The following is a 129,382-nucleotide window of genomic DNA, read 5'->3' on the forward strand; positions in this document are numbered from 1 at the left end:
GGCCTCCTACTCTGCCACAGCAGGACTATGACAGTCCTCCAGAACCTCTTCGGACAGCTCCCAACAACCAGGTCTCTGCTGGAGTGCCCCTCCTGGGCAGGACCTCCCCTCTCTGCACACTCACACTCTTGCCCTGACTGGCAAACCCCTTTTATTTCCTTTACCATGATTATTGGCTTCACTTACTGGTTTCATTGTTTACTAGACTGTCATCTCCCCCAACAAGTTGTTCCCAGATGAATCTCATCTGGCACATAACTGGCAGATGAAGAACTGGATGACCTTGTGCAAATCTCTCCTCTCACTGAGTCTGTTTCCCACTCCTAGTGCTATTCCATCATCCCAAGGACCTTGCAAGTTAGGCAAGATTACAATGGTTGTCCCCATTAAGTATATGAGAACACTGAGGCCCAGAGATAAGAGAAGATTTTGGAGGAGTCTATGTAGCTGAGAATGCAAGCTGATGATGAGATCTAACTGCTCCCCAGCCCATGGCTTTCTGCCATTCATAAGCCACCCTGTAAACTGAGGGATGGATGGGGACAGGAATGCTGATTGTGAATCCCTTAAGGACCTTGCTAAATATGCAGTTGCCAGATTCCTCCCCTGGAGATCCTGATTCTGTAGGTTTTGGGTAGGGCTGGGGCAAATTTGGAAAACAGTGAATTGGTGGATCTTAAGGACCTTCTGAGTTCAAGATTATCAACTATGGGAACAAAGTTCAAAAACTATAAGAGCAATCACAGAGAAACAGAAGAGTATAGAGAAGGCAAGCTAGTCTCGTGAAGATGGGATAGACCCATCCCATTTTCCCATAAGTGTATGTAGCCTCCTTGTTCTGGGAGGAAGGGGCTTTTGGTCAGCTTATTCTTGTCTCCCAAGGGAAAAGGCCTAAACACTGAGAGATGCTGGAGAATGACACCAGGTTTCTGACTCTCATATGTACCCATGTGACACCTTCAGGTGGGGTATAATCATATAGACCTTAGCCTAAGGATGGTGGCCACAATCCCAAATTGCAGGCCATGTACTGATAGGTCACCTCTCCAGGCACCACTAAATTAGTCAAAGGAAACAACAGAGACCAGCAAATTCTTGACCTGGATCCTAAGACAGGAATCTAAAGTACTTAAAGATGCCCTAAGTCTTGGGAAGGTTGAACAAGCTCCTAGAACCTTATTCATGTTAATCTCTCTTTTAAGGACCTTCATGTGTGCATATGGCCCTGTGAGCATCTCCTGTTTTATGAACTTCTGGCAAAGGAAATGCAGAGTTGTAAGGTTCTACAATCTCAAGAAGTGTCCAGGCTTGCCGGGCACAGTGACACCTGTAATCCCAGTGACTCAGGAGGCCAAGGCAGGAAGATTTCAAGTTTGAGGTCAACCTCAACAACTTAGTGAGACCCTCAGCAACTTAGCAAACCCCTATATCAAAAAATAAAGAGGGCTAGGGATATAGCTCAGTGGTAAAGCACCCCTGGGTTCAATTCTCAGCACCAAAAAAAAAAAGTTCAAGCTTGTTTGGATATGACTTACAAGTCCCTCCTTGTGTCCAGAACCTGGCCAAATTGAATCTGATAGGCAGGTAGGTACAGGACAAGTGCTATGACTCATGGGAAGAGGGGAGAAAATGAGAAGGTTCTGAAGGGGAGGCAGTCTCTGAACAGGACCAGGAAGAATGGGTGGGATTGGGGTAGGGAGATGGACAGTCCCAGGAATGAGAACAACCTGTCCAAAGGCCATGTGGAAGGACTCAGGAAAAGCTGAGTGTTGCTTGCACAGGGAGTGGAAGAAGCAGGAAGGAAAGAATGAGCAAGAAAACTTAACAGGGGTCAGAAGCAGATGATGAGTGACCTTATGTGAGTGACTCCATGGACTGAAACTTATCCTGAGGCCTGGCAGAGTGAGAAGGCTGTAAAGAAGCAGAGCAGGTGACAAGAGTCACATGCACAGGCATGGAAGGAGAGGGAGGGTCGGAGGTAAAGCGGTCAGTGAGGTCAAGGAGCCATGCTCCAGGCACACTGAACAAGAGCCGGTCTTTGACCAGCACCTCTGAAGGAGCTCACTCTCAGCATGTGGGAGTAGCCTGTGAGTAGGGGTTTGGCAATCTTTCTTGCACTTCTGGAGTCTTTGAATTCAATCCTCAATGAACAGGACCAAAGTCTTCAGCTTGCTATCACCTGGAGAGTCTGAGGGACAACAAGACTCCAGACTCCAACCAAGGAGTGGGCCACATAAATCTAGATGAAGTGAAAGACCTGCACTTCTAACCTCACCCCAGGTCTAAGAAATAGTGCCCTTGAGCTGTCCTGCTCCTCCCTTCCTTTGGTACCTTTTTAAGGCTCAGGGTACCCCTATAAGGCCCCCTCCTCAACTGACTGCCCCAAAGTCAGCCCCAACCCAACAAGTCAAAGGTTGAACATATTGTCTTCTGCCCAATTCTCTTTCTTCCCTACCTCCTGTGTGCCCAATCCCCATGTTTGGTACAGAAACCTGACACCCTCCTTTGCCCCAACACCTCATCTAAGAGCCCATTCTGTTGGTCCTGACTCCAGTTTCTTTTTCTCTCACCCAATTCCATTTCTCCTACACCCCTACCCTCCTAGTCCAAGTCCCTAACATCTCTGCAGCCTCTTCACTGCTGCCTCTCCTCCCCCCCCCCCCCCCCCTTGGCATTTAATGCAACCTCAACATGCCCATTTTCTACTGAAAACCACCAATGGCTTCCCATTGCTCCCAAGATAAGTGCTCTGTCTTGGTGTCCAGCCTCATCGATTCCTCGTGCTAAGTGGACATTTACCCCCACCTTCCCCATTATCTGAACTATTCCTCTTTAAGGGTGTGAACTTGGGCCAGACTTCCTGGGTTTAAATCCTGGCTCTACCACATATAAACTGACCTTGTCCAGTTCCTCAGCCTTTCTGTGCTGTTTCCTCATCTCTACAGTGTGCGTAACAATGGTATGTACTTCCTTGAGCTGTCGTGGAAATTAAACAGGTTAAATATGTAAAGCCATTAGTTTATTTGTCACAAGATAAGCACTATATAAAAGTTAGTTAAGTGAGCCAGTATGATCCTGTAGATCTCAGCTTAAACTTGATTTCTCCCAGGCTTTCCTGAAGCCCCTAAAGCAGACCAAGGCTACTGGTATACACTCCACCTCTCCCTCAGCACCGCCTTCGTACTTCCTTGTCAGTTGCCCATCTTTTCTTCTAGAGTGCAAACTCTGCATGGATAGGACCGAGTTTGTCACAGACACCACTAAGCCCCAGTGCCCTGCAATAGCACTGACAACATGACAGGCAGGCAACCAGCACACATTTGGGAATAAACGATATGAAAGTGAATGGGTTCATCACAAAACAGAGGACACGGTCTACATACAAACTGTCCATTAGGGTGGGGGATGTAGCTCACTGGTAGAGCACTTGCCTGGAATGTGCAAGGCCCTGGGTTCTACTCCCAGCATGGTATTAAAAAAAAAAAAAAAAAAAAAAAAAAAAAAATGCCCATCAATGGTACTTCCTTCCATTCATTCATTTGAAATTAGTATCTCTTCTAGAGTCTTCCTCACACCATCCTGGGGGAGGGGAGAACACAAGGATGAACAAGACAGATGCTGTACCTGTGAGAAAATGTACTGCAGAGACACACATGTGAATACACAGGAAGACAGAATACAATGTAACCATATTATTTTAATGGTCTGTAACATTTCCCTGCTCAGGAGGCTAAGGTGGTCTTTGGAATAATAAAAATTAAAAATAAGTGTAGAAAAAAAAACAAGACATTGTTACCTTCTTTAGCCAGCACCACAAGTTACCAGAACGTGTCTCTTCTCTTTCTTTTTTAGTACTGGGCATTGAACCCAGGGGCACTTTACCACTGAGCTACATTCTCAATCCTTTTTATTTTTTTTTAATTTTGAGACATGGTCTCACTGAGGGCTTGCCACATTGCTGAGACTGGCCTCTAACTTACTATCCTCCTGCCCCAGCCCCCAAAGTTGCAGGAATTATAGGCGTGCACCACTGCGCCCAGTCCAGGGCTGTCTTTAGAGCAGGAAGAATAGACCCTGTCCCAAATACATTCAGAGCATCTCATCTGTCTGTTGCAGACCTCCTATTCAGTCTTCAAAGCCTCACTTAAGCAGTGCCTGCTCCAGGAAACCTTGCTTGCAGAGGTCTGCATGGGCCCCAGTTACAGCTCTGGTGATTTTTCTGAGAATATAGTGGAATTTGTTAAGGAGAATTCAAATGTCGTGTCATTTGCTTCTTTAAAAAACAAAAAAAAAAGGTGATTCAATGAATGTATAACTACATGTGATTTCATGTTTGGACTTCAGTAGAGGCAGAAAATAGTCTCTGTCAGACCATGTGACCTGATTTGTGGTTTGGAGAACATGGTCACCATAATTACAGCATTGACCACATGGTGTAGCAGTTTCCTCTCTCTCTCTCTCTCTCTCTCTCTCTCTCTCTCTCTCTCTCTCTCTGTCACCTTCCCCCCAACCCCCCTCCCACACACAGTGAGCTCTTTAGGGACCAGGACTTTTTGCTTACTGGCAGACCCTGATATACATTAAACAAACAAAGCAGATTATCTGTAAAATGGGCAAGTAATCCATGCTTCAGATGGACAACAGATGTAAAAGCTTCCAGTAAGCAAAGTGTGTCTGAGATAGGGGATGGGGCAATTAATGGCAAATTAATTACTCATGCATGCTACCTGCTCTCTTTTATTGTTACCTCTGGCATCCCAGAGGACATGAAGCTCAGAGATGTGAAGTAACTTCCCCAAGATAACACAGGCATGGCAGAAGAGGCTTCAACTCTAGGGCCATTCAACTAAAGACTAAGTCTTTGTCACTACTTTCCCTATGCCCAATTGCCCAGGGACCATAAACCTCCAAAACATCTAAGACCACTGTTGAAATCACTTTCAGCAACAATGCTGCTATTTGAAGAGCGCATCCAGCTGGTTCCCAAAGCAGTCCCATATAGGGGCCAGTTTCCCTGTGGTCAGGCAGGACATAAGGATGCACATCATGTCTTCCCCAGACCAACTCTCACTCCCAGGAGCTGCCACCAGGGAAAAAATGGTCCTCAGATTTACATGTAGCACTTGTTCTAGTTTTTATATAGCATTTTCCTATTCCGTGCACCAAGTCCTGAGGACCCTGTCCTGAGAGGCATACATGGCAGAGATTTTTCACCCCCAATTTACAGAATTAAAAATGAAGGTTTGGCCAACCTGCAGGAAATCCCTTCAGTTTGCAAAAGAGCTATGCTGGGCCTAAACTCAGATCTTTAGAGTTCTTACTAAGTCCCTGGAGGGTTTAACTTGACCGAGATAACTGGAAGATAACTTGGAAAGAGAGTAAGAAAGGTCTTCAAACTCCTCACACAGAGAAGATAATGATTATTGCAAACTAATGGAAATAAGTTAATTTCCCCTTTTTCTGTGTTCATTGTGATGTACCAATTACTAGCAGACAAGAGAAAAACACTCCCAAGCACTGGTGGTTTCTAAGTGACCTTTATCAGCAAGAAGCTTCAAGTTCCCTGAGAGCAAGGCCAGGTGGCTGAGTTAGACCTCCAGACTCAAGGTCAGGAGTGCTGCCACCAGGGCAGTCCCTTCATCAATATGAAAAAACCATCAGTGAGATGTTTTATGTTCTTTCCTCTGTACTAAGTGTTCAAAATCTACTGTTAAAAAAAAGAAAGAAAAGAAATATTTAAATCATCATAAAACTTAAAAAAAAAAAAAATCTGTTTGAAATCTACACGAGCACACCTCAATTCAAACTAGTCCCATTCCAAGCGCTCCAAAACCACATACGGCTAGTGGCCACAGGGTTGGAGAGCATGATTTAACAACCTAAAATCCTATGACTCACTTTTCTAACATTCCAGGATGCCGGGCTTCTGGATTCTAGAATTCTGTAGCACACTAAGGTTTTTTTAATACTTCAACTGGGATTCCACCAGATTAAAAAGTCTTATGAGCCCTAAGTCTGCTTGTGGAGAAGGCTTTTCCCTACATGTCTTTTGTGTGGAGAGAAATCTGTATCCATGCAGAGCCGTGGGGAAGGTGGAGGCAAAGAGCCCTCCCTTGGCTGTCCCCAACCATCTGGCCAGCCTGTGGGAAAGGGGGTGGGCGTGGCTCTCCATGTTGAGCTGCCTCCCCTACCATCCCCCCAGCTCATCTCTCCATCCATGTGCACTAGCCTGGAAGTGAGACTCCTGCCTTTGAGTCCTCCTGGGGAGGAGGTATGGCCCTGCAACCCTCTAGTTTCTAGCCACTCTGGACAGCATGGAGTGGGGGGGTACTACAACAGATGGAGATGGGGAGTTAAAAACCCAGATAGAATCTCCCAAGGGTGGGACTGATCTCCATTTGCTCAAGGCTGGAGTCTGGAGACCTGGGAGGGCTGAAGCGAGAGGCCCTCAGTGGGGGGTTAGAGAGCCAGAAGGACTCTCTGAGGGCATATCACATATTCCTTTCACATTGCAGATGGGGAAACTAAGACCCTGGAGCAGAAGGGATTTCTCAAGTTAGGAGAAAGGTCAGTGTCACACTATGCGAAGAGGAACTTATGGCTAGCCAGAAGTCTCCTTTTCCTGCTCCCCAGCTCCCCAGCTCCCCAGCTCCCTTTCCCATCTCCATCTGTGGGGAAAGCCAAGGAGCAAGATGTCAATGAGGTTGCAGGAAGGGTTGCATCTGGGTGGCTACCTTCTTGGCTTTGGGATGTATCTTAGTCCATTTGGGACAAAATATCACAGAATAGGTGGTTAAAACAACAGAAATTTATTTTTCACAATTCTAGAAGACAGAATTCCAACCAAAGCTCCAGCAGATCCTGTATCTGATGAAAGCCACTAGTTCCTAGAAGGTATCCTCATGGTGGAAGGGGCAGATGAATTCCCTTGGCCTATTTTTTTTTTTTTTCTTGGTACCAGGGACCGAACCCAGGGGTGCTTAATCACTGAGCCACATCCCCAGTCTTTTTTATATTTTTATTTTGAGACAGCATCTCAATAAGTTGCTCAGGGCCTCACTAAATTGCTGAGGCTGGCTTTGAACTTGCGATCCTCCTGCCTTAGCCTCCTGAAGATTACAGGCATGCACCATGGCACCAGGCTCCCTTGGCCTGTTTTATAAGGGCACTAATTCCATCTCTGAGGGTTCTGCCTTCAGGAAAGAGGTGTCCCAAAGACACCTCTACCTCCTAACACCATCAACTTAAGGGTTAGGTTTTCAATATGGATTTAGGTGACACACAAATATTCAGATCACAGCAGAATGCTCATGCCAGGCCCAGAAATGTCTGATTACAGAGCCTTGTCCCTTTAGCACATAACCTCCTGCCTTAATACCACACAAAGGGGCAGCACTGAAGCTTTGGGGAAACTGCAATTCCCCTGTTACACATAGGAAAAGTGAGTCCTAGGGCAGAGCTATGACTTGTCTCATCTATAGAGCCAGGAGGCTAGGCTTCTGGGAGTCATTGGCTCCGCACCATCAAGGAAGCCCCCACCACTCTCTGCCCTGAGACACCCAGATGCCCTGCAGCTGAGATAAACATCAGGAGTCACTCACAGACACATTTTCCATGGGCTGCTTCCAGGCTGGGTTTCCCCTCTGAGGAAAGCCCCAAGGTTGTTCCTCATGGTCAGAACCAAAGAGGAAATGACAAAGATCCTGCTACAGAAGGCAACTGAACACAGCGCAACCTGGGCCTCTAGGGATCTGGTTCTGCCAAAGCAGAGGCGAGGGAGGCAAGTGGGGGTCCAGCAGGAATGTGGACCTGGAATCTAGATTTGGAAAAGTACAAACTCTGGAGCGAGGTGGGCCTGCATTCAAGTACCCACACGTGCTGGTTGGAGAGGTGTGATCTTGGGCCCATGGTTCCACCTGGGGCTCCCCTCCTGTTAACTGCACAATGCCCATTCACAATCAGGGAAGTGAGGATCTGAGTGCGTGTGGCCAAGCCCATAGATACCAGTTCTCACTCACATGCCTCTCTGGGAATCGATCTGGTTTCATCTGCCATTCTTTGCTGCAATATGCCCCATAAATATTTATTGAATAAAAAATGAATGAGGGGCTGGGGTTGTGGCTCAGTGGTAAAGCATTTGCCTAGCATGTGTGAGGCCCTGGGTTTGATCCTCCATACAACATAAGAAAATAAATAAATAATATAAAGGCATTGTGTCCATCTACAACAACAAAAAAATACTTTTTAAAAAACAAATGAATGAATCAATGAATGAATGCTGCCAGCCAAAAATACAACAAAATATAGGGGAAGGCATTGAACTAGTCTATCAAGAGATCTGACAGACTTGTTTTTAAAACAATATAACAATAAGGAACCCTTTTAAAGCACTTACTACATTGTCAGACTTGCTAATAACTTGAAAGCACTCAGTTCTCTCAGTTATCCTCAGTTCTCTCCCACTGAGAGAACTGGGGATAATGATTATTATCTCCATATTCCAGATGAAGAAATTGAGACACAGTGAGGCTAAGTAGTTCCAGGGTCTCATTACAGCTGAGACTACACTTGGATCCAAACAGCTGACCCCAGAGTTCATGTTCTCCACTCTGAATGGCACTGAGGTCCTTTTAGCCTCCTTTTTCAGGTTTCTCAGGAAAGGATTACTATAGTGGATGAGGGCCCTCTCCTTGTGATGGTGATCCTCAGGGCTTCCAAGAGTTTTAGAGGCTCCTGCAAGTCAGTCACTGGAGTGTATGTGGAAGATGAAGTGGGCCCTTTTTCAGAGACTAATTCTCTGCAACTTTCCAGCTGCTTCCTGCTCCAAAGTAAGGCAGGAAGCAAGGCCACCAGGAATTTTGGCTCCAGCATCTTTGTCCTCCCTCAGCCCATCCTCCCACTCTCTGCCCTGATTTCTGGATCTTCCTCTTTCTTGCCCAACCATGGACCTGAACTTGAGGTTCACTCACAAGCACACTTTTCAATGTGAGGGCAGCAACTCAGGGCTGGGAATTCAGAGACTCTAAGTTGCCAAGAAATGGAGGATGCTTTTCTTTCTGAGTGGGCAGATTTGGAGAAAACCTACCCTAGATGGGAAAGATAAGGACTGGGAGTGTGCAAGCAACTCACATGTGTACAACTAACGAAGACTCTCCATATCGACCATGTTGCATCCTCCTGACCATCTAGGTTATAGATAGGTTAGATTAATAACATTCTAACAGAAGTGGAAACCAAGACCCATAAGCTTCATAATGCTCATGATTATGCAAACATTTAAAAGCAAAAGCCAATGTCTACCCAGGCTTCCAGAGACTATAGGATAATTATAACTATTACTACTACTATTGCAAATATTTACCTAGCTCTGACTCAGCCAAGAGTTTTCCTTTCATTATCTCACTTAATCCTCTTGACAACTGTTAAGTAGTGATCCCCATTTCACAGATGAGGAAACTGAGGTTCAAAGAAGCAAGTCACATGCACAAAGTCCACTTAGTCACATCTACTAGTCAGAATGTCAAAGTCAAATCTGACTGTCCCACATATGCAATGATCTTCAGTTTTCACTTTCATAGTCTAATTCTTTGTATCACAACATGAAATGTAGTTACATATGCAATGCAGACTGCAACTGGCCTGTCTGTCCTTTCCTCATTGTAACATGTTTTACTCATGTAAAACTCTTTAAGCAGTTAAAAAAAAAAAAAAAAAAAAGGTCGAATCTGAACTCACATCTGTCTGGCTCCAAAGTCTCAGGCCTCATAGGCAAGACAGCTGGGGCAGAAGAGTTACTGTCTTCCAAAGAGGACCTAGGGCACATGTGGCCCCACCCAACTGCTCAAAGCTCCTGGGAGCCCTGCCAGCAGCAGGCTGTGGACAACGGACCAGGCACTGCAGGGTGTGCAGCTGCATCTGTGGGTGAACACTCTCCACATAGCAGCAGCCCCTGATCTAGCTAATGCAGCCCTCTGATGACCTCACAGACGAGCTCCCCACGTGGACACATAGAGTTACTCACCCACTCATTCATTCATTCACTCACCAACCCCAGCCAAATGGCCTCATATTTCTACACACAGACACCCACTTGTTTTGCCAACCTCCCCAACCAGGGCCAGCCAGCTATATAATTGCAAGGTGCAGAGCAAAATGAAAATGCAGAAGCCCTTGTTCAAAAATTAAGAATTTCAGGACAGTGACAACAGAGCATCCAACCAAGCATGGGGACTTGTGCAACTGCAGAGCTTGCAAGCCATGACACCAGTTCTGTTCCCAGCCCATCTCTTCCTCCTCCCTCCGGTGCCCCCACCTGCTTACTTCATCCTCTTTCACACCCCAGGCATGCTAAGCTCTTTCCCACCTAGGGGTTTTTGCCAAGAACTCTTTTCCCAATCTCCCTCAAAACTGGGTCCTTCTCATCATTCAGGGATCTGCCCAAATATCATCTGCCTGGTCCCCCAGTCAAAAGTAGCCACCCACATCGCTTTCACCAGAACTGTATTTATGCCCTTCATGGTGTGAACCACATCCTGTGACCTTTGAGTGTCTGTCAGTTTACTATTTATTGTCCATCTTCCCTGCTAGAATATCAACTTGTGGAGACAGGACCCATGTCACTGAGTGTCTGGTGTCCCACCTGGAGCTTGGTGCACAGAATGGGTTCAATAACTTTGTAAAACAGTGAATAAGTGAATGAATAAATGAGTGGACACTCACACCTTCTTGCAGCTCCATCTTGCCCACTCTCATCCTGCAAACTAGACTAGCACAGGGTGTTCTCCGAACAGCCTGGCACCCCAGGCATGCCAATACAGACAGCTGGTGGATGATACCAAGAGAGAAAAGCAGATCCCAAGGCCTTGAAGGACAGGCCACAGTGGCACAGCCTAAGGCAAAGAAGGAGAGAGGAAGGAGGAAAGTGGGAGAAGGAGAGAAGGAGTAGACAAAGAGGGGAGAACAAGTCCAGCTTGGTGATGATCCCATTTCTTCACTTTATTAGTGAAACTAATAATTACTATTAATACCTGGCCCTTTCATCCAGGCTGGTGGGAGGCTGAGAACATGAAAGGCTGGGGGCCTCTCACACAGCTTCCAGGGCTTCCTAACCACCAATTAAGCTTGGCAGCCCCTCCAATTACCCCCTCACCCCCCAAGCATGCTGTGCCACCTGATTCAATGCCTTTCCAGGTAGGACCAGCAGGCCACTACTCCCTGGGCCTGACCCTCCTCAAAGGGAGAGACTAAGGAGCTGCAGTTGGCAGGTGAGGCTGGCAAGGCAGAAAGTCATGAGGGAGGTGACAAAAAGAGGAACCCCACTCCAGGTGGTTGAAACTCAGGAGCCCTGCCCCCAGCTGAAATTACAGCTCCATTCCTGAGGCTGCCCCCCACCCCCTCTCCACCCCAGGGACCATGAGCCTCTGGGCCCTGCCAGATGGCAGTGGGGGGAGGGTGCCCCTGGGAAAGGAGGATCTAACCAAGGAGACAAGAGTCAGCAAGGCCAATTCCTCCTCACTGTCCCAGGGTCACCCTGGCCCTGGTCTCTGGTGTCCTCAGGTTCTATTTCATTCTAACCTCTCTCAAAGAGGCCTCCTCTAGCAGCTGTGGCTGACACCAACCAGCCTCTCCTGCACCCCACAGCAGTGGGGCCATCACTACCTCCACCTGCCAAGCTGCCTACACTGGGGGTGCTGGCAGTGATCTCAGTCAGTTTCCTTGGCTCCTGGAGTCACATCAGAAGCTCTGGTCTTCCCAATGAGCTCCAACTGCTTGTGCCACCTTTACTAGGATATCACGCAAATATAACGGCCTGGTCACCTGTTAATTGCCATCTATCACCCAAGTCATGACATGCTCCAGCTTCCCCTCCTTGGTAGGGGTCTCAAGCCTGAACCTGGAATCATCCTCACCCTGTGTCCAATTCATCTGTCCTTCCACTGATCCTCCAAACAATTTTTTTTTTTTTTTTTTTTTTTTGCAGTACCAGGGATTGAACCCAGGGCACTTCACCATTGAGCTACATCCCCAGCCATTTTTATTTTGAGACAGGGTTTTGTTACGTTGCCCAGGCTGGTCTCAAATTTGCCTCGGTCACCCAAGTCATTGGGATTACAGGGATGTGCCACACCTGGACAGAGTGGACTTTAAAAGACACCAATTAGAACATGCTGCTCCCCCATTTACAGCTCTCCACTGGCTTCCCACAGCATATAGAATATACTCCATGGGCCCTCACCTCTTGGGTGACCTCGCAGCTATCCCTCCCCTGCATCACCCCTGCCTCCTTGCAGTTCCTTGGGATTTTCCTGGCCTTGGCAGCTTTTGCCCTCTTAGTGTGAACCCACTCCTGTAATCTTCCCAGGTCAATCCTTTTCCTTCACACACCAACCACAATCTGTAATGATAAAGTTATTGGCTGGTTTACTTCTGCAACATCTACCCCATTAGAAGACCCAAGTCTATCTTATCCATTGTTTTCTTTCTGCTTTTTTTTTTTTTCCTTCTTTTTAAGTGTTGAGGATTGAATCCAGGAGTATTCTATCACATAACTATGTCTCTAGCCCTTTTTATTTTTTATTTTGAGAAAAGGTCTTGCTAAGTTGTCCTGGCTCAATTTGAACTTGTGATCTTCCTGCCTCAGCTCCTGAGTGGCTGGGGTTACCAGCCCTATGCCAGGCCTTTACACATGGCTTTGTCACTCACCATCACCTGTGCACACCAGGCAATCAATAAGTCTGCTGAATGAATTAGTGGCCCAGGATCTATCCCCGTTGCCCAGGCCAGTGGGTCCCCTTTTTCCACGTGAGGGAACTCAGAGGGGGCCCTTGGCAAGTCGGCCTCTGGCACACCAGAGTGCAGAGGCCTGGACACATTCTTCACCTGACCCCCTGAATGACTGGGCATCGCCTTCTCCTTCTCTTCCTGCTTCGACTTCCCACTCTGTAAAACGAGGATAATCATCATCTGAGTCCCTGCCATGTGCTGAGGCACAAAGGAAGTGTGCACACCAGGGCCCTGGCCGCATCACAGCTCTGTCCTAGGGAGGATGTCTTGTCTGAAGTGCAGATAAACACACACACCGCGTGCGCGCACACACACACACACACACACACACACACACACACACACACACACACCAACTTCTGGATTCAGAAACTGCAAGAATGTGGGCACCAGCCCCAGTCAAGGCCTTCCCTGAGCAGCGTGGAGGTCAGGCGCCATCTAGCGGGCCCTTCAGCAAGAGCAGGCGTTCACAGTATGTAGGGCAGCTGCCTGGGATCCGCCCTGATCTTCTTCACCTGGCAGAGTGGGGGTTTAGGGCAGAGGGGCTTCCTGTGAGCCCAGCCTAAAGTCCGACTCCAGTCCCAATCTTTGATCTCAACTCCCACCGCTCCCTCCCCTCAGCTACACAGACCTCCCAATCCCTGAAAGATTCAAGTTCCCTTTGACGCCAGGCCTTCACAGGCTGTTCAGTGTAGGAATTCTCCACCTGTTCTCCCTGTCCTGGCTGACCCCTCCTCCCACCCTGGATCTGTATTTAAGAGGCACCTCTGGGACCCAAGCTAGAGCTGGCCTCTGTCCTCCAATGGGCCCCGTCCCCTCCTTACTGATCACCCCCTGCACACACACAGACATCTTGTTTCTTGTTCATATTCTCATTAGACAAAGTGTCCTCGACAGGGAGCCCTGGCATATTAAGTCTATATGGTAAGTAGGGACAGGGTCCTGGGCCCACAAGGGAGCTCCATGGGACACTGAGACGTGGGGTAGTGCTGTATGCATTGGGGCAAACAAGGCAGCCCATGGAGGATGGACACTGGAGGCTTCCAGAAAGGTGCAGGGCATTGCCTCAGCCTGAGCCACCCACCCCCAGGAGGGTGTACTGGCTTAACTCCGGCTCATGCATCCCCCTCATCACCTTGTTCCCCACACTCAAGACCCAGAGACCAGAGTTCCTGTGGGTTCTGGGGCTCAGATCAAACCCAGATCCACAGCAAAATCACAACAGCTTCACGGGGACCAACGCTTTTTTTCTTTTTTTTTTTTTTGATACCAGGGATTGAATCCAGGGGCACTTAACACTGAGACACATCCCAGTCCTTTTTATGTTTTATTTTGAGACAGGATCTCACTAAGTTGCTCAGAGCCTCACTAAATTGCTGAGGCTGGCTTTGAATTTGTAATCCTCCTGCCTCAGTCTCCTAAAACGCTGGGATTACAGATTACAGGTGTGCACCACCATGCCCAGCAAGCGACCTCTACCTCCAAGTCCCAGAGCCTGCTGGGCTGCAGTTGCTGTCTGACTGCTAGCTGTGTATCAGGACGAACTAACTCACCCTCTGAGGGCTACAGTTGCTTCTCTTCACCCCTCCCTCTCTCCCATTTGAAAAACTATAATCCAAGGGGAGGAGAAGATAGAGCCTATGGGCAAATTAAAGTATGAACTGTTCCTAAGAGCAGGGAGAGCAAGTCTTCCAGGCTAGGCTTGGGGGTTCAGGAAAGGGCTCAGGTTCTGCTTTCTCAAGGCCTAATTACCTGCTCTTCATTCACCCAATCAACAGACATTAGAAGACACCCAGATTGGTTGTTAGAAGTATGGGGGCCCTGAAGTCAGACTGCTTAGGCCCAGATCCTGGTGTCCCACTTACAGATGTTGACCTTTTACTTGTTTCCTTGGTTGTAAAATTAGGGGAATACGGTTTTTCTACTTTCTATGGTTATTGAGAGGAGTCAAGACATGAGACATTTAACTCCCTGAGCAGAATCTGGGCATGCTCTAAGTGTCCAATTAAGGCCATTATCACCCACTGAACAACAAGGTGTCAGTCACTTGTCTCCCAGTCTCATTCTGCTTTTATCTGCCCACACCCAGGGCAGGCCTTGTCCCCGGCCCTCTAGTCTCTGTCCTCAGTCCCTCCCTTACACCCCTCCTCAAGGCCTTCTGCTGCCCTCAGGCATTCCAGAAGGTCTGCAGCAGAACCTCCTCTATCCCCAGTCTTTTCTCTGTGTAGTTCCATTTCTGCCCTGGAAATGCGGCTCTCCCCTGAGGTTTCTGCCTCCCTCGCGGGCCTCTGGATGGCTTCTCCTTTGTCCTTCCACAGTCTATGGAAGTGAGGGAAGGAGGGAGCAGAAGACAGGGACACTGTCCTCCCCGTTCCTCACGGCCACATTCAGGCCATTCTCACTCCTTCCTCCCCAAAAGATCTAGCTTTAATTTCACATCACATCATGAGAGACACATGACACCAGCCCACTCAGTCCCTGGATCCACCCTAGACTTCTTTGGACGTTCTGCACTGGAGTCATGGTGACCCTCAGTCAATAGGTGTCTCAGTTCTTGGCTATTTCAATGGTCACATGGATGATGCTTCTCATACTGCAGCCTCTAGTCTCTCAACATCTTTTTGTCTACCCATCTCATTTTCCTGCCCATCTCTGCCTTTCCCCCCATGGTCGTCACTAATACCCAGGACTCCCCCTAAACCATCATCTCAGTGATGTGCCCCAGTCCTTGACCATCCTGAAGGCACCAGCTGACATGTTGATTTCAGCCATTCCCGACAACACTGGGACCCCTCCCCCACCAGTCCCTTGCTCTACTCTCTCTACAGGCTGTCCCTGACAGTGTGGACACTTGACTACTCCAGCTATCACCTCAACACCACACCCACACTAAGGCACCATCATCCATCCTTTGTAGTCACCCTCCATTCCCTCGGCCCTCTCTCAAGGTGTCTGCTCTTGGCAAGATCACAACCCTGGTTAAATCCAATGCTCTTCAAGTTAAATCCCACTCTGTGCCTGCATCTTGGAAGCCAAGCTGGCAGGAAAAAGCACCATCCACTAACCTCAAGAGGACTGACCCTAAGGCTGCTCAGGAACCACATTCGATTCCTCCAGCCTTGGTGACTGTGTCAAGCCCTCTCTCACCTTGCATCTTCAGCCTTAGAGCTGGCCCCTGCTGCTTCCCTGTTGAGAGCTCTCCCAAACCCTTCCTGCCACACGCCCGCCCTCTCATCTTCCTGCCCATTAGCACTGAGGACACATCCACTCTCCTATCAAAGCCCATTCTCCCACCTGTGCCCTAGAGCCCTTCACCTCTCACCTAAGCAAGGTCATGTCCCCACCCTCAGGTTTCCACTCTCTACTGGACCATTCCTATCCAAATACAGACATCTGCTAAGATGCAATCTTTAAAACAGAAATTTCTGCTAAGCAAGATGGCGCACACCTGTAGTCCCAGCAGCTGAGTCAGGAGGATCACAAGTTCAAAGTCAGTCTCAGCAACTTAGCAAGGCCCTAAGCAACTCAGGGAGACCCTGTTTCTAAATAAAATATATAAAAGGGCCGGGAATGTGACTCAGCGGTGAAGCACCACTGGGTTTAATTCATGGTACCAAAAAAAAGAAAGAAATTTCCCCATTCTTCATCTGCCCTTTTGTAACAAACTCAAGAGCTATCTACACCTCCCTCTTTCTCTTAAATATGCTCAAGTTTTCGCCATCCTTCTGGCTCCCCCACCCCTTGACACCTGCTCATGTCATGGTCCCTGGTGGTCACCCTCAGCACCCATCTTACTGGACCTCTCAGTGCACCAACACAGCTGCCCACTCCCCGACTTGACCATGTCCTCACGTGACTTCCTGGAACACTTCTGTGGAGTTCCCCCATCTCACTGCTCACTACTTCCTTCTCACTTGCTGTCTCCTTCCCTTATTCCATTGTGTGTACACACGCGTGTGCAAATGCATTCACCGCTGGGAAAGGACTCCAGCTCTTTGTGCATGCTAGGCAAGCACTCTACCACTGACCCCCGACCCCTGCTCTTGACACTCAATCCTTAGAGCTCTCCTCTACCTACACCGAGGCCCTCAGTGGTCACAGTCTCCTGATTTTAAATACCACCCATAGGCTGAAGAGTCCCAAGCTTACACCCCAGCCCAGGCCCACACCTCAGTTCCAGGTTCATCTATCCTGACAACCTCCTGGACACGTCCACTTGGTGTACAATAAATACCCCAAACTCAGGCCAAAGACTGACTCTGGTCTCCTCTAAAAACCCACTCTGCCCTCAGCTCTAAAAACCCACTCTGCCCTCAGCTCTCCCAGCCCCAGTGGTTGCAACTGCATCTTTCAGGTACTCCAGCAGTAAACGCTGAAGTCGTCTTTGAGAATGCTTTTCCTCCAGCCCCATGTCTCTTCTATGGGAAACCCTGTGGGATCTACTTTCAAAATACAGGCAGATTTGAACCACTTCCCTCTAGCTCCACTGATGCCCCTCTGGTCTCAGCTACCAATACATTTCACTTGATTTACTGCAAAAGCCCTTTTTTTTTTTTAATATTTTTTAGTTGTGATGAACCTTTATTTTTTTTTTATTCATTTCTTTATATGCAGTGCTGAGGATGGAACCCAGTGCCTCATACATGCCAGGCAAGCACTCTACCACTGAGCCACAACCCCAGCCCTGCAAAACACCTCTTAACCCTGATCCTGCTTCTATTTTTGCCCCTCACCCTCTTGACTGAGTCTGTTCCCCACAGAGCATCCACAGTGAACCTATTAAAACAAGTCAGACTCTGTCTCTCTTCTGCTTAAAACCCTCCAACAGCTCCACTCAGAGCAAAAGCCAGTCTTTACAATGCCCTGTGGGGCCACACGACCTTCCCCCAGCATGACTTCTTTTCATTACATCCCCTCTCTGCCCACCCTCTTCCCCCACCACTCCATTCCAGCCACGCTGGTTCCCACCATCCCCAGAATATGCCCACCAGGCTTCACCTTTGGGCACGTGCTAACCCTTCTGCCGGTAATGCTCTTCCCCTAGACACTGGCAACGCTCCCTGCCTCTCCTCCCTCAGGCCTCAGCTCAAATCTCTCCTCCAGACTACCTGACTTCTCTATTTAATTGTGCCACCTGCCCCACCACTTTCCCTTTTTTCTGGCGGGGTTCGGGGGCAGGGCAGGTACCAAGGATTGAACTCAGGAGCACTCGACCACTGAGCCACATCCCCAGCCCTATTTTGTATTTGATTTAGAGACAGGATCTCACTGAGTTACTTAGCACCTTGCTTTTGCTGAGGCTGGCTTTGAACTTGCAATCCTCCTGTCTCAGCCTCCTATATCACTGAAATTACAGGTGTGAGCTACCATACCCAGCTCAATGTTTTGTTTTTTTTTTTCAAAAGCACTATTATTATACCATTTTACATATGAGAAAACTAAACCCTAGAGAGGCGTAATTTTTATTCAAGGATAAACAGCTAAAAACTATTTGTAGAATCAACAAACGTGTTGATTAAATAACCCAAGTGGAGTTTGGAAGCAGTAACTTCGATAGTTTCTGGAATAAAGACAACACTTCTCTGGAAAATCTGTCTTGAGGAAATTATGTGGGCTTCTTTTCTCCTGCTCCCTCCACAAAGCCTTCCCTCTGCAAGGTGGAGAGGTCTCTGCTCAATACAATGCTGTTTCAAAGCAGGAACTCATTCCACAATACTCCAATCTCCACCACTATCCTGCCTCTATTGGGGAACACACAACTTGAAAACAAAATGCCCTGGTCTTCAAAGAATACAGAGAGACAGTTCACAGAAGAGATGCAAATGGTCAAAACATCCATAGAGAGATCTCTGTCCTCACTAATCATGAAGAGAGGCGATGAAACAAGAATGTACTTAACTTCTCAGTTTATGGAAGTGGAGCAATATGAACTTTCCTTTTCTTTTTTGATTTTTTTAAATGTGTATACTTTTTAGATGTTGACAGACCTTTATTCATTTATTTTTATGCGGTGCTGAGAATTGAACCCACATGCTAGGCATGCACTCCACCACTGAGCCATGACCCCAGCCCTGATATGAACTTTCTAGAGGACAATGTAGCAACATATATCAAAATTTATAACTCTACATCATGTACAACCAGACAAATGAGAAGTTATACTCCATTTATGTATGATGTGTCAAAATGAATTCAACTGTCATGTATAACTAATTAGAATAAAAAAAATGTAATGCCAGAAGTAGTGGCATATGCTTGTAATCCCAGTGACTCAGGAAGCTTAGGCAAGAGGATCACGAGTTCGAGGTCAGCCTCAGCAACTTACCAAGGCCCTGAAAGACAGCAAGGCCTGGCTCAAAAATAAAAAATAAAAAGAGATGGAGATGTGGCTCAGTGGTAAAGTATCTTTGGGTTCAATCTCTGATACCAAAAACAAAAAGAATTTTTTTAAAATGCATGTTCCCTTTGATTTCAAGTAATTTACCTTGAGAAAAGGACAGCAGAAGTGGGTTATTTTTTGTTTGTTTGTTTTGTTAAAGAAATCGGGTCTCGTTACATTGCCTAGGCTGGCCCCAAACTCCGGGGCTCAAGTGATCCTCCTGCCTCAGCCTCCTGAGAATCTAGAACCACCATAAGCTGTGCCGCTACGCCCAGTACATGTGTATTTTTTTTTTACCTTTATTTTTACGTGGTGCTGAGGATCAAACCCAGGGCCTCACGCATGCTAGGCAAGCACTCTACCACTGAGCCACAACCCCAGTCAGTTTTATATTTGAACATTCTGGAGATTAATCTAAATATCCATCAATAGAGAACTAGTTAAATAAAAAATGATACAACTATACAAAGTGATATCAATAACAGTTAAAAAGACACAACATGACTTCTAGTAAGGAAGAGGATTTCTGGGGACAGAATTGAGAAGATAAGGTTTGGGGAATATTTTGGTATGCTTTTTGGTAGCTTTAAAAAAATGTTTGTAAATGACTTTATATTCAAAATAACAAAATTAAAATAATTGTTTAAAAAATGCTGTAGGGTCAAAAATAGTGGTGCACAACTGTAATCCCAGTTACCCTGGAGGCTGATGCAGGAGGATTTCAAGTTTGAAGTCACCGTGGGCAATTTAGTTTGAGACCCTGTTTAAAAATTAAAAAAAAAAAAAAAAGGTTAAGGATGTAGTTCAGTAGTAGGGTGATTGCCTAGAACACATAAGGTCCTGGGTTAATACCCAGTACTGCAAAATCAAATAAACAAACAAGAAACAAATGAATAAATAAAATGCTGTCGATCTCTACTGGTTGTTATGAAAGATATCTACAATGATGTTGGGTAAAAATAGCAAATAAAATGTAACTTTCATTTACATAAAATTATAAATTATATAATAAAGCTATAGGTATAGATATGGGTATAAAATGTTTTCGGATTGATGCACTTTAATTTCATAATGGTGTATTTCTAGAAGGAAAACTTGGGGGGCAATTTTTGCTTTTTTCTACATACTTTTCTGTATTGTGTGAACTGTTTATAATGAATATGACTTTTTTTAAACCATAAAGGCAAATTATTGTAAACCTATCTTGTTTTCTTAAAAAAGAGAGTCCTTCAGCCTTAAAGAAGAATGAAATTATAGCATTTGCCAGTAAATGTATGGAGCTGGAGAATATCATGCTAAGTGAAATAAACCAATCCCCAAAGACCAAAAGCCAAATGTTTTCTATGATATGCAGATTCTAATTCACAATAGTGGGGTAGCTAGGGAAGAAAAGAGGTACTTTGGATTAGGTAGAGGGGAGTAAAGGGAGGGGAAGGAGCATGGGGGTAGGAAGGAGAGTAGATTGAATCAGACATTATTACCCTATGTACATATATGACAACAAGACCAGTGTGATTCTACAGCATATACAACCAGAAGAATGAGAAATTATACTCCATTATATATGATGTGTCAAAGTACATTCTGTCGTGTATAATTAATTAGAACGAATTTTTTTAAAAAAGAAAGAGTTCTCTCCTATGTGTACATTCATAAGTGATTCCTGGGAAGGACATATACCTAGTTATGAACAGCAGTGGGTAAGACTGTAACTTCTTATTTTTCTTGTTCTCCTTTCTTCATGTTTATGTCTTATTGGTTTTCAGTAATTAATTCGTTTGTTTTTTGTTTGTTTCTTTGTTCGTTTGTTTTGGTACCAGGGATTGAACTCAGGAGCACTTAACCACTGACCACATTTCCAACCCTTTTAAAAATATTTTATTTAGACACACGGACTCCCTAAACTGTTGAGGCTGGCTTTGAACTTCTGATCCTTCTGCATCAGCCTCCCAAGCTGCTGGGATTATAGGCATGCACCACCTCACTTGGCAATTAATTGTTTTTATTAAGTGGAAAAAGGGTATTACCAATTTTAAAAATTTGCCTACATAAACTGAAATCTTTCAAAGTGATCAACAGCACATAAAGGTATATGTTATTCTTCATACTAGCTCATTTTGTCCAATATATGCTATATATACATTTCATTATATAGGTTTCATATATATTGTGCATGCATGTATGAATGTGAATGTGCCAGTGTATAAAGTATATGGTATTTACTGTTTGCCCAGTTCTGCTAGTTACACTTATTGGCCCTTCACACATCTCCGCCTACACATTCTTCCAATCCTTCAAGGTTCTTCCATATTGTTATTAAAGGGATATACGGAAGTGGCTATTAAACATACCAGTTTTAAATCAGAACCTCAAATCTGCTACAAATATGTGATCTTGGTTAACAACCTTTACTATACAAGGGAAACCAAAAGACTATTTGATAATGTAAGCCTTAAATTAAGCAATTTTATAAACTGTTTGGCACAGGCTGGCATATAAATATTGAATAATTTTTTTCTTTTTTAAAAAATATTTTTAGTTGTAGATGGACACAATTCCTTTATTTATTTTTATGTGGTGCTGAGGATCAAACCCAGTGCCTCACACATGCTAGGCAAGCGCTCTACCACTGAACTACCACACCGGTCCAAATAATTTACTCTTATTTTGCCTGGTGCTTCACAAAATAAGCCAAAAGTACGTCATTAGAGATCTTGTGGGGCTGGGGAGATAGCTCAGCTAGTAGAGTGCTTGCCTCATAAGCACAAGGCCCTGAGTTCGATCCCCAGTACCGCAAAAAAAAAAAAAAAAAAAAAAAAGAAAGAGATCTTGTTATTGTTATTCCCCTCCACGCCACGAGGTGCGCTGCCACTCCCAGGATGCTAGGCCCAGAGTTAGGATGGCGGAAGTCTGTCTAGTCGCGGCCACCACCATCTTGGAACATAAATCCGCTTCACCTCGTGACTCTGTCTGCTTCCTACAGTCCCGTCGGCAAACCCGCTAGCAGCAACACTCACCCACGTGCTTGCTTTTCTCTCCCTTAAGTAAACTATTTTGCCCGAGAGCGAGTCTTATTCTCTTCGTGAGCAATAAAGGCGTATTCCGGGAGCCGATCTCGCCCCCGTGACCTCAGAGGTACACTTCCGGGACACGGAAATGACCCGTCGCCCCGCCTTCTCCCAATCTCTCTTTCCGGTGGCGGAGTCCCGAGACGACGAGCAGGTAGGAGGCCTAGGCACCGGGAATCGTGCGGCATCCTGTGGCTAGAGGGCCCGGTGGGGCTGGGGGCGCTGGACTGGGGTCTTTGCGCTGAAGCCAAGCCAGGTGCTGGGCAAGAGATGTGTTACCGGCAGACTTTGAGCCCGGGCAGTCTAGGATCAACTTCGCGCCTTGTCTCGGAAGCAGGCCGCCTAGTTTTAGGGGTTGGAAGGAGTCTGGTTTCTATGAAATGGACATGACCTCGAGTCCAGGACTTGCACTGAGCTAAACCATGTTTCATTGTGGCTTACGGGAGCCGGGGACCCTGGTCTGTGGGCTCCCACCCTATCCTGCCAGCTTCTTCCTGGGTGATCGCAGACCCGTATCTAATCTCAAACTAGGATTTGGAAATTAGGAATAATATCTCCGGCCCTATGGGGTTGTAGTGACAATGCCGGAACAAAATCAGGCCCTGTTTTTGTTGCTTCTAAATCGGGGTGATTCGCGATGCTAGTCGGGCACATCACAAGTTCTGGGCGCTCGGTACCCGACTCTTAAAGTCAGAAGTGGTGGTAGGGGCTGCACAGGAGTGTTTGAGGTGTGTTTATATACTCCTGAGTGACCGTTTTCTCATTGTCAATTTAGGGCGTTAGGGTTGGGGAAATGCAGGTAGACATTGACTTACTACTTGCTTCCTTAATTAAGATCTCCTGTGGCACCCCCCTTACAATACTTACCCACTGAGGGGATTTCTTTTGTCTGATTTGAGGGTGGGAATAGTTGGTTTTGTACACCCAAGACCTACATTCATAGTAGTCACTGTAATCAGACACTGTAAGTTACATAAGAAAGGCACCAGAGAAGTCCAGGAACAGTAGAGATATAGACTTTTAAAATCTAGGTTAATTGTGAAGTGGAATGATCTTAGGTGGGACCTCCTGTCTTAATCTCCATTTGCAGGGTATAGCCTGATTTCATTTAAGCTCTTAGTTCTAGTGTCTTCTGATAATGTTAGGAAATTGTTCTGATGCTTGAGTCTCAGAAGGATTAAAAGGCCTGAGGATTTAGACAGGAAGCAATCCTAGCCTTGCCTATTCTCATTCTTACCTTCTTGTCAGTGTGCCTTCTCCCTAGGTCCTGTGTCTGTGATTTCACTTAAGGTTATAGGCAATGTCAGGTTACAGTTATTTGGTTTCTCAAACTAGTTGGATTTCTGGAATGGATCTTTTCTTGGAGGACATTTTTTAGTGCCTTCAATATTTGGTGGTAGTAAAGTTTAAGGACTTTGGTTCTAAACAGTAGTGGAAGGAGATAAATAGCTGGAGGGTGCGGGGAGAGGATATCGATTGGCTTTGGAAGGGAACAGGTAGAGCGCAGAACTAGGAGATGAGGTTTGAGGGTCATGTTGGTAAGGGACGCTTGCATTCTAAGCTAAGGAGTTTCAGAGAATTCAGGTGGTAAACGTTATTTTTCACTTGGATAAAAGGTCTTCGGAACACCATTTACTGATACGTTGATAGATATTGGCCTTGGTATTGCCTTTTGAGATGCAGCCTTTCAGGCTCTTTGGGCCTAACCTGTAAATAATGTCTTGGGCCAAGAAATGCAGAAGTACTCCTAGTATTGTGTGTGGACCTGGTTCTGATCTCTGTAACTAATTTACTGTGTCACCCTAGACAAATTAACAAAAATTTTTCATCTTATATATTGGAAACAAGAAGGGTCAGAAAGAAATTGATTTGGCAGCTGGAGTAGTAAAGCACTTGCCTAGCATGTGTAAGATCTTGGCTTCCATCTCTAGTACCAGCAGAAAAATAAAAAATTGATTTGCCTGGTTAGAACTGGAACTCAGGTCTACAGAGACTTAACCCAGTGAGTGTGTTTTCCTTATTTTGGGTAGAAATTACGGATTCTTGTGGTCACTGCTAGAACATAGGCTTGTCCTGAGGATGCTGTGAGCTATGCTTTGGGTGTTTCTGAAGAAGGGTTACCTCTTGGCACATTGCTTTTTAGCCACCAGTTGGCATCAACCAAGTACAGGGGGAAATGGGTTTTATTGAGACACAGGTGAGAAAGCACACCATAGTCCTGGATATAGGGAATTAGGAACAGAAAGAAGCAAAACTTGGGATTTCTTTAAAAGCTGAGAATAGTGGATTCTAGAATTTTACTTTTTTTTTTTTTTTTTTTTTGAGTCAAGGATTAAACTCAAGGCCACTTAACCACTGAGCTATGTCCTCGGTCCTTTTCATTTTCATTTTTTATTTTGAGACAGGGTCTCACTTAAGTTTTTTAGAGTCTACTAAGTTACTGAGACTGGTCTTGAACTTGCAAACCTGCTTCAGCCTCCTGAGCTTCTGAGATTACAGGCATGCACCCACCCAGCTATGAAAATCTTTTGTCATTAACACTGAGGTTCTTTTATTCAGAAATGGCACCTCGCAAGGGAAAGGAAAAGAAGGAAGAACAGGTCATCAGCCTTGGACCTCAGGTGGCTGAAGGAGAGAATGTATTTGGTGTCTGCCACATCTTTGCATCCTTCAATGACACCTTTGTCCACGTTACTGATCTTTCTGGCAAGTGAGTATCTGGGTGGAGAGGCACAAAAACCAGTTGGCAAGAGGCCAAGGGAAGAAATGTTCCCAATTTAGGAAGAGTTCTCTAAAGAATTAATGCTTTGTTCAGGTATGGAAATGTGCTTGCTCATCTTGTCCAAAAATGTATCATTTTCTAAGAATTAAAAGAAGACATTTCTTGTGTGAAGTCACTCAGATTCTGAGTTTTTATTTTCACCTATGTAAAACGAAGATATTAGTAACATACATCATGTAATAATCTTAAAGATTGAATGCAAAAGTAAATATAAAGTTTTGCTGTATTGGGTCTTTCAGTCCACTAAACTGAACCTCATGAAGGCAGAACTCATGGTTCTCTTGTCCAGGATCAGGATATATGCTCAAGTTGACTGTCATCCTCTGCCATACCTGAGTCAGAACATCTTTATTTGTTAGACATGATAATCACTTAGTGAATCCTTTTTGGGAGATAAAAAAGATTGATTCTGCTTTTGTCCCCAGGGAAACCATCTGTCGTGTGACTGGTGGAATGAAGGTGAAAGCTGACAGAGATGAATCCTCTCCATATGCTGCCATGTTGGCTGCTCAGGATGTAGCCCAGAGGTGCAAGGAGCTAGGCATCACTGCCCTACATATCAAACTCCGGGCCACAGGAGGAAACAGGTATATAAGGCTGGAGCTGGGTGGTGGTAAGACAACTGGACTCAGGTGCCAAAGCACTTAGATTTGAGAGATTTTTTTCTTTTTTTTTTTTTTTTTTTTTTTTTTTGATATTTTTTAGTTGTTGATGGACATTTATTTATTTGTATTTGATACCAAGAATCAAACCCAATGCCTCACACATGCCAGGCAAGCGCTCTACAACTGAACCATAATCCCAGCCCTGAGAGCTCATTTTCTGTTTTAAGATATTTTAGGCATATACTATAATTGACCCCTGGAAATACCCCATCCTTACCAAGTGCCCACTGTATACCACTTACTGTGTTTCCAGTACTGGAAGAAAGCAGATAAGGGCCTTGTCCTCCTAATGTGTAAACTAGGCTTGTGGGAGAGTCAGACTTTAAACAATGTAGAGCAGCAGTGGGTTTGTGGCTTCCATTTGTGGCAAATGCTTGGAAGCAAAAGTCTGGAGTTAGTGATAAAATATATTTTAAACTAAGGCCTGAATGATAGCCAGTCTTTCAGAGAAGGAAAGGAGGAGGATATTCCAGCTAGAGACAGCTGCAAGAAAAAGTTCTTGGGGTAAGGACGAACTTGGGCAACTAGGAGGGCAAAAGTTGCATGAGATGTGATTCAAGAGATGCCAAGGTAGAGCCTTGCTGGATCTTATAACACAGGGCAAAGATTTGTGCTTTATTATGCATGAAAACTAGAATTGATGTCTGCCCTATTCCCAGTAGGGAGTAGACCAGATAGAAAGTTGTTCAAGTGGTCCCATGGAGAAGTAGTGATGTCTTGGACAGTGCAGGAAAGAAGGCTTAAGGATCACTGCATGCGGCATGAAGGAAAAGGGCTTTACCTGACTGTAGGCAGAGCAGGGCAAACACCTATGACTAGGTTGACCTGCTGTTCACTTTTATGCTGTCTGTAAAAATTAATTTTTTAAAATTAATTTTTGTTGGGTGTACAACAAAAACCATAGTGACCCACTAAGCCTAAGATATTGTTTGGCCCTTTACACAAAGTTTGCAGATCCTTGAACTAGAGAATTGTGAGATCTTGGGAAAATTACCATTGACTTGTCTGGCTTGAACTTTCACTTCCTAGGACCAAGACCCCTGGACCTGGGGCCCAGTCGGCTCTCAGAGCCCTTGCTCGTTCAGGAATGAAGATTGGGCGGATTGGTAAGTACCTTTCCCCCCACAACACACACACACACATCCCTACCCCACACACAATTAGATTAATTTTGAAGCATTGATCCCCAAAATCATGTATTGCTCCTGTTGGGCACAGGACCTGGTCTGTTGTCTCTGGGCATTTAGCTTTGTTGTATTTCAAGGTGTTCTTCCCATCTGCCTTGGGATGGCCTAATGTCATTCATGAATCTGTCCCTGTGTCTGATTTAGAGATTGAAACATTGATGGGAAATTTTGAGGATGTAGCAGGTGGGGCAGTTCCCCGTACATCTGTTGAATATTAGGAACACATTTGGGGAGCAGGCCTAGGGAGGCCTGGGGTCCTTCCCATCCAGCTCCAGGAACTGATGTTTTCTCTTCTCCCCACAGAGGATGTCACCCCCATCCCCTCCGACAGCACCCGCAGGAAGGGAGGTCGCCGTGGTCGCCGTCTGTGAACAGGACCCCTCAGATTATTTTCTGTTAATAAATGCCTTTGAAACTATTTCAACACTAGTCTTTTATTGTGTAGGAGTCACCCAGGGGTATTTATTTCCTTCCTCCCATCTAGGTGTGATGAGGGCATGGACTGAATTGAGGTTCTAGGGGCAGTGACAAAAGAGTACATTGCTTCAGAAGATGTAGAAGAAGACACGTTATACAGGAACATAAATGGAACTGTTTCAGCCCTTGGTGCAGGACAGGTGAGCCTGGGTTCTGCACACTGGCTTCTTGGGAGAGGTGAGGTGCTAGGGCTGTACTTGGGTCTTTTCCATGCTGCTTGTCATGGCATTCAGCTGCCTCAGTCACCTAAAGCAGATCAAGGCCTTGGAGACCTTGTTTTGAAAATGGATATGTTGATTCTAAAAATGAACCAATTCTTAAAGAGCCAGAGCAAAGTGGGAACTGTTGATCCAAGTGTAGCCTGAGCAGAAAAGGAGCCTTCCAGACCTGAGCCATATATAAACACAAGTGGGCGTGTATCTCCCCCCACACCTTCTGTGCAAAATGGGCAGCTCACTCTGCTGTGCCTTGCTTTTCTTCACTTGGCAGATCTTGGAGGTTGTTCCACATCGGTACATAAAGTACATAAAGATTCATCCACCCCACAAATACACACCGAGTCCTATTTTCTCATCAGCAATAAAAAGAAAAGTTCTTGCTTTTCCAGAAGCTTGCATCCAACTCCAAGGACACAGTGGCACCAGATGGTGCTGAATGTTCTGCAAAGGATTGCCACAGGAACCCTGTGGTGGTTAGGCAGGGCTGTCTGGAGCAGTGGGATTAGCCAGACCAGTGGAGAGGTAAGGACACTGAAACGCAAGGTGGTTAGTTCTGGAGGAAGGAAATCGGCGAGAGGGAAAAGCTTGATGGGATGCTGCTGTTAGGATGAATTTGAGCAGCGCATTCAGGCAGAGGGAATATATCACTAGGCTATTTCCAGCCTTTTTTTTTTTTTTTGTACCAGGAATTGAACCCAGGAGCACTTAACCACTGCACATCCCTGGCCCTTTTATGTATTTTATTTTGAGAGGGTCTTGCTGAGTTGCTGAGGCTTTTAACTTTAATTCTCCTGCCTCAGCCTCCTAAACTATGGAGATAAGAGGTGTATGCCATTATGCCCACCCACATCCACCCCTTTTTATTTTGAGGCAGTTTCACAGAGTTGCTGAGGCTGGCCCGGAACTTAAAATCCTCTTGTCCCAGCCTCCTGAACTGGTGGAATTATAAATGTGAGCCACCACACCAGCTTGAGCAAGTCAGTAATTTTTTTTTTTTTAATCAAACCAGAGATTGAATGCAAAGGTGCTTGATCACTGAGGAGCATACCCAGCCCTTTTTATTTTTTGAGACTGGCTCTTACTAGGTTGCATACAACCTTGCTAAATTGCTAAGGCTGGCTTCAAACCTGAAATCCTGAGCTGGGATTATAGCCATGGACCACTATGCCCAGCTCAATCCAGTGACTTTTAAGTACATCCAGAATTGCGCAACAATCAATTTTAGGACATAGCCACACCAAAGCAAATTCTGTTAGTGGTCACTATCCTATCCTTGGCAACCTTTAATTTGCCTGCTCTGGGCATCAATATAAATGAAATTACATTATGTGGTCTTGTGTATATATTTTTTACCTTGCATGTTTTTAGGTAGGTCCACATTGTGACACATACCACTGTTTCATTGATGTTTGTTGTCAAGTGATAATTGTTTGGATAAATTGTACACTAAAACTTTATCCCTTGCAAGAGACATCGGTCTAAGGTATGGCCATGGCCCCCACCCATTTATCCTATGGTGTTGGACATAACCTTAGGATAAAATATTTCTTGCCAGGTATGACATGCCCATAATCCCAATGTCTTGGAAGGTTGAGACAGTACAGTAGGATCACAAATTCGAGGTCAGCCTCAGCAATTTGGCAAGACCTTGTGTCAAAATAAAAAGGGCTGGGAATGTGGCTCAGTGATTAAGTGCCCCTGGATTCAATCCCCAGTACTAAAAAAAAATAATAAAATCTGTTTCTTCACCTTAAAATGAAGCATGTGGTTAAGCTCAGAGCATTAAATAATGAGTCCATGTTGATCTGTGTGTGCGTTTTACTGGGAATTGAACCCAGGGGTACCATCCCACTAAGCTACATCCCCAGCCTTTTTTTTTTTTTTTTTTTTTTTTTTTTTTTTTGAGAAGGGGTTTCAAGTTGGCAAGGCTGAATCTTGGGATCCTCCTGCCTCAGTTTTGTGAGTTGGTAGGATTATAGGCTTCACTGCACCTGGCATTGATCTAAACAATTTTAATAAATGAGGATCAAGGGATACAAATCTCTTAGAATTCCAAGAAATATAAGTACATACTCTTCTTCAGGGTGGGCCTAACTTGGTGACTCACTTTACAAAGAATAGAATATAAAAGAGGGAAAATAGTAACTTCACTGTGAAGCAAACTGACACTAACTTAACCAGGTAAGGTTGTCATCACTTGTGAAGTCAGTTTGTACCCTCTGGGTTGACATGGTGAGAAGAGCACTTCATCTCTGGTATTTTTTCTAAAGACCCATAACCCGATTAAAAGACATTCTACAAGATATAAAAATCAAGGACAAATAACAGCGGAGTTTGGAATGTATCAATGTTCATTTCTTTTGACAAATACAGATAAGATAGTAGCAGTAAAGGGAATTGGGTGAATGGTACGTGGAAATTTTATTTTAAACTTTTTGATATATCTAAAATTCTTTCAAAGTCAAATTGTTAGGAGAAACAATAGGTGCTTCCATCTTGTCAGTCTGTTTTGCAGGGAGGGTACATACAGAGACCCTCAAGAGGTGGACATGCCAGGATCAAAATCCTAGTATGCAGCTTTGGACTGCAACCTTAGGCAGAGTCAGCCATTCAGTGAAAACACCTGCGATGACGGCTGCCTTGGGATCACAGGAGGGAAGTGTTTAGCATGGTGCCTGGCACTGAAGAGCTGCTGCTATTCTTAATGCCTCTTCAGTTCTTGTGCCAAGCAGCATAAAGGACAGCTGGCTGGAACCCTGGTGGAAAAATGCTGGCAGTTGCTGGAGCATTCTTTATATTTCCTGTGATGGGACATTGCAACTTGTCCTGCTGTATCCTGGTAACCAGGAACACAGTCATCCAGGTCTTTGGAAGCAGGGCCAGGGTTTCGTTTGCAAGGAGAGGTAAGTTGTGATGCAGCTTAACTTGGAACTTGGCAGCCTATGAGCCGCTGAGGTGGGGAAGGGCTTGAACATGGCTGTTGCCTACTGGACCTGCAGACTGAAAGCCCAGCCTGAGTAAGCATGAAGCTGACGACTGTGACTGCAACCCCACCAGGCTCCTAGAAGTGTCCCCCGCTTCACTCCTTACTTCTCAGGGTGACCGTTCTCCTTCCTAACAAGTCTTCCCGTCTTCTCTCTGGCCTCTTCACACAGATCACATCGCAGCTGTGTGAACTCAAACTAATTGCAGGGCTAGAAGGGAAGCGAAGCTCAGCAGTAGAGCACACCTGCCTAACAAGTGTGAGGCCCTCACTTCCATTCTGGGCACTGTGGAAGTAAATGCTAACTGCTGTTCCCTTCTGTTAAGTTAGTGCCCCACCCTGTTTTATTCAGAATAGAATCCAGACTCCTCTGGGATCTCAAGTGTTTTGTCGCCTCAGCTGGCCACGCCCTTCACCCTTCAAACACTGCCCAAGCCAAACATTTCCTTTCCCTCTTCTAATTCCTAGTCCCTCTCTAGCCTCCCCACCCTCAGTGGCTTCTTTGGCATCTACTCATTTCCGTGTGGCCTCACTGTCTTCTCATCTTGGAATCAGCTCTTCATCACTCGCCATGTTTCCTTCCTCACTGCCTCTCAGGATGCCCTTCCACTGAATTCCCACTGTGCCTCTATTCCCACATACCACCATTGGCCACCCTCTAGTATAATAGCCTATTTTTCCTCACTAATGTGGGCTCTGAGAGGGCAAGGAGTAAGCCCTGCTCGTTGTCTGCCACCCTGCATCTGGCCCATTGTATACAAAATAGGGGCTCAATAAAGATTGCTAGATTTTTAACCTCAAAGAGCTTTTTTGTAAGTTCTCTTCTCCAGGAAGGACAGGTCCTGGTTTGGGCAAATGCTCTCTCAGGGTATTGATCTGACTTTGAAGATAGTGAAAATGTATGAACCCTTGTGAATGACCTTAACCTTTGTAGCTAAATGTGATCAGGAAGGAAAAGATTAAAAATAGAAAGCTGTCTTAGTCAATCAATACTGGGGATATATGTGAGCTATTAAGCCCTCAAAACCAGATTTATTTGTAGGTGTTAATAAACTAATAAAACCTGGGGAAAAAAAGATTGTTTGATGAATTGTAGAAAAATGGATGAGTAGACTTCATCTGCTGTGGTTCAGCCAAGTGGTATTTCAAGGATTTTTCTAGATCCTGGATAAAGTAAAACAAAATGCGCATTCCAGGACTCCAAAGGAGAAAAGGAGATTTCGAAGGACTTTAAAGAAATGAGAAAGATAAAGGATGTTAAGATGAAATGGATTAGGGAACAGAAAGATTCGGTCAAAGAATGCTGGGCCAGGCCTGAGAGCAAATACGTGCTCGGTGGCCAGGAGGTGGAGCTGAGGCTCTATCCCTGTACCCTTCCTCCAAACCAAGGTGAAGGAGCTGAACATTATGCCAGAAATACTCTGATTTCTAGGCTAATGTGAGCCCAGGTAGGAGTGTTCCTAAACTTGGCAGAAACAAAAGCAAATCTTCACTAATCTGGGGGAAACCTGGCTGGCTGATTTAGGATTAGGTCAAACAATATGGGCCCACAACAAAGTCAATACACCTGAAAACAAGCCACAAGAACAAGAGATGGCAGAAAGATCAAACAGATTTAGATCTCCTAAAGTCTTAAGATATTAGAATATTAAACAACTGTATACGAAATGTTTAAAGAAATACACAATGGAAAAAAAAAAAAAAGAGCAGGCAAAAGCTATAAATAATAAGTACATGTGAACAAGACCAAAGGAAATTCTCAGAAAAAAATTTACATGCAATCAATTGAAATTAAATGCTCAGTGGATAGGTTAATGGCAGATTAAAACCAGCTGAAAGAAGGATTACTGAACTCCAAAATAAATCTGAAGAAATTACAGAACAGAGAGACAATTGCAAGAGAATTGGAACTAAATACATTTGTGGAAGGCTTCCTCTGAATTATGCCTAGTGCTTAGTCTTAGTGGATGTTTCTGTCTTCCAATCAGCCTTCATTCACCTGGGCGAAGGGGGTGGTGGCTTCCTATTGTCCAAAAAAGGTATTATCAAAGTCATTCAGTCTCTTGATGCAGGATAGGTAAAATCTCTCCCAAAATTTAGCTATAGGGGAGAATTATTGGCCTTAAGTGGCCCAAGAAGATATATGAGGGACTCAAAATTCTGTCTTAGGGAAGAACCAGCAGTTTTATTGGTGTAGCACTAATGTAATAGAAGTTGCTGGGTGCTGTGGCATGCACCTCTAATCCCAGTGACTTGGAGATGAAGGTGGAGGATCACAATTTTAATGCCAGCCTGGGCAACTTAGTGAAACCCTGTCTTAAAAAGGAGTGGGGGTAGAGGGGAGGTCTGAGGTTGTGGCTCAGTGGTAGAACTTTTGCCTTGCATGCACAGGGCTGGGTTCGATCCTCAGCACCACATAAATAAATAAATAAATAAACAAACAAATAAATGGAAGGTGTTGGTCCATATACAAAATTTTTTTTTAAAAAGGACAGGATATAAGTCAGTGGTAGAATGCACCTGGGTTCAATCCCCGGTACTGAAAGGGAGAAAGGAAGCAAAGAAAGAAAGGAGGGAGGAATAGAAGTCAGTCATTGGGTAGGACTTGTGAAAAATAGAATTGAGCATTAAATAAAGAAGTGTTTTCTAACAGCTGCTAATAGAATAAAAGCACATCATGAGATAGGAATCTCTCCATGATTGGAGGCATACACGTGTAAACAAGACCTGCCCAAAGCTGATTACAGCAGAATCATCGTGGCAAAGACAGTCTCTTCATTTTCTATTGTAAATAGGAGTCTTAATTTTTAGCTGGATGTATGATTGATCAGAATAAAAACTTCAATTCACAGCTGGGCTTGGTGGCTCATGCCTGTAATCCCAGTGGTTCAAGAGGCTAAGATGAGGATTGCAAATTCAAAGTCAGCCTCAGCAATTCAGCGAAACCCTATCTCAAAATAAAAAATAAAATAGAGGGGCTGTGGCTCAGTGGCAGAGCACTTGTCTAGCATGCGTGAGGCCCTGAGCTGGATCCTCAGCATAAAAATAAGTAAATAAATAAATGATGTATGTGTCCATCTACAACCAAAAATATTTTTAAAAAATAAATAAAATGGAAAGGGCTGGGATGTGGCTCAGTGGTTAAGTGCCCTGGTTTCAATTCCTGGTACCAAAAAAAAAAGACTTAAATTCTCAACTTCCCTGGACAGCTACGTGTGGCTCATGTGACTAAGTTGTGGAGATATAAGGTGAGGAGAGGTAGGCAGAGTTGTGTGAGTGATTTATAGGAGGTATCTTAAAGTGAATCGTGTCTTTCCTCTTCCCTTTCCTCTAGGTATTTGCTTTCAGATCTTTGTTGGAACTTATCATTTTATTAGCCAGATCTTCCCTGATCAGCCCATCTGGTTGAGGGACGGTGGCATCCCTTACCTCTGGCCATCATTCTCCAGTTATTCATTTATTCTGCTGTATTTATAGCTCTTAATGCCACCTGATACATGTGTCTTTATCACCAAGTCCAGTGTTTCTCAAACATGAGCATGCATCAGATTCAGATTCCACAGTTTCTCGGAGGGCTGAAGATTTGCATTTCTAATAAGTTTCCAAGTAGTGCTGACATTGGTCCACAAACCTCACTTTAGAGCCACTGGCCTGGGTGATTACTGGACTTGTCTGTTGAGGTGACTCTGTAGCCAAGCACCTGAAATGGTGCACACCTATAGCCACAGATTGTGCTTTTAATTACCCTACCGTCTAGAGCAGTCAGGCTGCAAGGGTCACAGAGGAGGAGGACATTTCCTGTCCTCCAAGTCTGCTTAGGTTGAGAAGTAGATAGTAGCAGAGTCCTACATCTGAAGGGAGGGAGTTTATTGTATATGGGTGACCACGAGGTGGCAGCATTGTTATGGCAGGAAGCTGCCTGCTATGTGGGTGCCTGGGTTCTAATTCTAGGGTCCTTAGCAGCATAACTCATCCCATACCTATTTCCTTTTTTTTTTGGTACTGGGGACTACCCCCAGAAACACACATGCTAGGCAAGTGCTCTACCACTGAGTTATATACCCAGCCCTGCATATTTCTTTTTTGTTGTTTTTTGGTTTTGATACTGGAGATTGAACCCAGGGGTGCTTAACCACTGAACCATGTCCCCAGCCCCTTTCATCTTTTATTTTGAGACAGTGTCTCACCAAGCTGCTGAGGACTTCACTAAATTGCTGAGACTGGCTTCAGACTTGCTATCCTCTTGCTTCAGCCTGTCACTGGGATTACAGATGTGTGCCAACACACCTGGCCTGCATATCCCATTTCTTATAGGCCTTTTCTCATCTTTACAGAGATGAAGTTGGATCTCCAAAGAGTCTTTACAACTCAGAAACATATATAAGAGACAGATGCAACAAGTAAAATTTAAATCTCTCTTCTCCCCTAATAAAAGACAGCAGAACCCATTAGAATCATCACCAAAAGAAATATACTTCAAACCACAAAATGAGTCACATAAGTAATTTCAAATTTTGTAGTAGCCATATTAATAAAGTATAAATAGCAACATTAATTTTAGTAACATTTAACACAGTATGTCCAAAATGTTTTTGACAACATGTAATCAATATAAACTATTATAAGTATATTTTACTTTTTTGTACTAAATCTGAAATCCATTGTGTATTTTATACTTTCAGCACATTTAATTTGGACTGGCTGGTTGGGGTTGTAGCTCAATGGTAGGTAGAACACTTGCTCAGAATGTGCAAGGCCCTTGGTCAATCCCCAGAACTGAAAAAAAAATTGTCTAGTTTGGACTAGCCATATAAGGGCTCAACCACCACATGCAGCTATGGCTGCCATATTAAATAGCACAGCCCTAGATATTCATGCTAAATATTTATTAAAGTAGGTTCTATGCTGAGTGTTTTACACACATTTTCTTACTCTGCACAGTAGCCTATGAAATAGGCTAGTCTAGTATTAGTCCCATTTTTCAGATGAGAAAACTGAGGTTTTGGGAGACTGAGTGTGTCGGCCAAGATCATACCACATGTAAGCAGAAGAGTCTGTATTTGAATTTAGCTCTGTTTGGCTCAAAAATCTGGGCTCTTCATCATAACATAATCTTACCCTAACAGTAGATGCTTAGGACATATAAACAGAGGGACCTACTGATGGTTTCCAATTCTGAGGGATGCAAATATCTGGGAACAAATATGCAGGCCTGTGAGGGCACAAGCAGAAGTCTTGAAGCTACCATTCTCTAGCCCCAAGTTTGTTTGGCAAAGTTGAGCCTGCTTGGAAAACAATCAGTGACTCTGTAAGGGAGAAATATGTTTGTGCAATGCATAATTGAACTTGGATTTTCAAATCCTGGTATCAGGAAAAAATAAAAATTGAGAAATGCAGAACAATAGGAATAACCTGCAGGTAAGTGAATGAGAGGGTGGGCTAGACCTCAAGTATGGTTGTTGTGGGAGGCAAGTTGTAGCTCTACTTGGGAATATAGCATTATTGACTGTGATGATGATAGTAGGTAAATTTATTAAACCTTTATTGTATTAGCCTTTTGTCTCTGTGACCAAAGTACCTGATGAGAACAACTTAAAGGAGGCAAGATTTATTTTGTCTCAAAATTTCAGAGTATTCAGTCCATTACCAGCTGGTTCCAAGGCAGAAGCGTGGCAGAGGGGCTTTGCAGAGGAAATTGCTCAGCTTATGGCAGCCAAGAAGCAGAGAATGAGGGGAGGGGGCTAGAGAGAAGATGAAACCTTCCAGAACATGCTCCTGATGACTTACTTCCTCCAACAAGATCCCACCGCCTAGCAGTCCATCAGCTATCAATGTATTAATCCATCGAGTGGATTAATCCACTGATGAGGTCAGAACCCTCATGATTCAATCTTTGCCTCTGAACCTTGCTGCATTAGGGACCATGCTTCCAGAGTATGGGCCTTTGGAGACATTCCAGATTTAAACCTCATAACACCATGCAACTAAAATGTAGCATCTTATTTAATTCTCATAATCACACTAGGAAAATATGCTGCTATTATTACCATTCTGCAGATGAAGAAACTGAGGCACAGGATGCTAGTAGGTAGCAGAGTTAAGATTTAACCAAAGCAACGTGGATCAGATCCATGCACTCTACGGCTCTGCTCTTCTATTGCCTAGATTGGTTTGTTTATGGAAGTAGTAAGCATACTGACTCTAGAGGCATGAAAGCAGAATATCAGAGATGTGAGAAAATGCTCAAAAGCCTTAATTCCTGAGTAGGACTGGTATTAAACTTGTCTGGAGAGTAATGAAGGTAGAAGTTATCCATATGAGTCAAGTGTGGTGACACATGCCCATAATTCCAGCAGCTCAGGAGGCTAAGACAGAAGGATCACAAGTTCAAGACCAGCCTCAGCAATTTAGTGAGGCCCTGAGCAACTTAGCAAAACCCTGTCTCAAAATAAAATATAAAAAAAGGGCGGGGGATGTTGTTCAATGGTTAAGCACCCCTGGATTTAATCCCTGGTAGCAAAAAAGAAAAAAAGAAAAATGTTATCCATATGAAAAATGAGTAGGAAAGAATCCCATATGCCTTTCTGATCCAGCCCCTTCAGAAGGGGCTGCTGAAGCCATGGGCTTCATGAAGGCTGGTCAAAGTAAAGGGCTTGTGGGAGGTAGTCTGCCTGGTAGTTAAGAAAGTGTGCTCTGTAGCCAGCCAAACCTGGGTTCAAATCCCAGCTTTACTGCTTACTAGCACTTAGCTAGTGCTTGTACAATTCATTAAATTCCTCTGACACTCATAGGGCTGTTGCAACAAAAAAGTGAGAAACCACATGGGAATAATTTGCACTCCATCAAAAACTATGTGTACCTCTAATCCCAGTTACTTGGGAGGCTGAGGCAGGAGGATCTCAAGTTTGAGCCCAGGCCAGGCAAATTAGACCCTGCCTCAAAATAAAAAATAGAAAAGCACTGGGGATGTGGCTCATGCTTAAGTACTCCTGGATTCTATCCCTGGTACCAAACAAATAAATAAAAAATGAATGAATGAGAAGTGACCAGAGCTCTGGCAGGAGCCATGAGAATCAGGAGCGAAGGCTTGTGTGATTTGGGAGTTCCACTCTCCCCTCCAGCCCATCGGGTCGGGGCTGTGGTAACAGGGAAGGAAAGAAGCTGAGGAGGATGGCCTGAGTCCTGGAGAGTAGGAAAAAAGGAGGGTGTAGGGAGTTGGTTTGGCCTCTCAAGGAGGCAATCCAGGACCTGGCCAGAGGCCATTCCTGTTCCCTCTGTCCTGTGTTTGTGAGGGGGTTCACAGTGCTGCGGTGGGGACCCCTGGAGGGTCTCCTCTCCCTACTATGCTGCTCCCCTGGCAGAGGAGCCCGCTAGCAACGCACCGCGCCGTGCGTGTCTTCTGCCTCGCCCCTGCTCCCCCTCACAGCACTGGCTCCATTCACCCCTCACCCCAATTTGCAGACCTACTCTGGTCAATGTTGCCAGTGACCTCCACATGGTCAAGGACAGTGGGCATTTCCCTTGTTTGTCTGGCTTGTCCTCCAAGCAGTATTTGACACAGGTGATCACTTCCTCTTCCAAACCTTTATTGAGATAGAAATGGAAGCTGCCTGTCCTTCTCCCCACTGCTCAGGGCTCTTCCATCCAATATGGAAACACAGAGGCTCCTCAGAGCATGTTCCTTATCCTATGGCTTTAAACACTGCCTGCATGCCGAGCCTTTGCAAATGTATATGTTCACGCTTTTTAAATTTCAGAGTGGTATCCTCAGCTGTCTACTTGATGTCTGCGAGTGGGTGTCAGTCGAGCCCAGCCAGAACAGAACGCTGGGTTCTACCTATTTCAGGATATGTTCTCGCAGTCTTCCCATCTCAGTGGCCATCTCATTGGTGCCACCACCAGGGCTACCATCTTTACTTCTCTCTCCCCTCTCCCTTAGCAAGTCCTAACATTTCCACCTTCAAAACAGTTATTGAATCTTTCCCCTCCTTTTCATCTCCATCACCACCTAAAGTCATCACGCTGTTTAAACGCCTTCGACTCCTAACTAGCCTCCAGAGTCCCACTCTGACCCCCTTAAATCTCTACCCTTCCTCACATCAATCATTAATAAGCCAGACCCAGCAGCGGCCTGCCCCCTCCCCTCCACTGGCTGGCCATCCTGTGTACAATCATTCCCGAGAAGCCGAGGCCTACATGATCTGGCCCAGCCTGTGTCATCAGTGACATCCAAAACCCCTCTCCTGGCTTCCCCTCGCTTGTTTGCTCGCTGCGCTCAAACGCACTGTACTCCTTTCTGTTCCTCAAATATGCCAAGAACTTCCTGTTTTTATGAACGGCATCATCTTCTCCATCACCCACACGTGAAGGCTCAGTGGCATCTTGGTCCCACCCTCTCCCCAGAGTTGGGCTGAGCTGAGTCCACTCTTCCTCTGCACTTTTTACTCTTCATTCTCTTTTCCCCACACTCAGGGCTGCAGCCCTATCATGCCTGGCCTTCCAGCTTGCAATCGGGGGACTGCTCCCCCTGCCTGCAGCTTCAGGGTGCAACCTGCTCAGGCCACAGCTTGACTCTTGTCCCCGCCCCCAGCCATTGGTGGCTTGTACTTCAGCTAATATCAGACACCGACTCAACCCTCACTCCACCAGGGAATGTTGCATGCCCTCCCTCACTGGTTGGTTTTAAATGCCTCTGTCCCAGCTCCCAGTTCAGATCCTGCTTGACACAGAACTGCTACCTAATAAATATTGCTGAATGAATGAATCACAGGGACAGGACTTGGTCCCACTCAGCAGCTGTCCAAAGCCATTCCTTTTACCTCCCTGACAGATGGTGCCTTGTCCTGGGGAAGAGTGGGGGAGTCCCAGATGCTAAATTGGTTGTGGAACATGCAACCCAGGCAAGTCACCAGGCCTTGCTGGGACTCAGTTACCTCTTCAGTAGAATGGAAAAGAGCAGAGCCCCTGTCTCGTTTCCCATAACATTGTAACTACACATAGGGCCTTTTCTTACAAAGTGTTTCCCAAAACTGGATAGCTGTATGTAGAAAGATGAAACTAGATCCCTATCTCTCACCCTGTACAAAAGTCAAATTAAAATGGATAAAAACTTAAGAGTTAGACCAGAAACTTTGTAACTGTTAGAAGAAAACAGGGTCAACACTCCATACTTAGGTACAGGCACTGACTTCCTCAATAAGACCCCTAAAGCTCAAGAAATAAAACCATGAATCAATAAATGGATTGCCATCAAATTTAAAAGCTTCTACACAGCCAAGGAAACAATTAAGAATGAAGAGAGAGAGGCTGGGGTTGTGGCTCAGTGATAGAGCGCTTGCCTAGCATGTGTAAGGCACTGGGTTAGATCCTCAGCACCACATATAAATAAATGAAAAAAATAGAGGTCTATCAACATCTTGAAAAATGTAAAAAAAAAAAAAAATGAAGAGAGAACCTACAAAATGGAAGAAAATCTTTGCCACCTACTCCAACAATAGGGGATTAATATCCAGAATATATAAAGAACTAAAAACAACTTAATTCCCCCCCAAACCTCTCCCCACAAATAATCTAATCAATAAACAGGTAGAAGAACTAAACAAATTTCTCAAAAGAAGAAACACAAATGACCAAGAATTATGTGAAAAAATGTTCAACATATAGTAAACATATAGTAACATATAAATCAAAACTATACTGAGATTTCATCTTCTAATCAAAATGGCAATGATCAAGAATACAAATAATGATCATTGGTGAGGTTGTGGGAAAAGGTAACACTTGTGCTTTGTTGATGGGCCTGCAGACTAGTACATACAACCACTCTGGAAAGTAGTATGGAGATCCCTCAGAAAATGAGGGATGAAACCACCATATGACCCAGTTATCCCACTCTTTGGTATTTTTCCAAATAAACTATAATCAGCACACTTTAGCAATATAGCCACTTCAATATGTATTATAGCAGCACAATTCACAATAGCTAAATTATGGATCCAAGATGCTGGTCAGTAGATAAATGGATTAAGAAATTGTGGTATATAGACACAATGGAGTTGTACTCAGCCATAAAGAATGAATTTATGGCATTTGCTGGTAAATGGATGAAAATGGAGAACATCATGATGCTAAATGAAAAAAAAAAAAAAAAAAAAAAAAAAAACAAGACTTAAAAACTCAAATGTGGAAAGTTTTCTCACACATCTGGAATCTAGAGTAAAATAACAAAGGAGGAGGAGCCAGATGTGGTGACACAATTCTATAATCCCAGTGGCTCAGGAGGCTGAGGCAGGAGGATCTCGAGTTCAAAACCAGCCTCAGCAAAAGCAAGGTGCTAAGCAATTGAAACCTTGTCTCAAAATAAAATACAAAATAGGGCTGGGAATGTGGCTCAGTGGTCAAATGCCCCTGAGTTCAATTTCTGGTATCCGCTCCCCCAAAATAAAAGACAGAGAAGGAGAGGCAGAGCAGAGGGATGGGAAAAGGGAAGTAATGCAGAATGAAGTCTTTAAAAACAATGTTATGTGCATATATAAATACACCACAGGGAACTTCACCTCTACATATAACTAAAAAGAACCAATCAAATATAAATAAACAAGCAAAAGGAAGTCCCGCACAGTCGAGGAGAAGAGAAGGGGGCTGGGAGGATGAGCGGGGAGGAGAGGGAGGTTGGGAGGGGAAATGGTGAACTGAAATTGAATTCCATGCATGAGTGAGTGTGTCAGAATGAGCCCAACTACTATGTATAACTATAAAGCTCTAACAAATTTTTAAAAAAGTGTTTCCCCAATCTCTGACCTTCACAGCAGTTCGGTGGGATTATCTTCCCCTGCTGAACAGATTATCAATGCAGCAAGTAGAGCCAGCCTTTTAAAACACAAATCCGAGAACAGCCCTCCTCTGCTCAAGACCTTCCCCTGGCTTCCTCTTCCACTCAGAGTAAAATCAGAGAACTGTCGGTGACCACTCTGGTCACCTGGCCTCCGTATGGTCCCTCAGACATACTGGTCTGGTTCCCACTGTAGGAAGCTCTCTGGTCTTCCTTCCGCCAGGAATTCTTCCTGCAGACGTGGTGTGCACCTCCCTAAGCCTGAGACTCAGGTCTCACCTTGTCAATGAGGTTCACCCCAACCCCCTACAAAACTGGTAGAGGATTTGCCCATACAAAATATGGGAAATGGCTGCCTTCTCCAGCAGTGGCTTTCCTTTTTGCCATAGCACTTACCATCCTCTAACACATTATAATTTATTTGCTTGTCTCCTGACACTAGGAAGTAATCTCCATACCGGTAGGGATGCCCATGTGTTGCTATGTATCCCAAGCACCTAGAACAGTGCCTGGCACCAAATAGATGCTCAATAAATAGTTGTTGAAGGATGAATGAATGAATGAACGACCGAGAGAGATGGTGTATGTTTTCCTGGGTCAAGTATAGCAGATAAAGGACTAAAAGGATTTGCTCATGACCAAAGTGTGCTGGGGTCCAAGGAGGCCCCATACTGACGTCAACACCTGAAGTTACCACCTTGTGGGATGGTAGACAGTCTGGGCATGCATGTCCTGCCTGCCACTTGGTGTTGCTCATCAGGGGTTTAGGGACCACGGAGAAGAACAGGGAGGGAGAGTTCCCAGGGTGAACTGAAAGAAATTCATACTTCTGGGGCCCAGAGCTCAGGTAGTTGCCTAGACAAGTGCCAGGAGGACACCTTGGGACCAGACTCCTAGGAAGGGGTTGCTCCAAACCTCTGCTCGTAGGCAGGATCACAGATTCAGATTTAACAAGTTTGCAGAAAAAGTTGTATCATTGAACTATCTAATATTTATTGCACATTTTTTCTGTGTCAGTCATGTGTGTATTCATTTAATCCTTTGAGTAACCTGATGAGGTATAGGCACTACTAGCATGACCATTTTACAGATGAGGAAAGTGAGGCACAGGTAAAGTAAATAATTTGCCAGTCACATGTATGCTATGTGGTGGAGCTGGGTTTTTTCCCCCCCTATCAAAAGAGAAAATTTTTACTGGTAGAGGATTTGTCCAGTATATGCAAGGTCCAGGGTTCAATTCCTAACGCCATTAAAAAAAAAAATCTAAAAAAACTTTTGGCAGTTTTTTGTTTGGTTTGGTTTAGTTTTTCAGTCCAAGAATTGAACAAGGGGGTACTCTACCACTGAACTACATCTCCTGCCCCTTATTTTATTTTGAGACAGATCTCGCTAAGTTACACAGGTAGACCCTGACATGGCCCTCCTTCTTGCCTCAGTCTCCCGAGTTGCTGGGGTCACAGGTGTGTACCATCATACCTGGCACCTTTCAATAGTTGCTGAGAAATTTCAGTGAGGTTTAAACACACAATGTGCCTATTCTCTGAAAGAACCTACCCCCACCAGTGTCAATGTTATAGTCATTTAATGTTTTAATTTAATGTGTGCTTCTACTCTCTGAATTTACTGTAAATTGGAATTAAGACTTCCAGGTGGATTCAGGTTAATGACTCTTTGGCAAAGATATTACCCAGTCGATGTTAGCATATTCTCATATTCTATCAGGAGGCACATGTCAGATTATCCCACCATGAGGCTGTTTGGCCTCTTGCTTGAAGTGGTGACAGAAAATTGGCACTGTTTTTACTATTGTAAAACACTTTTCCCTGTTTTTAAGCAGCAAAGAGCTTTGGGTTGCAACTTTGGCAAGTGACTATTCTGTTTTCCCTGAGTTTCCATTTCATGGCCTTGGCCTTCATTGATGACCCTTTCCTAATCACTTATTACACTGGGAGTTATAAAAAGGTAATTTTCAAATTCTACCTGTTCCTCTGCAACAATGCAAGAAACCTTTCTTCTTCTGGAGAGTTTTCCCTCAACAACTGGAATGGAGCTACAGTTTCTTCTAAAGAAGCACATAAATTATTCTATTTGAGTCTGGCATTGACCTGTATTTGGCTGGCAGTTGGCCTTGAAGTTGGCTCCTGAGTCGTTCTGACAATCCCCAGGAGTCTTTGAGGCTCAGGGGATTGGGCAGGGGGAGATGACTCAGATTCACCTTCTTTAGGCCTGGAATTGGCTGTTTTGGAGCAGTCTGCATGGAGTTCTTCTGTTTTTAACAAAAACACTGTACTGCAGAGGCCATTTCCGACTCTGCAGACCTGGCTATGTGACCAGGGGTCAGTTCCTTTCCCCTCTGAGTCAGACTTTCTTCTATGAACAATGTAGGAGGTGGATTCCACCTATGTCATTTCCCTATAAGGTGTTGCATCTAAGTCCCTCTGTTTCCTGTCCCTCTGTCTCCTTCCCCATACAGGCAGGGACAAATCTCCACTGGGCAGTGGGCCTGTGTAATAAAATGAGGAAGCTGGAACTTCGTACCCATTGAGGAGAGATGGAGGGAGCCATCCTCCCGCTCGCCCTGGGGCACTCGGTGTTGGGACTTAGCCTCCTAGCTGGAATCAGTCTCCAGCCTCCTGTGAGCAAGGACAAGATGACCTTGGGGTCCGCTTCAGCCTTGTCCTAAAGTTGCTTCACAGGGAAAAGGCTTTGGACTTCCATTTTATCACAATCTGCTTAGAATCTACTGGCTTTGATGTATTTTTTCTTCATTTTAAATTTAGTTTTACTTTGTATCAAAGTTATGAATTCACATAGTTTGAAGAATCAAATACTTCTCCAAGGCTTGCTGTGAAAAATAGCAGACCCTCAATCCCCTTTTGATATCACTTTCAAAATTTTCAGCTGATTTATTTACTTCTCTATCTCTGAATGACTCCAGTATTGTTACTTCCTGATTTTTCCAGCTTTGACATTAACTGTTTGGTTTTCCACTGTGGGAGATGAAGATTTAGCTCTCTCTTCTCCCTTGCCTCCCCTGCCCCAGAAGTCCCTATTCCTGTCTTCTCATCTTCCGATATGTGTCTGGTTAGATCGGCAGTCAGCATTTACCATATTATGACAATGTGAATGCTCTTCCTAAGTCAGCTACATAGTACACTAGCTTTTACTGTTAAATCTCTGTATAACTTCTGTTTCCCCAAGAGTTAGTAGTAGTCTTGGTTTTTCATTTGCTTCATTTTCTACAAAATCATTATAATTCAACCTTGTATTCTCCAAAAATGACCTAAATGGCCTGTCAATACATTTAGACATACCAGATTGCTATCAAGTTAGTGTCTCAGAACTGTTGGGCCTGATCCAACTGAGACCAGTTACTTTACTTCTGGAATTTCTCCATGCTAGCAATCCTTGGAATCCTCATTTCCTCTCTTTCACTGAGTTTTAATTTTAGTTTCCCATTATCCCATTTCCTTTTCTCTTGGTGAACTCCTTCATTTTCATGGAGGCCTTTTAAGGAAGGGTATTATGGAAGGAGATTTTTTTAGATAGTGGATGGCCGAAAATATCTTATGATACGATCTACTCAATAATTTAGTTCAGTGAAAGTTCTATGGTGGAAATCATTTTCCCATAGAATTTTGAAGTCATTGCTTCATTACCTGTGATTTCCAGCATTACAATGATGAAGTCTAGGCTGGGTATGGTGGTGCACGCCTATAATCCCAGCAACTCAGGAGTCTGAGGCAGGAGAATCAAAAGTTCAAAGCCAAGTGGTACATATACACAATGGAATATCACTCAGCCATAAAGAAGAATGAAATTATGGAATTGCTGGTTAATGGATAGAACTAGAGGCTGTCATGCTAAGTGAAATAAGCCAATCCCCAAATGTTCTCTCTGATATGTTAATGCTGACTCACAATAGGCTGGGGGCAGGGAGGAGTGGAGGTTCACCACATTGGACAGGGGGAATGAAGGGAAGGGAGGTGGGATGGGAAAGGGAAAGACAGTAGAATTAATTGGACATAACTTTCTTATGTTCAAATATGAATATGCAACCAGTGTGAAGCCACATCATGTACAACCACAAGAATGGGAAATTATGCTCCATGAATGTATGATATGTCAAAACACATTTCACTGTCATGTATAACTAAAAAGAACAAACAAAACAAAACAATCAGTTCAAAGCCAGCTTTAACTACTTAGTGTGGCCCTAAACAACTTTGTGAGGAGACCCTGGTCTCCAAATAAAATCACCCCTGGGTTCGATACCCAAAAAAAAAAAAAAAAAAAGAAGTCTAAAGTCACTCCATTCCTTATTCTTTGTATCTATCTTGTTTTTTCTGTCTGGAATTTTGTAGAATCTTCTTTTAGTCTTTATTTTTCTTAAACTACACAATGATGTGTTTCTGCTGTGAAATTATTTTCATATCTTGTTCTTGGTACTCATTGGGCCTTTTCAGTTTAAAAATATATATCCTGGAGTTCTGGAAATTTTATAGAATTATTGTTTCACTAGATTTTCTCTGTTCTTTATTTCTGTAACTCTGATATTTGACAAGTGACCCTCCTAAATTTAATTCTCCTTTCTCTCTCTCTCTCTCTCTCTTTTTTTAGTCTTTGTGGTCTACTTTCTGGAATAATTTTTTAAAAAAAACTTCCATTTTCTACTGTTTAATATCTGTCTTTTTTATTTTTTATTTTGGCGTGATATTGGGTATCAAAACCAGGAGTAATTTACTATTGAGCTACATCCCTGGTCCCCTGGTCACTTTCACTATTTTTTTTTTTTTTTTTTTGAGACAGGGTCTCATTAAGTTGCCAAGGTTGGCCTTAAGCCTGCAAACCTCCTGCTTCAGCCTTCCAAGTAGCTGGGATTATAGGTGTGTGCTCTGTAGTGCCTGACCTGTATTTATTTATTTATTTATTTTGGTATTAGGGATTGAACTCAGGGGTACTCAACCACTGAGCCACATCCCCAGCCCTATTTTGTATTTTATTTACAGGGTTTCACCAGTTTGCTTAGTGCCTCGCTTTTGCTGAGGCTGGCTTTGAACTCACGATCCTCCTGCTTCAATCTCCCGAGCTGCTGGGATCATAGGAGTGCGCCACCACGCCCAGCCTGTATTTTTAATCTTGAAGAGTTCTTCTTTTTTTGTTGTTCTTCTGTAGTACCTATACCTTCTAACAATCTATTTTTTATTTTAGATGGATCTCACTATATTGCCCGAGCTGGCCCTGAACTGCTAGGTTTAAGTGATCCTCTTGCTTTTTAAAAAATTTTTTATTTTTTATTTTATTTCCAGTACTTTATTTATTTAGTATTTTATTTCCTGGGATCAAACCCAGGGCCTCGCACATGCTAGGGAAGTGCTCTGCCACTAAGCCACAACCCAGCCCATGACTTTTGATTTTCTAAGCATCAAGTGGAAGCTGTGGCCCATGAGTAGGGCTTATTCAATAAGGGCTTCCCAGAGGGCTACCTGGCTGAGTCGTTTCATCAGGGAACCCGCAACGTCAGAATCTCCAGGTATGTACCCCTGGCATGGGGATCCCCAGAGAAGGTTCCTTGAGTCAGTTTCCCAGAGGAAGAAAGCCTGGTGTCTGTATTCTGGCCAGCTTCCATGCAGGGTCAGGCCCTTTTCCTAAGTCTGGGGAATAAGCTTCCAGTCTGTTCTCTGGGAGGAGGGGACACTTTGTTGACCAGTTTATTATGAAGAATACAGTTTATTTTAAAGGAACAGCCAGACAAAGAAGCACATGGGGTAAGGGATGGGAAGGGTTCCTGGCACAGGAGCTTCTGCTGTGAAGTTGAGGTACATCACCTATTGCACACAGACAAAGAAGCCTTCCAAGCCCCGTTGGTTCAAGTGTTTACGGAAGTTCCATGATATAGACATGACTGATTAAATCGTTGCTCGTTGGTGATTGAACTCAATCTCTATCCTCTCTCCCTTCCATGGAAATCCGGAGGCCCCAACCTTCTCATCACCTGGTTGGTTCCTCTGGCAACCAGTCCCAATCCTGAAGCTACTGGGGAGGGGAGCTTTCTGCTGCAAGTCATCTCATTGGTCAACAAAAAGACTTACCACTCCAGAGATTGCAGGGCTCCTAGTATGTCAGGAAACGGGAGGGAGACCAAATACACTTTTACTGTGTCACATACAACGTACAAGCCACAGATATGAGGCAATAAAACCTTGCCAGCACTGTTAACTCTCCCCAGGCTCCATTTCCCAGCCTCTCCACTCCCTCTTCCATTCCCACCATTCTCCTGTATTTGAACCACACACTTTGAGCATTGGGAGGCAGAAGGGTAGAATGGCCAAGAGTGTGGGTTCCATCACTTTCCAGACTTAAACCATGGGCAAACACCTGGCCTCTGCAAGTCTCAGGGTCCCAACAGGTGAATGATAAGCACAGTGCCTGGCACAAGGTCTTTGTAAGTGGTGGCAAGCATTAGTGCCAGGGCCTTAAGATCATCTACCCTCAGAGGGGACTAGCAGGGACGCCAAGTCCAACTTCCCTCCCCCATTTTGAGAGGACATAACGAGGCCAGAGAGAACTTGTTTAAGCTCATGGAGGGTACACAGCCCCTTTCTGCACCCACTCATGCATGGAGGAGAAGGGGAGTCAGACATAGATATTTTCTGCTTCAAAGTGATTTCCTGTCTAGGCAGTGAACACATTTATCTGTTTCTGGAAACATCCTAAGAGCCTTATGAATTCCAAGGTCTGCCCAGAAACAAGTGATGAGGGCCCTGGGCAGCCAATGGGATTGCACTGGCCTTTCTACCTGCCTGGGAGCTCCCCCTCCTCATCCTGGCCCTCAAAAGGCAGCTTTGCCAGAGTGGGGTATTTCCAGCTTTGTGGTTTTCACTTCCACATCTGCCAGGTGGGCGGAGTGACCTCCTGTGGACGAATCAGATTCCTCCCAGCACTAACTTCAAGAGGTGAGCAGGGACTCAGGGTTCCAGATACACAGGCAGCAGCAGTGGCAGCAGCAGCAGCAGCAGCAGCAGCAACAGGAGCTGAGCAAAAGACCCGAGGCCAGAGCCATGGAAGACCAGCGTGACCTCATCTCCAACCACGAGCAGCTGCCCATACTGGGCCAGCGCCCCAGAGCACAGGAGAGGTATGCGTGAGTACCAGAAGAGACTACACACACCCTGGACTGCACAGATACGTGCGGGTGCCCACAAGGAGCCCTGACCAGGAGTTGTAGGGAGGCGTCATGGAGGCTCTGACTTGGACACTTTCTGGGTGCTTTTGGCTAGCTCTGGGCTTTGATTCCCCCTTATGTAAAATGAGGGGTTCTTTTAGAGCAGGGGTTTGCAACTTTCTTTGCGTGATGCAAAACATCAGAAGAGAGCAGCCCTGATTCTCTCTCTAGCGTTTCATACAGTATTGGGGGCTTCACAGACCCCCGCCAAAAACTGGGTCATGGATCCTGGGTTGAAAGAGTGGACTAGATTTTGAAAATGTTCTGAATCCCAGCAGAGAAAGTTTCTAAAAGAGGATGGTAGAAGCAGCTGGTTGAGGAGTTTTCCTGATTACCATGGGTGGGCATAGGGGACTGTATCCAGGGAATTGGACTTCCAGGCGCCTGTAGGGTACATAGAGACCTCGCCATCACAGCAGTGGCTCAAGTGGCGAGAGGAACTCCAGCTAAGTTTCTGAGGGACCTCGGGGTTGGCGTGGGTTGTACCCCTGTCTGTGCCCTCTCCCTTGGAGCAAGAGGCCAGCACAGCCATCTAGAGGACTCCAGGCCCCTCTCCTGGCCCAGAAATGGTCTCTCCATGTGCCCTCCCCCACAACCCCCCCAAAACCCCAAAGGGGCTAGAATATAGTGCCCTAATGCTGCTGCTTCCCCATCACCAAAAAAGTAATTTGCTCTCTGTGGGGACTTATAGCTAGATGTGATGTCAGCTGTTGCCAGGCAGAGAGGGTCTTGGGAGAGACACTAGAGAGTTGTCAGGAGGAACTGTTCTAGAGGACAAAGTAACCAGATGTAGACCGGTCCAGCAGCAGCCTGTGAAAATCCTAGGGAATCCCGTGGTTCTGCTTTTGTTATGTGTGACCTCAGATAAGTCACTGCTTCTCTCTGGGTCTCAATAATAATAAACAGTAGTCATGATACTAGTTTCCATCCACCAGTCCTTGGGCACTGTCAATTGTTACTATGACTATTTGCCAGATACGGAACTAAAGGCTAACCTCTTATTTCTCACAGTTGGAGTTCCCCACGAGTCAGGTACATTTATTTTCCCCAATTTTACACAAAAGGAAATTGGGGCTCTTATTGGTAAGTAACTTAGCCAAATTCTCACACCTGGTGAGTGTTGAAGACAGAATATAGACTAGGACTAATCTGATTTCAGGTTTTTTTTTTTTGTTTGTTTGTTTTTGTTTTATATTTTAGAATTTTGTTTAGTTGTAGATGGACACAATACTTTTGTTTTATTTATTTATTTTTATGTGGTGCTGAGGATCCAACCCAGTGCCTCACACTTGCTAGGCAAGCGCTGTACCCCTGAGCCACAACCCCAGTCCCTGATTTCAGTTTGAGCCCGTTCTTTCTTTAGGCCCCTTTTAAAGGCAGGATTTGTGAGGAGGGGAAGGTGGGCCCCCTCTGAGTTCAGGATCCCCAGCAAGTGGCAGACCCAGGTGGGCCAGCATTCAGAGTGCCTGTCATCAAATCTTTGTCTGGTTTTCACTTTAGTTCAGTTACTGCTTCTAAAGCTGGCCTGGACCTTTGTGCTCAGGCTATTCTAGACTGGACCTGATTCATACCCTCTTGGGAACACTTCTGCCTGGCAACATCTGCGCCCTGATTCCCAATAGTTCTGGTTGGCTCCTGACATTGGCTAACTACTTTTTTTTTTTTTTTTTTTTTTTTTTTTTTTAATTTCTCAAGGAGGCAGTGCGAAGGAGGAAATAAAGAGGGGGTGACAAGAGTTGGCCCTGTACCAGAACCAGGGGATAGGGTTTCAAGAGGCATAAAGAGGAAGGAAGTCAAATGCTTAAGTTAACTATTAACTCCCTTGAGAATAGTGTATTCTTTATTTATAGAGAGCTAACAATGTGCTAGGCATGGAACAAGAGTTTTACCTTCACTACCATTTTATGTGTTTTACTGGGAATTGAACCCTGGGTCGCACAGATGGTAGGCAAACACTACCCCTGAGCTACATCCCCATCCCTAATCTAATTATCTTATTTAACATAACATTTTTTTGTGGGGCATACTGAGGATTGAGCCCAAGGGCTCTTTATCACAGAGTTACATCCTCCTGTAACCTCAGTCCTTTTTTTTTTTTTTTTTAATGTTGAAATAGGGTCTCACTAAGTGCTGGCCTCCTTGAACTTGTAATCCTCTAGCCTCAGCCTCCTGAGTCACTGAGATTAACACATGCATCTGGTTTAACAACACTTTGAGGCAATGCTCTTATCCAATTTTACTCATGCAGAGTAGTTAAGAGACTAGCCCATGACCAGAGCTAAGCCAGTGACAGAATTGGGATTCCAATCAGATTACATGGTCTCATCCTCAATATGAATTTCTCAATTCTGAGGTCTGAGAAGCTGAGATTCAGAAAGGAGAAGGGATAGAACTTCCTCAAGCTCATGTGGTAGAAGGTAGAGCTGGGACTAGAATAGGGCATGGGGTTGAAAAGGGGTTCGGGATGCCAGGCAAGGTAGCATATACAACTGGGTGAGACCCTGTCTCAAAAAAAAAAAAAAAATGCTGGGGATGTGGCTCAGTGGTTGAGCGCCCCTGGGTTCAATCCCCAGTACCAAAAAAAAAAAAAAAAAGAAAAAAGGCAGGGGTTTTGGGGGTGCTCTGGTGATGATAGGAAGTCAATGAGGCAGGCATGGTGGCTCAGGCCTGTAATTCCAGCTACTTAGACAGTTATGGCAGGTTGCAAATTCGAGGCCAGATTCAGCAATTTAGTGAGACACTATCTCAAAATAAAAATTAAAGACTGGGAATGTGGTTCAGTAGCAGAGAATCCCTGGATTCAGTCCCAAGTACTGCTAAATAAATACGTAAATCAATAAATGAAAAATTAAGTTTAAAAAAAATGAATAATGAAGCTGGGGAGCTTGGACCCAGGCAAGAGTGAAGACAGGTGAACTTTTCACTGTCTTGAGAGTCCAGTCCAACCCTTCCTTGGGAAGGCCAATAAGTGAACTTTATTTTCCCCTCCTGTTTGATATCTTTCTTTTCCCCACAGAATTTTTGCTTTGTCCTTCCAGAATAACTCTCCCTTGGGCTAACTCTTAGCTCAGAATGTGGAGGGCTGGCAGACAACCAATGAGAATGAGCTGTCTGTGATGTCATGAGTTACTAGGCAGAAGGGTGTGGCACAGTTCCCTGAACCATCCTTGCCTGCAGCTGAAGTAAGCTGATAATCTCCAGAGTTCTGTCGGTCTATTTTTCTGCTTTAACAGAATATCATGGATTAAATAATTTGTTAAAAAAAAAAAAAGACTAATTTCCCATAATTCTGGAGGCTGGAAATTGAAGATCAAGGTGCTGCAATCTGGTGACATTCTTGTTGCACTTTCACGTAGCAGCAGGCAGAAGGGCAAGAGAACCCGAGTCTCTGTCAAGTCCTCTTACAAGGGACCCAATCCCATTCACCTGACACACCAGCACAGTCGCAAACCTGAATTCACATGGGACGCTCAAACCTTAGCAGAATCCCTGTATTCCCCCCAACCCCAGGGATGGGTGCAGGTCTGAGAACAGGCCAGGAACTCTCAGAGTCTTGGAACAGGACCCTCATATCCCCCATGCACATGACTCCCAAACTGTATCCAAGGCCCACAGCTGCAAGGGCCCCCTGAGGTATGAGGCCACATCTTATTGTTCTATGGCCAGTCCAGAGGGTGTGAGAAATTTATCCAGGTCACACAGGCTCAGGCATCTACTCTGTCGGCCCCCTGTCCCCACCTGGATATTACCATGAGATACTTAGTGGTCACAGACAGATCTTGTTTCAAAGAAGAAAAGCAAATCCTAGAATTGCTGAGGCGAGGAGAATTCAGGTGACAGAGGAGGGCTTTGAGGCCCAGAGACTGTTGGGTACGTGCCAAAAGGGGCGAAGGATGTGTCCTCGATGGGTGGTGCCTGACTGTGCTCTAGTGTGACAAAGATCAGTGCTCCCCCAACCCACCCCTAAAATGTCAAGGTCACACTTCTGCTTTCCAGGTGGGCCACATTCTCTGCTCCATTTCCTTCCTTTTTCTCCCTAAATATGACTTCACTGGTGAGATATACCCTCCTCCCCTTACGTGGTAAAGGCACACATTTTTTTTGTCAGTTACAAAATAATAAAGCAAATCCCCTTCCTCTAGAGGGGAGGGCAGCCCTGGTCCTCAGCAGAGTCCCACCACAGAGGTAGCATGGGGAGACCCTCTGCTCCTACTGTTACTGCACTTGTGGGACACCATGACTAGGAAAGGACAAGGAATTTGTCTCTTGGCTCTTCCCCACTTAACCTGGACCAGGGTCGGCTCCAGGCATTCTGCTTGGGAGGGCCCTGGGGGAGCCGTGGTTGGAAGGCTAGATATCTTAAAGCTGCATTTCTTTAGTCCGCTTATACTGTGGGTGGGTGGGTGGCTTAGGCGGGTAAAAGGGATGTGTTTCCTACTCCTACCCAGCCATGGGGGCAGCTCTCTGGAGTCTCCTCTGACCCATCCCCTGGCCCCTCCCCACAGCAAATGCGGCCGTGGAACCCTGTACACGGGCTTTTCCGTCCTGGTGGCTTTGCTCCTGGCCGGCCAGGCCACCACTGCCTACTTCCTGTACCAGCAGCAGGGCCGACTGGACAAGCTGACGGTCACCTCACAGAACCTACAACTGGAGAGCCTGCGCATGAAGCTTCCCAAGCGTGTGTACCCCTCCTCGATCCTGACCCACCCCTGCTCTCCCCTCCTTCCCCGGCCCTATTCCTTTACCCAGCTGGGCCCACTGCCCTCTCCCAGGGTGCCCCCCACCCGGGCACCAGGTCACCACTCATGCTCTCTCCCTTCCCCCACAGCTCCCAAGCCTGTAGGCCAGCTGCGGATGGCCACCCCCTTGCTCATGCAGGCGCTGCCCATGGAAGGCCTGCCCCACGGGGTAAGGACAGCCCAGGATGGTGGGAGGGAAATGTGATCTAGCCTGGATGGTGGATGGGGGCCAAGGAGAGGGGCAGGGGGCAAGGGACCCAGGAAAGGCCCAGCGGGGAGTATCCTGACTGCTGGGGAGCACGAGGGCCACCTCAGGTAGGGGCTCCCCATGGTTTGGGGGCAAGAGCATCTTGGGCCATGCCTGGGAGGAGGCCCGCCCTCCATTTTACAAAGTGCCTCCCCTTCTCCTGAATGGATTAAAGGTTTTTGTTCACAAAACTGCTCTTGGTAAGGCCCTGGGCAGGAAGGCTTATGCTGGTTGTGACCAATGAAGACCCTGAGGTTGGAGGCTCAAGTGACCCAACAGCTCTCCTATTTGGAGGTGGCAGGGACAGGCCTGCTGAGTGCCTGGAATTTGGCTCTTCCCCAGACCCCAGCTGCTGGCTCCTGCTGCAGGCCCCCACTTCCAGGGCCTCAGCGGGTGACTCTCTGTTCCCTCCCTCCACAGCCCAAGCAGAACGCCACCAAGTACGGTAACATGACGCAGGACCACGTGATGCACCTGCTCCTGGTGAGTGCTAGGAGCCTCGCTTGGCTCATTGTAAACTCATGTGCTCACCTGAAGGAACTCAAGGGTGGCCCTTAAATGATGTGGAGTTCAACCTGCCTTCATTTTTGAGATGGAGAAAGGGAGCCAAAATCTCAGAAGTGACTTGCTCTAGCTATTTTTCCCTTTCCATTTTTTTAAAAAAACTTCCTACCTTCTGTGCAAGACTCAGAGGCCACAATGGGAGTGATCAATCTCAGCTCCTGTGGCCACAGGGATCCCAGGCGAGTGTGTGATCCCAGACAAGTGACCAGGCTACAAGGCAAATATAGGTGACTTTGAAGTAACAGAGGACCCAACCTAGTTGGGATGGTCAACTAGACCTGAAGATAAGTAGGTGTCTATAGGGAGAAAAGTAGGGTTGGGTATTGGTAGAGCTGTCTGGAAGCTGGAGCCTGACTCCCAGCCCTGGACCCTTGTCACTGAACAGGTGGCTGAACAGGTGGACAGCCTTTACTCCCTCCCCTTCCATTATGGCTGAGGTCCAGGGTCTAGGCTTGGTCCAGTTCAGGTCCAGAATGGGAGATAAGGGGAACATAGGCTGCACATTTCACTTTGCTTGCCAGGGAGCTCTTTTTAACCTTCCTTCCTGCCTTGCCTCTCTGCAGAAGTCCAATCCCCTGAAAGTGTACCCACAGCTGAAGGGGAGCTTCCCAGAGAACCTGAAACACCTTAAGAAAACCATGAACGACCTGGACTGGAAGGTCAGTAGGTTTCCCTGCACCAGAGCCCTCTTTTCTGATGTCTCTGGTAGAGCTGGAAAGAGGTGGGGTGGGGAGGCTGGGCTGGGGGAGCTGCCCAGAGCTTACCGGCCCCTAGGAATCCTGAACACTGGAGAAGGCATAGAGTTGAGGAATCCCCTGGGAAAATTCCTGTGGGTCTTTAAGGGGAACCAGGCTGCCACTGGACTCTGGGTATTGGTGTCCTGTCTGATCCGACATGTTTCTGTCCCCAGGGGAAGAGTCAGGCAGGGTAGCCACTTGGTGATGTCTACTGAATCTGACCTCTGACCTCTTACCTCTACCCACATTAGGTCTTTGAGAACTGGATGTACCAGTGGCTCCTGTTTGAAATGAGCAAGAACACCCTGGAGGAGAAGCCCACTGAGGTTCCAACAAGAGGTACAGGGAGTGGGACCTTTGGGTGCCAGGGCTCTGGGGATCCCACAGGGCTCTCTGGAACTGGCAAAGTGAGGGCCTGTGGCACTTGCCAATTCCAGCACCATGGCTGCATGCCACTCTCCTGCCTCTCACCATCTCTCCTTTCCCTCTGGGCTTGGCTGCCCTGGACCCTCTTGTCTGGTCTGTTCCTTCCCACTGCAAGTGCTCTTGGGGTATGCAGGCTTCTTGTCATGATGTCATCTCCCTCACAGAGGATGACATGGCCCAAGAGGGCCTACAGCAAAACCAACATCAAACATGCCAGGCAGGACCCTCATCAGGCCCTTTCCCAGGACTTTTTTTTTTGCCTAAAGTCTTTGTGAGTGCTACAGTCTCACCTTGGTGCTGTTTCTAATTTGCTGTGTGATTTAGAGGAGGTCGCTTCCTTCTGGGCTTCCATGTCCTTAAGTGGAAGATCAGTGGCTCCCCTGGGCCTATTTCTCCATCCGATTCATAAAAGGAACCATACGTGCTACCTCAACCAACTCCTACCTCGTGTTTGAATCCGCTTTTCAGCACCCCCAACGCATGGTAACCCTCACTTCTACTTGGGTACTCCCAATAATATAAAGATAATTTCTACTTTCCTCTTGAAATAAGAATCATGGGTGCAATTCCAAACTTTAAGTTTTTGACTGTCAGAAGGGATCATCAAGTTCTGGGGTGAATTAGCCACACAGCCATTTGCTTCCTCTTTGATCTTGGACCTTGTAGGTCTAGGCCTCAGGTCTGTGTGCAGTGAGCGGAGTCAGTAGGCAAGGATAGGAGGGCAGAGGGTCTTAGGCCCTCGGCAGGGCAGGGTGTGCAGTCTGGCTCTGCTGAGACCCAGCCCAGAGCCCGCTCACTCACTGTCTTCATCACGCCTGTCGCTTCAGTACTGACCAAGTGCCAGGAAGAGGTCAGCCACATCCCTGCCGTCCACCCCGGCGCATTCCGTCCCAAGTGTGATGAGAACGGTAACTATATGCCGCTCCAGTGCCACGGGAGCATCGGCTACTGCTGGTGCGTCTTCCCCAACGGTACTGAGGTCCCTCACACCAGGAGCCGCGGGCGCCATAACTGCAGTGGTAAGCAGGGGCCACCATGCCAGCAGTTTGAAGATCCAGCAAGGACTAGGAAAGCTGAGGGGCAAGAGGTCCCTCCTGGCACATGGAGCCAGGATATGGGATGGCAGCTCCTGGGGACAGCCACTGTCAGTCACTCATCCAGCCCTTGATCCATCCAACCATCTGGGCATTCCTCTTCTGTCTGTCCCTTAGTTACTTGTCTCCTCTTACATCCACACATCTGTCCATGTGTCATCCTCCTGCATCCGGAGTCCCATGGACTCCCATCGCATCGCGCCATCCCTTCCTTGGCTTTCTCTCAGGCCCCAAACACACCTTCACACTGCGAAGCCTGCTCCACCCCCAGGAAAGAACATCTTTGGGCACTTTGCCCAGAGGTGGGGTGGTTGGTATTACAAGGAACAAATGGATCTGATATTCCCGGCAGAGCCACTGGAACAGGAGGATCTGTCTTCTGGACTGGGTGTGACCAAGCAGGACATGGACCAAGGTGAGAGCCCTGTGCAGGGACCTGGTCCCCCAGAGCTCATTCCCACCTGACTGTGAGCTATTCTCTGACAGTCCTGGGATGACCGTTTCCCAGATGAGGAACAGGGTTGGGGGCTGCTGGGGGCGGCATGAATCTTTGCCGGGTAGTACTTGTAGCTGAGCAGGGGGCAGTGGAGGGTGGAGTCCTTGACTGCTCTGAAGCCCCAGGATGTTGGGAAGGGACAGGGACAACAAACAGGTGGCCAACCTCACCCTGATGTTTCTTTCCACAGTCCTCATGTGAAAACAAGCAGCTGTCTCCAGCACCCAGCCAGCTCTGCGTGGTCACGGCTTTCCTGCACCTTTTGCCCTCAGTCTTCCCAGTCCCCCCAAACCTCATCCTCTGACTCCTACCCTTACCTCATCCCATAAGACTCTGGTGACTGGCTCTCCATCATCCTTGAATATGACAGATCACAACAGCACAGATGACACAGGAGGGCCCTGCTGCCCAACTCCAAGCCATCAGCAGGGAAGCAAAACTTGGAGGTGGACCCAACCACGGGGACCTCCATTTCTGACATCATAGCAGTCACCAACATGGGGCTCAGAGATCTAGGCCCAGGGACAGGGAAAGGGGCACCCCACCCCCAATCCCTAGGCTGGACACATTTATTGTCCTCTCCCCTTCTGCCCCTTTCTCTCATCACTCCCCAGAGAAGAATCCAACCTCCCTGTCCAACCACCTCTCCTTAATTATGCCAACCCCCACTCCCTGCTCAGCCAAGCTTGCCATCAGCCTCAAGGCCACGGCTCACGTAAGAATAAAAGGTAGTAAGTAGAACATGCTGGCTCCTGGCTTTTCTGTTGGGATCCAATTCATTTACCATAAGGAAGTCAACGAAGACCTAAATAGTCATCTAGGTATAAAAATGCAGCCCGAGGAACCCAAGCACTGAGGCTGGGGGGCTAGGGATCACGTCTTTGAACAGAGACACACTTGGATACAGGAAGATGCTTTACTTCCAAAAGAAGTTCGTTCATTTTTGCAGTGCTGGAGACTAAGCCCAGGGCTTTGAGCATGCTAGGCGGGCGCTCTACCGCTAAGCTACATCCCCAAGCCCAAGAAGTAGATTTTTGCAGTTTTTAAAGCACAGACTCCTCTTGGTCTAGCTTACATTTTCCCATGTCCCCAATTTCATTTCTATACTAAGAACAGCACAAGTATGATGACAGATGGCAACCGATACAGGGCCTCAGTGTCAAGAATGGACAGGAAGCGGGGGCTGTGGAGAACGGGGTGCCTAGGCTGAACTAACTGGGCCGAACATTACTCGGCTCCAGCTACTTGTTACCAAGAGGAGTCACAGGACTCCCGTGGCTAGGTTTGTTGACATTTAAGTTGAAGAAGAAGCAGAAATCAAGAACATTAGTGAAATCACTCCATTTCTTTAAGTTTAAAGACCTCCATGGAGCTGGGAGTGGTGACATTTGCTTGTAATCCCAGCTACTCAGGAGGCTGAGGCAGGAGGACCCCAAGTTTGAGGCTAGCCACATCAACTTAGCAAGACCCTATCTCAAAAATAAAAAAAAAGGTTGGGAATGTGGCTTAGTAGTAGAGTGCTTGCCTAGCACATGTGAGGCCCTGGGTTGGTATCCTTTGTCTCACCAAAAAACAAAAGAAAAAGACATGTGGGTCAGCATGCCCAGTGATGACACTTTCCTGCAGTCTCCGATCTAGACCAACACACTGATTGAGAGACAAGCCACTGGGGGCAGGAGGTGGTCTAAAGCCCTGAGTGCAGGTGTATGACAGCCTGAGTCTCTAAGACCTTCAGCCCCAAGTTTTTTCTGTCTCCAGCAGGGGGTTGAGCATCAGAAGTCTCCAAAAACTTTGGGTCTCTGGTGCTCCACCTGCTTGGGGTGGAAGTGGGCCTTCTCAGGTCTAGGATGGAGCAGCAGGAGGTGGCTTTGCTACCTCTCCCTTCCCTTAGTCCACACTCCCACTGCCACCAAGTTCTGTGTAAGTAACGTAGCCTTTGACTTCATTGTCACTTGCCTTCATCTTCACAGAACCACAGGTACCTGGACCTGAGGGCAACTCACTTCTAGTGTGCCTGCCACAGCTGATCTACCTCAAGAGTGTCCCCGCCCATGTCAGTTCCTAAGCTCTGGGTTTTTATAGGACCTACCATGGTGTCAGGAAACTAACCACAATCACCCTTCAGTTACCCGGAGGCTCAGCTGCAGCCTCCTTCCTTAGCAACTCAGCCCTGGGGAGCTCCTCTGAGACTCTTTCTCAGGCAAACTGTTCCACTCACAGAATCCCAGAGCCCCGACTCCAGTCAAGAAGGAATTCCAAGCGCTGGCTTGCTCACCGCCAGGTGTCAGACTGTCTTTTCCAAGTAGCCAACTACATAGCCTTGTCCCAGATACACGGGGAAGGAACTTGCACCTTTCCTTTGAGTCTTTTATTTTGAGTTGTTAAAAAAAAAAGGGAAGAAGAACAACAGAACACAGAAACCACAACCTACAACCAGAAGAACAGAACAGACAAAAAGAAGACAAAGGCTTGGGATCAGCCAGAGACCAAATACATAGGAGAAGCACACGCTTGGCCTCACTGGATTTGCAGAGGAAGTGGTGGGAAGTCCTAGCCCTTAGGCATGTTGGATTTGAAGGGGGAGAGACAGGTCACTTAAAAAAATATATATACTGTACAATCTATTCGAAGCGCCCTGTGCTGGGGTCAGTGGGGTGAGGTCCCAGGAGCTGGGCCCGCCTCCTCCTCAGACCAGGCTTCTGGCAGGCTCACAGGCTTGGCCAGCACTGGGATCCTGCGCTGGCCATCTTCTTCTGCAGAGGGAGAAGTTAAAAATTCAGTCCCAAACCACGGCAGGCAGAGGTCAGAGGCCTGGAGATGGTCACTACTCCATGAAGAACTCCCTAGGGGAAGGAAACACATCCAGACATAAGACTACCTGAACTTTCCCTCCGTCGGGGAGGATAAAACTTGGTCTTCTTGCTGCAGGAGAGGGGCACTGACGATCCCCATGTGCTGCTGTTGGCCATGTTATTCTGGATCCTTCTGACATCGCAGCTCCAGCTCCTGGCATTGCCCCTCTGCCCCACTGCCCCTGAGGAATGGAACCTCCTCCAGCCCTCCTTCCTCCCGGGCCTCCAATGGCTGGGAAGGGTCAGGAAGCATACCTGTCTTGTGCCTGGCCCCTCACACGGTCTGCTCTGCTGTCTTCTTCTGTGAGGAGATAAGTGTCAGGGCTCCTGTCCCTGAGGTTTATCCCTACCGCTGCTCCCACTCCTGCTGAGGACTGGCGGTTCCCCCAGAACAGATGTCAGGGGTACAGGGATCCCTGAGGATGGGGCAGTGTCTCCAGGAAGGAGCCCAAGCTTTCCTGACAAATTGAAGCCCACTGGGCACAGTGGGAACTCCATCCTGCCTGAGGGGCTGAGGCTCTGGCCATAGCATAGTCCCTGCTTAGGGCAGCAGCCCTTGAACACCCTACCCCTGTCCCACCCCAAATAAAGTACATGGGTATGAGTTTCTTCAGTGGGGACAGCCTGCCAGCTGGGTACACATAGCCCAAGTCCCGTTTTCTCTTACCTGGAAGTGTTCGACAGCCTATACGGTCTCCCTGCCCTCTGTGGGTATCCCTTTCCCTAACTCCCCCGATATCCTCCACCTCATAGATGAGACAGGGCCACTTCTGTGGTTTCCAGAGAATGGGAACACACCCGCGTGGCTCTTTCACAAGGTTCCCTTTTGGAGTCAAGAATGGAGAGGACAGGGACAGGCCTGGGGGTGGGAAGGGTTAACATTCACCCTGGGAACTGGGTTTGGGTCCCTTTTCTGGTTTGAGACCGCAGGAACTCATTCTACCTTTTTTTTCTTTTTCTTCTGGAACAGTGCGTCAGGGTCTTTGGTTGAGGCCTTTTTCACTTTCTTCTTTTTTTCCTTTTTGTCCTTGTTTTTTTTTCCTGAGAGAAGAAAGTAAGCTTTCTCAACAACAGATCTGAATCCTGAGGCTGGGTCATGCTGGAGGTGCACAGGGCAGGGCACCAGGGCTCCTAGGGTCTGCCTTTCCCGGTGCTGGTCCTCAGATCTCCCTACAGCCCAGCAAGTCATCAACACAGCCAGGGTGGGGCCAGGACACGTCTTTCGGCACCAGCTTCATGTTTTCTTCACCCATGGAACGCTTGGACTATGACTATATTTCTTGAAATTAACTCACTTTTTATTTTTAGCCGGTGCAGTGCTGGGGATGGAATCCAGGGCCTCACACGTGCTAGGTAAGTGCTGTAACACTGAACTACACCCCTGGCCCTAAATTAACTCATTTTAAAAACTCCCACACAGAGTTCGGGACGTGGTTCAGTAGTAGGGAGCTTGCCTAGCATGTGTGAAGCCCTGGTTTTATCTCCAAAGCCACGAAAAGAAAAACTAAACAAAGAAAAACCAACAAAACCTCCCACAATTATTTTGAAAGGTAAGTGGGAATCTAGTACAGCTTTGAGCACCAAGAAGCCAAGCATCCTGCTCTGAGGGCCACTCTGTCTCGTCCTGGAGGGTAGGGGCATTAGGCATCTACCCTGCCTCCCATACTCCTCTACCACTGCTGGTGCAGCACTTGAGAGGGCTGCCTGTTTGGAGCTGGTGAAAACCCATGACCCTGAGCAGCCTCTCCTCTCAGTTCTCCAGCTGCAAAATGGGAATGAAATACCTCTTGTGCTGGCCTGAGGGCTGACAAGGGCCTACTGAGTGCAGACTCCAGCACAGGGCTCAGGGAATGGGAAACCAAGGTCTAGAGAGATGACGAGGACTCAGCTGTTCTGGTTCACTTTGCACCCCAGAGCTGGCAGGAAAAACAGGCTCCTCCGAGATCTGACATGGGCCAAAGGGGCAGAGGACACAATGACCTGCCCTCATCAGGTTGCAGCCTGAACCTGGACCTTCTAGAAGCCTGAAACTGAAAATGAATGTGACTGCCAGCTGCTAAGGGAACTTTCTGGGATTTGGGGAGCTGGTACACGCACTGCTCTGGGTGCTCTGGAATCTTTTTTTGGCTTTGCCACTAGCTGCCCAAGATACTTGACAAACCACTTCCCAGGTATCTCCCTCTGCATGGCCAAGAGATCAAGAGGTACCTAGGATCCCTGCCACCCTCAGCATGGGCCTAGGGAAGCAAGGTCACTTACTCTTATCAGATTTCTTCTTCTCTTTTTTGCTTTTTGGGTCATTCTGATCTCCACCCTCAACCTTCACTGTCCCCAGCTCCCCTTCTGGCTTGTCCTTGGCCCCTTGGGAGCCGGAAGATCCCTTCCCCTTCTTCTCCTTTGTGTTGCCACTTGCTTTGTCTCTCTTTGATTTCCCTTTGGAAGTCCTGGAGGCCTTTTCTGAAGAAATTGCACCCTCCCCACTTTCTCCGGCTGCTAGCTGCTTCTTCTTCTTGCTCTTGGGAGCTCTGACGGCAGACTGGTCTCCCGAGAGCTTCCGCTTCCGGCCTTTCCTGCTGCTTTCCTTGGTGGCATCTGCGGCCTTCTTCCTTTCCTGCTCCAGCAGCTCTGTCAGGACCTTCACCACAGAGGCCTGCACCTGGGCCTCACTTAGGGGCCAGGGCTCCCCCAGGAGGCGCTGGGCGATGCTGCTCTGCAGTGCCTGTGTTGAGTCTGTGGTGCTTGGGGCTCCCTTTGTGGGCTTCGGAGGTGTGGTGCCTGAGGTGGCTTCCTTTTTACCTGTGGAGAAAGGAGTTGGGAGTCCCAGATCTGGGGGAGCTGGGGGACAACTCTCATCTGGCAAGAGCTCAGGGGATGCAAGGGAAGAACGCTCCTCCTCTTACAATGGTATGGACGGGAAGGTGAGGTTCAGTGGTCACTTGGCCCCATCTAGTCTCCAAAGTTCACACCTTCCTCACACCTGGACCTCACCTTCAACTTAGAGCTCTTTGTCTTCTTACACCAAAACTCCGCTCAAATTAGGGTTGGAGATGGACAATGAACCCAGAACATTGATGTCAGGGCCTGAAATCTACCAACGAGATGAAAGGGCAAACAGGAGGGAGATGCTATCAACTAGCCAAGAGTCCAGAGGTGGGTCAGTAGTTCTTGTCTCCAAGTTTAACTTACGTGACTCTAGCTGGGACCCAGCTCCTCTCAAGGGCTGTTTCCCTGCTTGTAAATTGTGGAAATGGATGAATAATGATTCCCTCTTTAGAAACTATAGATATAAAATAAAAGTGAAGACCTTGTTGACAATTCACAATCCATCAATACAGTGTGCCCTTGGCCCTTTCTGGCCAGGGCTCAAGGCAGCCTGGGGGGTTCCTGGGTGCACAAGTGGTGGCTGACTAAGCTGGTTTACTGCCTGCCAGAGTGACTTCTGGTGCAGCCTTTGTTTAGAATTTTCCACGCCTCTGCTTGCCTCTGATAATTGTGTGCTGACTACACGTGTAAAAAAAACCTTCCACAGCCCCCTCTAAAATGTCTCCTTGTCACACCCGCCTCTCACAAAGAACACTGGGGAGGAAAGTGAGCAACGACTATGCTCCTGACCCAGCACACGAAGCTGCAGCTTAAAGCCCAAAGACTGGGCCTCCCCACTGCCTCTGGATGCTGCCTCTGACTGGGATAGGTCTCTACTTCATTCTGGGCTACACAGGCACAAAGCTCTTACAAGGTGAGCTCTGGAAGGGGAAGGGGGCTCAGTGGTTTGGTTCTGGAGGTGATCACTCATGGCTGGAGGCTGCTCACTGCCACATGCAGTGAGCCTGACCATGCCCACAGGCCCTCCAGTCTGCCCTCCAAAGGCCATGCGACTATTTTCTTGACATGCCCTAGAAGCATCACCCTCTGCAGGGCCTGTATTAGACATGTTTAGACACCCAGGGTGGCCAGGGGATTGTCAACACTTTAGAGTACATCAGAGTGGCTCTGGGCTGGTCCATTGCCAACTCCTGCAAACAGGCCTCCAGTCTTCTGACTGAGTCATCCTCAGTGCCCACACCCCACACCATGATCCTGTGTGCAGGGAAGAAAGTCAATAGGGCTGGCTGGAGAGTGAGGCCTACTGCACAAGCCAAGATGCTGCTTCCTCCAGGCAGACATTCTCCTATAGCTGCAACCAGCTTCCCCCAGCTGGATACACCAGGCTCCTGGGCTGCCCAAACCATGGGAGCCACACCTCAGGGCAGAGTCCACTAGCACTTCAAGAAGTACTGCTAGGTCTCATTTGAGACAAAAGCCCCTCATGTGGAGAGGCCCTGGTGGCAGACAGGACCATGTTGGTGGCATTGTTGCTGCAGGAGGACAAAAAAGGCCCATTGTCTTGTCCTTCCAAGTTGTACTGTTCCTTGACTTACCTGTTTTAAGGGAAATGGTGCCTGCTGTGTGTTGAGACTCCCGCTTGCCATCTGGGTCATCTCTGTGTGCCAGAGCAGAGGAAACCAAGGGGCTGGAATCTGGCTTTAGAGCTGCCTTTGAAGCCTGGGAATTGGCCAGGGTCAGCCCTGGGGTCACATAACCTGAGAGGAGAGACTGAAGAAGCCCAGTGTGAAAGAAGCCACAAGCCCATCCGCCCAGCCCAGAAGCATGACCCGCTATGAGGAAACCAGCCCAGGGTGCTTCAGCCCTCAGAGTGCACCTCCTGAACTATTTTAGACAAGTATATCCAAACGGGAAATTTCTTATGAATGCAAATGCAATGCACAGCAAGAGTAGCCTTAAAGGAACCTAGTTAAGACATGTTTGTTTGGGCCTCACTGGAATCAAGGTGAATCCTTTTCACAGACCCAGATGGTTAACTGCTTGGGCTCCTAGGACTCTGGGTAGGAGCTCGCCTGGCTCTTTTCTTTCTTTCTTTTTTTGTACCAGGGATTGAACCCAGAGGCACTTAACCACTGAGCAGCATCCTCAGTCCTTTTTTATATTTTATTTAGAGATAGGGTCTCACTAAGTTGCTAAGGCTGGCTTTAAACTTGTGACCCTTCTGCCTCAGCCTCCTGAACCACTGGGATTCCAAGTGTGCACCAGCAAGCCCAATAGCCTGGTGCCTTTGCAGGCACGACCTTGCCCAGGGCAAGAGGAGGGGGCCAGAAGTCTGAGCTGAGGACGCCTGGTCTAAGAGTGCAGCCCAAGCCCTGTGGGCAGCCAGCCCTCTCCCGGCAATTACCTGGGAAGGTGCCACCACTTCATCCTCGCTGGACTCTGCTGTGGTCTCCTCTACCAAGGTCTCCTTCCCAGAGGGGGTTGGACCTACTGGAGAAACAAAGGTATCCTGTTGGGGTCCCTGGTGGCTCTTGTCAGTCAGGCAGAGCGAGCCCTTGAGAGGCCTGAGATGCCAGGGCTGTGTCCCTCCCCCTCCTGCCCACGGCTTCCTATTGCTCCTCTACATCAACGCTACTCCCGGCCTTCATCTCAAACTCCCAAGGCCCCACTTATACTCCCTGCATTCTTCTGTCGGGAAGCATGGTCTTGGGATTTAGGGGAGTCAATTAGAGGAGCCTGATAGCAAGAGGCTACCAGCAGCTCAACAAAAGTCAGGTCTTTGAAATCACCTGGATGGACTTCCTCAGAGGGCAATACACATGGGTAAACTGAGATCCAATGTGGAATGACATGGCCAAGGTCTCAGATCAAGCTGGGATACATAATGAGCTAAGGCCAAAGCCTAGGGTCTACCAGGCTGCACCCCACCCCCAGCCCTGGACTTTCCCTCCTAGCACCCTCACCTAGCCTTGGAGTTGACTTGGCCTTCTGGGGTTCCCTATTATCCTCGCTTCCCGAAGAGCTATCGCTGCTGTCCTCGCTGTCATCGGAGCTCCCAGGGTCTTTGGCTTTGGGGCAGCCGGAGAGACTGGCTGTGGCCTGTTGGCCTGCAGGAAGCTTGGGTTGTTTGAGCTTGTTGGTCACTTTGGCCTGGACAGGGGAGCTCTGGGGACGAGTCACAGGGAGGGCTCCCACAGCACTGCCAACCTAATTTGGTGAAAGAAAGAGCAGAAGGTCAGGCCAAGCAGTACGGTGAATGCGGAGCACAGCAATGGGGCCACAAAGGTGATCTCCGGGATCCTTCCCACGACTCTCTAGGGTGAATGCTGTAGCTTCTTCTTACACACCAGCCCACGGAGACCCAGGAAGACCCAGAGCTGTGCCTGTACCTCCCTGTGGCAGGTCTGGTAGCTCTGCTTCCAAAGCTCACCTCACTTGAAGACTGAGTCCTGGCAGGAGGCTGGGCCTCATTTGCTTTATGGGTGAGGACTTTCAGGGCAGCCTGCGTCAGTGGGAGGGAAGCTGGGTTCTGCTTTGCCACCTGTGGACAGTGAGGGGTAGCCCTGAGACCACGGGTAATTGAGATGCTATCCATGTCAGGCCTGGTCAGACCCTGTCTGGCTGGGGTGAGGGGACCCAAGCATGAAGAGTCACGGGCCGGGAGTCGAGGACTGAGGGACAATTAAAGGGGCAATTTCACCATTTGGGCAGAAAGATGGGTGGCAGGTTTAAGGCTATGAGCAAGTCACCTTGTTCTCAGAGTAGAGAGAGCTCCCAGCAAGGAAGGAAGTAGCTCAGTTTCACCAGAGGCCCACCACTAATCTGCACCCTCTTCAGGATGTGCCTCTAGCTTGGAGGTCCCCCTGGGTGCCACTCCTACTTCATGTACCCACCAACAGTCAGGGAGTGAGAACTTCAACTTCCCTACCTGCAGGGTGCCCCCAGCTCACCTCCTTGGTGGGGGGTCTTCCCTGTACATCCTAAAGCAGATCACTCATTATTCCCTGGTTTATATTGTTTTCTTCCTAGCAGCAAGCAGTTGGGGAGGATCTCGTTTCTATTTGATTTCCTTGTTTAATGCCTGCTTCCTGGCTGGCTGGAGAACACCATGAGGGGAGGGACCCTCCTGTCTTGTTCCTGTTATAGCCCATGTCTGGCATGGGTAGACGGTCAGCACCACCTACTGGCTGAGTAGCCAAACAGGTGCGGGTTTGGGGGGTGTCGTGACCACACGCTGGTTACCCACCAGCACGCAGTCCCAGAGGCCCTTCTTGAGACAGCACTTGTGGTGCACCCAGTGAGCAGGTGGTACATCAGCCCCTCCAAGGTGGCGCTGCCCCCTACTGCAACGTTCTCTTGCCCTCTCAGGAAGAAGTGGGTGAGATATAGTGAGCTCCTTCTCAATGGGATAACAAACCCATATGGCTGGAAAGAGCAGGGACTGGGAGTCAGGAGGCCTAGGTTCTGGCCCTGCCCAATTCTGATCAAGCCATAGCTCTGGTGCGGGTGTGTGCTCAGTTTTATCATCTGAATAGTGGGTCACTGTTTTCATCTTCAGGCAAGGGCCAAATAACAATGCACTGAAAATGGGAAAGGCTGTGAAGAATGCTAAAGTCATTGTTCCAAACACTATAAAGGGCAACTTTGGTTCATGGCATTTCAAAAGTGGGAGGAAGAAAACAGATCAGAAGCTCCATCATGCTGAAAAAACTGACAAGGGACTCCAGGAGTGAAGCTGGCTCTGCTCAGTTGTGGGTTCCCTGAAAGTCATCTTGATTCTGTTTCTTGTTTTGGTACTGGGATTGAACCCAGGGCTGCTTTACCACTGAGCTACATCCCTAGCCCTTTTCATTTTTTATTTAGAGACAGACAGTCTCCCTAAGTTGCTGAGGCTGGCCTTAAACTTGTAATCCTCTTGCCTTGGCCTCCTGATTCACTGGGATTTCAGGTGTGTGCCACCATGCCCTCTGAAAGCAATTCCTACAATACAAAGGTGATTTGGGAATCTGGCATCAGGTCTATGGCTGGAAAGACAGGAAGGCCTCTGGCTGTGAGGCCAGTGCTGTTGGGTGGGTGGGAGACAGGCACTGCAGTGGAACCAGCTGTCTTCCCGCCCTGTCTACCCAGTACCTGAGTGGCTGCTGTCTCCTGTTTCTTGCCTTCTGATGCCCGACTGGACTCCTCACTGCTGTTGGATCTGGGGGTTGTCCGTGAGTGGGCAGTAGACACAGTCACATTGGTTTTAACAGCTGAAATGGAGGACAGGTACATATCAGGGTGCAGAAGCCCCATGGCCTCCTCAGTGGTAGCAAAACCCAGTTATCAGTCCATCCTGGGAACCCAGTGCTGTGCTCAGGCCTTACACAGGGAAGGTTTCACTCCGTACACCAAGCATTCCAGGCGGGGGCCTGTCATCCAACAGGGCTCGGTGGCATTAAATGGCTACTAGGGCAGTGACCCACCCCCCAGTTTTTTCCTTATGCCCTCTCCTCTTGGCCAGTCAGGCTGCTTGCTATTCCTGAGCCACAAGCGGGGACACTGGTACCAGAGACCCTTCAGGTAAAATGGTCTCTCATGAGAATCACCCAGATATCTGCACAGGCTGTTCCACAAGGGTTCACTGGAGAGCTGCTCAATCAGAGCCAAAGACAAGACCCTCTGTCTCCTCTAATATGGTGCGGGCAGAATGGAACGTGGCACTACCTTATAGCCAGTAGGAATCACATATGTACTGACAAACACACGACAATGTCACAACACACCCCTGAAGATGACAAGCACTGTGTACAGTATGGTCCACTTTAGAAACACAGGTGTACCTTTGGTCAAGTCAGCAGGAGTGAAATGATAGAAGTAATAATTTGGGATGCAGGCAGTGGGGTTATCAGTGACATTTTTTTCTTTCTCTCTCTTATTTTGAGGTGGGGTCTTGCTAAGTTGCCCAGACTGGTCTCAAACATGCAAATGTCCTACTTTTTGTTGATAGATGAAATCCATCCTTTCAACATCTCTGCTTAGATTACCTCAACTCTTAAATGCCACCAGGGATGGCAAGCTCACTGCCACCTTAAGGGCCCACCCCAGTCAGTCAGTGATTAAGACAGCTTTTCCTTAGACCATGAAGATCCTGGTCCCTGTAGCTTCTAGTCACTGTCCTGAGTCTCACGCTGCTTAGAGCTGGCAGAGCAGCCTTGGAAGTGAATCTCTAGAACCAAAGGTCACCCTTCATCAGAGTGACAATGCAGGGCCCAGACTCCTGGCCTGACCAATGCCTTGCTATGCAACTCGACCAGCGTCTTGTCCCTTCTGACCTCAATGCGGGTAGTGCCAGCAGCTCCACCCAGCTGAGCCTGACAGGTGAAGCAGGGCATCAGCACTGCGTGCGGGGCTGCACTCACCGGGCGTGGAGGACTGCGTGGCGGGGATCAGGTCCTCATCCTCGCTCTCGGAGGAGGAGCGCCCGGCGGTGCTGTCTGAGACCCGGGCCTTCCTCGGGGTGTTCACAGCTTGGGCCTGTGCAGGAGTAGCAGCCGGGCCAGCTGGACTACGATTAGGGTCGACAAAAATCAGAGGGGGTTTAATCACCTTGAAAAACAAAAACAGAACATACCCCCCAGTGATTAAAGGCTTGGCCAGGGAAAGGGGAAGACAGGACTGGGGAGGACTTTGTAAGGCAAGGGATCCAAGGAGTTCATGGGCAGCTGGGCAGAGGCCATTCTAGCTGCCCAGGGTACTCCCAGCCCACACACATACCATGGCACCTTCCGAGACCCAGCACAGCACCTCACAGCTCACAGGAGCCCACCTGATCCTGACAGTGAACCCCTGAGTGCAGCCATATCAGATGCACTTACAGGTGAGAGGTCTACAAGTCCAGAGAGGGAAAGAGAGGTGCCCACCGTTGCAGAGCCTACTAGAAGCCGCAACGTTCAACTGAGCCTTCTGTCTTCTGGCTGATTTCAGAGACCTGCTGAGTGGGAGCCCTAAAGTCTTTCCCAGTGACCTGGTCATAAGGTAAGATTCTCCCAGGAAGCTGTTTCTAGTCTAGCTCTCTCCATTGCAGCAACTCTGACACGGTCCTCCTGAGATGAGGCCCAGCCCCACTACACTGACCTAGTTCGTCAACACATAAAATACATGAGGGAAACAGGGGTGGTTGGGTAGGGAAGAACCCATGGATTAAGATTTAAAGGGATTAATAACCTAATGCAGCGTGTGGTCCTGATTTGGAATCTTATTTGAATACACCAAATATAAAAAATAGCATTCATGAGATAATTGGGAAAATGACAACGCTGCCTGGGTAGGTCAGTTTTTTTAGATGTGATATAGAATCGTGGTTGTGCCTAAAAGAAAGAAAAAAGGAAGAGTCCTCATTCAGAGCAGCACACTGAACTCCTAGTGGATCAGAGGGCAGGTCCGAGACCAACTTCAAAGTGGCCCAGTGGGTGCTGGGCGAGGCGGGTTATGTGACCGCAGAGATGGGGATGGCTGTGAGTTCTTTACACTGCTTCACCTTTGGGTGGGCTCTCCATGTCCCACTGAGAAAGTGACAGGAAAAGTAGGTGGTAACAGTAGCTCCCTGATGTGGGGCAGGTGTCTAGCTGGGAACCACAGCTCCTAGAATGTGCCACCCACACATCAGGGACTCCAGGACTGCACCCAGCTAGTGAGAGCAGGCAGAGCCATGACCCAAGGACTGGGGAACATCTACTTTCCACTTTTGAAATGTCAGTGCTGACTTGAGGTCTGGGTTGGGGGTAGTTAGGTGTCGGGCAGGGTTTGTTCGCCACACCATCCTGCCCACCTCTTGGGCCTGGTTTGTCACCAACTATCCCCCAAGATGCCGCACTGCAAAGAGGTAAAGTAAAAACCACAGCAGAAAGGTGCCTGCCCGAGGGTGGAAGCTCTGCTCGGCTTAGGCCCTTCCTACCCCTGCCAAACAGCCTCCCCCGCGGCTGCTCTGATCTGCCACTTCCAGAGCCTTCCTTCCCACGTGATGAAAAAGAGAAGGATGCAAAGTGGGAGAAGGCTTGCCGTGGAGGGAGGGGGATCTATATATATGTGAGGAGACAGAAGAACAGATTGTCGGGGACCAAGAGAGGCAACGAACCCACTGAGGCAAACAATAGCGTCTCGGGATGTTAAAAGCAGCGCAGCAGCAGAGCCTCCTCCCAGCTCCACCTGCCCACGCCACCCCGGCCCGGCCCGGCCGCTGGGCTGTGGGAGGGAGGTGGTGCAGGGGCCCGGATGCAGAGGGCGGTTGGGCCACAAGGGGCCACAGCCCAGTACTATTCTAAGCAGGAGCTCAAAGATCAGTCCTGGAGAGTTCAAAGAGGAGGGCTGTGTCACCCAGGGTGCAGGGGATACCCACTTTTATGCCTTTCTCTGCCATGACAGCCCTGTGTGGTCAAGCTCCAGAACCCCGAGACCCACACATCAGGGACTCCAGGACTGCACCCAGATAGTGAGAGCAGGCAGAGCCGTGACCCAAGGACTGGGGAACATCTACTTTCCACTTTGGAAATGTCAGTGCTGACTTGAGGTCTGGGTTGGGGGTAGTTAGGTGTTGGGCAGGGTTTGTTCGCCACACCATCCTGCCCACCTGTTTCTCACCTGTTGAAAGGACTAATAGTAGTCCCTGTCACGTCACTCACTGGGGTGGGCAGACTGCAAAAGAGCTCATGCAGGGGTGCTCCTGGGCTGGTCAGAGAAACTCCAAGCCCGAGGCCGCACCTGTAGGTGGACAGCACTAAGGACCAGGAGGAGCCCAGGGTTCCCTTCCCACTCATGCTCTGGTGCCTGTGGGAAGAAGCCACAGGCTTCCTGGGTACTACCTGCTTCCTGTTAAAGCTGAGCTCAGAACTTGTGTTCTCACTCAGCAAGTCTGGGGCCAGGTGGGACTGGTGGCTCAGGCTGCTTGACCCCAGCATGGGACACAGTCACAAAGGCACAACTGCTCCAACAGCTCCTATCAAAACTGCCTGTGGGGCTGGAAGTGTAGCTCAGTGGAAGCAGGAGTGCTGAGCACAGGGAGGCCCTGGCTCATCCCCAGCACCTCAGAAACAAGACAAAAACCTGTCTGTGGGTTAGTTAGCAGATCCTGGGCTAGTCCCACCCTAGGGGACTAAGAAATTCCACTCTTTGGGGATGTGGCTGAGAATTTTGAGTTTTGAGCCTTGCTGCAGGGGTTCAAAAGGTTGAGGCCCAAAGAAAGCAAAGGGCCTTGTCCAGGGTGACCAGCAAACTGCTCTGAAATGCAGGATTGGAAGTTAGTTCTCCTGGGACCAGCCAGGAGCTCCTCTTAGTACCATTCACATTAGGCCTAAATTTAATGCCCTAACTTCATTTGTTACAGGTTTCTCTTTTTTTCCTCTCTGAAACTCTGAGGGCAGGGCCTATATCTTTTGTTGTTTTGGCAAAATGATAGAGCACAAGCAGCACTTCCAAAAATATTAATTTGGCTGGTAGGTAAAAACCATGTATACTCTTGGTGTACATCCATACTGTGACACACACGTGTCATGGAATGGCTCCCTCGAGCTATTTAACACATGCATTCCTCATATACTTACTACTTGTTTTTTGATCAGCACCCATGCCAGGCTGCAGCGCAGGCCCTAGCTGAGGCCCATGCTCTACACAATGGGGCTGAGGTGCAGTGAGGCGACTGGGACTGCAGCCAGTCTCCATCCCTGACTCGTAGCCTGGGGCTCAGCCTACCACCCGGGCATCAAGCTTTTGCCTGGTTGGTGGGCTAATAAGAAAAACATCAAAAACTGCCAATAGCAAAATGTTTGATAAATGCTTACTAATGAGAGTAATCACAATTAAGGAACTGGGGACTGAGAAGCTGAAAGTCCCCTAGCTAGGTGGAGGCCACAGTTTCCCCAGGAAGTGCCTATCTTCCCTAAATCTTCCCCAGGGAATGCACAAACTGCTGACTATTTTCCCTTCTGCTTTTCAAACAGGGGCTCCAGAATCTTCAGGAATAACGTACCAATTAAATAGTTCAGTTTAAGCACGATGTTCATTTTAATTGTGTTAGCCCGCCCCTGCAGAGAAAGGCAGAGGGGCCCCTCCCTCCCAGCTGTTAAGAGCCCTCTGAGAGGGAGGCTTCACAAAGCTCCATAGCCAGCCAGGGGCACAGCCCAAGCCCCAGAGAGATGTCCCGATAGGGGCAGGGAGCAGGCAAGTGTGGATGGCCTTGGTTCAAATGGATGGGGCAGGTGGCTCAACTGTAAGCCTCATTCCCCCTCAACATAGAAATTACAAAAGGATCTCCCCTCAGGGTTCTTGTGGGAATTGAACAGAATACTTCAAAATGGGGTTCAGCACAGCCCTGGCACACAGGGAGGGAACAATAATATTAGTTGTACCCCATCGTTTTTGTGGAGGTGTATGAGCAGCGTAGGAGGACCTGACTGATGGGCTGACACCTGATCCAGAAGAGCAGGGGTGAAGCAGGTCCCCTGGTGCAGGGGCTGCAGGACTCCAGCATCGCTCGTGAGGCCAGGCAGATGCTTCCAGAAGCACTGGGCCAGGGGACAAAGGACAGTGAGGCTGGTAAAAAGGCCTGGGTTCACAAGGAAACCAAGCTCCTTGGTCTTTGCAGTCAGAGAAGGTATACTTGGTCCCCCCTTGACGATGTGGTCTGAAGAGGACTAGGGTGCAGAAGGGCACACTAAGGTGCCACAGTTGCTCAGGATGGGGTCTTGGATGAGGCCCCTGGGATTCTGATGAGTCCTGCAGAGAAGCTCTGGTCCCAAGTGGGAATAGGGACATACAGGGGCCAGGAGCCAGTGTTTGTGCCCTTCTCAGTCTCTTCCTGAGAATCTGGGGAAACTGCCTCAACTCTCAGGGCCTCCATTCTCCAACTGTCAAACAGGGCAATGCCATCTGCCCTCCTGACGCTCACAGGCATTCCTGCACAGGACATGAGCTACCTGTGCCAGCACAAACGAGGAGACAGGCGCCATGACCCACCCCCTCCATTTCACAACTGAAACGCTGAGCCTCGGGAGGCCACAGCCTTTGCTGGGGTCCCAGGCTGACGGGTGTGGACCTGCTTTTACCCTTTGCCACCCTGCTTGGAAGCCTGTGTGTTCAACTGTTCTCTGCAGTCTGCCTCCTGGGGTTACTGTCCCAAAGAATGTGTCAAAGGAGAGAGCTCTGGAAACTGTGAAGTGCTGTTTCAAAGTGGCAAGTTTTCCCTGTGGGAAAGACCTGCACCCTACCCCCAGTTCACCACCCTTCTGAGCTGAGCCTGGAGTGTCTTCAGACCAAGTGCTGCCTACCTGGCTTGATGGCAACTCTTCGCCACTGCTGTCTGAGGACACCTTCGTGTTCTTCTCTGTGGGTCCTGAGGTCAGGGCCTTGCCTCTGGCAGTTTTGGAGGTACCATCCTTCTGAGGAGGCAAGAAAATGATGGGGAGGGGGTACTAGCTGAGGGGGAGCACAGAAAGTGAGCCACTACCCTCACGTGCTCTGGCTCTCTGGGGAAGATGGCACAGCCCCATTCACACACACGCACACAGGGGACAGCTGCTGGCCAGGCAAGCCGCACAGCCATTGGACACACACATGTCCACCTGCTTATCTTCTTCCAGAGCTGACTCTGAACTTGAAAGGAGCATATGACTTAGACACAGATAAAACCTGGGGGCTGTGGTGCTGGTGGCCTGGGGTCTGAAAGGAGACAGCAGCCCGGGACAAGGTTGTAGATCACTGGTCCCAGCACAGCTCGCATCTGGTTCTAACACTCCCAGCTAAAAGTGGGAGCCACCTAGGAGTGGCCTACTGGCCGCCATTCCTTCCTACCAGGCCAGGCATGAGGGGCTGGCTGGACAGGCCCTGTAGCCAGAGGCCAGAGGTTAGACTCTACCTTCTGTTACTCAGCCCAGTCAGAAGTGGCACCCACTGGGCCTGAGCCCCCAATTCCTCCGGAGGAGCTGAAAGAACTTGATTTGTATGTGTCATTTCCCAATTTTAATTTTTCTTATTTTTGTCTTTTTCAGTACTGGGGATTGAACCCAGGGAAGCTTTATCACCAAGCCATGTCCTCAGGCCTTTTCTTTTTTGAGTTGCCATTTACGTTGCCAAGGCTGACCCAGAACTCACTATCTTCCTCCCTTGGCCTCCTTTGCTGGGATTATAGGTGTGTGCTACTGTGCCCAGCTTCCCATTTTATTTACTTATTTATATTTTACTTTATTTTATTTGGAGACAGGGTCTCTGAGTTGTGTAGGGCCTCGTTATGCTGAAGCTGGCTTTGATTCTCCTCCTCGGCCCCCTAAGCTGTTAGGATTACAGGTGTGCGCCACCACGCCTTGTTCTAGCTTCCCAATTTTTAAATGGGGCAACTACAGTGTACACTGCTGGCTGCTTCCTGAGCAGCTGTGCTTCTCTATCTTCCTTGCTCATGGACTCCGACTCTGCTCTGGTGGCTCTCATCACATGCTCTGGGGAGGGTGGTCCTCTTCCTAGCCACTCTTAGGAACTATAGGTCCCTCATCAGTGACCAGGGAGAGGGGCTGGGTACCTCCAGCCCAAGATCTGGACAAGGAAACCTGGGAAGGGGTTTGCTGGGGATGTTCACAATTCTTCAGAAGATGCTGCAGCCCTATTATGACCAGGAGGCTGGCAGGTTACTAGGGATGCTGAGCTGTTGAACTGGTCCCCTTAGAGCTGAAGCTTTTCCGAACTGGGTTTTGTCCTTCAAGATCAGCTCAACTGTACTCGCTTCTGGCCTCTTACAGACCTGTTCTCCTAGCTCTGGGAGACAAGAGCACTACCAGAATATTCTTCCATGATCTAGTCACCCGTCTCCCCCTACAGCCTGCAGGCTCCTTGAGGGAAGGGCCAATGCCTTCCACGCACAAAGGCAGAGGTAGGTTAGTGCTAGGAGCATTTAACACAATTCTTGGTGCTTGTTTTACTCCTGAAGAAACTGGAAATATAAGAGGGGGTGGAACTTGGCCAGGTGTGATTTCTGGCTTCCTTCAAGAAATGGAAGATTTGGCCATAATGATGGCACATTTCTACAAGGTCACAACTGGCAGTTTTCCGACAGGACTGTCCCTCCAGCTGGCCCTAATTTTGCTACATACCCACTGTCTTTCCTAATACCGAGGCTCAATGTCAGCTGCCATCATCTATCACTTCCATCAGGCCAATGTCAACCACTTTTATCACATGCCAGAGCCCTAACTAGAATGTCACCCTAAGTTTCTGTAGGACATAGCCAGCCCTGCTGCCTTCTGAAATCAGAGAAATCCGTTCTGATAAAAGGTCATTTCTCATTTCCTCTCTCCCGACACCTCAGGACCAAGGCTTCACACTAAGCTAGCTGGGACTTCCCTGGGGAGATGCACCTGCCTATGAGGCCCAGGCCCAGGTGAGAGGTATGGCTTCCTTCATCACCTGGACCTCATGATCCCTGCACCACAGTTCAAACTTTGCATCTTAGCAGGAGCTGCTGGACTGGACTTGCCTGAAGTTGGTGTATCTGCCCAAGTTGGGGAGGCCCTGGTAGTTAAGAGAGTGCCTAGGACACCCTTCACTGGGGAGACCTTGGTTTGGGGGTTTATAGGCAGATTCCACCTAAGGGCATGAAGTAGAGGAAGGGATCCTACACCTATAGCCTTACTGTGTTCTTCTTTCCCCACCCGGCCCTGATCTTGAGGAGTTCCAACTGAGGAGTGAATGGTGATGGCTTAGAGGTCTGGCAGGTCTCACCTGAGCTGGGGTCATGGCTGCCACTGTCTCTTCCTCGCTGTCAGACTCCTCACTGCTGCTGTCTGAATCCTCCTCCTGCTTCCCTACCAGGTCTGGGGCTTGGGCCTTGGCAGAAACAGGCCTAGTGGGTGCTGGAGGGGCACCTTTCCTGGGAGACCCCTTGGCAGGGCCTGAGGCAGCCCTGACCTGGAGCTTCTTCCCCAAGGGCTTTGCCTGCAGTGAGAGATGGGGCGAGGTTAGAGAGACAGGGGAAGTGTGGAGACAAGGAGGTTGATGGCAAAGGGGGGGGTGGCCCTTGCAGGGACTGGGCTTGGGCATGTTGGCGGCTCCCGGCGCAGACGTCAAGCATAGAGCTGCTCCCCACCCAGCACCTTGGCCTACCTGAGCTGGCGCCACCTCCTCCTCACTGTCTGACTCCTCCTCGCTGCTCTCAGAATCCTCCTCCTCTGCCCTGCCAATGGGCCCCTTCTGGATCTGGGCTGATCTGGCTACTGCCCTTCCCATGGCTGGCGCAGATGCCTGTCCCTTCATTGTGACGGTGCTATTCTGGGGGGTTTTCACTGGTGGCTTCCCCTGAATTGAGAGGAGATAATGCTACTGGAGACAGGGGGACAGCACGACTCCTTTCAGACTAAACTCTCCCATGGTAGGACTCCTGAGGTCACCTGCCTAGGCACGGCCTTGGTGAGAGGTATGGCTTGTCTAGGCTGGGGTCACTGTTTGGTCCTTCCCTCTGCCCCAACTCCCGACACTTCTTGCGGCTTCTGGCCCCACTTGCCTTGGCCGGGGACACCTGTTTGGCTGGAGCAGCTGCTGTGAGCACTTTTCCGGTGGCTGATGTTACCCCTTTGGCGGATGCTCTAGTGGGAGCTAGGCTGGCCTTGGCCTGAGGGGTATTCCCTGAGGACTTCGCCTGGAAGGAGAAGAGGAAGTTATAGGAGTGAGTAACATGCGCAAGCCCAGTTAGTCAAGAACATGGATTCTACAGTCAGATGCCTGAGCCTAGATTTGGGCTCCTTCATTTAACAGCTGTGTGAAGGCGAAAGCATTTGATCTCACTGGGCCTCAGTTTCCTCTTCTGTAAAATGAGGACAATAACCTCACCTACACATATTAAACACTAAAACTCTTTAAACATTTTTCTTTGTGTGTGCTAAGCATAATCCTACCCAGAACAGAGGTGTTTTCTAGGTTCCCTTTCAGCTAGGTAACAATACCTTAAATTCTGGTAAATGGAATATAAGTTGAGGGCCATAAAAGATAGGAAACATTTCTCTTTCTCCCTGCCGGCTGGAATGTTGCTGTAATAAATGGGGCTCAAGCAGCCATATTAATCTATGTGGAGGAAGCCTGGTACTGAGGATAACAGAACAAGGCAAAAACCATTGTTATTTGAGGTTTTCTGCAGTCTAATCTAACTTAACTGATATCCAGAGAATTTCCAAAATGCCTCTCAGGGTCTCCAGCAAATGCAGACCTACAGAGATGAAAATGACAAAGGGAAATTTCCAGAGATCTTTGCCAGGGGTATAGCAGTCGGCCCGGCTAATGTGAAACAGAACATGAAGTTGGCATCATCTCAAGACCCTGCCTCATTCAGAGATGTCATCTGGGCAGTGTCAGAAGATAGTGTCCCTCGTGTGCATGAAAATAAGTGGAATGAAGAGTCAGGACTTCAGGAAGGAAAAGTCCCTATGGCTGGAAGCTCATGGGTGCAGCACTCCTGTCATCCTAGGGGGTCTTGTCTTTTACTCAGATGTGAGGAAACAAACAGAAGCTGCAGGGGCCACCTTGACCCGACAAGTCTCAATACATAAAAAAGGACATACAAAAGCTGTTCTCCAACCACAGAGCGATCAAATTAGAAATCAACAACAGAAAGAAACCTGGGTAATCCCAGATATTTGGAAATTGAACAACCCACTTCTAAATAACCCATGGTTCAATGAATAAAAATAAAACACCCACCTCAAGGTACAGGTGGGAGGCTCAGATGGGAAGACAAATACTTAAGTGATCTGCACAATAAAACCCTGGAGGCACTGGATCTGGAATGTGTCTGCAGCAAGGCAGAGGGGAAGCAGCCTGATGGACCTGGAAGGGGCCTGGTGGAGCCTAACACCTTGGTGGAGGAATCCTGGGACCTTGGGTGCTGCCACAAGTCAACAGCCAGAGGGGGGACAAAAACATTCAGAGAAATGTGTCTGGTACAGAGAAAGAAGAAATGACTAATTTCTGAGCAATTATTGAAAAAAAATAAGAAGAACAATTAAAAATAATAAAAGTGGGGGTAGATGAGTGTAGGGACTCTTCACTGCTCCCTACTCTTGGGGGTGGGGGGCTAGACTGGATTCTGCTGCATATCAGCCTGGCCACCTGCACATCACTCAGTGAGAGCTTGCCAGATGCAGGGCCCCTGCTGGGTGCTGCAGGCGAGACCAGTCCCGTTCTCACCCACCTGGGAGGACTGGTTCCAGACGTACAATAGTGGAACAAGAAGGCCCACAGATTAATACACGTGCTAGGACATGGGCTGGAACTTGAACCAGGCAGTCTGGCTCCAAACCCCTGCCATCGGCCCCCGCCACCATATAGATGTGCAATACCCAAGCCAGGCACACTCCCCTAACCCCCCATCTGATCTTTGCATTGACAGCTTTCTCTACCCAGAATCCTCTACCCTCCACCTTCAGCCCCTGGCTTAGATGCCACTCATAAAAACCTGGGATGTGACCGCCTCACTCTGTTGGTCCTGGCACACACCCTCTACTGCAACCTTGCCTCGCCATGCTGGACTGACCTGGGCCTATGTCCATACCCTGCTCCAGGGAGTACCTCCTTGAGGGCCAGGGCCACAGCAACCCCAGCTCCAGGAGAGCCCCCAGCAGAGTGGGTACTCAATAAAATGTACAGAAAGCACTGGAATCTATGGGAGCTCAGAGGGCCATGGAGATACTGGACCTCTGCTGGGCAGAGAAGCTATGTAGAGAACAGTGGGGAATGGAACTGGTGGAGGCCAGTCCTGGGGCTTCCGCAAGAAGCAGGCCAGAGTGGCCCCAGACAAGCCCATCCTCAGATCTGACCGGGGCCAAGCGTGGGTGGTGCCACTGGTTCCTCCTAGGCCTCACCGGTGCGGGAGTGGCGGCCTCCTCCTCACTATCAGACTCTTCCTCGCTGCTCTCAGAGTCTTCAGGATCCTGAGCTCTAACCTGGGCAACTGAAGGCTTCCCAGGGGGCGCTGGGGCAGTTCCTTGCCCTGAGGGCCCTTTGGCGGGCACCAAGGCCGCTCTCACTTGGAGGCCTTTCCCCACAGACTTCACCTGGAATAAAGAAAGGAAGATGGGTCTCGCAGGAGCCCAGAGAAAACCAGGGGGCTGGCCCTGAGGCTGGCAAGCCTGCGCAGGCCTCACCTGTGCCACTGCTGTGGCAGAAGCAACCTCTTCCTCACCCTCCGACTCCTCTTCACTGCTCGAAGAATCTTCCTCTGGCCTCTGGGCACCCCAGGACACAGCTGGGGATGATGAAGTCACTGTTCCTGCTTTCCAGGGGGCTGGGGTGCCCACGTGCACTGGGGTCTTGGAAGATGCAGGGGTAATGGGGGTGCCTTTCTTGGGGGAAGCCTTGGTCTGAGGAGTTTTCAGAGCTGGTTTTGCCTGTGGGGGCAGTGAAGACAGGTCAGAGAAGGCTCCAGGAATCAGCCCCCATCTCCCCTGAGGTACAACCCCACTGCTGTCCTACCCCACCACGCAGAACCCATATGCTGACTGAGGGAGCAGAGTCCCTTGCAGGGCTGGAGGTGAGGGCAGCTCCAGGTCAAGATGTGTAGCTGCCTTGGTCCCCAGCCTCACCTGGGCTGGAGTCACAGCTGGTGCCTCCTCCTCACTGTCGGATGATGCCTCGCTGCTCTCTGAGTCCTCCTTGGACTTTTCAGCCTTGATCTGGCTAACTCCAGGCCCTGCCTTCTGAGGGGGCGCTGGGGCAGCCACTTTCCCCAAGCGCCCCTTGGCAGAACCCGAGGCAGGTTTGACTTGGAGGGTTTTCCCGGAGACCTTTGCCTGGGGTGAGACACATGGGATTAGAAGACAGAGCCCAAAGGGTGATGTGTGCAGAGACGAAAGACCAAGGGGGTAAGCTGAGTCACAGAGCAGAAGGGGGCAGGGGATGGCAGGCCATGCAGGCTCCTGCACTGAGAAAAGGAAGGGCCTGGCAGAAGGATCTCACCTGGGTCAAGGTGGCTTGTGGCACTTCCCCTTCACTGTCCGACTCCTCACTGCTGCTCTCTGACTCCTCCTCCACCTTTCTCACTTGGGCTGCAGAGGCCACCGAGTCTGCCTTCCCGGAGGCTGCAAGGCCTACACCTTTCCCTGAAGGTCCCCGGCCCACAGCTGAGGCAGGTCTCACCTGGGGGGTTTTCCCCAGGGGCTTTGTCTGGGAGTGACAAAGGACAAGATCAGGGGAAGGTGACCTGAGGGGGATGCACAAGTCCACAGGAGACTTTTCCAGGCAGGGTGTCCTTCAGCCTCACCTGAGCAGAATTCACAGTTCGGGTCACGGTTGCTGGTGTCCCTGACTCACTGTCTGACTCCTCACTGCTGCTGTCTGAGTCCTCCTCTGGCTTCCCTGCTGAAGCCTGGATGGCCGCAGGTCCTGTTTTCCCAGGGGACACTGGAGGGGCCCCTTTCCTGGGAGATTCCTTGGCAGGGGTTGAGATGTCTCTGACATGAGGGCTCTTCCCTGAGGGCTTTGTCTGCAGTGGAAGACAGCAGGCGAGAGCCAGGGTGTAGGTATGTACAGACAGAAGACCTGACAGGCCAATGACACCACAGGGCAAGATGGTAAAGGGCTGGGGCCCAGTTCAGAGTAGAACAAATCCCTGGAGGCCTTTGGGAAAGTGCAGGCTGCAAGTGTCCCTCCCAGCTATACCTGAAGCAGAGCTGCGGTGGCTGGGGTCTCCTCCTCACTGTCAGACTCCTCCTCACTGCTGCTCTCTAGCTCCTCCTTTGGTCTCCCCACCGTGGCCTGGGGAGCAACAGGCCCTGCCTTCCCTGGGGGTGTCACAGTGGCCCCTTTCCCAGGGATCCCCTTGGCAGAGGCTGTGACAGTTCTAGCCTGGAAGATTTTCTCAGTGGCCTTTACCTAGTGAAGAAGATAGGGCAGGTTATTCTCTCCTCTTCTAAAGATCCTCTGGCGATACCTTTAGGCCAAAACCCAGAGGTCCTGTGGTTCCTAAGACCCCCAGCCTGCCTCCCCATCTGCTGGCTCCTCTTCCCTTGGCTATTCTCTGCTCTCAGGCTGTGCTGTCTGGTGGCTTTTCTGTCTCCTTAGAAATGCTCTGCTCCCTGCCTGGAATGACCTTCCTGAAGATGTCTTTCTTCAAGGTAGGCCTTTACTCAGGTGTCTCCTCTATTTTGTCATTCCTACATGCCCCTTCTTTTTTGTTGCTGGGGACTGAACCCAGGGCTTTGTGCATGCAAAACAGACACTTACCATTGAGCCACGCCCCTAGACCTAGGCCTTGGCTGCCTTTCACGTTCACTAGCATCTAACATTACTCACTCTCCTGTCTTCCCCTGATTCTAAAGCTTTCTGGCCCTCTGGCTTGCCCCTGGGATGTGTCCTGAACCCTGGGGGAGGCAGGTCTGGCCATTCCCAGGGGAAAGGTCCAGCGGCAGTGGAAGGTGACTGGATTCCTGTTAACTAACATGGTATTTGTCTACTCAGTCTGGACTGACCTGCCAGAGGACCAGGCAATTAAAAAGGTCTGAAGTCCCTTCTTAGCAGGACTAGCTGAGATGAGGACAACGACCCATTTCCAGACAGGGAAACTGACCCAAGTGGTGTGGTCACTGGTGGAAGTAGGATGCAGGACCCATTCTCTGGGAACTAGCCATTCTAGGGTGCTGCATGGGCCAGAAGGGCAGTATCCACAGGTGCTGAAGGCCGCCAGCCCAGCTGTTCTCACTCATCAACTGCTCTATTTCCTCTCGCATGCTCCCGATGGATCTTCTCTGGCAGAGAGGCTCATCACCCAGTGGCAGTGCCAGAAACTGGGCACCCTGGGCATCAGGGCCTCACCTGGTTGGGTGTGCCCACAGGGGCCTCTTCATCACTCTCAGACTCCTCCTCGCTGCTCTCCAACTTCTCTTTTGGCTTCTTGGCTCCCCCAGCTGGGGTCAGGGTACCTCTGACCTGGGGTGTCACATCCCCCACCTTCCGAGGGCTTGGGGCTGCCCTTCTTGCAGGAGACTCCTTGGTCACAGCTGGTAAGGCTTTGACCTGGGCTGGTTTTACCAAGGGTTTCACCTGGAACACAGGGATACCATCAGGAAATAAATAATAACTGTTTCTCCTTAGTTGCAGAAGGTGCTGCAGTGTATAAAGCCCCCTCCGAATTTCATTTGAATTTCCAACAGCTCCTTGAGGCAGATATTATCTTTACACCCATTTTCCAGAAAGATACAAATCACTCAAGGTCAATACAAAGGCCCTGGATGGAATCCCATCTGAGGGGCCTTCCCTGGTTGGTGTCCAACCAGGGCAAACTCTTAAGCACCACGCTTGTCCTGCATGTGGCACACACAGGGCCCAGTTTGAGAGAGGGGCAGCCAGTCTGTCAGGGAGCTCATTTTTGTCTGCCCCTTAATCTAAGGTTGCTGATCAGAGGGCCTTGCTGAAGGCCAGGATCTGAAAGCCATTCTTGCCACTGGCTAGCTAAGATACCTTGGGGGCACATTCCTTTCTTCTGCGAGCTTAAAAATTCTGACTTTTTTTTTTTTTTTTTGGTACTGGGGATTGAACTCAGGGGCACTCGACCACTGAACCACATCTCCAGTCCTATTTTATATTTTATTTAGAGACAGGGTCTCAATGAGTTGCTTAGGGCCCTGCTAAGTTGCTGAGGCTGGCTTTGAACTTGTGATCTTCCTGACTCAGCCTGCCCAGTAGTTGGGATTATAGGCATGAGCCAACTTGCCCAGTTCCCTAGCCCCCCTCTTTTTTTGGGGTGCTGGGGATTGAACCCAGGGCCTCGTGCTTGCGAGGCAGGCACTCTACCAACTGAGCTATATCCCCAGCCCCTCCCTAGCCCTTTTTTATATTTCATTTAGAGACGGGTCTCGCTGAGTTGCTTAGGGCCTCACTAAGTTGCTGAGGCTAACCTTGAACTCCTGATCCTCCTGCCTTAGCCTCCTGAGCTGTTAGGATTACAGGAGTGCACCACTCTGACATTTCTTTTTTTAATTGTTTCATTAGTTGTTGATAAACCTTTATTTATTTTTTTGTATGCAGTGCTGAGAATCAAACCCAGTGCCTTGTGCATGCGAGGCAAGTGCTCTACCACTGAGCTACAACCCCAGCCGCACTATGACATTTCTAAGGCATGCTAAGGTCATTTCTAAGCTCAGTGTTCTGCAAGACCCCACCAGAACTTAGGACATCCATATCCTCGTTCTTAAACTGACTCACTGCCACTGTAGCTCTGCACTGGTCTCTGGACCACTGAAGCTGCATGTCTCAGCACTGGTTTGCCAGCAGTAGGAGCAGCCCCCTTTCCCTTGGTCAGCCTGGGGTGATGTGAGCCAGGAGCATCCTTATAGCTGACTGTATGTAGGGCCTGGTGAGGATGGAACTTGGGGTCAGGTCTGGGGCAGATAGGGCCAGCCCCAACCTTCACAGGGGATGGCACCAAATCAATCCGCTCCTAACTCTTGCTGGTTCTTCCTCTAAAACATCTTTCAAACTAGACACCTTGATCCCAGTCATTAGCAACTTCTGCTAATAGCTCCCCCAACTTGTCCATACAAAGGCCCCAGCTGGAACCTTTGGCTGTCTGGCTGTGAGGGCAGATATAATTCAGACCATCTTAACCTTTTGTCCCTGCAATGGATTTCCATAGCCCCTGCAATAAAACCCAAACCCCCATGGTGCTCCTCTAGGTCACACAGTGGCTCTGGCCCTGCCGCCTATGGGTGGCTGTGACTTGAAGGATTTTGGTCTCATTCACAAAGTTGCAGGTCATTGTTCTTTAAAAGCATGAACTTTCCCGGCCTCCACTGCTGCACATGCTGCCCCTCTGCCCATCCTTATTCGTCAGGGTCAGGTTCCTGCTTCTGCTCTCATGGCTCTCCATTTAGCCTTTGAGTGACTGATCCCATTAGGGTTCGACATCTGGAAACCTTCTTTCCCTGTGGAGGCAGAAGCCCCACCTACCTGGCTCACCTGTGAGTACTTTTCTAGGTCAAAGTTCAGAGAAGAGACAAGGCCACAGACAGAGTCCAGCCCTAGGCTGGCATTTATCAGTGGTTTGGAACCTCTCAGCAGCCTCACTTGTGGCCACATACGACAGCTATACTCTGGCCCAGGGGCTTCGCTCCTGCCTCTTCCTTTTTAGAATGTGCCCGCCCCCCTTTAAATTCCACTGTACTCCAAGGCCACCTCTTCCAGGAAGCTCACCTATCTCCCAGGAGGATGTTCCTCCTTCCCTAATCCTGGCTACTTTTGACCCTCTGAGCTGTGAGCTGCACTGGGCTCCCAACAGTTCCCACCCACCAAACATCCTGGCCCAGCTGTTGAATTGATCTGGGCCCACTGGTGTTTGAAGTCCCAGTCAGGTTGCTGGGAAGGTCAGAGGCTTGAAGAGGGTGACACCTGCAAATGAGTGGCAATTACCTCCACATCTGTCTCATCGCTGGAGCTGGAGGTATCTTCACTGGAGCTGCTGGCTGGGTCCACTGACACTGTCCCTGAGGGTAGGACATGGAGGACTGAGAAACATCATCTCTATACTTGCCTGCCCCTCCCCAGTACTGTCCCCATGCAGGCTGCTATTTACTGGCTCCTCATCCGCACAAACATCTCTCCTCTTCTGAAATGGGAACCATCATTACCCCTGTTTTCCTGCATATTTACAGTAAGGGTCAGAATAGGACCCCACAAATGTACACCAGCACCTGCTAGTTCATATGATCTCCCTTCACCATGATGCCCATGAAGGCAGGCAGGCAAATATCTACTTTACTAAGAAACAGAGGCAAACCTAGGCCTTTCTGCTGAGTCTCCAACTTCTAGAGTGGTCTCTATATCCCACCAGAGTGGTAAATCAGAAAATGCTTTGACCACCACTCAAGTTGCTTAGATGTCTACAAAAACCCCCAGGGATATCCTCCAGTTGATCTACGCTTGCTGTCATGGAGACAAACCTTTGAATGCCAAAATGTCCCAGAGCTTTAGCAAAGTAGTGCCTAGGCGGGTCTCCCCAGCCCAAACCTGGTGCTGGGCTATGAGAGGTGGGGATTCTCACCAGGCTTGGCAGCAACTCTGTGGGCTGGGACACTGCCCTCCTCTTCTGTTTCTGAGACCAAGATGGTATTTGCTGAGGGCTCTGCTGACTTCTTGGGTGACTTCCCAGAGAGGAGGTGGACGACTGCCTTTGCTGAGGCAGGATGTGGCACGGAGTTCACCGTCTTGCCAGCTTTCTTGGTCTTTGCCTATAGACGGCGATAGGGTCAGGCACATCTGGTACAGCAGGCAGGCCACGTAAGGAGCGTAGCCCACCTGCTACTGAACCCATCACTGCCACTTCTGAAGTGTGAGAGTTTAAGCAAACTGCCCCCTCAGAGGCACTGAGAGAACTGCAGTACAATTCTGACGCCACAGGGGTTACTTGCCAAGTGGTAAGCAGCAGTTTGGTGCAGATGTTATCCTTATTTCACAATTACTTTTACACATTGTTGCTACTGTTCCACTTTCAGGAACATAACCATTTATAGGTCTGTAACTGCAATTTATGGGTGATCAGAAAATGATATCCAACTTTCTAAGTAGCTCTGATTTAGAAAATACCATTAATTTCAGAAGTACTGGAATCTTGCTCACTATGACACCTCCCTGGCCTAGCGTAGTACTTGGTACACACCAGGGGTTGGCAGAGAGCTCCTCAGTGAACAGGTGAGTGCAGGAATGAAGCCCAGCCCAGGTACGTGGGATGGCCCCTGCAGTAGGCATCACTCTCAATTACAGAAAAGGAAAACAGCCCCAGAGGTGAAGGGACTCACCAAGACCACGCAGCTGCTAACACAGGTTAAAATTTGAATCCAGGTTGGGCTATTTCAACACCATCCTTCAGACATAGGGGACTGCTCCCTATAGGGCACTTCAACTCCCACAGGCATGGCATGGAAAGTGGTCCCACTCACCTTGGCCTTCTCTTTCATGCTTGATGGCACATTCGCCCCCACAGCTGAGGCACTGGTAGATGCTAGTCTAGGGGCTGCAAGACACAAACAACCCGCTGGATGAGCCAGATGGGTCTTCCCCTCCAAGAATGGCAGGCAGGTTTCAACTCAGCTAACAACTCAGTGGTACTGACTGCTGGTGCTGCTGCAAGGAGCTGAGGCAGATTTCAAACACGGGAAAGAGCTGGGACACATTAGTCATGTCTCCCAGGGAACATGGAAGCTTGGCGTCCACATTCTGAGGGTCTCCCAGCAACCCTGTAGCATGAAACAGCAAGGCCCCAAAAGAAAAGGACTGGCTCATGTCCCTGCCATCCGCTTCCACAAACACTGCAGAACTCTGGTGGGTGCCATGCACACAGGCCACCACACTGTAGCCCTGAAAGTCGCCTGCAAGAAGGAACAGTGGGAGCTGAGTATGCAGTTCAGTCACGGGGTACTTGGCTAGCATTCTCAAGGCCCTGGGGTTCCCTCTCAGCACCCCCCTTTCCACCCAACCCCCACACACAGAAAAAGAAAAAAGGCATGGGAGTCAGGTGGTCAGCCCTGGGTCCACAGGGAAAGCAACTTGGAATTCAAATGGCTTTTTAATGGAGAAGCAGCTGAACCATAAGATAGGGGCCCAGTTAGATGTTGAGACTTACAGACTCTTAGTGCTTTGAACAAAGGTATTCCTCAGATCTCAGATAGACAGGAAAAGATTTCTAAGTTGTTAAAAAGAATGTTGCTGAGATGAATGCATGATCTAATTCTTTTTCTGGCACTTAGTGCTCTCTCTGCTTTCTGTAATGATGGAATGTCTTAAACACATTCATAAGTACAGGGGAAGGACACTGAACCACCCAGCTCCAACCATTATCAGCTCACAGCCAATCTTATTTTATCGTTTGTCTCATCTCACTCTTTCCCATCATGCATTGTTTTGAAGAAAATACCAGACATTCTGTCATGTTGCCCACAAATGCTTCAACCTATTTTTCTCAATGAGGACTCTTTTAAAAAGTATAATTACAATTCCATTATCACAGCTTTAAAAATTGCACTACCATGCCGAGCGCAGTGGCACATGCCTGTAATCCCAGCAGCTCGGGAGGCTAAGGCAGGAGGATGGCGAGTTCAAAGCCAGCCTCAGCAACTTAGTGAAGTCCTATGCAACTAAGCAAGACCCTGTCTCTAAATAAAATATATAAATGGCCTGGGATGTGCCTCAGTGGTAAGCACCCCCAGGTTCAATCCCAGTACCAAAAAAAAAGCAAAAGCATAGCTCATCAGTATGAAATTTGACCATTTCTGTTTAGTGTATAGGTTGTGTACACATGCATGCATGAGTGGGTATTTGTTTGACCCTGCATGAAAGAGAGGAAGCTTTACAGACACCCACCAACAGACACATGTAGGGAATGAAAGGAAGCAGGGGAGGAGAATAGGAAACCTTCCAGTTTTTTTCTATATGCTTTTGTGTAGTTCAAAGTGAACTTGTTTTGCATTTATAATTTAAGAAGATTAAGCAAGATATAAAATACATATCCAGTGTGATCTCAAACATCTTTCAAAGCAGGCTCAGGAAAAATAAACGAAAGAATAATTTCCTGAATTTAAGATGGCAAGAATATGAGTGATTTTTTTCCCTTTTCTTTTTCAAAGCGATTTTCCAATATTCCATAATGAATTATACCCCTCCTCCCCTGTACTGAGGGTTGCCAGGCAAGTGCTCTACCACTGAGCTATATCCCCAGTTCTTTTTTAAAAAAATTTAAAATTTTGAGATAGGGTTTCACTAAGTTATACCCAAGTTGGCCTCAAACTTGTGATCCTCCTGCCTTAGCCTCCTGAGTAGTATAATGAATACTTTATAATGAATCCTGCATTTCTTTTACACTCAGAAAATGTATTTAAAGTCAAGAAATTGAAAAAAAAAAATCAAGAAACTGTCTTATATGCAAGCAAAAAATGGCAACACGATGCCTAGGAGACATAGCAATTGCTCTGTAGGGTTATGGCTGCGGTGGAGAAAGCACAGGGGAGGCTTGAACTCAGGAGAAGGGGCTAATGAGACCTGCACTGGGTTATTACTCTGCTAACTCTTTTTTTTTTTTTTTTTTTTTTTTTTTGCGGTGCTGGGGATCGAACCCAGGGCTTTGTGCTTGCAAGGCAAGCACTCTACCAACTGAGCTATCTCCCCAGCCCTGCTAACTCTTAAAAATCAGTGCCTGGTACAGTCCCAGCACCAGTGTGTGCATTGCCAAAACGAGGGGGGCAGGATCAGCACTCTTGAAGCAGCCCCCAGGACCACACAGTAGAGGGGTCTGTTAGCAGCCTTCTAAAGCATTCCCAACAGCACTTATAAAAATGTGATCTTCTTTCCATCCCATCAGAATCACCTTGGAGCTTATAAAAATGCAGCTCCTGGGCACCTCTGAAGGGCTGACTATGTACTGCACGGATCCACCTGAAGGATCAGAGATTGGGGACACAGCATTCGACACAGCTATAAGGCTCAAACAGATCTATGTTGCCTTCCCAATCTCCCCACTAAAAAGTTTTGTCTTCCCAGGGCTCACACTAGGGGAGAATGGAGGAGGACTCTAGCCTGGAGTAATCCACTAACCCACTGGCTCTTCCCAATGGTATAGGCCCCCAGCTAGATTCCCACCAGCACCAAGGATGACTGGGAGGACAAAGCCTCCTAGCAGCCCTCCACACACAGGGCTCTTACTAGCTTTGACAGTTTTGGCTTCTGCTTCCTCCTCCTCCTCCTCCTCCTCTTCTGAGCTCTCTGAACTGCTAGTGGGGTCTGACACTCGAGTCTTCTTGGCTTGCAGGGCTGCATCTTCCTCTGCCTTCTGCTTCTGGCCGAGCTCTGAGGTTCTGAAGGACAAGGATGATTGGTTATACCAACCGGGTGACAGGATTCCTCCACAAGATTTAAGAGAGACTTTCCCACATCCTTCTAGCCCCCAAAGGAAATGTGCATAGGATTTATTTAAACAGCAAATGAGAGCACAGTATAGATACAATTTTGTGTCCTGCATTTTCACTTCTTTTGTAAAATGCTTTTACAGTTCTCAATTAGTCTTGAAAATAATGAGTGATTGGAAATGTTACAGAAAGAAGCGGCTAACTGTCACTAATGGGTGCTGGCCCATGTAGGCACTTTGCAGAACCACCTGGGCTCCTCCACCCCAAGCACTTAATGCATGAGCTGTAACCTCTTCTTGTGCCAGGGTCCTTGTCCCTCCTGTCTGAGCTAATTCAGCCTCTGCAGAGTAGCCCTCATTGATGCTCCTCCCCCAGGCATTCTCTGCTCTGTCATCCCTCCTTTCTTTCTGAGCACGTTTCTCTATCTCCAGTTATTTCACTTCTGGCTTGATCCCCCTCAACACAGAAAGGCTTGGGGTGTGAGAGGACTGGCAGCTCATTACAGTCCCCTCAATGCCTTGCACACTGTTATGGTTTGGATGTGAGGTGTTCCCCAAAAGCTCACACGTGAGACAATGCAGGAAGGTTCAGAGGAGAAATGATTGGGTTGGAAGTCTTACAAATTAATACCTGATGGAATTAACTGAAATGTAGGGTGTGGGTGGAGGAGACTGGAATTGGGACATGGCTTTGAGGTATATATTTTGTGTCTGGAGAGTGGAGTCTCTTTCTCCCTCTCTGCTTCCCGGTGATGGGAGCTGCTTCCCTCTGCCATGCTCTTCCACCATGGTATTAGGCCTTACCTCAAGGCCTGAGGAATGGAGCCAGCAGTCTATGGACTGAGACCTCTGAAACCGTGAGCACTCAAATAAACCCTTACTCCTGTATAATTGTGCTGGTTAGATCATTTAGCCACAGCAGTGAACAAGCTGACTAAAACACACACTAAGTGACTTGCCCAGGTCAAAAAATAAGTTTGGGGCACTGACAGGATAAGCACCCAGATGGCTGAGTCTCCTGAACTTTCAGGTTATCACCTCCTTTGATCCACCTTCTCACTTCCAAGGAGTCTACCTATGTCCCATGTCTTCCAGCTGGGGTGGACACTGCTCTGCCAGTTTGCAATGTCCGCCCAGGTCCCTTTTTCCCAGGAAGAGCACTTGTCAGGAAATCTCCTGCTAAGAGGCTTTATTTACTGCATTTATCCATTTGTTCTGCCTCTCCCCTCCCATCAGAATGTAAGTTCTGAAACACCAAGGAGCTTTCTCTGCTCCCTATTACATCAAGAACAATGCCTGGCTTCTAGTAGGTGTTCAATAAATACCAAGGGAGGGGAGAACTTCTCCAATGGTCAGCTTTAGCATTTGACCACATAGATTACTAGGTTTAATCCTCAAAATGCAGAGATAATTTTATTTTCATTTTACACATGAAGATAGACTCAGGGAGGCCAAGAAACTTGCTCAAATAGCTGGTAGCTGGGTCTGAAGTTTGCAGTTCAAATCACTGGGCTAGTCTGCCTCCAGAGTATGAGATCTTAGTGGTACTCCTCACCCACAGAGGGGCCCAGGGCAGGGCTCACAGTACTGCTCACTAATGTGGTGTCCAAGGGAAGGAAGTCCTGTCAGCAACACCTGCACACCTGGGTAAGACAAACAGGGTGAGGAAGTATGGGGTGTGCCCTGGGCCCGGTGCTCAATTTAGCAGGAAACCAAGACCTGAGGGTAGGCTGGGGTTTCAATGACCTTAGCTCTCCATAGGAGGCTGGGATTTCTCCCAGACCACTCCTGCCTTTGCTCACACACCTCACTTAGCTAATTTTGAGACAGCTTGGATGTTCAAGTACTTATCTTCAGAAGTGAAACCTGTCTTCCTAACATAGGTGTGCACATGGGGCCACCACACCTGCTCCCAGTACTTGCTACCATTCCTCATGGAACTGTCACAGCACCCATAACCCCCATCAGCTGTGGTCAGACCAGTGCAGGGACAGAACACAACCACCAACCCTTCACTTTCTCTCTCTTTTTGGGGGTACCAGGAATGAACCCAGGGGTACTTAACCACATCCCCAGCTCTTTTTTATACTTTATTTTGAGACAGGGCCTCACCAAGTTGCTGAGGCTGAACTCACGACCCTCCTGCCTTGGCCACTGGGATTCAGGTGTGTTGGACTATTCCTGGTTCCTCCTTCATTCCCAAACCATTCTTCTGTTGATGCACCCTTGGGTTATTCCCACTTCCTTGAAAAGTATTTAAGTCTTACATGTTTCACAAACAACATGTCCGAGGACACTTTCCCTCCATACCGGGTTCCCTTCCAACCCCAGGTATACAAGCCACACCCAGAGTCAACTAGAAGCTTCCTCTCTAAACCACCTGCAGATCCTGGTTTCATTCCCTAATATCCCTGGGGCCTGCCATCTACCTCTTCTTGTCCTGTCTTTGGCCTGGCAGCTCTTGCCTGGATGATGATGTCCGTGGCTCTGACACTCTCACCATATGCAGGCTGAGCTCACTCTCTGCCTCATCTTTCCATGGCTCTCACTGCTCTTGGATAAAGACAGTTTCTCACTATGGATGGCCAGGCCTTGAGCAGGTGGGCCCTGCAGAATGTGACCTCATCCATACTGTCCCCTGGCCACAGGCCTTAACACCAGCGGTTCCCACTATCAATCAGGTTTCTGCCTGCCTCTCTGTACCTACACTTCCTAGTTCACTCCTCTGCTTCCTGTAGCTCTCAAGTCAAAGGGCATCTCAGGGATGCTCTCCCTACACCCCAAAGGAGGCGAGGTGGCAAGATTTACCCATTCATGAGTCATGGCACCAGCTTCCTCTTTTTGTAATCCTTGTTACCATTATAATTTTACATTGATCATGCCTACCTCCTTGACTACAATGTCAGCTGAAGGGAAGAAGCAGCCAGGCATGTCTCACTCCCAGCAGTATCTCCACACTTAGAACAGGACTTGGACTTGGCATTCCACAGGCACCTTTTTTTCCCTGGGGGTGGGGTGCGGTGGGGGTACTGGGGTTTGAACCTAGCGGTGCTCTACCACTGAGATACACCCCTAGCCTTTTTAATTTCATTTTAAGACAGGGTTTTGCTAAGTTGCTGAGACTGGTCACTACCTTACGATTCTCCTGCCTCCGACTCTTGTTGCTGGAATTACAGATGCAGGCCTGTAATTACAGCAGCTTGGGAGGTTGAGGCAGGAGGACTGCAAGTTCCAGGCCCATCTCAGCAACTTAGAGAGACCCTAAGCAACTTAGTGAGAAACTGTCTCTAAATAAATAAATAAACAAATAAAAATAAAGGCAGTGTGTGTGGTTAAGAGCCACTGGGTTCAATCCCCAGCACCAAAGAAAAAAAAAAAAAGTTTGTTGATCAAGTGAATAACAAGCTTGTGAAACATTTTCATTCTTAAGAGATTAAAGCTCTTAATGTTCCCCCTATTACCAGATACCAACACATGTGATATGACCTGGCTTCCTGGGGGCAACAAGAGTGTCCACAGTGAGCTGTCTAAGACCAGACTAGTATTCTAGTTTATATCAAGATGATTGCTTGGAAGTGCCCCTATTCAAACCCTTCATCCCCAACAGACTTACTGTTGCCAGTGTGTATAGATGTCCAAAAGGGTGACAGGCTGAGTCAGGAATCTTTTCTGCAGAGAAGAAAAGAGAGAGACACAATTATCCACTAACGTAGTAAGGATTCTCCCGGGGTCCAACTCTTCCTGACCTTAGGGCTTGCACAGACAGGTGGTTCAGAGAAGACTCCTTTGCCCTAGGAAAAATGTCTGTTTGGTCTTGCCAAACTTCCAGAGATGAGAAGGGCAAGCAATTCCAGTGGAAAACCCTTTTGATACAATGTGTTGGTAACAGGCACCTTTATGAGGCTGGAGCTAAAATATTCTAAGCTAGCATTTATCCAGCCTTCCTGGCACTAGCCACTCTTAGAGGCCACAAGACGGCTTTTCCTGCCCTTGACCTTTTAGAAGGCCTTCAAAGGCCTGGCCAGTCAATTCCCAAAGCATGAACAGCAGCTCAGACACTCAGGCATCCAGGAGTCATAAGTGCAGCCCACTGGTCTGCTGGGAAGAGATCGAACCTGAACCCACGTGGTACTGGGTTCTGGTACAAACAAAGAACCAGGTAGAATCCAGGCCCTTGGAACAGAGGCCAGAGGGCCTGTTCTCTCTGTGAATGTCAAGAACTCAGGGTATTAAGTGTTCCAAGGAGGCTGAACAAGCAATGTGGTAAGGACAGAGGCATAGGCCACCTGAACAGAGTGGCCAAAGAGGCACACCTGGAATCAGGCAGAGTTCCTCTTTTAGCTGGCTGCACTAATTTCTTCAAACTTCAGGATCCTTTACAACACAGGATAACAGCGATACTCACCATCTAGGATGGCATCAGGTATGAAGGACACAAAAGACTTGGTGCCCAGTACAGTGAGTTGGTAACTGAGATTCGAAAATCAGCTTCACTCTGCTCTCCCTGCCTCCCCAGCCCCAGGCCCAGTAGCCTCCTCACTATCCTCAAGTGTATCAGGTGACCAGCCCCCAATAGGGCTTGCTAGCTAGAATGCTCTCTCCCTGCTAACTACATTGTTCACTCCTTCCTTTCCTTCAGTTATCTGCCCCAAATGTCACCTTCTCAATGAGGTTTTCCTGACTGCCCTACTTATAATGGAACCCTGACATTTCTTAGACCCCTTAGCTGCCTCACAGAGATAGCCAGCACCTACCATCAGCTAGATACACTACACCATGAGCTTCTGTTTTATCTTTGTCACTATCTGTTCCTGCTAGAACACATGCTAGAACAAAGGCTGGATACATCTGCCTAGGCACATGCTCCAATGAAGATGGGTACTATCTCTTGCTTCTCTTGTCTGTTAAGTAATATAATCAGAGTAAGAAGGGCAAATGAAGTCCAGAGAGGGTTGGGAAAATCACAGATAATGTCTTGGGTTCTTCTCCCTTTCGTCCCTCCAGGGAGTCCAGGAAGCAAGCATTAGGACCAGAGCTTTCACTGTAGCTAAAGTGATGTTGACCAGTCAGGTCAATATCCTTCTCATCAGCTTAAAACTCTCCAACTTCAGGTGAAGACCAAAGTGCCTATGAACAGCCCCAGCCAGTCTATGCCTCCATCTCCCTGGGAGACAGGATTTCACACTTTGGCCACAGCTGACTTTCCAGAAGCCAAGGCATACACAAGTTCCCACCCTTCCCTGCCACACATACACACACACACACACACACATACACACACTCCAGGGCATTTCCAACTCTGCCTGGAATACCCACCTCCCTTCCTTCAGATCTCAAATCAACTGCCACTTCCTCAGGGAAGCAGTCCTGGATATTCCTAAAAAGGCACTCTGCCATCCCTGTTTTAGCACCCTATCTCTCATTCTACCTAAGTAGTGTTAAGTACACACTTTTGTGATTCTTTGATTTGTCTCCCGTACCAGACTGCAAGCTCCAGGAGGGCGGGGGAACGTGCTCACCACTCTATCTCCAGGATTCTGAGCACAAGATTAAGTTGCCCAATGAATGAAGTGAAAAATGACTGCACCACGAGTTGGTATCCCAAAGCTGTCCATCACTGATCAGTACCGAGCATGGCCAAGGGCCTGAGTTCTAGAACAACAGCTAAGGAGCCCCTCCTTATGGGGTTTAACGCGGCACTCCATCCGGAGACAGGCACCAACATCCGCGCCCTAGGGGGGCCGCGCCGAGCCACGTGGCCCAAGACTTCGGAAACTTAAAACCGCCGCTACCAGAAAGGGGGTGGAGGTAAAGGGCGCGGGAATTACAAAGTCCTGAGCGTGGGATCACACGTCCTGGCTCGCCCACTGCCCTGATGGAGAAACTGAGGCCCGAGTGGGCTGGAAGTCGCAGGGGGGAGGCAGAGGCTACCTCTCCTCCGCACCCCTGGCCCGCGACCCCGAGTCCTGCAGGACCCGGCATCCCCCAAGTCTCCTGGGGAAGAGGCGCGGACCACTGCTCTAGATCTTGCACGCGGCCCTCGAAAGCTTACCTGACCGCTCTGCTCCTTCACTTCCCGCGCCGCGCGCACATATCCCGCCTGCACCAGATGCTGGTAGATCAGGGGAAGCAGCTCCTGCCGCTTCCTGGCTTCAGCCATGCCCGCGACCCCCGCCAGCCGGCTCACCTGCACGCCCCCCCACGGTCCCCGCCCGCCACTTCCCTCGTGCCCTTAGACCTCGCGCGTCCCACTTCCGGCTCCTCGTTTGTCCCCGCCGCGGGGCGCGCCGGGAAGTGTAGTCTCACTCTCCGGAGCGACCGGCCCCGCCCCGGTAGGCGAGGGGGCGGAGACAGTCCGGGCAACAAACACTCCCATTGGTGAGGGGGAGAGCTGGGGGGAGAGCTGGGGGGAGAGCTGGGGGGAGAGCTGGGGGGGAGAGCTGGGGGGGAGAGCTGGGGGGGAGAGCTGGGGGGGAGAGCTGGGGGGCGTGGCCCCCAGGGGCGGCCATCGTGGGAGTGACTGTCTTAATCCTTCAGGCTGCTCCTTGAAGGGATCTGTCCTCCATGGTAATTCTCTAAGGGCTGCGACTGGTTTTACTCATCTCTGAACTCCCTAATCTACATCTCTGGCTGGACCCGAACTTCAAGTTATCTACTCATTCACTTTACTCATTTTTTAGGACCCATGAACCAGGCATGAGTTGTCATTAGTATATTCATTCATTCACTGATTGAACAAATGGTTCTTAACTTCACGGACCCATTGAGAATCTGATGACAGCTTGAGCACGATACCTTGGGCTAGCACCTGGCTAGGTGGAGGCGTAAAAAGATGAATAAGATGTGGTGGTTGCCCTCAAAGCTCACAGGGCTAAAGATACAGTCGGTAACCAAGCAACTGTACAGTTCAATTTCTGGTGTGTGTAGTCAGGGACAGGCATGCCCCAGGGGAGGATGGAGGAGGGGTACTTAATCCCAAAAGAAACATCTAAACTGAGGTTTAAAAACAGTAGGAATTTATTTATTTATTTTTTTTTATTTTTTATTTTGGTACTGGGGATGAAGCCAGAGACACTTTACCACTGAACCACATCCCCAGTCCTCTTTATTTTTTATTTTGAGACAGCGTCTTACTAAATTGCTTAGGACCTTGTTTAATTGCTGAGGCTGGCCTGGAACTCCTCCCTCAGAGTGTTGCTGGGATTACAGGCATGTGCCTTGCTGACAGTAGGAACTTTTAGGTTCTGAGGAGAGGACTGATACCAGACAAGGGACACAGCATGAGTCAGGACATGAGAAACATCCTTGGCATAGTCTGGGAACCCCAAACAGCCCTGTGCTGCTGGGCTGTAGACTAGGGAGAAGAGGAATCCCAATGAGGACATCTAAGGATGCAGAAGAAGACAGATTTACAACACCCCCTTGCCATGACCAAAGCATGGAGGGTGGATTTTTGGAGAGCAAAACTAGATGTGAGGCTGTTACAGTTGTTGAGGGGAGTTGGCACAGAGAGGATGAGTGGGCTGGGGAATATTTGAGACAATGGTTCTTAACTTCACGGACCCATTGAGAATCTGATGACAGCTTGAATCGCCCAGCCTCTGCTCTAGAAATGTTGAGTATATACAACATATCACACTTTCCACCCAAGTTCAAGAGCCAGATAAGCAGATATCCAAACTTCCAAGGGCTAGGGACTGCTGCCTCAGGAAGGAAGAAACAGACAGGACCAGGTGACTGATTAGATGTAGTGGGTGAGGAAGAGGGAGACTAATCTACATTCACCATTGAGTGAATATCTACTGAGCACCTACTTTTGGAGATAAAATAGTCTCTACTCCTACAGAGCTTACAGTCGATGAAGACACATGCTAAACAAATAGTCATACAATTCACTGTTACAAACAGTGGCTAAATGCAGGAAGGAAAAGGATAGCATTTACTTATGGAGTAGTATAGTGTTTGAAAGCTACACTGAAGTCACACAGCCTGAGTTCAAATCCTGGCTTTGCCTCTTATTAACTAAGGGACCCTGGGCAAATTACATAACTTCTTTGTGCATCTTTATTTGTAAAATGGAGATGATTATAATATCCATCTCCTAGGTTTGTTATGGGGTGGGGGTAAATGAGATTTGCTTTTCCTTTTCTCTCCCTCCCTCCCTCCCTCTCCCTCCTCTCTCTCTCTCTCTCTCTCTCTCTCTCTCTCTGTTTCTTCTTTCTTCTTTTTCTCCCTGTTTTGTTCTTGAGGTCCTGGGGATTGAACTCAGGGCCTTGAGCATGCTAGGCAAATGCTCTACTACTGAGTTACATTCCCAGTCCTTTTAAGTTTTCTTTTGAGATGAAGTCTCTCTAAGTTGCCCAGGCTGACCTTGAACTTGCCTCAACCTCACAAGTAGCTGGAAACATAAGCATGGAGGGGTAAATGAGTTCTAAGCAGAAGTGCTTAGAAGAGCTCCTGGTGTGTGTGTGTGTGTGTGTGTGTGTGTGTGTGTGTGTGTGTGTGTGTGTGTGTGTGTGTGTGTTAGCTATTATTGTCAAAGCATTTAATGGGAAGAGGGATCTATCTTTTCTTAGGAGATAGGGAAGGATTCCCTGCGGAAGTGATGTTTGGGAGGAAAACTGGGTTACACATTAGGGAGGCTGGGGAGAAGAATCCTAGGCAGAGGGAGGAACCTACTCAAAGGGCCTGAGGCAAAAGGTACAACTGAAAGAAGAGGCAAAGGAAGGCTTAGCAGGGATGAGAGGGAGAGCAGGGGGATTGGGGAGTGTAGAAAGAAGGTCTGCAGAAGGCAGATTCCATATTAAAGGATCAGCCACATTTGGGTTCTTTCTCTTCAACCTGAGTGATTGGATGCCAGTGACAGTGTAAGCCCAAGAGGGACAAGATGCAGTATGGATTTTCGTGTGGCTTGTGCGAATGCCCAGTGGAAGCGCCATGGGGGTGTGAGTAGATATGGGAAGAGCAGTTAGGGCAGTGGAGCCTTCCTAGAGTCGGTGAGGTGGTAAATTGTCATTGAGATGTGTTGGAGCAGGAGGGTAAGGGAGCAGCAGTGTCGGGACAGACTCTGGGGTATCTGTGCAAACAGGCAGGCACATGGGAGAACTGGAGTGGGCCTGGGTAGAGGGTGCTGAGAGGAGGGGTGGCGGAGGGGGATTTGAACAGGGCAGGTATGATTTTAGACATCCTGAACTTGAAATGCCTTTGGACATCAAGTGCAGATCTCCAGGGGCTACCTGGAAATCTGATTTGAGTTCAGCATAGAGGTCCAGACTGGAAATGGAGATGGGAAGTTGTCTATGAAAGATGATTAATGAAGCCGTGGATGAGGACGAGCTTGCTAAGGGAGGAGGATGTGGAGTGAGAAGAGAAGGTGGCCCAGGATGGAGCTTGGAGGCACACACATGGGGTGGGGCCGCATAAAGAAGGATGAGACAGCCAGCCATAGAAGGAGCAGCAGAGATGTTGAGAACTCCCAACAGGACAGGCTTGTGGCTGGGAGCCAAGGGAGGAAAGAACAAAGAGTCCAATGGTGGGTGATACTCTTTGAGGTCAAAGGGGATGAGAATGGAACCATGGGCTCATGTGAGCGCCTTAGGAAGTTCTGCTTATGTGGAGTGATGGAGAGGGTCTCATGGCAGTGGTCTGATGAGTGCAGGAGGGATGGAGGTGGCAGGTCCTTTGAGAATTTTTGTGTGAAGAGGAGGGGAGAGATGATGTGACAGGAATTGATGTGTGTATTTGGGGGAGGCGTGTTTTAAAGTGAAAGAGATTTAAGTTCATTTAAAAACTGATGGTAAATCCAGCAGAGATAGATTAACCAAGATTGTAGGGAAGAGGAGAGATAACCAGCGAGTAACGGTGGGGAGCATGCGTGAGGGGAGGGGATCAGGCATGTGGGTAGAGGGGTTGGTCTTGGAGAGGAGGAGGGATGACTTCTCTGGAACCCAAAAGCGGGAACAAAGAGAGAATGGGTGCAGATGTAGATGTAGGTTTGTAGTGGGATGTTAAGGGAGATTTCATCTTGAGCTTCTATTTTTTCTGCCAAGTGGGAGGCAAGGTCTGCTGGGAGCGAGAATGAGGTAGTGAGGAGCTGAAGGAAGGAGAATGCTCAAGAGTCAAGAAGCAACTTGTCCACAGGATCCCACAATGCCTGACAACCTGACAACCCAGTCAGGGTTGGTGGTCATTAACATCCACGTGTCCTGTCTTGACTTGTTGAGTAGTTTCCGCCATCAGGGCTCACTTGTCCAGGTGCATGCGGCAGGGAAGTACTTGGAGCTTATCCAGGTTCAGGACTTTGCAAGATGGACAGGAAAAAAAGGTCACAGGATCTAAAGATAAGCTCAACCGGGCTAGGAATCTAGGCTGGATAGGGAGGGAAATGAAGGCAGGTGGGGTCAGTTATCAGGGAGTTAACTGAAATCTTTGTGGACTGGGCCACCTTGAGGTGGGGAGCCAGAAGCCTGGGATTAGAGAGAGCTGGCAGCCTGGATTGGTGATTGAAGTTGGAGAAAAGAAATAAAGAGTAGGTGAAAAGGAGACGTAGAGGAGGCACGAGCATATACAACTTTAATTTGAGGTTCTACATACTTTTTCTAGACCTGCCAATCCCCAAAGTCAGTTTCTCGTCTAAGCCCATTGCTCCCAAATTTGGGGAAAATCTGCAAATTGTAGTGTTACCATAAATTCGCTCACTTATAATCATTACCTTGTGCACTGTTAATTAACCCACCAACAAGTAGATTAAATGAAGAGAAATATATTTTTGAAAAATTGTAACTTGGGAGACTTCCCAACATTATCTGTTGATCAGATAATGGAGACTACCTCAGTCTTGGGATCCTAAGAACAACCAGATTGATGTCATCCCTACATGCCTTCACATACCCAAGTTTCCTTTAAAGGAAGAGCTGAACTCAAAAACATGACTCTCACTCTCAAGCTTCCCGCATTTTCCCTTGAATGTACGCTCCTTACTTTGCTAAATAAATCTCCTTGCCTCTACTGACTCATGCTGAAATCCTTCTATGTCCACTTGTCCCCAATTGAGTTTCCCCTTTCTCTGGAGCCTCTCAGGACCCTACCCTGGAAGTATTTCTTCTCTGGTGACAGTGAGTGAGGAACCTGTGTTTCTGCTTGCTAACCAAGTGGGTGATCAGCATACATTATACGCTGAGATTTTTTTTTTTTTTTTTAATGTACTAGGGATTAAACCCAGGGGTGTTTTATCACTGAGATACACCTTTTCATATTTTATTTTGAGACAGAGTCTCTCTAAGTTACCTGGGCTGGCCTCAAACTTGCAATCTTCCTGCCTCAGCTTCTGAAATTTTGGAGATTACAGACAGACACCACCAAGCCCAACCAATCCAAGATTTTTTTCACTCCCTTTACCCTTCAGAACCAGTTGGGCTCCTTGAGGACATAGTGGCCCCAGGTGAGAGTGCAAGGTCACAGAAGGCTGTTGGAGAGGGGGCAGCAGGGTAGAGCAGCAGGTAGGTGCTCACTGTATGGGCCTGAAGGCAGAAATGCAGAGGGGTTCTAGGAGGCAATAGAGGAGGAACTAGGTGTGTGTCCTTGACTGACCTTGGAAGAACTGGAGAACTGGAATTAAATTAAGGAAAAAAAAAAAAAAAAAACCCAAAAAAAAAAAAAAAAAAAACCAAACCAGGCCAGTCTAATACCGTCTGTCTGGCAACAGGTTGTTTGTTTTTGTTTTGTGCCTAATAAAATTAATTGTCGGCACTTACGCTTTGTCCTCGGCTCCTTGGAGGCTGCCTCTTCTGTGGACAATTTCTTTATTTCCTTGATTTTCCAAATCATACCCTTCACTGAACTGCCTCAGGGCCCAAGCACAAAATTAAAACATTAAACTGATAAAATATAACATGGCAACAATTAAGGCAGCGGCAAACAAAACAGTGCATTAAAAAACATTAGCCTCAGAGCATTTCTCCACCAGTTGGAAAAAGATGTCTTTGTTAGCTGGAGAAGGCAGAAGCTTCCAGACCACTCAACTGTGAGTGCCTCTGGGGCAAGCAATATGCCTTAGTCACTTTGGATTCCCATGCAAGGCACAGTGAGGGCACTCAGGAAATGAATGAAGGAAGGATGGACAACAGGGGAGAAGGCTCTATGGGTAGGGCACTGCGCTCTTCCCTCCCCAGCAGGAATGACTCCAGCACAGCGGTGGGAGGAGAGGGGCTACTGGGCAAGGAGACAGCAAGTCACCTTTTTGGCCTGTTCTGCCCTGTGACCTTGGGCCAGTCTCTTGCTTTCTCTGGTCCTTAGCATTACCTTCTGTTACATTATGATATGAGATATTCCCCAAAAGTTCCTGTGTTAGTGCAGAAAGATTTGGAAGGTAAAATGATTGGCTTGTGAGAGCTGCAACCTAATCAGTCCATCCTAGTTTGAATGAGCTTCCCCGAAGGCAGGAGAGGGCATGCCCTGGCAGGGTTCATCTTCTCTGTTCATCTTCCCCTTTCTCTTCTGCTTCCTGGCCACCCTGAACAGAGTAGCACTCTTCCCTTTTGCCATGATTTTTTTTGCCTCACATTGGCCCAGAGCAATGGGAGTCAGCCCACTGTGGACTAAACCTCTGGAGCCATGAGCTAAAAGAAACTCTCCCTCCTCTAAGTAGTTGTCCTCCAGTATTTTGGTCATAGTGACGAAAAGCTCATTAACATACCTGCTTAATGAAACTACCAAAGACCCTTGTAGCACTGGATTCTTAACAGAAGGACCCACCTGGGAAGGCACAGCCCCCTTCATCCACCATAACAACAGGTTTTCCTGGCCTCAAGTCACTTTGGCCAGCAGATTTCCCACAGCTTCCTTTCCTTATGTAGGATGACAATTTCTCTCTCTCTCTCTCTCTCTTTTTCCTTGATCTCACAGGAGTGTTTTAAAGGTTTACAAATTGTAACTGAAGTAACATGTTAAACAATTTGGAGTGGTATGAAGACAGGGGCTCGCTTTTGCCTTCCTCTTGTGTACTTCCTCCCCACCCACTCCCCCAGGCCCAGCCTCACACCCCCCTCAGCCAATGGAGCTTACTGTCAGATCCTGCACATCTTATGTACGATTCCATGTCTTTTTTTGTTCACTTAAGAAAAACATATCAGAGGTATTTCCTTGGACATCTGATCTGCTTCCCCTCTTTTTTTTTTTTGATGATACTGAGAATTGAACCCTGGGTGCTCTATCTTTGAGCTATATCCCCAGCCTTTTCATTTTTTTTATTTTGAGACAGGGTCTCATTAAATTGCCCAGGTTGGACTCAAACTTGAGATCCTCCTGCCTCTGTCTCCTGAGTAGTTGGGATTACAGGCGTGCTTCACCATGCCTGGCACCACAGCCTTTTGAGTGACAGAAGCAGCTCATTTTGCAGAATGCATGCACTGGGCCAGAATCAGGACTTACCCAGTTTAACCCCCACCAAACCCTGGAAAGCATGACCAACCTTGTTTATACCTGAGGAAACAGGCTCAGAGAGGTTAAGGCCTGGGCTCTGTGCTGAGTGGCAGGATTTGGACCCTCTTCAGCCACCTGGGGTCTCTTAAGCAGTTCTGAGTGGGACCACTGAGAGACAGGGATGGGAGAGCACAATACAGGTTACTCACTTTTAGTTTTTTGGCTAAAACAACAGAACATACCCCAGTAAATACATCTTTATAGGCTGGAGTTTTAATTGCCGTAGGATGGAATCAAAAGTGGGCCAGAGGGGATGCATGTGTTTTATTTTAATAGATAAAGCCAGACTAACTGCCAAAAGGGCTGGAGCAATTCACAGTCTCATCAGAATAATTTCTTAGTTTTGTGGTTTTCTTTCTCAGAGCTGGAAGGGTCCTTGGAGAGTATCTAGCTCAGCTCTTTCCTCTTACTGTTAAGGAACCAGACCCAGTGACAGGAAGTGTCTGGGCATTGTCCCCAGAGGGTTAGAGACAGAGGTAGGCCCTTGTTGCTGCTGCCTGGGCCAGTGCCTTATCCTCTTGCATGTAGGCTGCCCCTGTCTCCTCTTCCTCTGTCCTGTCTATGCTCTGTGCTGTTTGGCATCACATCACTTGCCCTGGTGATCCACCAACCACAGGCTTGGGTTATAGTTCCATAATCAGCATTCGAAGCCCATCTCAATCTGGTCCCTGGTGCGTCTCTTCTCATCCAAACCAGCAACCAAATCTGGGGTACTGGAAACATCTCACTCCTTCACACCATTTGGACAGACTTGCCTTTTTCCTCTTTGAAGTTTCAGTGGTTTCCTATGTATCCTTCAAGCCAAGTGCAAATGCCACCTCTTCCACGGTGTTTTCCCTGACTGCCCAAGCTAAGGAGAGTCATCTAAGGAGGGTCATCTCTGCCCAATAAGGTCCGGCTTTTGGCAGCTCCTTCCAGAAGGACAGATGTTGCAGATGACCAGCCAGGAGGGGGCAGTGCACAACCAAAGGAAGGTCTTTCAAAAGGTCAAGGTCACCAGGGAGCCTGGGGCCTGCCCCGGGTGGATGCCTTTGGGAATACCAAGTTCAATCCCAGTGATGTGACTTTAGGCAAGGTCTGCCCCTCCCTGGGCCTCAGTTTGCATCTCTGTGAAATGAGCATTGGGCTAGTTCAGTGTTTCTGAAAGCCTGGTGATGCAAGAAGTGGCTTCCTGAGATAAATAGATGGACATTTTAAAATGGAAATCATTATGTGTTTATTCGAATGTGTATCAGACAAAAAATAACTAGCACATCAAACCTGTTATTTCACAGATATTATTGCTTAGGATGGGGCTAAATAGGCATTTAAATAAAAAAACCACTGAGTCTATGTAAAAGAAAGTACCAATTAAATAATAGTACAGGTGGTAAGCCGGCAGTGAATGGTGGCAGCTGGGAAAACATTGGTCTGCCTTTAATGTTCTAGAAGGCTGTGATTTGCAGGGATGCCTGCCTTTGGTAGGGGTGGAGGCAGGGAGAAGGATCTGCTTCCAGGAGCTGGGGGGCTGAGCCTTGGGTGGAGGGGAAGGCATTCCCCACACCGCAGACCCTCGATTGCCTGTGGGGGGCTCCAAGTGCTGGCTCCCGGTCCCTGCCTCCTTCCTCAGCTTCCCTGCGGTTACTAGGGAGTAGGAGGCTGAGAGGGCCGCATTCTGGAAGCTCATCTGCTCCCTCATTCTCACCCAGCACCCTGCTTGGCATAAAGAATTCAGGGTGGTGATTAACCAAAATGCAGAAAGACACTGGGGATAGGGAGAGAAGAGAGGTAGACCGAGTTTTCCTATATATGTGAATGTCCAACATGGAGGGACTGCCTAGTGATTCCCAAGCTTGGCTGTGCATTGAATCGCCTCACTGTTCCATGGAAATACAATTCCAAGACCCCACCTTAGGCAATTGCAGTCTTGGGACCCCTGCGTCTGTGGTTTAGAAAGCTCTACAGTGGATTCCAATGCTTCTAGGTTTGGAACCACTGTTAGCACACCTCCCTGGGTGTCCCTGTGAAGGCTCAGAGAGGTTGTGTCACTTATTCAGTCACCCAGCAGGTCAATAGCTAACATTCAGACTCCTGACTTCACTTCATGCTTCTCACAGAGCATCCCTTGTGGAGCCTGGTCCATGAGTAGCAAAGAGAAGTTCCACTGACAAATGCGGTGGAGTTTCTCGGAGCTTCCTTTGCCTCTGGGCTTGTCAAGGACTTTCTCTGGAAGAGAACATGCTGTATGAGCTGCCATCTGCTGAGGAGGCCAGAAGGGGTGGTGAAGGATGGTAGTGGAAAAGGGTGCAGGCGGTGCCGATGGAGGGGGCGGCCAGGAGATGGGCCTCTGTGGTTGCCAGCCTGCCGAGCGAGGGCAGGAGCCAACTGGGATGTATGCCACTGATAGTTAGGTTTCCTCATGGGATCCTTAAAAATCTAAATTAGGGCCAGTGACTGGGAGGTAAATTCTAGATGAAACTTTGTAATGGTGATCAGTGACTTGGGAGACAATTGACCTTAGGGCAATTGCCCAGTTCCATAATTTTTTTTTTTTTCTGAGCTACACCCCTAGCCCACTTTATTTTTTGTTTTGAGACATGGTCTCAAACTGGCCTCGAACTTGCAATCCTCCTACCTCAGCCTCCTCTGTAGCTGGGGTTACAGGCATACACCACTGTGCCCTGCATTCCATGCTTTTTAAAATCATAAATTATAAAATATTGAACATATGACAAATATAAGGGCAGCCTCTGTTCCTCTCACTCAGACTGTGAAATATGACATCACAGATAAATAGGAGCTTCTCAATTAATTTCCTTGCCTCCTGCCCAGAGGTGCTTACCAGTCCATTTCCTGAGGTTGGCTCCAGTCACTTCTGTACATGATTTTTTATTTATTTTTTGCTCCCTATGCACACACTCATAAAACAGAATGTATTGCTTGGTAGTTTTAAAACTTTTGGTAAATGGCATAATATTGCATAGTCTTCTGCAAGTTGCATGTTCCCATTAATATTATGCTTGAAGTTTCTCTGGGTTGAACACAGAGCTCTAGCATGTCCCCATCCACCATCCAATCTACTTCATAGTGTGTGCCAGAACTTATGAACCCACTCTGTGGATGGACATTTGAATGATTTCCAATTTTCTATATTAACAACACATAGCCATGACCTTCCAGGTATGAGTCTTGGGTGTGGGGGGACGGCGGGGGTGATCTCTGAATGTATGCACGTCATGTTGCTTGCTGTCATAGCCTGACCACACTGGAAGGGGTGAGTTTCTGCCAGCAACTGTCAGACCTCAGAATGCCACTCTGAAGGGTAGAATGTCTCTTATTCTTGTTCTTAATTTGCATTGCTCTGATCAGTGGGTTGAAATGTTTTTGTGATTTGACTGGCTGTTTGGAGTTGCCTTTTGTGTCCCAGGCTGGGGTTCCATGGGTTGTCTGTGCCATTTTTACGGACTTGCAGGAGCTCTAACCCTGTGGTCTGTTGCTGGGGTCTTTTGCTAGCCCATGGCTTGTCTTTTCCCTTCACTTGTGCAGTCTTTTGATGCAACAGCGCTCATGTCTTCTGCTGTGTTTGGGGGCTCTTCCAATCTGCAGAGGCCAAGTCACAGCACGGTGCCCTCCGCAGGAGGGTGGTGCAGTCAGGAGTGTGGGATTCTGTGCTGGACAACCTGGGGTGGGATTCAGGCTGAGTGATTCACAGGGTGGGTGAACTCGGGGTCAATTATTTTACCTCTGGGCTGCACCTTCTTTTCTGGTGACATAGGGATACGAACAGTCCCCAGCTCTCAGGGATGCTAAGAGCCTGGAAGGAGGAGGCTAATGTAAAATAGGAAGCACCAAAGTCCCCAAGAAAAGCTGGGATCACAAAAAGTCCCTGGAGAAGCCACTACCTGAGAGTCATGCAGTGTGATGTCCTGATCTTGCCTGGCCCTAAGGGGTCAGTACAATCCCTCCTGAGCACATGCTGTGTGACTCCAGAGGCAGGGACCTGTGTGGCAAAGAATTGCTGACATCTCATGAAAGCCAGGATGTACCCTCACCCGTGCTGTCCAGAACTGCCCAGCTGCCCATGGCCGCGGGCTTGGGAGAGCATCTGGTGGCTCCAAGGACAATATTGGTTTAGGGAAAGAAAAGGACACATGTGCCCAGTCACTCACTCATATGTGACCACATGTCAGCCCACACAAACAGGCTCTGGAGGCCATGGGGATATGCATGTGGGGTACCTCTGTGACCTTCAAGCAGTTCATCCTGGGTACAGTACACACCAGGTTGGGGCAGGAACAAGCTGGGAGGAGAGAGTGGACAGAGGTTTCTAGGGTCAGCAGTCTCTTGGAAAAAGCCATAGAGTCCCTGGTCAATAGGCCATTGATTGACCCCAAATCACCCTCCCCCCCCACCCCCGCTGAGGAGTCAGCCTGCTCAAGTGGTCAGAGTGCTGTATGGCAGTGAGGAAAGTTATTTAAAATGGAAACTTATTTCTGGAGTAGGTGACATATATGTATTATGCAAAAATGTAAAGGTACAAAAAGGATACAGAGGAAAGTAAATTTCCCAGCCTCCCACCCTCCATCCCCCAGCTTCCCAGGAGGAAGCAATGTTACCAGAGATTTTATATATATATATATATATGAAATATTTGACACTAGCACGTTATGCATACTATGGTAAACCTGGCTTATTTTTTCCATGCCATCTTTTCTCCCCCGAGTTTACAAACTGGAATGTAACAGGCATGAGTGAACGTCTGAAGAGACGGGCGAGTGGTCGGGTTGGTGGATTGGTGGGTGGATGGATGCATGACGGCCACCCAGGTCTGTACTGCTGTCCTGTGTATTTCAAGACTCATCCCTGACCTTGGGAGGCTCCCTGTCTTCGGCATGTCTCCGTAGGTGAGTGAAGTCAGGCCTTCCTGACCCTGGCACAGAGCCACAATGGGGGAACTAAGTGAACCAGGCAGTTGAGCAGCTTAATTGTCATTTCCACCAGCAGATGGTTACCAGGGAAACTCGAGGACTGTTAGAACGGGGAGGGGTTAGCAAGCAGTGCAGAGCGACGAGAGAATCTCGGACTGGGGAGGGGGAAGTTCCCGCAAGTTCCTTAAGACTTGAATTTTTAATATTCCTTCAATGATGATCCAGAACAATTAAAAATTGTATTTTTAAATCATTTCGATGTATACCTTATAACAGGAGATGGTCATGTGACATCGTGCATGTTGGTGTTTGTATTAACGATCACAGTGACACTGGGATCGTCAATGACCTTGTAGCCTCCTGAATAAATTGAGATTTTGCTATTGATCAGATTGAGCAGGTTTTCTATTCTTTTTTTTTTTTGTCCCAGGGATTTAACTCAGGGGTGCTTAACCGCTGCCACATCCCCAACCCTTTTTATATTATTATTTAGAGACAGGATCTCACTAATTTGCTTAGGGCCATGCTAAGTTGCGGAGGCTGGTTTTGAACTCATGATCCGCCTGCCTCCCAAGCTGCTGGGATTACAGGTGTATGCCACTGTGCCAGCCTTGAGCAGATTTTTGTTTGTTTGTTTGTTTTAAACTGCTCCATAAAAACAAAGATTGTACATATTGGGCTGTGGATATAGCTCAGGTGAAAAGCACTTGCTTAGCATGCTTGAGGCCCTGGTTTGATCCCTAGTACCACACACACACACACACACACACACACACACACACACAATTGTACTTACTGAAGTGGTACCGTTATATTGAGCACGTTCTTAAATTTGGGTCCATAGACCCTTAAGATCCCTGAACCCATTTTTAGATTCAGAGAATTTTCCTCTGACATCTGTACATTATTCAAGTATGAGAAACCCTGGCAAGGACGAAAGGGCTCAGCCAGGGCAGGGAGCCTGGAGTCTGCTCTGCCTTTACCTCCTATTGGTTGAGTTTACCTCTTCAGTCTTTTCTGAAAATAGGGTTGAAAATGCCCTCTTCTCAAGAGACTGAAGGCAAAGTGAGATAGCGAATGTGAAAGTTCTGTCTTTACAAGTGCGTGAACTCTTTCGTTTCATTAAAAAGGGAAGGGAGCCTTATGGGAAAGGTAAAAGGACCATCCCGCCATCACTCTGTCGCCAGCAAAACTGGGCTGGGACTCCAGGCATCTTGTCCTCTGCTGCCCAGGACACGTAGACCACTAGCAATAAGGTTTGAATTTTCTAATTCTGGAAAGTATAATAATAATCCCTCAGCTGGGCTTGTCACTATTTGGGCAAATATACTTTTTATTTTTATTTTTTAAAGAGATTCAGTTAGGGAAACCAAACAAATAAATGAGAACTTTGACTTCCCACAGGTATACCGCTCTGCCCAGAGCAAAAACATTCTTTCTCAGATGAAAAGATCAGACAAGAGGTGCGTGTCAACACAACACCCAGGTAGCTTGGGCCCACACTCAGACTTGCCATTTTGCTGGTTTGCAGGGCCACTTTATTTCAGCACCTGGTGTTTGGAAATATGGATTCGGGGTTGGAGCCAATCAGGAAGGTCCCTGGGCTCCAGAAAGAAGGGACAACCTCTGGTCACTGTTGTTTCTTCCAGGTTCAGCCTAGTGCTTTGCACATGTGTGCACAGTCAATATTTAAAGACTGAAAGAATGATGACTGGAATCACCTTTTTGTGTTTAAACATTCGAGACTCAGCGAAGATATTCCAGTTCTGGGTTCAAGGTCAGGAGGTCAGGGAACAGGGAGACAAGCAGAAAACAAAGCCCAGTCCAGAGGCTGAGGTCATTCACAACAGAGTAGTTGATTGATTTGTGGCATCAGTCTCTGTTTACTGAACATCTTCCATATGTGAGGCTCTGTGCTATATGCTGGGGAATCCCAAGCAAAATAAAGTCCTGCACTCCAAGAAGTCCCAGTTAGTGATAATGTACCCGTAGTGGTGAAGATGTGTTTGGTCTTTGGAATCACACAGTGGTAAACTCAAGCCCAGCTTCACAGTGTGTGACTGTGAACGTGTCACTTTACTTCTCTGTTTCAGTCTCCTTACCCATAAAATGAAAAGAAGAACATTAGCAGTCACCTTGGCTGGTAACAGCTTCCGGCCCAGAGAATGCTCACTACCTGTTCTCTAGCATGACAGTTCTCTAGCATGACTGGGCCTGGACCCCATCTCTTGCATCTGTCCTGAAACCCAGAGGAGCTTGTTAAAGCTGACCGAAGAAAGCAGCTGGGATGGGCCTCTCATCCACTAACATCGGGTTACTCATAGCTGTTTGGCTCTTGTGGTTGTTAACGGTTGTTGTTTCTATTAAGAATAGTGATGCTATGAATATCCTTGTGTGTTTCTCTTGGTGCATGTAAGCAAGGGTTCCTGTAGGGTGTACAGAATAACAATAAACAACTGCAAAGGAAGGCCACTGGGCAATCAGATGAATGCCGTGGAGCTGGAACATGGTCCTGGAGCTATTCGGGGAGGCCCGGTGTTAACTTTTTAGTTGCTGGATCCTGGGGAGGTTGCAAGGGTGCCCAGGAGAGGGGTTGAGGCAGGCAGAGCACAGTGGGTCACACAGCAAATGGGATGGGGAAGACTTGGGAGTAGTAGTTTTTGTTTTGTTTTGCTACTAGGGATTGAACCCAGGACCTTGCCATGCTAGGCAAGTGTTCTACCACCAAGCTGCATCCTCAGCCCCTTTTCTTTTTTATTTTTGAGATAGGATCTTGCTAAGTTGGTTAGCTTGCCTTGAATTTTGTGACCCTTCAACCTTAACCTTCTGAGTCACTGGGATTAGAGGTGTGCCTGACTGAAAGAGTAGTTCTTTACCAACTGACCTGGAAATATTTCAAAATTCTAACCGTTAGTGTAGTTAAATTCGTTAGTACTAGTGTGTGCATGTTTGGGACTATACATTACCTAGGGGTGGAATTACTAGGGTGCAGAGAAAGTGAACCATCAACTTTACAGGATAATGCTGAATTGTTTTCCAATTCACAGATTCTCACAGACATTCCCTCTAGCAACTTATAAGCCTCTGGTTGATCCACACGCTTGCCAACACTTGGTATTATCAGACTTCTTAATTTCCTGCCAGTCAAGTGGGTGTAAAGTGATATTTCATAATGGTCTTAATCTTCATTTCTCTGAATCCTAGTATGGCTGAACATCCTTTCATGTATTTATGGATCTAGAGCTGTTCGCTTAAAAGACGTGTAAATCTTATGTACATAAAATATGTGCCATTTCTTGTTTATAAGTTATACCTCTCTATAAAGCTGTTAAACACACACATATATAAACACACACAAAGATAAGATCTATAATTTTATCCCTAATACAGCTGCTAACCTTTAGTAGATACTCAAAAATAATTGAATCGAATATGAAAAAAAGAAACCTGAGTCTCTCATACCACTCGCCTTGCCAGGTGCAGGTTGAATTAGAGCACAGACCAAGAGCTATGGGGCCTGGTTTCAGCCTCAGGGTGTCCACAACCTTACTTTGTGACCTTAGGTGAGGTGTTTGCCTTTTCTGAACCTCAGTTTACCACTGGGGAGACAAGTTGGGGACAGCCATAGACTGCTCACAGGGAAGGCACCTGAGGGAGATCATGAGTGACAGCGATCATGCAAGCCCAGTGCTTCCGGGACTGAAATGTCCTGTGCTAGGTGGGGATTAGTTGTCCCTCTTTTTTTTTTTTTTTAATATATTTTTAATTGTAGATGGACACAGTACCTTTATTTTATTTATTTATTTTTATGTGGTGCTGAGGATCTAACCCAGTGCCTCACACATGTGAGGCAAGTACTCTACCACTGAGCCACAACCCCAGCTCCAGTATTTCCTCTTAAGGACAGTTTAAGAAGGCTTCAGAACTCCAGGAAGCAAGAGCGACTGGCCAAACTCCTAGGAGCAGAGAGCATCAGTTCCTAGCCTTGAATGAACATCCTTCCTCACCTACCCCTGCTTCCAGGCACCTCTTCAGCCCTAATAGGCTAGGAGGACCAAGTCCCATTTATTCCTGGCTTAAGTATTACTGTGTCCACTCCAAGGGTTTCTGGGGTCAAAAACTTGAGTTCAGGCAACTCTAAAGTGAAGATGGTGGGCATCCTGGTGCTGGATCTCCCTGGGAGGCTGCCACTGCAGGCTGCTAGGTCAGCAGGCAGCTGTGGGCCTGGTTGCCCAGACCAAGATGTGGGGATGCCGCCAAATCCTAGTGCCTGACATTTAGGTTCTCGGCTCTTCCCTCTATTCCTTCTGGCCTCACATCCCAAGCCTGTTCCAGCAAGAGGGTAGCCTACACAGGCAGTCTCAAAAGTATTCTGAGGAATGCTAACCACTGTGGATGTTGGTTAAATGGGGAAATGGAAGGGAGGGTCTGTACTTATATTGAAACATTGAATTAAAATTTTATGCCACTAATGTTCACTGCATGCGTCAGGCACTGAGCTAGGCATTTTACCATCATTACCCATTGACTTCTTGGGAATCGCAGAACTGCTGCTGCCATCTTGTAAGCACTAGAAATGATAGCCCTTGATTCTTTCCCTCTTCTTTTTGTGGTACAGGGAATTGAACCCTACATATTGCTTGCTAGGCAAGCACTGTACCACTGAGCTACATTCCCAGCCCATCCATTGATTTCTCACAATAGCCTTGAGAGGCAGGTCCTATGATTGGCTCCATCTGACAGGGGAGAAAACTAAAGCTTTGCAAGGTTAAGGGCCCCTCACGTGGTAAATGTCAGAGCCATATTCAAACCCAGGTAGGCTGTTACAAGAGTCTCTGATCTTAACCAGATGAATGAACATGCCTTGGTGACTGATGCGATTGTGGGACCTGGGGAAGGAGAAGAAAGCATTCATACTCTATCTTTGACTCAGCTCAGGGTCCAATTGTGTCCTAGAGACCATTGGAAAATTAGAATACAGAAAAAGGTCTTGTTTCTCTCCTTGCAGAAACAAGAAGATAGGAGGTAAGTTCAGCAAACAGTGAGGCACACTGAGGTGTGTTTGGGAGACCAGGCTTCCTAGTCTTTCTTCCTTTCTTCCTTCCTTCCTTCCTTCCTTCCTTCCTTCCTTCCTTCCTTCCTTCCTTCCTTCCTTCCTTCCTTCCTTCCTTCCTTCCTTCCTTCCTTCCTCTCTCTCTTTCTCTCTCTCTCTCTCTCTCTCTCTCTCTCTCTCTCTCTCTCTCTCTCTCTCTCTCTCTCTCTCTCTTTCTTTTCTACCACAGGTTGAACTCAGGGGCACTCAACCAAGCCACATCCCCAGCCCTTCTTTGTATTTTATTAAGAGACAGAGTCTCACCGAGTTGCTTTGGGTCTCACTAAGTTGCTGAGACTGCTTTGAACTCACAAGCCTCCTGACTCAGTCTCCCAAACTGCTGGAATTATGGGTGTGTTCCACCACCCCTGCTTCCTTGTCTTTTTTAAGCCGAGTCTTAAGGGACCATCGGCACAGGGAATACCAGGAAAGGGAAATAGCATGTGCAAAGGCTGGGAGGTGAAGAAAAGCACACAAAGTCACTGCCACAGTCGATGGAGGAGGTGGGGCTTGGGAGATGAGGCTGGATGTCACCAGGAGCAGGCACAGAAAGTCTTAACTTTGAGGCTTCTAGATGGGGAGGGACAAAGAAGGGATGAGAATGTCAAGAGAGCACCCAGGGAACTGTGGGGCTGTGGGATAACCTGGGTACATGGGAGGAGAAGCAGGCGAGGGTCTGAGGAGGTGTTGACAGTTGATTTTAAGGAAGTCACTGCTAAGGCCTCTCCCAGTGCTGACCTATTCAGCTTCCCTGGAAGGAAGGAACATCTTGCTGCAGCCCCTCCACCCTCAAATATTCTGGGCAGGAAGGAGCGGGATCTGTTTTGTCAACGCAGCTTGCAATAAAGAATCTCATTCAGGGAAGCAAACAGCTGCTTGACTATTAATAGGCAGGGGCCTCCGCCGCAGCCTGCTGGGAGGGCCTCGCTTGCAGCTCTGTAAAGGTGAATCGCGTCCTTCTGCCTGTCTGAGCTTTGCACCCTGCGGTGGGACAACTGACTGGTTGCTTATTTCTCAGAAGGTTGATCACCTCTAAGCGTTTGCTGGACATCTTGGGAGGTGTAACCTGGGCCTGCTGGGGTGCTGGCTCTTCCTCTTCATGCTGGACATAGCAACAGAGACGGAGTCCAGAGGACCCAGAACTGCCCTGAGAAGCAGGCCTCCCTGATGGATGTGGAGAATGTTTGGGAGGGGTCTTCACCACAGCCTATGGAAAGATCATGCCCCTTTGAGGGAGATCAGAGTTGAGTGACTGGAAAGAAAGGGGTGTCATTCTAGCAACAGGAGGACTGATGAAAGAAACTGGAGGTAGGGAAAATACAGGGTAAATCTGGGATCAGGGAGAGCCATGAGCCTCCCTGGTCATGAGCCAGACCAGGGCCGAGGGGAGCCTCGGAGGCCATCCCTGAGGGGGCAAGGCCTCGGGAAGGCCACAGTCTCTTCTGCTGCCGCCATCATGATGTGTGACCTCACTGTGGCCAGCCAGATGGCCCACCTGAGAGAACCCATGGAGAGGGCAGCTGGGAGCAAGCTAATGGGAACCTGTGGGCACCCTGGGCCACAGTGGGGCCTAGTCTTGTGTGCTGGAGGCCTGGTGGCTCCTGCCCAAGTGGGCATGGGGCTCACAGGCTGGTGTTGTTCCCCGCCCTCTCAGGTGGTGGCTTCAGGTGGTGGCCACTTCAAAGAAACCCCATTTAAAGCAGGGCCTCGCCTCAAGTTTCCTAAGGGCCCTGTCCAGGCTAATGAGATCATTAAGAGACTCCTTGTTAAATGGGTTTACATAGAGTTTGCCTGTAAGGCCTCTGGCTGAGTCTTGAGCCCTGACTGCGGTGTTTTTTAATGTATGTGTATTTGTATCTGCACTTAGCCGAGTACTAGAGAGGGCTAACAGGAGTGCTGTTGGTGAGACCCTAGATCAGTTACCTAATCATGCCCTGTGCCTCTGTTTCCCAGCCTAAAAACTGGACTGAATTACACTGTGGAATCCTTCATCAGTTCCCCATTGATCCCAGGGAGGTATCCAAGTTCCTTGGGACTTAGACTCCTGTGACCTGCCCTTCCTGCCATTCCCCCATCTCATGCTTGTCTTTCTGACCACATGCATGGACCAGCACTTTTCTGTTTTTGTGGATTTTTTGTTTGTTTTGTTTTTTGGTACTGGGGATTGAACCCAGGGGTGTTGACCACTAAGCTACATCCCCAGTCCTTTTTATTTTTATTTTAAGACAGGGACTTACTAAGTTGCCAGGCTGCTCTCAAACTTGTGATCCTCCTGTCTCAGCCTCCAGCATTGCTGGGATTATCAGCGTGCACCACTGTGCCTGGCTGGTCCAGTAACCTTGACCCAACTTCACGTGTGCTGTTTATTCATCTTGGAATGATCTTTCCCAGGAGCTTTACCTGCTTTCCCTTCCTTCCCTTTCAGGTATCGCTGAGTGTCCCTTCCTGAGAGTCCTTGCTGATGTATCATGCCCATTCTGATCTGTTGCCCATGACAGTGCCCACCGCATGCACTGTAATTCTCTGCCATCCTGTTGTCTTTCTGTGCTAGACTAAATCCCAAGAGGGCAGGGACTGTGCCAGCTGTTCACTGTATCTCTAGACCCTGAGATCCATTAGCTGCTTGGAATAGTTTCTTTCTAAGCTCTGCAGTAACATCCAGGTTGCCTCTGAGTCACCTATGAACTTTCCTTGAAATTGCTCCCTGTGGCTTCTGACCTACCCACAGGCCTTGATTTGGAACACTGCTGTGAGTCCAGAGACTTGGCAGCAACTTGGGAGGCTGAGTTAGGAGGATTGCAAGTTCAAGGCCAGCCTGGGCAACTTAGAGAGACCCTGTCTCAAAAACAAAAAACAAAAATAAAAAACCCCTGAAACCTGCTGAACCCTGATGCAATGATATAGCTCAGAGGTAAAGTGCCCTTGAGTTTTATGCCTAGAATCAAAATAACAACAGCAACAAAAAAAACTCTGCTGTCCTGAAGTCTGTACCAGGCACAGGGCAGAGGGAGGCCTGGCCCAGGCACCTAAGCCACACCCACCTAGAGCATGTTGTCATTTCCTCATCACAACACCACCAACTCCAAGTTCTTGATGCTGAGACTATCCCAGCTTGGGTGCCTTTGCCATGGTGCAGATTTGTTTTCTAAGTCTGTGATTTTTTTCCCCAGCTCCCAAGATGTGGAGCGTCTCCTGGGTGATTAGATTGATGGATTTGCAGGGCCCTGGTGGGCAGGAAAGTAGGGAGGCTTAGGGCTGCGCACAGCCTCTAGTGTGTGGTCCACAAGCTGTCTTGCCAGCCGGAGTTAGGCCACAGCACTTCTCAAGTAGAATTGGCAAGGAAAGGGTAGAAATGGAAGGTGAAGTAAGAAAAATAATGTTGGGGCAGAGCAATTAAGAGTGAAGCCCAGCCAGCCGGCTCAGAAGGGAACAGAGCCAGCACATCATGGAGCCTGTGAACACAGTGAACTCGGCAGCAAGCTGCTATCAGGGAGAGTCTAGGGCTTAGGGGGGCAACTTGGGCTAAATATACGTCTCCTCACTAACCGGGAGCTCCTTGCGGGGAACGACCGTGTGCTCCTCACATCTGTATCCCCTGTACTGAAGAGCGAATCGCAGATCCTTTCAGCCGTTGACACTGAGCAGCAGGGTTCTGCTCCCGGGGTGCTTGAAATTGATGATACTATACTTCTACTAACAAAATAGATAACGATTTTGAGCTCTTACCATGTATCAGGCACTTTACTAAATACTTGACATCCATCATCTCCAAGACTGTCAGATCCACAAGAGCAGGAACTGGGTCTGTTTTGTCTCACCATTGCATCCCCAGGGCCTAATGCAGACCTGACACATGATAGATGCCTAATATGTATTTGTTGCACAGACAAATAATCTTGCCTATTATCCCTGTTTTATAGATAAGAAGCTGAGTTTCAAACAGGCTAAGTAACTGAGTTTATTCATCCAGTGGGAGGGGGAGACCCATATTTAGACTCAGGTCTGACTCTGAAGTTCATGGACTTAGCTATACTCCACTGTCACTACCATTATCTTGGACCTCAATATCTGTGTGACCTGTGAGCCATCATCATTGGAAGCATCGGGGAGCTTGTTGGAAAAGCAGAATCTCAGCTGCATCCAGATCCATTGAATTAGAATCCACATGGTAATGAGATGCCTGGGTGATTCAGATACACGTTCAAGTGCGAGAAGTGTTGGCTCCCCAGCCATTCCACCCCCACAGTCACCCAGAGGTCTACATCCTTGGCTGCCAAGCAGCCTCAATCAATCTGCACTTGGCCATTGGGTCCTTTGTCCTTTGCCATGAGTCTGCTGAGTGTAATTGCAGTGCTGGCAGCTTTGGCTACGACCTCTAAAATTATTACCACTTAAGGATCAAAAGCATATTTTCACTTTTTTTGATCATGCATGTCCATGTGATTTCTGCTATCCCCAGGAACATAGTCATGAGAATGCAGGCAGGGTTTTGTAGCTGGTGGTGTCTCTGAACAGAACCATCTCACATGGGGGTCTCACCCCACCGGGGCCCTTCTTGATCTTTCCTTCTTCAACATCTGATCATGGGGGCTGTGGATTCTCAGCCCTGGCATCTTCATGAGCAGATGACTTAATCTAATAATTATATTAATTCCCAATGATTTTAAGAGGTTCTGCTTGCTTATGTTTTAAGATTATGGGTTTGGTCTTTCAAAATAGCGTAAAGAATTGCTTGTCTAACAAAAGGAACAGGGAACATGGCTCATGGTTTATTTTACCCAAGCTTCCCCCTGTTCCTCTCTCTCTCCATAGAGGCCCCTAGGACTCTAGGCCATTGACCCCATTGTGTCATGGTGGGCTTTGTGTCTCTAGCCTGTCCTAATAACTTGGGGTGGTGCTATCATTCAAGAGTTCAAGTTAAGGATTTGCTGCAGATCCGCCCGACTTTCACTTATGGGTTTATCTAAATCTATAATTGTTAACCCGAATCACCCAGAAATTGTAGGAAAATTGTGGCACATTATGTGTTGGGGAGGAAGCGTCATTCATTTTTTTCAGTTCCTCAGTGAGGTCTGTGACCCCCAAAGACCATTGATCTCTCTGCCACTGAGCTTTCAGGGTCCATGTCTGTTTCTCTCACTGTATCTGATCAGGTTTCTTGGGTTTTATTTTTTCCATTAGACTGTGAGCTCTGTGAAAGTGAGGACAATAGCCAATGCCCTTCATGTCAGAGTGCTACCTTTTAAAATGTGAGATCCTTTTGCAAAGTGCGTTAACCTCCTCATTGCAACACACCATAGTATATAGAATTTCATATACTGTTTGCAGATAATGTTTGATGCATGGACTATTTCCCAGACCTCTCCAAATACCCCAGTCCTCCCTGCTTTAGGAATCTGTAGCTCACAATTCATAGATAACAAGATCATAAGACCAGATAATAAGAAAGGAAACAGCCTTAGATATCAAGTCTAACACCCCATTTTACAGAAGAAGACTCTAGAGACTAGAGAAAAGAATAGAAATGACTTGCCCAAGGTCACACAAAGAGGTCTTGTCAAAGCTGGGGCTAGACACCAAGTATTCTGACTCCCCATACTCCTTGCCTGTCCCCCACAGCCTCTCTGTACCCTAGCTATATACAGACATTTTAAGTGTTTACAAAATCATTGAGTGAATACTGGGTAGGGTAAGAAGCTGATACAAAGCCCAAGGATGCCATAGTTTTCTTTAGTTAGCTAAAGTAAGTTAGTAGAGTCTAATTTTCTCTCTCTCTCTCTCATATGCACACGTGTGCACACACAGATGCACTCACTTGCATACACACACACATGCACACACACATACACACCTACCTATCCTTAGACTGCGTCAATCGTGCAGTTGGAGCCTAAAAAGACAGATGGGGGCTTCTCTCCTTAGAGCTTAAGTTTGAGAGCATTAACTCGACTGAATTTGGCTTCAATTTGTGTTTTCTAATAATACTTATCATTCCAGCATTTCAGAATGCATGCATTCATTTGGTAATTATTTATTGAGCAATTTTAATATGATGAGTATTATGCTGGGCTGAGGAGTGAGGGTCAGTACATACAGGTGTGACCCCTGTCCTCTGGCTGCCTGCAATCTGTGACATGAAAGCTTCCTCACAGGCCGTGGGTCAAATCATTGTCCCCTCTCCTGATTGCAAACCTGGCAGGGTCTTCACTGAATCAGAGGAGTCTCAGCAGTCAGAATCACTTTATTTTTGTGGTGTGTACTATTGCATCTGCCATTCCCAATGCCGGGGTTGAAAGGAAGAGGTCAAGTTTCTTTTTTTTTTTTTGGTACTGGGAATTGAACACTGGGGCGCTTAATCACTGGGTCACACACCCAGCCCTTCTACATATGTATGTAGCCCTTCTTAATATATATATATATATATATATATATATATATATATATATATAAAATTTATATATATTTTTTTCTTTATTTTTTTTGAGACAGGGTCTCGCTTAGTTTCTTAGAACCTTGCTAAGTTGCTGAGGCTGGCTTTGAATTCACGATCCTCTCACCTCATCCTCCTGAACCGCTGGGATTACAGGCGTGTGTCACCAAGCCCAGCAAGGTCATGCTTTATAATCCCTTTATTTTGTATGGGGAAATGGAGACCCAGAATAGTCAGGGGACTTATGCAAAGTAATCAGAGAATCAGGGACTTAGCTAGATCACTGCCTGGGTCTCACATATTGGTCCTGAGAGCTGAATCAGACAAAGGGGAGAGAGGAGGGCAGTTTTGGGGAAGGTGAGAGTGAGAACCAAGGCCTAGAGGGGGAACATGCCCGGATTGGGAGGGCAGGGAGGAAGGCAGTCCTGGTTTTCCATATAGTGCTGAGGGGTCACCCTCACCCTGGATGTGAGGCTGAGGTTACTATCACACAGAAATTGTCACAAGGGCAGCTCAAGAAACTGAGCCCAGACCAAAGATGGATGCTACCCCTGGGGGTCCTGTCAGAAAGGAAAAAGGAGCTTTATTGTCAAATTTATGGAGTATTTATGTGTATCAAATGTTGATATCTATTGTCCCTGTACTTGAGAAAATTGTCCATTCCACCTTTCCTCAAAGAATGCTGAAGACCAAATAATAATAACATGCATTTATAAAATATATAAATAATATATTATTGCTATAACAATAATAGCAGCAACTGTTTAGCACCGAAGAGAGAAGTTGCAAACTGGCAGGCTGTCAGACATGACTGCTCCTCCTGGAGATGGAGCAGTGTGTACATCTTGAGTAAAGGTGAGGAAGCTGGGCCACAGAGAATCACCTTGCGCAAGGTCACAGGATTAGAACTAGGGTTCTCCTGCCCATAGGTCAAGGTCTGTCCAGATGCCACCCTGGCTCTGCAGCCAGCCCCAAAGAGGGTGGGCATGGATTTGAACCCGCAGGGGTGTGCTGCATCCCATAAGGTTCTTTCCACAGTGCCAGCACCCCTGGGGCTGTGCCTGCTCGCTCTGTCCCACAGGCAAAGGCATCACCTACAGGCCCAGTAGTCACCCAACCTGTGATAATGTGAGTGCACTTCTGCCTGACTGAGTACTGCCAGTGGCCTCAAAGGCACAGATGTCTTCAACAATCTCTAGGTATTAGGCCTTGAGAGTTTCTGTCTCCTAATCCAGAGGGAAATGAGCAGAGGGACCTCCCCAGGCCTAAATCTGGGGTGCAATAATGCAAAGGTCTTCAAAACTCTTTAGAAAGGAAACCAACTGGATTCCCTGAATAATTCAGGTACCTTTCTGTACACAGCAGAGGCATTTTACCTAAGGAAGGGACACATACCTGCAGTGAACATGGGAGATGGCCAGGTACCCCTCTGCACAACATCCAGTCAGTGATGAGAAAGAAATCAAAAGTTAATTTGTATTTTCTGTCCTTCTCATACTATTTCAATTCAATGGTAACAGTTCTTTTAATATCTCTTTAAGCCAATTGTGGTGTCACATGTTTGTATTCCCAGCTACTTGGGAGACTGAGGCAGGAGGATGGAGGCCAGTCTGGGCAATTTAATGAGACCCTGACTCAAAATAAAAAATAAAAAAAGTGCTGAGGGTGTAGCTCAGTGATAGAGCACTTGCCTAGCACAATGCCCTGGGTTCAATTCCTTTACTGGAGGGTGGAGAGTGGGGGAAAGAGTGAAAAATAAAGAAAAGAAAAGAAAAAAGTTTCCGTCAATCAAAAAACATACCCCCCCCCCAAACCTTTCTAAATTTTCTGTGTGTATATTTAAAAAAATTTTTTTTAAAGAGCAAGCCTTGGGCTTGGAGCCTTTGGCAAGCAACAGTATCTAGTTAGGATTTAATAGCATTGTTTTTATTGTATTTATTTTTACTTTTAGCTCCTATTTATGGCAGGTGAGACTGGTTTTCCATTTGCAATAATGATCTAAAGTTTCCATTTTAAAGACATTTATTTAAGTTAAAAAGAGTCTATTTAAAGAAAAACCCTAAATGAATAATAATACAGGTGCTGTGCAGACAGAGCCTATGTGGTAAAGGTGGGTATGGGAACAAATGGAATTTGGGGAACACTGACATACACAATCATGGAACAAGAAAGTCATAGATTCTGAGAATCAAAGACCAGTGAATTTTAGAGACCCAGAACACAGAATCTTAGCGCCATTGATCCTAAAACGAACCATGTAATACATGAGACACTATAACACTTGGTCTCTTACAAAATATTAGCATTTGGGGGAGGAAGCCTTAAAACCATTTGTCAGTTCAGTCTCCTCATTATCATGTGGAGAAACTGAGGCTCAAAGAAACCAAGGATAGCATGAAATATTACATGTGAAAAAGCCCTGTAAAACAGAGCCTTCAAATATGAGGGAGATTTACAAAGGGTCTCCCAAATCAAAGGCCTCCACAGAGACATAAGACAGGACTGAAAGCAGCCTTCTTGGTCCCCGTCCCCACATCTGTGACTCCCTGTCCCCACAACTCTGGTCAAATTCTTGAGGCTCTTATGGCCCAGGCTGGCCTCTGCTGGGGCTGGGGTAAGTCTGGGGAGGGTTGGCAGGAGGCCATGGCCAGGGGTCCTGGGCAGAGGCCACGTGCAGAGCTACGTGGAGAGTGCTGGAGCACATCTCATCTTTTCCTCTCTCTGCACTGTAGCATTTCCACTTGCAGAACTAAGGAGTTACCAGATTTCTGTTCTGTGATTTGAACTCAGCTTTTTCCTGGGATCTCAGATTCTCCTTCTGTCCATTAGTCAGGTGCCTAAGCACCTCCCCAGGCTGCAGGCTGATTCCAGTGTCTGATGTATGAAGAGAGTAGAGCTCCTTCCCACTTGGGCTTGGAGAGTCTCAGTGTGGATCAACATTAGTCAAGGCAGGGTCTTGAGAGCTGCTGGTGTTATATAGGGAATGACCTTTTTAGGAAAGGCCCCCTTGTCCTTGTTTCTACAAGAGTGAACTTGTGCCAGGCTCAGTGGCACCCATCTGTAATCTCAGCAGCTCAGGAGGCAGAGGCAGGAGGTTTGAGAGTTCAAAGCCAGCCTCAGCAATTTAATGAGGCCCTAAGCAACTCAGCAAGACCCTGTCTCTAAATAAAAAAATATATATATAAAAAAGGACTGGGGAAGTGGCTGGGTGGTTGAGTGCCCCTGGGTTCAGTACCTGGTACCAAAAAAAAAAAAAAAAAAAAAAAAAAAGAGTGAACTTGTTTCTCCATGTACCTGGGATTTATCAGTATTAGCTGTCCCTGACTAGGGGTACCTGCCTTGGAAATTTGGGTTTCGAGATGTGGCCACCAGACTGGTCTGTGTGATGAGGTCAGAATCATTGTTCTCTGACTTGGGGTTTCTGAGTAGCCAGCTTTTAGAATTGCCCACCTCACTGCAGGCCCAGTATGTGGCCCTGTCTAGGGTCCAGTCCTTTGTCACACTATAGGGAGGTGGGGACAGGGTGTCTCAACAGTTCTTCTGACCTTACAGCTGATGGTGCCCTTCCTCTCGATGCCCAGACTGAAGGGAGCTCCTTTAGTTGGAGACTCCAGGAGGCCCAAGGCCCTCAGTTTGCCCCTTTCTCATGGATGGCATTCTGTCTGCCAGGCCCAAATTTTCACTCTCACTTTTAAAGTGTGCTTGGCCCTCCCTCTCCCCCAAGAACTGTTTCATGTGGCTCCTGGGAAGGGAAGTACCGTGGGTAGCTGCTTCTCTGTAGTTGCCTGGCTGGGGCTGCAGCCGGCCCTTCTTTCTGAGGTCACCACCCATAGCCCGCTGCCCGGGAGCCAGGGGCCCTGGGTGTCAGCGATGTGGATTCCTGTGTGAGTTCCAGGTGGCCCCACAACAGCCCCACCAACATGGCTGACCCTTCTCTGCCCACCACCCTCCAGACAGGCGCCTGGGGAGAAGGAAAGAAAGGACTGCTTTTCCTCCCTGGGCCTCAAAAGCAGCTAAGCCATTCTCTCCACATTAATCATGGAAAAGACAGCGTGCCCCAGCCGGGGAGGGAGAAAGCTGCCTTTTCATCTGTCTGGCTACATGGGTCTTGACACAAAAGCTCAGCCCTGGCTGAACTTGACAGCTATCCCACTGTCTCTGGCCCACTGTGTTCTCTTCCACCCGCAACCCCAAAGGGTAACAGGACTAGGTCAATGTCACTTTTCTGAGGAAACCGTCGACAGCCTGTCTTGTGCCCTGTGCCTCGAGGAGGCCCACTCTCGCTCCTTGGCACAGTCAGGCTCCCCTCCCGCCCTCCCTGGCATTACCCTGGGCTGGGGCTGTTAAGTATTTCCTCATTAAAGCCTTGGCCGCTTGCACAGGCCTGCAAGCCAACACCAATAGTTACAACCGCCCCGGAATGTTTGGACAGATTTCTGCAGTTACGAGTTTATGAAGTTGAAAGGTTTTATGGATGGGGACTGCACTAGTGTTAGGGGAGCCTATTTCTCCAGGGCCCAAGTCCGCTGTCTTAAGATCCGAGCAGCAGGAAGAGGAGAAGAGAAGGCCTCAAGGAAGACTTGGAGGTCCACCAAGGAGCAGGAGGAATCTGGCCTGATCGCCCCCCACCCAGAGATCTGCTGAGTTGGGGATGGGACTGAGGGAAGGACACCAAGGAACACTTTGGACCCGAAGTGAGGAAATATACACTCCACGAAGGGGGAGCAGCAAATCCTGGGTCCCTTTTACAGTCAAATGAACAGCCATTTGATCTGCATTGTTTCTCTTTCCCAGGTTGACAAACTTAGAGCAAGACCAAGGATTCTGGGATAGGCTTCACAGGATCCAAACTGGACCCAAAGTGCTTGTAAATATGTGCCTTTTTGGGCAAAGTTTCCGTAAATGGCACTAAAATTTTTTTTTTTTTTTTTTTTTTTTTTTTTTTTTTTCAAGACAGGGTCTCACTAAGTTGCTGAAGGCTGGCTTCCAACTTGCAATCATCCTGTCTCAGCCTCCAGAGTTGCTGGGATAACAGGCATGTGCCACCACACCCAGCTTCTAAATTGCACTATATTTTACAAAGGTATCTGTGATCAGCATTACTGAATTATACTTATTCCCTCCTTGTATTGATAGGCAAATTGAGGCCCATTCATTTATTTACCCACTCATTCATCAAATATTTTTTGAATGTCTAAGCACTGAGGTCACTATGGGGAGCCAGACAGGAGGTTCCTGTGGCATGGTGCTGACTGTCCTGGGGTTGAACTGGGAAATGCACACAGAGAGAAGGTGGAATGAAAAAAGAAGTATTCAGATGGTACAGTGCATTGGGAAGATGCTGACAGGGGCTTGTGGACAGACGCTGGGTGATGAAAGACCTTGTGACAGTGACATTTCAGCTGGGGCTCAATCAAGAAGGCAGTTGGCTAAAGTTCTGGAGAGGAGAGTTCTGTGTAGAGGGAGCAGCCAGTGCTAAGGTCCTGAGGGGGATGAGCTTGGAGGGTGAGCAGGGAGGCTAGGGTGGCAGATTGGGTGTAAGATGCAGCAAGCAGATGAGGCCAGCAGGGTGGATTCTGTAGGTTCATGGAAAGGAGTTTGGGGATCATTCTGGAGATAGTGGGAAGCTACTGAGAGTTTGGAGCAGAGTTCAGAGATTCTGAGGAGGCCAGATCAGGCTCCCTGGAGCAACTCAGACTTGGAACCTCTCTTCCAACTGGTCCATGTTGCTTCTCCCGGTTATCCAACTTCACTCCCTCTCTGTTCTTTGTGGAAAAGGAGGAAATGCAAGAAAGGATCTTGATGGTTAGGAGCGACCTCCTTGGTTGTTGCAGTAATGGAACTGTATCGTGAAAGGACCCTATTGCAACACCAGGCCCAGGAGGGAAAGGCGCTGGCCCAAGGCCGTACAGTACACTTAGGGCAGAGCAGGGACCAGGCCCAGCTTCCCTCTCAAGCTGTTGCTTTCCACTGGTCCACATACTCTGTGTGATCACAACACACTCTGGTCCTGATGACTAGTCATAGACTAGAGCTAGGCTAGGCATGCAGTCAGAGTGACTGGGTCCAGAGCCAGAGAAGATGACCAGTAAAGAGGAACCAAGTTGTCTCAGGAAGGGAAACCAGGAATATGGCCAGGAAATCCTGTAGTTCTTCCCCATCCTACAGGTAAAACTACTAAAATATAGCGAATACCCACTTCTTTTCTATTTTAAAGAAATTCATGCTTATATTAAACATTCATTACACAGAGAAGTATATGTATACATTCACCTGTGGTCTCATCCCCCAACCCAACTGAGCCATTGATGAATAATTTGGTATATTGTATATTATGTAAGATTGAATGGGTATATTGTAAATTTTACTGAAGAGATAATTTTGGGGTTTACTTTCTTCATTAACTTAACTTTACCATCTAATGGAAAGCAGTGATATATAAAGAAATCAGACCCAGTAGTAGAACTGGTGTCATGTATGTATGACCTAAGCAGTTGTAAAATGTCCCTTGCTTGGTTTAAAATTAGTGTGTGTGTGTGTGTGTGTGTGTGCACATGTGCATTTTACTGGGGATTGAACCCAGGGTCTTACACATGCTAGGCAAGTGCTCTACCACCAAATTACATACCCATGTCTTTTTATCATTTATTTTGAGATAAGGCCTTGCTGAGTTGCCCAGGCTGACCTCAGACTTGAGATCCTCCTCCTTTGGCCTCCTGAATAGCTGGGATTACAGGTATGTGCCACCATACTTGTCTTAAAATTCTTCTTATTGTATGAAAAGGGGCCCCATATTTTCGTTTTGCACCAGGCCTGCAAATTAAGTATTTGGTTTTGCTGGGCAGGCTGAGTGACGACCCTCCTCAACCCTGGCTCATGGCCTGATCTTGTGCATGACTTTAACCTTGCTGTACCTTGTTTCTTGTTTGTTAGATCAGATAGTTGGAATATATTCCTTGCAGGCTCAGGGGGAGAAGTAGATGGGATGGCTTCATAGGGAGGCCTTGGACAAGCAACTGTCCTCTTGGGATGCTTCTGCTTCTCCCTGCCTTTCTCTTTCAGGGAAGTACCCCTGCTCTGAGGACTTCCCCAGGATCTGCCTCCGGAGCCACCTCTCCCGAACCTTCGCTGTACTTTGGCATGCCTTATGAAGCCCTGTTTTTACTTCAGTTTGTGACACCGCGTGTCCGTTTCCTCCTTCCATCTCAACTGTGGCCTCAGAGCTTAGTTTTCAGAGCAGAGAGGTTCCAAAATTTTTAAAAAATTAAGAACTAGGAGACTGAGATGGGATTGTCAACTATTTTCTTTGGCTAAAGACATTTTTTTTTTTTAAAAAAAGCTATTGTTTAATGCTGGGTGTGGTGTACATGCCTGAAGTCTCAGCCCTCTGGAAGCTGGAGCAGGAGGATTGCTTGAGTCCAGACGTTTGAGCTGGGCAGCACGGTGACACCCTCTCTCGAAAAAAAGAAAGAAAAAAAGAAAAAGAAGAAAAAAGTTATTGTTTAATACAGTGATAATTTCCTTACAGAAAGGACTTTTTGACATCAAACAGAGCAGGACAGGCATAATCCCTCAGTAAAAGACAATCCTTTAATTGAAGTAAGTGGCGCTTTAAGAAATTGACACTGTTCCTACAGTCTCTGTGCTAGAGATCCATGAAAGTCTCCCCTTGGGCTGGTCCTTGGAGCTGTTCCTCATGGGACTGCTGAAGAAGACCCCTGGCTCTGCTCCCTGCTGGAGGCGCTTTTCTCACCAGTAACTGTGATTTTCAAGGGGTTATTTGTTTCATCCTGAAAGAGCAGCAGGGTCCATAGGTTTCCAAAACTGTTATTAATCCTTAAAAAACTTCCATGTTGAAACCAACGTGGGCATGCTTTCAAATGTTTGTAGTGCCTCCCTCTCCCTCTGGGCTTTCAAGAAGTGGGGACTTCAAAGGCCATTTCCTTGCCGAAATAAACACTGGGGCTGGAGGTAGGGGAGAGAAACATGGGCTTGCGGAGTGGAAAAGAAAATTGTATTTTTCTTCTAAAAGGGATCCAGACCCGTCACTGTGTAAATGGCCTCTAGTCTGGAGGACAAACATTCAGAAGGTTGAGGACAAGGGCTGGGGTGTACGTGGGAGGTGACGACCAGTTCCTCTACCCCTGGGTTCCCAGGTTGGAGCCTGGGTGGCTCTGCATGCAGGGGCTGTGTTGGCGACTTGGAAATGCTTCACAGTGCTTCAGAGCTGGACTCTGGAGCCTGCTGGCTCCAAGGGAGGCTTCGTTACCTAGTAGCTATGTAAGTGTGACTTTGCCATGCCTCAGTCTCCTCATCTGCAAAGTGGGAATACTAGTCTCATGTTTGGACTGTCATGGTCCCTGCCCTCAGCAGCCCTTCATGGCCTGTGTCACTCCTTCTGTGAAGCCTCCCCTCACTCCTCCCTGCCTATCCTCTGCCTCGTAGTCACAGAGGACCCTGTTCTCCTCCTTCACTCCCTGACTACAATGCTGATTTATTTTGTGGGCTACATGCTAACTTCTGAGTTCCTCAGAAGATGGACCATCCAGGATAAGAAGGCCTGGGGCATCAGGAACACCCGCCACCCCCCACACAGTGTACCCACTGGGTTGGGCACAGCTAGACTCCCTGGAGTCATGGCTGCAATAAATATTAACTGAAAAGATAGATCCAGGCTAAAAAGACAGGCACAATAAGGGTGATAAAATAAAAGCATTTTAGTGATCTTATGTTTAATTTATGCATGTACGTCAAGTCTCCTTACCTCCCCTTTGCTCTCTCCCTTTCAAAATATATCAAGTAACTCCTGGGCGCCTAGCATTACATGAGGCACTGGGGGGTTCATACTGAACAAGATGTAGAAGGTCTCTGTCATTATGGAGCTTATATTTAGGCGAAAGAAGCTGACAAAAGGAAAAGCTACAGATAAATGTGATGTATGGTATTTAAGGGGAAACAGGACATAAAGGTCATGTAGTGCGTGCTGTCGGGTAGGTGGAAAGGGCAGGCTTGGCTGAAGTGGGGAGGACCTGAAGGGAGTGAAGAAATGCCGTATGTGGATGCAGGGGACAGTCACTTGGGTCAGGGGCACTGAAAGTTTAAGGCTGGTGGGGAGGGCAACCTTGGCCTGTTCCCAAGAGGTTGGTCAGGAAACTCTAGAGAAACAACTGGAAGGTTCACCCAGACCAGCCTCTTCTGTGATGGGGGAGGGAAGAGCCCTAGAAGGGAGGGCATGGACCAAGCAGGGCAGTGGCAGAGCAGCAGGCAGAACCGGGAGTCCTGGCCTTGTCGGAATATCTGCCATAGTGCCTGTCCTCAGTTCTGGAGCTAGAAATGTCCTGAAAGATGGCCCAGGCTACAATCACAGGATGAGGAAGCTGTCAGGGCCTCTCAGAGCCTGTCCAGCCTGGAGTCCTCACAGTGTAGACGAGAAGACAAGGAGCAAGTTATGGAGCTGGTTGATTCAGAGGAGCTGGACTTCCTTCTTGAAGGAAGATGGGGGGCCGAGGAAAGATGCCATGGTACCTCTGCCTGTACGTTGTGTGGGCTGTTCCCTGTGGGGACTGAGCTTGTTTTTGTACCAAATCAATACGTTTGCCACGTGTCACCTGTGTGCTGAACTAGCGGCATTAACTCAAAATTTAATCCTTGAAATAACCTTCTTTACAGAGAAGGAAACAGACTTGGGGAATCCAAGAAATCCAAAAAGGAAGGCCAAGAGGAGGGATGGGTTCACAGAGAGAAGACTGGATGGTGACGGGGGACATTTAAGTAGGATAGTTGTGTAGAAAAACAGGCCTTGAAGTAACTGCTGAGCTCAGGCAGAGGCACAAAACAATTCGATGACAGGTCTCCCCATGCATGGGCTCTCGGGCTGGACAGTCCCTTTTCCTTCCCTACCCACCACTTGACCTGGTGGATAAAGGGGGGACTTTTTCCTCATATTACCGGGAAGACAAGTGAGGCCCAGAAAAACCAAGTGCTCAAGGTCCTACTGGGAGCTGAAAGCAG

At 47.8% G+C, this 129,382-nt stretch overlaps 3 protein-coding genes across 5 annotated transcripts; 2 read left to right on the forward strand and 1 right to left on the reverse strand.

The window, feature by feature from the left end:
* Window positions 1-22,241: 22,241 nt before the first annotated feature.
* On the forward strand, window positions 22,242-27,282 carry RPS14 (ribosomal protein S14). Its single transcript, XM_079145994.1, has 5 exons — window positions 22,242-22,384; window positions 24,790-24,940; window positions 25,438-25,599; window positions 26,707-26,783; window positions 27,168-27,282. The coding sequence occupies exons 2-5, from the start codon at window positions 24,792-24,794 to the stop codon at window positions 27,233-27,235; spliced, it is 456 nt and encodes a 151-aa protein (XP_079002120.1). The 5' UTR covers window positions 22,242-22,384; window positions 24,790-24,791; the 3' UTR covers window positions 27,236-27,282.
* Window positions 27,283-48,223: 20,941 nt separating this feature from the next.
* On the forward strand, window positions 48,224-57,642 carry CD74 (CD74 molecule). Of its 2 annotated transcripts, XM_079145969.1 has the most exons (9): window positions 48,224-48,511; window positions 53,104-53,276; window positions 53,427-53,506; window positions 54,005-54,067; window positions 54,712-54,807; window positions 55,137-55,224; window positions 56,139-56,330; window positions 56,758-56,820; window positions 57,092-57,642. In XM_079145969.1, exons 1-9 carry the CDS (start codon window positions 48,435-48,437, stop codon window positions 57,100-57,102), a joined length of 843 nt encoding a protein of 280 aa, XP_079002095.1. In that variant the 5' UTR covers window positions 48,224-48,434; the 3' UTR covers window positions 57,103-57,642. The 2 variants fall into 2 exon arrangements, with proteins under 2 accessions (XP_079002095.1, XP_079002096.1); XM_079145970.1 differs by lacking the exon at window positions 56,139-56,330 and having other exon boundaries at window positions 48,228-48,511.
* TCOF1 (treacle ribosome biogenesis factor 1) lies at window positions 57,508-95,673 on the reverse strand. Of its 2 annotated transcripts, none has more exons than XM_079145968.1 (27): window positions 95,516-95,673; window positions 93,077-93,132; window positions 89,262-89,413; window positions 86,507-86,580; window positions 85,612-85,798; window positions 84,981-85,054; window positions 82,389-82,616; window positions 81,237-81,449; window positions 80,839-81,060; window positions 80,535-80,741; window positions 80,162-80,368; window positions 79,724-79,966; window positions 79,442-79,633; window positions 77,092-77,226; window positions 76,695-76,886; window positions 76,314-76,526; window positions 73,874-73,984; window positions 68,975-69,161; window positions 67,707-67,825; window positions 66,007-66,117; window positions 65,540-65,783; window positions 64,981-65,063; window positions 64,172-64,346; window positions 62,013-62,549; window positions 60,697-60,794; window positions 60,009-60,054; window positions 57,508-59,744 (listed from the first exon to the last, which is right to left on the reverse strand). In XM_079145968.1, exons 1-26 carry the CDS (start codon window positions 95,621-95,623, stop codon window positions 60,028-60,030), a joined length of 4,395 nt encoding a protein of 1,464 aa, XP_079002094.1. In that variant the 5' UTR covers window positions 95,624-95,673; the 3' UTR covers window positions 57,508-59,744; window positions 60,009-60,027. The 2 variants fall into 2 exon arrangements, with proteins under 2 accessions (XP_079002094.1, XP_079002093.1); XM_079145967.1 differs by having other exon boundaries at window positions 60,009-60,127.
* Between the last annotated feature and the right edge of the window lie 33,709 nt (window positions 95,674-129,382).

Source organism: Sciurus vulgaris (genome assembly GCF_902686455.1).
Source record: "Sciurus vulgaris genome assembly, chromosome: 6".
NCBI lineage: Eukaryota > Metazoa > Chordata > Mammalia > Rodentia > Sciuridae > Sciurus > Sciurus vulgaris.

Bases quoted from the DNA above. Each gene is read 5' to 3' on its own strand.
- RPS14 (XM_079145994.1), top strand. From the start codon at position 24,792: ATGGCACCTCGCAAGGGAAAGGAAAAGAAGGAAGAACAGGTCATCAGC. The intron at 25,600-26,706 runs GTATATAAGGCT...TTCACTTCCTAG, and splicing joins CGGGCCACAGGAGGAAACAG to GACCAAGACCCCTGGACCTG. The intron at 26,784-27,167 runs GTAAGTACCTTT...TTCTCCCCACAG, and splicing joins AATGAAGATTGGGCGGATTG to AGGATGTCACCCCCATCCCC.
- CD74 (XM_079145969.1), top strand. From the start codon at position 48,435: ATGGAAGACCAGCGTGACCTCATCTCCAACCACGAGCAGCTGCCCATA. The intron at 48,512-53,103 runs GTATGCGTGAGT...CCCTCCCCACAG, and splicing joins CGCCCCAGAGCACAGGAGAG to CAAATGCGGCCGTGGAACCC. The intron at 54,808-55,136 runs GTCAGTAGGTTT...TACCCACATTAG, and splicing joins TGAACGACCTGGACTGGAAG to GTCTTTGAGAACTGGATGTA.
- TCOF1 (XM_079145967.1), bottom strand. From the start codon at position 95,623: ATGGCTGAAGCCAGGAAGCGGCAGGAGCTGCTTCCCCTGATCTACCAG. The intron at 80,742-80,838 runs GTGAGGCTGAAG...TGTCACTCCCAG, and splicing joins GAACTGTGAATTCTGCTCAG to ACAAAGCCCCTGGGGAAAAC. The intron at 73,985-76,313 runs GTGAGACCTGCC...TTGCCTCCTCAG, and splicing joins CAGCCATGACCCCAGCTCAG to AAGGATGGTACCTCCAAAAC.